Source organism: Drosophila teissieri, chromosome X (genome assembly GCF_016746235.2).
Source record: "Drosophila teissieri strain GT53w chromosome X, Prin_Dtei_1.1, whole genome shotgun sequence".
Lineage (NCBI taxonomy): Eukaryota > Metazoa > Arthropoda > Insecta > Diptera > Drosophilidae > Drosophila > Drosophila teissieri.
In genome coordinates, this window is record NC_053034.1 from 10975075 (window position 1) to 11119253 (window position 144179).

The window sequence follows — 144179 nt, forward strand, 5'->3', positions numbered from 1 at the left end:
GACATGCCACGCCCCCCCTTCCCGCCCCCGCCCACCGTTTTCGACTGCTCTTTTCAATATGTGAAAAGCGTGTTTTCCCCTCACCCCCCCTGCCGCCTCAAAAGTTACACAAACTCAATTTTGTAAAAGCGAAATTTGTCTCCCTTTTTCGGGCCGTATATATAATGTAATTTTGAAGATGTTTTCACATTTTGCACAAAATATTTACACAATTTCCTCTGCCCTTTTCTTTATTTTTTTTGTATTTCGTTCGGTTTCCCCGTTTTCCACACATTGGAAAATGGGGATTAAAAGGGCGGCGGTAATGGGCTGGCTGGATGGTTGGGATGTTGAGATGTTGCGATGTTGGGATGTTGGAGCAAACGCGCTGGACTGAGCTGAATTTGCAATTATCACAGCTAACTGAACCCGACTTGTCACCACATCCCCATCCCCATCCCCATTCCTACGCCAGTCGTCGTCCACTGGATGATTAATGGTCGTGAACATGACATCGAGTTTGTCTCGAATCTGTTTTGTTTCTGCGGCCATGGTTGTGTGGCTCCATCTGAATCTCAATCGGAATCGGAATCGAAATCGCTATCCTAATGTTTGTTTAGAGCTTGGCTTCTAGGCGCACTGCGAGAAATTAGAGCTAGCAGAAATCTCCACCAGACTGATTTCTTATATGTATGTAAATATTCATACATTCATTCATTCATTCATACATATGATGAATGTGCGAGTTTGCAAGCTTGTTATTTCACGGGCTTGGCCAGCTTTGCCTCAGTTTCTCTCAGTGCATTCCTTGGGCCTGACAGTTGTCTCTCTAATGCCGTTCTGGCCGTGGTGGTTCTGATGGCTCTGGCGGAGTGGTTGGTGTGGGTCTGTGCCGAGTCTGAGTGGCTGAGTTGCTGACTTGCCGAGTGCCCGGAGTACGTGGCCCAGTGTGGGAGTTGCTGCTGGCTTTCAGCCTTTCTGGCCATGGCCACTTGGCAAGTAACCCACACTCTGCCAGAATGAGACTTGGCCGCAGAATTGGCGGCTTTCTGGCTTTGATGCCTCCCCCCTCGCCAGAAACTCAGTCACAATCCCAGTCCCACGCCGCAGAAGTTGGCGGTAATCGCGAACGGAGACATGACGGCCATGGCCAAATCCTGTTTGTGCTGCTGTTTTAGCCAGCCGACTTCATCTGCATATGGCCCACAATTGCTGGCAATTAACTCACTCGGCCAACGCCACATAATTGGTAATGCTTTGGGGCCTGGGGCACTGACGTCAGCCAGAAACCAGCGGAATATTGAATGTCATCCATTTTTTACAGTTGCTGAATAATACAACTATAACTTTATAATGCTAAATATTATTTGATTTCCGCAGTATTTGATATGTTTTCTATTTCTGTTTTATGCTAATTTTTGATTTTGCTTACCCCTTTCCAGATGAACACAAACTGAACTCCGGCTCATGGGAGGACACCTTGGACGAGCCCCATCACCACCACGCGCACCACTCGCACCACCAGCACCATCTGCACCAGCATCCGCATCAGCATCCGCATCAGCACCAGCACCACTCGCACCTCAGTCAGTCGCGGCATCAGCAGCTGCAACAGACCTCGTTCATCGGATCACCGCCGTCGAGTGCCAGCATCACCACCGCCCAGCTGCACAGTGCGTTTAGCCGGAGGATCGCCGAGCAGCGGGAGCGAGATCAGCGGGATCAGCGGGACGCAGCGGGCTGCACCGCAGCAGCCACAATTGCCGGCGGAAGCTTCAGCGCCAACGGTGGCCAGGCTGCCGTTGGTGTCGGCGTTGGTAGCAGCAGCAGCTGCGGCAGCAGCAGCGAACGGGACACCAAATCGCCGTGCCGCGAACGGGATAGGAATCTCGAGCGGGACAGGGATCGCGAGCGGGACAGGGATCGCGAGGATCTGGGCGAGGAGGAAGTTCTCACCGAGGAGGAGCAGACCAGCAGCAGCGTGAGTTCGCTAAGTGCCGGCAATCAACGCAATTCGCAATTGCGTTCCACCTTCAACAAGGCCAAGCAGCATTTGTCGTTTGACAAATGGCGCACGGCCGCCACCGGAAGCGCAACAGGTTCCGCATCCGGCCCAGCATCATCCACCACTGAGAGCAACAACGCCGCCGCCAGCAACATGATTATGCGCCGCGCCAGCGCCTGCACAATGCCATCGACTGGCGGAGGAGGATCAGCAGGCGGTGGTGGTGGTTCCCAGAGAGAGGAAGCCACCACACCGGGTGAATCGCCCGGTGGACGACTGTCCCGCTGGTTCTCCATCAGGCGCGGCTCGTCGCATCAGTACGATGTGGGAGGACGCGATGGCCGCCACTCGACGGCCTCCAGTTTCGATACGCCCGACTCGGGCACGGGAAATTCCCCAAAGAACGGCACCAATGCGGCAGCTGGATGCGGGGGAGCAGGATCCCAGGGAGTAGCGCTGGACGCAGCTTCGCCACAGAAATTGGCCAATTTGGGAGCCAGCAAAATGATGCCCGGCGTGCCAGAGGTGAGTGCATTTCCATCATTTCAAATGACCAAAAAAATAACAAAAAAATAATTCTCTAACTGCAGTCGGAGGATGATGAGGCGACCGGCAATCGCTTCGACATGGACCTCATGATGACACCGGGCAGTCGGGCCAATGGAACCGCCCGCACCGCCCACAACCGGCTGATTGTGCCCATGCTGCCGCCCGCCCCCGCCGGCCTGTCCCAGCAGCAGCTGAAGCGGCGCCACATCGTGGCAGCCATCGTGCACAGTGAGAACTCGTATGTGGCCACCCTGCAGCGACTAGTCAATGTGAGTGGGAATGTCCTATAAGGATCATTCGATCGGGTTTGGAAATGGGATCGAGTAGCCTCGGTATTCTGAATTGTTACCTGCACTAGTTTCTATTTTATCATCGAACTTTGAGCAAGTCATTTAAATGTAGGAAATTCTTTACAAGAATTTAGTCAATGAATGTCGAAATAAGTTAATTCACATACAATTTCCCAGTAAGAGGGCAGTAGCAGTTGGGAGCCATTTAGTTTGCCAAGTCCTTGAAGTGCTCCTCTAATTCGACAACCATCTGGGTGTCCTTTTCCACTTGGCCGCCCTTCAATCGCTGCTCATTGGCCATTGGGCCAAATTGGAGTTCGAAGGGAAAACTCAGCTTGGGCACAGCGAATTCGTGCATGTGGTAGTCCCAGTTGAGCTGGCACTCTGGCGGCATCGGCTCCACCTGGCGGGCCTGCGGATTCTGGTCGAGCGCCGCCTGTGGCAGCTTGCAAGGATGCCCCTCGAGGTCGTGGTACAGATATAGAGTTTCGCCCGGCCCCGTCTCCTCCTTGTAGGCCTCGTGCTCGGTGCTGCGCTTGGCATTGGGCGTTTCCTCGGCCTTGTCGAGCAGTATGTTAACCTCCATGGGCACCAGCATGTACGTTTCGCCAGTGGTCTTGTCGGTTTGAATTTGGCCAAAGTGCTGGCGGTGCTCCTCTGAAATGTAATCCAATGTGATCACCCTATCCGTTTGCCAGCGAGCCAGTTCCTTGGGGTCTGCCCTGGTGAATCCCGTGACCTCTTCATTCGGGGTAATCTCGAATTTGTGCAATTGCGGCTGCTTTAGCTGGACAAAAGCCCCCGACTTTCCGGCCTCCACATAGACCTGCACATTCTCCAATGCCTTGGCGATGGCCTCACCCTTAGCTACATTTTTGAGCTCCGACTGGGCTTGGTTCTTCAGCTCCTCTCCCAGTATCTGCTGAAGCTGCAGTATCTGCTGCCTAGTTAACTTTAGATCCTTGAAGCTCATTATGGTCGTGCGGTGTTGAATATGGTGTATGAGTATAGATTGTGTATATGGTTGTAAAGAAAATTCGATGTGGGAATAACTAGTTGACAAGTGGTAGGTCAGTTAGAAAATAAAGGTCACTAGATGGCAGTGTTATAATCACTTAATATGCATGATAAGCTGCAGATGTGTTGAGAAAGTGTTATTTTATCGATGAGTAAATCTACTAATTTATGTTTTGGTTACATAAAGTGCCGCATGCCTTTGTAGTTAGACAACCTTAGTGCCCCAACTAACCACCGACTAATGTTAATCTCATGTCAAATCATTTGATCTCTTTACATGCCATCCTCTTCCCATATGCCATAACTGCCGATTTCACCGTCATTAAAACAACCAACCAAACAACCAACCAACTAACTAACAATTCACACTCACCACTAACCAAGCCCAATTTGAACCCAAAATCACATTTCACCCACAAGTAGTTACAAAATTAGTAAAACCCCAAAACAAGTAAATACTCGTAAACAAAACCCAGACTAAAATCTAAGCTTAACTGTGAGAAACTGATAGAAACAACGGCGCAATGAGCTTGGTAATCAAACCTTGGTGTAACTCCATAAGTTGTTAGGTGAAGTCATAAAACTGAACTAATCACCTGTGTGTGATGTTCTCAACCCGCAGGATTACAAGAAACCGCTGGAGGAGTGCAGTCCGCCGGTGCTGAATCCGGTGAAGATAGCCACCCTGTTCCATTGCCTGCCGGACATCCTGCACTCGCACAAGTTGTTCCGCATCTCGTTGGCGGAGTGCGTCCGGAACTGGGATCGCGATGAGAAGATCGGCGATTGTTTTGTGAGCGCGTTTGGCAAGCCGCAGCTACTAGAGATCTACTCCGGTTTCATCAACAACTTCTCGGCGGCCATGGAGCTGGCCAAGATGGAGGAGAAGCGCAAGTCGGCGCTGGCCGACTTCTTCAAGGTCAAGCAGATCAGTGCCCACGATCGGTTGTCGTTTTTCGGACTGATGGTGAAGCCGGTGCAGCGTTTCCCCCAGTTCATACTCTTTCTGCAGGACCTGCTGAAGTACACGCCGCAGGGCCACCACGACAGGATGTCGCTGCAGTTGGCCCTGTCGCAGCTGGAACTGCTGGCGGAGCTGCTCAACGAGAGCAAACGGGAGGCGGAGCAGTACCAGGCCTTCAAGGAGATGCTCGGCCACATCTCGGGCACCTTCAATGCCCGATCCTTGAGCTTGAGCAGCGTCAGTGTCAGCGACTCCGCCGGCGGCCATCGGCCCAGGTACTTACTCCGCGAGGACAACGTCACCCACATGGAGTTCAACCAGGCCGGGTTCATTGTCAAGTGCAAGCAGCGCCGGCTGCTCCTGCTCAACGACAAGGTCATCTGCGTGTCGGTGGCGCCCAAGCAGTCGCACGACTTCGGGGCCACCGAGAAGCTCACCTTCAAGTGGATGTTCCCAGTCAACGATGTCGAGATCGTGGACAACAGCACGTCGGCCACGCTCTCCCGGATTCTCACGGCCGGTAAGGATTGTCATTCTGGTGTCAGACTGGTGAAGCTTACTTATAACCTTGTGTATTTGATTTCTAGGTCTCAACCGCGGCGGCAGCTTGAAGTCCAATGGCAGCAGCGGCGCCAACGGCAGTCCGTATGCGAATAGCACACTGCCAGGACACGGAGGTGGCTCGTCTGGCTTCTCCGGCTTCGGAGATCCGCACAGCTCGCCGGCCGCCCAGCTGACCAACGGGGCGGACAATCTGTGCAGCGAGATGAGCACGCTGATGTACGACTACGAGGTAATCTCCCGCATTCAGGATCTGGTGTCCAGCTTAAAGGGCAGCTACAAGGAGCTGAACGCCAATACCACGCGCAACGTGCTCAACCTCATTCAAGGCTCCATCCAGCGCAAGGACGAGGAGATGGCCTGGGTGGACTCGTGCTGCCTGCAGCTAATCGGACGACACAAGTCCGGCAAGGAGGAAACCTTCACATTCCAGACGCAGACGCCGGCGGTGAAGAAGGAGTGGATCACAGAGTTGCGTCTGGCTCAGCTGGCCCTGGATCCGAACAATTCGCCAGCCTGGGAACGTGGTGGCTCCCATCCTCAGCCCGCCCATCACCATCCACATCATCATCCGCTGCAGCATCCGCACGCGGGAGCGGGTGATCCCCGCCAGACGCAGGAACAACTGCAGCTCCAGGAGGCCGTGCAGCAGAAGCAGTCGCGCAAAATGCCGCTCTTTGTCAAGGCGATGCCTGTCTACAAATCACAGCATCAAACCGAGGTAAGTTTCCTTTTCTCATAATCCTATCGTTCATATCTTCAATGGCATCTGTTCAACTTCCAGGTGCGCTGTGGATGTTACTATAGCATCGCCAATGACACCAAACAGAGCGGAAACGCGCGACGCAGGCACAAGCAGCTGAACTACCTGTGGATGTGCAGCAGCGACGGAACCTCCTCGCACATCACCGTGTTGGCCCAACACCCGCAGCAGGCGGGCAATCTTCGCGAGGCGGGCGCCTTCGACCTTTTCGAGACACAGGTCTCGGCCTTGGAGTTCGTCAAGGGATTGGATCAGCTGAGGTCGCGAGATGAGCCGGCCAGTCTGCTGGGCGATCTGGTTTGGCTGGGCACCGATAGCCGCAAGATTCTGGTCTACTCCGCAAGGAATCCCGAGCAGGAGGAGCAGCTGGGCAGCTACTCGGTACCGGGCGCAGTTCAGCGTATCCTTTACCACTTCGATGCGGTCTATGTGGCTCTGTCGGGGGCCACGGTGCTGATCTTTCGCCGAGGAAACGATGGCGTTTGGCAGTTGCGCGACCCGCAGACCATCCGTCTCGGTGATAGCGATCTGGTTGTGCCCAGCCTATTGCCCATCAACATGTGCATCTACGCCTCGTGCGGCAACCGAGTGTATGTTATGAACGCCCTGAACGGCGAGATCCAGCGGAGCTTTGAGGTGCAGCACGGGGCCACTCAGCAGGTGAATCTAATGGCGCACTCGGGCATCGGACTGTGGATCTCGTTGAAGAACTCGACGATGCTGTGCCTGTACCACACGGAGACGTTTAAGCATCTGCAGGACATCAACATAGCCTCCAGTGTGCTGCGACACGATGGCAAAAAGGAGCAGCCGCTGAACAACAGCTCGGTGTATGTGACCGCCCTGATGGCCTGCAAGGGATTACTGTGGGTGGGCACCAATGTGGGCATCGCGGTGACCATACCGCTGCCCCGTCTGGAGGGTGTGCCCATCATCAGCGGGGGAATCAACATGTCCTGTCACGCGCACTTTGGACCCATCACCTTCTTGTTGCCACTGATTCCCAAGGTTTATCCCGCCTACAAGCCACCGACCGTGGGTGCAGCTCCATTGGTGCCTAGCATGGGGGATGACCTCCAGCTGCCGGCCATTGATGCGGATCCAAAGATCCAGGAGCTGGACGACGGCGCTGTTGTGCTGCGTCGTGATCTGGCCAAGGAAGAGATGGTGGCCAGCAATCCTGGAGCGGACTCAACGGCCTCATCACCGCGCAGCTCCAAGCTGGACAAACAGAATTCGCTGGACCAGAGTTTCACTGCAAAGATACGCGCTTCGCTGGCCAATTCGCCGGCCTTCCACCGCAAGCGGTTCCGCGATGATCCGAACAGGATGTCCAAAACATTGCCCCGTGGCCTGGGAGCAGCTGCAGCCGGAAACGGAGCGGGAGGAGGAGCCAGTGCAGCAGGATCGGGAACTGCCAGTGGAAACACATCGCAGCATGGCGAGCATGGTATCTGCGACGTTTATGGCCTGTATGGCAAGCTGATATTCGTGAAGGAGGACTACGATGCGGAGGAGGGCAATCAGGGCAACCTGATGGACATGATGTACGAGGGCATGAGGCGCTCGGATCCGGAACTGGCAGCCATACCCGGCAAGGTGTGCACCCTGGACAGGCGTTTGCGCATGAAGGCTTCGCGACCGAGATCGTTGGACCTGTCCAACTGGTCGGTGGACTCCAAGTCCTCCAGTCTGTACACATCGTCGGGCAGCGAGGAGAGCATGGGCATCCGGCACTTTGGCGGACGCTCCGTTTCCCGCAACAGCAGCAGTGCCAGCCACAAGACCTCCGGCACAGGCAGTGACCTGGGCAACATATCAGAGAACGGCCTCATGACCACTGCGGACATCCATCACCATCAGCAGCAGCAGCAACAGCAACAGCAGCAGCAGCAGCTATGTAACTCAGCCAAGCCGGAGGAGATGAGCCGACTGGGCGCAGGGAACGCGGGACTGGACAAGCCAGCGGCCGCGGTGGCCACTTTGAAGCGGAAACAGAAGCAGAACACCAAGCAGCAGCAGCAACAGAACGCCGACGGGCCGAGGACAGTGATCACGCTGATGGGCGGACGCGGCTACTGGCGCCAGATGTGGTACAACGGGGCGGGTGGTTCGCCCAGCCATAAGAACAGCAGCTCCGGCGGCGGCGGCGGAGGCAGTGGCTCCGGCTTCAGTGGCCAAACAATGCAGTCGGGCAATCCCAGCTGCTCACCGCTGACGGCCAACTCCAATGACGCCCACATCGTGGTCTGGGAGAAGAAGTTATAATCGCAGGAGCTGGTGTGCTGCTGCACCCTTCAGCAGCATCCCCACCAGCACCATCCGCCGCTCACCGAGCTATGGCGCCGCGTGGGCGAGCAGCATCAGCAGCACCACCACCAGCTGCAGCAGTTGCAGCAGGCGCAGCGTCGTGGACGTGGACGGGTCCGGTTCCGGGGATCCTTTATCCAGCGGGATCGCAGTGCCGGCAGCGATGGAGGCGCCGGCTGTGGATCAGGTGCAGGTGCAGGTGCTGGCGGATCGGGGGGCATGTTGGGTGCCAGTCTGAAGCGACTGACCAAACTGAAGCGCGGCGGCAGCCTCAAGGAGTTCTAGATACGCGTGTACATTGTTTTTCGAAATTTAGTTCGTAACACTTAGACTTACGTTTAGGCACAAAAACCCCGGCGGCCACCTAAATCACTTGATTTCTTTTGCGTTTGCTGTAAGCCGGAATATCGAATATATTTATTAGCGCCCTGTCTACGATTCCAATCCGAATCGCAGAACCATTTATCCCCGAAGCTCCAAATATTTTCAAATGTACAGATTCATGGATGAACTGTACTGCTTTCGTTTTTCACATTTCAAAACTATCTCTTTCTATTTGAGCCTTATATACGAGTATGCTTTCATTTTGATCATTTGGAAATCGAAGTTAAACATTGTTAATCTCTAAGTTAATCACATTTAACTGCAGTTCTTCAAAATTCAGTGCTAAAAATCTGCTAGCTTTCGGGAAAAGCTGAGTTTGAATTGGGTTTGGATCGTGCAGCGGGCACAGTGGTGTATATATAGCGAATGTTTCTGAAGAAACCTAGTGTTTAGTCAGTGTTTTCTCAAACTTGAGCAGCCAACTATCTCTTTTCGTTTTCGATTCTTGCGTTAGAATGTGAAACTTAGCCCTAGGGAAATGTTTTTTTTTTTCGTATGTAGTCCATAACTGAATATCCAAATATACAAGTTTTTTTTTCGTTAGCTCTGTAAGCACATTATGTTACATAGGATATAGCTAGGCGATAAGCGATGCAGCACACACACACAAGAGAGCGGCCAAGCCAACAAGCTAGGGGAAATGATGTTGTCTGTAAAATAAGAGATAAGGCAAAACAATAATGCACTAATGCATTTTGCATTGTTTAAGTATCCAGGAGGGAAACTGTCGAAGGAGCAGGACTTGTGGATGGAGACTGTGACATGGTAATGCAGATGGTTGTTTGGCGCATTCTACGACCATGTGCAGCACTTATTTTTCGGGTTTTCTCAAGTTTTTCGCAGCGAAAACTCGAAAACTCTAAGGCAGCTGGCAGCACTTTCCTTATGTATGTATTATAACGAAATTAATATTTAACGTACTTCCCCTTCTATGGATAAACCCCATTTGTAGTACTCTAATGCCTGTATTTGTGAACATTTACAACAAGCAAACAAGAAATAAAAAAAAAACAAGTGTTTTTTTTTTTGTCTGTCAAGTAAATCTAAATATACCAGAGTAATGAAGCGAACAAGGAATATCTTATATATACACAAAAGCATACTTATATACGATTTACATTTATAAAAAATATACATGTGCGTGTGTGCAACATGAGTATTTAGCTAAAAATAATAAAAAAAAAAAAAAGAAGGAAAATGTTTTATCGAAGATATTTTTTGTGAACGATATCTTTTGGATACACATATAGAAGTCAGGCATAATGCAATTATGTAACTTTTTATATCATTGTGCATATTTACACACACACACACACACATACGCGTTAACGCACTCATCGACATATATGAAAATAATATATTTACCTATATATCACACATATTTACGGGTTCCCCGGGAAACCCACATGTACATGTACTTGGATGGCATATTATTCGGCATCGATTGTGAATTATCTATCCGCAGCGAAGCCAGTTGCTTTGTCGGTGTTATACAACAAAAAAAACAAATTAAAACAAGAGCATTGTATGTATTCAAGAACAAAGAAAATGTATTAAAATATTTAAAAAAATATATGTATTGTGCGTCTTTACTTGATCTGAACTCTGGAGTCGGGAACTTTTATTCTCTAATATAGTTTGGCTTCAATTTGAAAAGCGCGGCTTTTGCTTGAATATGGAGCATAGTTTTAGGGCGTTCACTTTAAATACTAAAGTTTGGCAGTCACTCTGGAATCTTTGGTTAACCATACAGTTTTAAAGCCTATCTGTTTTATTGATTTCCAAAAATTATAATTAGGTTCACAATTTCAAAAATTGGTAATTTTTTTGATTTTCTATAAGGGATAACATCATCATTTTTGGCGAAAAATCGTCAAAAATTAGTGTTTCCATATTTGAATGCTAATCGATGGAAAACGTTATAACAAATTCAAAAACATAGGGAATTTTAAATTTAGACAACTATTTTTAATGTTATGGTAAAAGAACTAAACATTTTTCACCAAAATAAAATTAAAAGCTAGTGAATTGAAAAGTATGTGTAATAATTTATTGCAATTGGCATAGTAATATTTCAATCCGGAAATCAATCGCTTTCACCTCGTTGATTTTTTCTGCACAGCAAAACTTGAAGTTGCACTTATGCATTTTACATAACCCCAAATGACAATGCACATTGAAGGGCCAAAAAGCGAAAGTTGGTTAATGCATTTGTAATATTGCAGCGCAAAAGGAAATACATTTCAAAGCATTTAAATTGGAAGTGTTGTATTCTCCAGAGATTTGAGTAAGTATTAGTTTTCGCTAAAGTTGAAGCCAAAATCCGAACCCTGTTGCTGTAAAAGAGCTTAAAGTTTGTCTTTTAAACTTATCCCGCTGTGCTGTGGAAAGCTTTAAGGATGTTCTGAGCCAGGATAGAAAACATTGGAAAACCGTTGAAAGCTCCTTACCCGTCGAGATTGACCCACATAATTCAGTTCAGTTATATATTTGAGTGTGGTCATTAGTTTTGCGTAAGGGCCGGTGAAAAAACTCACGAAGAAAGAGTAGCTGGCGTGCCAAATTGATAGCATCAGTAATGAATAATAATGCCCAATAAGCGAGGCGGCTGATAATGACGAGATGTGCCCCATTACATAAACGAAAGCACATTGCACCGCAGCGCCAGCCAGGCCAGCTTATTAGCGTTAATTGTTGGCGACACTCTCATACTCTTATTCCAATTTCCATTCCATTTACAATTTCATTTTCACATCTATTTCCATTTCGCTTTAGTCCACCGCCCGCCGCCTTTGAATCAAAATCATTCAAAATCATTCGAACTTGGCAAGTGTCTGTCCCCCTTAACGCTTAACGAGATTGCAGTTCGACTGGCTCTCCTCTTCTCTCCGTTGGCCTTTGGTCATCACCGGCCACCGTCCACCGTCCATCGGGCATTGGCCATTGGCCATTGGCCATCGGCTGATAAATGAGTCTGGGCCAGACATTATGCAATATTGGGGCCCTAAGGCGATTGGGACCGGTACCCAAAATAGCCACCGAAATACGCCGCCATTCAAATGCAGTGATGCCCCAATAGTTGGAAAACGAATAGGTGCCAACATCGTTTCATAAATGTGGCTTTTATGTGCATACATAACTCTAATGGTATCTTCAAATTATAAATAGTACACTAACAGTTTTAGCTGAAAATCATAGAAATGGTATGCAAACGTAGGGCTTTTCAAGGTGGTAAATTTAACTTCTGGAAAGGTAAGAAACTATGTACTTCCTGGAAACAGATACAATTTTTCATATACTTCGTAGAGATACTTCGGATTTGAAACTGGCAGGGATTGTTTACTTTACATACTACATACATACATCTTGAAATAGAACCATTTGATGGAAATTGCACTAACTAACTAAATAAATACGAAACAAAATGAAATAAAAACAGCAGGATTTGTGGCCCAAAGCACTGGTTTCAAATGCTCATTGATGCATTCAGAGAAGACCACTTTGGGGAAAGGATGAACCAGGCAAGAGAATAAACCGGTGACAGTTGGGGATGCGGCAATCGGATCGATAAATCAGGCTTGTTTATGGCAACAGCAGCGGCCATAACCGTAACTCCCGCCGCCGGCAATGCATTGCCAGTGCCTTGGTGGCCAGTTCGAAAATCCATGGGAGTCGAGTGGAGGGTCTCGGTTTGGCCGTGGGGCCATGACCTGCCCCAAGTGCTTTGCGTAACAACAACTACAACAGTAGTGGCAACAACAACAGCAGTGGCAACAACAAATGCGGCGGCAACAACAAATGCGGCAGGGAGTGTGGAATTTTGTTGCTTTTGGCTTTCCCAGCCAGTCACGATCGCCGCAATTTTCTTGTCACTGTCACCCGAAATACGAAAAAAAACTAAAACCGCTCGGCACACGCAACTAAGCAACAGCAGCAACAGCAGCAACAGCGGCAACAGCGGCTTAAAAGACAAATAAACAAAGCGGCTGCCACAGTAAAAACTGCAACTGCACGAACAGCAGCAGTAACAGTAACAGAAACAGTAACAACAATAGTAAAGAGGAATACAAAATAAGAAAAATTGTTGCAGCAGCAACAACAGAAATTGGCGATTTGCCGCTGCTGATAAGAATTAAATTGGCAGGATTCAATGCGAATATGGAATACCCTAAGCGGGCAGTTTTTCAATAAATATAATAGGATGCGATTTAAAAATATTGACGATCCAAATAACTAACTAACTAATAACTAACTAAAATAAATGCATATCATAAATAAAATTGTAAATTAAATAAAAACCCAAATATAATAAAATCATTAATAAACTAATACTTAGAGTATATAGTCTTGGCTTGAAAATATAGTTATTCATATTATTCAGTTCTTAGATATTGTAATCTATTTATATTCAAGTGAATATACATTTGATTATGCTATCCAAATTTTGATAGTGTATGGTTGTAAGCATTTTACCATTTCAAGCACATAAGGATGTAGCTTAGTAGTTACAAGTATTGGTACAATATTTTTGTTATTTTCTGAATACACAAAGCTATCCACTGGTTTGCGCTACCCTTTTTCGGGTAGTGTACAAATGGTTTGCCCGCAAAAACAGCAAACAGCCGCAACGAGCGACAATTTAACGAGGCTGCTGCTGCCGTTGGATGTTGCTGGTGCTGCTGCTGCGTGGTGTTGCTGTTGCTGCTGCTGCAACAACATTTTGGCCTCTGCCGCGCTCGCAGTCGCTGCCGTCGCCGACGTCGACGCCGACTTCTTCGGGCGGCGGTTTCCATTTCATTTTTAAGCTAACGCTCGTCGCGTTCAGCGTTTTAATATTTAATTGTCGTCGATCGCGAGCGGTTGTCATTGCTCCACTGGAATAATAGTGGAATTGCCATTTCGATTGCCACGGCTGTACCGTTACCGTTAATCGTGAAGTGACCCACCACATACCCCATACCAGAAACGCGAAGCAGCACCACTTCTTTTTTTTTTTTGTTCAGTGTTCTGCAGTTTTTTGTTCAGTGTGCAGTTTGCCCAGCCGCAGTGGCCATGATCGCCTGGATTTCCATAAGTGCGGCCATCGTGCTGATCCTGTGCCCCCCGCACACCTCCTCGCGCAGCTACAGCAACGGCCTGATCTTCTACGAGCTGCGCACCCATCGACCCTACCTCCCGCCCACGGTCAGCGTGTCCAGGGGCCGCAACCTGGCCAGCGTCAAGTACTCCGAGAAGGGCTCCATCTGGTCCACCTTCGGCCAGCCCTGCGAGTGCAGCGGACCCACCTGCGGCTGCTGCGCCGGCCTCAAGGTCGATCAGTACCGATTCGATCAGAAAGGTGAGAGAACCTAAGGGAAAGCTTATATCCTATAGGACTTCTTCTTAGGACTTGAGCCCACAAACTAAATTGTAGAAATTCTGCAATGCTTAAACTGTTTGTATAAGTAGGAGATTAGTAATATGGAACAGTGTTTCTTAGTTGCCTTCCTTAAAGGCAGAATGTTTTGTGGTTTTTAGGGGTCTCATAAAGCCTATGTCACATTTGTTTAAAAAGAAATGGGCTTGTAATGTTGTATAACTACTAACTATGACTATGATTATGAGGTTTCATAGCTTGTTAATTTATATCTACACAGAAAAAGGATATGCAAGTTTTTTCCCAGTGTGCTCGTTATATATTCGCTGATGAAAAGCACCAATAATATGGGCGTTCATTTTCTGTATGCTATTTAGCCTTAATATCTTAATATCCACTAATGAGCACTGCCTTAGTAGTTAAGCCCCTCGGAACAATCCGTTGGCCATGTGGTTATGCACAAATTGGGATCTTTGCGGTCACTTAGCCTGGTCGGAATCGTGGCTGCTGGCCTGCGGGTGGTGGCCACATATATTTGGCTGCGATTTCGGGCTGGATTCCAGGCCGATTTCCTTGGCCAAGAAACCAAGAAACCGATCTTGGCCGCGGGTTGGCGGCGCATGCCGGAGACTACAATGCGATCGGCGGTTTGGTTTGGCTTGGTTTCCATTTCGCTCCGCTTCGCTTCGTGACATGCCAGCATTTGCCAATCAAAATGCCACAAATTGTTGGCGCTTCCAGCAGCGGTGGCCACCCCCTCATCCCCACCCTCATCCCCATCCCCATCCACCATTTGCCTGGGATCCGCCGACAGTTTGCCACCCGCCACTTTCATTCATTGAATCGAATCGTTTCGTTTCATTGTTGTGCCTATGCCTATCTGTAATTTTGACTCAACGTTTTCTTTCCATTTTGCCTCCGTTTGCAGTGTGCGCCAACGTGAGCTTCGTGCCGCATCTGGAGGAGGCCCAACTGGAGGTCTTTCTGAATGGCAGACCCTCCTCGAAGTACGGAATCTCGGTGCGCAATCCGGCGCCCTTCTGCATTCCCGTCATGATGGGTGTGCCGATGGCCATGTGCGTCCAAATGACCGACGTCAAGGTGGTGGGCAACAATCTGAACATGTGCATGGACTTTGTGGTCCGGATGGCCACCACCGATCTCTTCGAGATGCATTTCCAGTGCATGCAAATGGGTCTGGATGGCCTGCAGTATGTGGACAAGAATGGCAAGCCCGTGCTGCCGGTCGGCGATGGCCAGAGCGACGATCCGGAGGAGTACGAGTACGCCGAGCTGGAGGATCAGCCGGAAGACTATCCCTATCGAGAGGATGTCAAGGATGTGGAGGATCAATCGCAGGGCTATCAGCCAGAGAACAATCAGCAGCAAAAGAATACAACACTGGCCACTGATCAGGTGGAGGAGGATGACATGGAGGAGAATCAATCGATGGGCTATCAGCCTCTCATCAATAACCAAGTCCAGAAGATTGAGCCTCCTTTAAATCTAGAGGAAGTGAGCTACCTACCTCAGAGGAATCAAACCCTTAGCGAGCCAGCTAAACAGGATCAGCTGGAGGAAGAACAACCAGGCTATCAGACACTGGGTCAAATTAAGGTCGAGTACCAAACTGAAGAAAAGCCTGCGGAAAAGCTGCCGGAGATCCAACAACCTACAGAAGACACGTTGGATGAAGAGGAACCAACGGGCTATCAGCCACCGATTGCGATGGATCCCCCGCACAAAGCTCAAGAAGAACAGCAACCTGCCGAGGATCACCAAGAAGAGGAGGAGGAGGAGGAAGATGAGAAGGAGGAGGAGAAGACTTCGGAGAGCGAAGGAGATCATCAGGAGGACGAAGAAGCCGATGATGTGGAGCCTCTGCCAATCGAAAGTGAAATGCTAATGGCCAGCGATCCGGCAGAAGAAGCAACTCCCGCAGAAGAAGCCGAAGAAACGCCAGCTGAAGACGCGAAAGAGACGGCAGCAGAGGCGGCGGAGAAAGAGAAAGAGACGGAGAAAGAGACAGAGACGGAGCAAGAGACACCTGACAATGACAATGGTTATGGCGAGAGTGGCCCGAGGCCAAGTCAGGTAATTGAAACAATTACCAATTCAATAAAAGCCACTGAGGCGCCCACAACAACAACACCAACAACCACAACAACAACACCAACAACCACAGCAGCAACAACGAAAATACCAACAACAACCACAACGACAAAAATACCGACAACAGCAACGACATTTAACAAGCCAAACATTGGTATTGATGACACAAACAATGGGGAGAAGACAGTAGAAGCAGAGGGTGAGAAGACAGTGGAAGAGACGGAAGAAGAGAAAGAGGAGGGGGAGACATCTGAAGAAGGGGAGGCAGAAGACGGCGAAGAAGACGCGACAACAGTGGCTGTTGAAATGGAAAACGATAGTGATAATGAGATAAACGTGGACGATGATGAAGAAGGTGATGATGAAGTGGAGAAAAAAAACCGGGTGAAGGAACCCCCAAGCCAGGTGATCAAGGGGGAGAAGAAACAGGAAGAGGGAGCGGCAGAAAAGGTCGAGGAGGGCGCGCAGAAGGGGGAGAAAGAGCAGGAGAAAGAGCCGGAGAAAGAGACGGAGAAAGAGCCGACGAAAGAGGTGAAGGCAAGTCATGAGGAAAAGGTCAATCCGAAAGACACAGCATCTGAAGAAGATGAAGGAAAGGATAAAGAAGCAGGAGAAGAAGGGGAGGATGGCAATGAAGAAGAAGAGGGAGACGAAGACGACGAGGAGGAAGAGGAAGAAGAAGAGGAGGACGATGCAAAGGAAGAAGGCGAGAAAGACGCTGCAAAGGAATCTGCTGAAGCAGCAAAGCCCGAAGAAAGCGCTGTGAAAATTGATGAACATGCCAACGGCTATGAAAATGCCTATGTAAATCCGAATGCAAATGAAAATGCCTATGCAAATGCGAATGAAAATGAAAATGCGAATGAAAATGCATATGGAAATGCATATGCGACGCCGGCAGCGAAGTCGTTGTCCCGACGCCGCCGACTGCGCACCCGCCCACTGCCACGCCCCCTGAGGAAACACCATTAGGCCCCTCTCCACTCCACTCCTTAACTTAATTTATTGTAATTCGTAATTCGTAATTCGTAATTTGTAATTTGCAATTGTTAATGAATTGTTAATGCTAAACGTTGAAGCCTGTTAATTAATACGTATTTATTGTATTTATTGAAACCAACTCAAAGCCAAACTCAAGCGAAATAAACGTTAATTGTAATTTAACCACTGAGATTCCAAGTTAATAGCAGGGATTTTTCGCGGGTTGCCTGGTTGAAAGTGCAACCATAACTCCAGCTATTTAATATCGGTATTTTCTGGTAAAACTGCCCTGAGGCCAAATGCAAAATCGAAAGCTGTTAATAATAGTTTTCCACAGATCTCTACACTATTTCCCCATCATGATGGCTTAGCTCCACCAGTTAAACTCACACTTTTGTTCACTGGCTTCACTTGGTAACTTGCCAAATTTCAGTTGGCCCAAATTAGCGTTTTTCCCGAAATTAGCCGTATAAAAAATTCAATATGTCATGGACGAGTGGCCTGTACAAGTCCCTGCTCCTGCGGAGCCAGCAATCGCTGGTGCGTCCGGATCTCGCCCTCCTGGACCTGCAAATATCCAAGCGGACCATTGAGACGATGATCGCTTACCAACGGGATTCCAATTGCAGTTCCAGTCTTTCACGCACCGCCGACATCGTTGCCAGGAAGTGCGACGAGCTCTACAATGCCAACGAATTCGAGAATGCCCTAACCACGCTCTATACGGACGGACGTCCCTTCAGCGGACAGTTCGCCCACGGGCGCTTCGAGATGATTAAGCAGCGGGTGAGTGTATCATATTTCGATCGATTTTTGTTTAAAGAAATATCACTTACCCTAGAGCCTCGCCGTTTTCGAAGACACCTTGGGCGAATCGCTGCGTCCCTTCATGCAGCAGCACAGCGGTGTCCTGGAGCAAATCAGCCGCCGGCAAAAGGAGCTGGCCGCCCACGTGGCCCGCCCACTCTGGAAGACGCTGCGCGACCGGCGGCAGTGCGACGTCCAGAGTGTCCTGGTCAAGGAGCGGCCGCAGTTGACCTGCCTGGAAAAGGCGCGTCGGCGGGCGAGTGAGAGCCTGTACAACTACAACTACTTGGGTCGCAGCGCCGTCGATGTGGCGCTGCTGCGTCAACTGCGCAGCGACCGCAACTTCCTCAATCCCCTCCGGCTGATCACCACGCCCCCCCTGCGCCAGCTGGCCGAGGAGCGGTTCACGATTGTGCGCCGCTTTATGGTGAGTCCAATGCGGGGAAAAGCACCCAACCCCACTTCTTACTTACTCGTACTTGCTTAAGTCACTTGCTTGCCCTCTTGAATTCACTTAGAAAATGCTTCAAGCGCGGAATCCGATGTACAACCGGCGGTACGTGCGCCAGCGGCACGGCCGGATTGCGGGGGACGGGGGGGAGCGGCGCCGGTGGCAGGAGAGGCACCTGTTCCACGCGCAATACCAGACGCGACGCGACTGCATGCGGATGCTGCACGAGGTGCACCGGCGGCGGCGCGAGGGCGATGTGGAGAAGCTGTCCGACTACGTGGAGGACATCATGTCGGGATTCATAGAGTATAAGACGCAGCGCACGCTGCCCTGGAAGTGGGAGTTCATCAACGACGTCTACAATACCCTGGCACTGGCCCACTGCGACAAGTGCACGGTGCCCGCCCATGTGGACTTTCTGCAGGCCCAGAATCGACCCATTCTGTATCTGCTGCGGACGGAGAAGCTGCGCGACATGAGCGTACGGTTCGGGGGAGCCAACATCTATGTGGAGATCGAGAAGGAGGATGAGCGGCACAGCCGAATGAAGTGAGTTTATATATATAATTATTTAGGCATATAAATGAAATATTTCTGATTCCTCAGCCAGAAGCGGGAGCAACTGGAGAACCGCCTGCGTCACTCCCGCTTTCCCATCGAACGATCCTACTTGTTTTTCGAGATCGCGCGCTGCCACTTCAAGGAGTCGCGATTCGACAAGTGCCTCGTGGTGGCCCGCAAGGCCTTCAACGGTGGGTTATGCCCCTTAACCCCTTGTGGCACCTCCTTTAACCCCCTTTAACATCCTTTTTAACATCCATGCAGAGGCGCGCAGCTGCAACTGTCTGATCTGGCGGTTCAACAGCATCTTCCTGGGCTGCCAGGTGCACGCCGTGCTCAATCGCTTCGAGCGGCTGAAGGAGTCGCTGGCGCGGGCGAGCCAGCTGGCCAGCGAGCTGCAGGCGCCCAAACTGGTGGCCTATATAGCCATCTGCATCAACGTGAACAACTACGATCTGGCATTCCAGCGGATGCGGCAGTCGGATGTGGCCAGGCGAAAGTCCCGCCGACGAAGTCCCATCAGCACAATGACATCGAACAGTTCGCAGGGATCGCAAAGTAGCACATAGCGTAGTTATTTTATTCACTAAACTAGTTGCTCTTGGCTCTCCATTTCACTTTAACCCGGTGGAATTTAAAGCTAAGAGCAACAAGTTGCAGGTAACTTAGGAACAAGTTTTTACCATTACCGAATCTTACCATTTGATCTACTTTTTTTTTAGAAATAAATGTTGAGCAATGGTTGCAAGTCCATTAAAGATAATTTTCGAGAGAAATGCATTGCTATGATATCTTTTTTGCTCAATTCGGTTATAAATAACAAAATTTAAAATTTATGAAACCGGGTTAAGTGCGAATTCTCCCACGCCAATAGGCGAAAACAAAAGTGTTGGATTTTCACAGCATTTAGTGTTGGCCCCAAATGTTGCAATGGCTAAATTAGTAAGCGAAGCGCGGGAAAAAGAAATATAACAAAAATAGTAGTAAGAAAGAAAATACAATGAAAGGGGAGCCATTAGGGCCGTGAAAAACAATAGCCCCCCATAATCGGGCAATATTATATAACACTTAAATGCCAGCAGCTGAAATTATTTAATGATGTTGTTACCTTCCTCGTCTGCCTTTCGTGGCTTTGCTGGCGATTATACGACAATTATTACAATATTTATTTAAAGTTGTACCCGCTACTCGCAGAGTTGAAGGGTATGCTAGATTCGTTGAGCAGAATGTAACAGCTAATATAATATGTATAATTTCTTGATCATAACCAATAGCGGAGTCAATTTGTGGCTTAATTTTTTAGTTTTATTACTATTATTGCCAATTTCTTTCGGTACAAGATTGTTAAACTTCCAGTTTCGCACTCCCACTAGCTGAGTAATGGGTATCTGATAGTCGAGGAAATCGCTTGCAACCTTCTCTCTTGTTTTAATTGCTTTTATTTTTCACACCGCTCGCAAATGCCTTTTTTTTGTTATCGTAGTTTTTTGACTAAATATTTTTTTCACTTGTACTTCTTCTATTTTTTTGTGTACAACTTTGCATAAGCAACTTGGTAGGGTGGGGTTTTCAGGGGGAGGGGGGGATAGCGGCTATTACTCTTCATTTGTATGCCAGCGGGAGTGTGGGTGTCCGCTGATTTTTTTTATTTTGGTTTATTTCGGTTCGCTTTTTGCGGAAAGAAAGTTAGCTGACAAAAAAAAAGAAAAATGAAAAAAGTGAACTGGACATGGGGCAGCCGCCAATTAAATGTTTTGCTTTTGGCGCTTTATCGTTTTTGGCAATAGCGCAACAAGCCATGCGAAGTGTCGTCGAAATGCGACCGAAAACAATAAATAAGCACGAAACAAGCAAAGTCGAGCAAAAAGCGAGCCAACAGCTGCATTTCAATTGAATTTCCAGGCAGTGGGTCCGAAATTCGCCGCTCCAATGGGAGAAATTGCAGCTATTAGGGGCAATCTTGTTCGCAAAGTTTGTAACAAGTGAGGGAATTTGGAAGTTTAATCAAAGTTGCTAAACTGCAACTAGTGCTGGAGTTGCTTGTATTAACTAATATGCGCAACTTCAAATATATTGGTTGGGCAAACTTATAATTATGAATGGAGAATCCATTTTGCAACTATTTTAATTATTAAAAAATTTGTACTGTAATTTTTTTTAGTTATATAATGCTTTAGTTATATAATGCTCAAAACTAATGACAAAGCTTCTTCTTTACACCAAACTTGCATAATATTACAATTAGTGTTAATCAAGTTTATTTTTCACTTACACAGTGCTCCTAATTGCAGATACTTTCCTTGTTTCGCAAGCAGCGAGCTGAGTGAGTGGAGCCGCACTTGTTGCTATGTGACCTGTGACCCGCCGCCACCTGCAGCCAATTAGGTAGCACTCATACGCCCTGTTGCATGCATAAACGGCACTGCAAATCAAAGTCGAGGTGCGGGCCAAATGGACGGAGGCGGACGGAGAACTAGGAGGGAACTACTTCTGCGGATTAAGCTCAGACTGCAGTGCACTGCAAGAAAAGGATTGCATTCGTAAACACAAAAGAAAAGTATTTATAAATGCGTTAATAAAACTATGACACTATAGCAAGATCATTAGATATTTAACTTAAAATCATTTTAAATTTTCAATATATATATGAAAAATCATGTACATTCGTCCAGTGTATGTGCATAAAAAACTCATATGCTCAGGTGTCACTGGCTCGTGCAGGCGCAAATTGAGTTCACCTGAACGTTGACTTTGTGTCAACTGATAACACACGCAGATGGCAGATGGCAACGGAAGGCGCCTGCGGGTGTGAAGGACAACAAGGACACGGCCGACTGGCCGCTAAATACGGCCAAATACGGACACTACAGTAATTAGCCGGAATTTGCCGGCACGGAGTGGTGGTGGTCAGGTGTCGACTTGATCCAGAAGACAGGCCTCCAGTGGACGCCTCGAAACAGAGGTGCTCGCAAAATGACATCCTAACATGAGTACGAGTATATTCTGACTTGCTGGACAATAGAATAAATACAGAAATATACAAATTTAATCACAATAAAATGTTTAATTTAATGGATTAATACTTAGTCGCGCTCAAGTAAACTGCCCTCGTGTGTGTGCCCAAACAGCGGGATATCCTGCCACGACTGTGTCGTGGATGCTGCCTGGCTGCCTTGCTGCCTGCTTGCATCCTTGTGGCGGGGCACTCGCCACTCGGAGATCCGAGATCCGAGTGCTCGGAGCCGAGTTGTACGAAGTGCACGGCTTGGGCTTCGGGCAGCATTTCCATGTGGCTGTGGCGGCCACCAGTCGCCGGATGGGCGCCTCAGTTCGCTTTTGTGTCGCCTTGTGGCAGGTCGCCTCCGCAGTCGGCTACTTGATATTCGATACCTCATACGCCCCGTTGGCCCGGTACAAGAATCGCACGAAACGCAGCGAAAGTGCGCCAACTTTCGGGCGAACTCAACTGAACTGAACTGAATTTGAAAGTGCGACAGGATAGGCGTTGTCTGGCCTCTTTGGAGGTGAGCGTTTGTCATCCCCGTGGATTTCGATTTATTATTTATAAACAGTGTCTCTGTTTTGCGGCGCAAACACTTTGCATAGTTAGATGGGCCAAGTGGTCCAAAAGCCATTTGCATGAATCTTTCATTTCATTACACTCTATGTTTGCCCCGGTCGAGCAATACGAATTATTGCAACGGATTTGAGAGACTTCCACTCCACATACGGCGTTTTTACGGTTTTCTAAGCCCCTCGAGTGTCTTTGTCCTTGTTCTCCCCAAATTGTGTCTTAGTTATTTGAGCGTTTATCTCACGCGTGGGTAACTCCTGCCAATGCCTTTGGCTTAAACCAGCACACACTCGTTTTGGCCATTACTTTGTCATTTGATAGGTCCTAGGTTTTGTGACCACAAATCAAAACACAGGATTCACTAGCAAAACATATACATATAGAGGGCAATAAAGAAGGAGTCTTTTGTAACCCAGTAGGGGCTATAAAACATAAATTAACTATCTTTTATGCCACCAAATGCTATTCAAATGTTACTATTTCTATGCCACAAAGTGCTATTCAAATATTACAATGTTACTAGTTTATGTTACTATTTCTATGTCACAAAGGGCTATTAAAGTATTACTATATCCATATATTTGTTGCTCTAATATTCAAATGTTTAAATGCAAGTTTTATATTTTCTAGATGTTAATTTTATAAGGGAAGTAAAAAATATACTATAATTTATCGTTAATTTGCAAAACAAATTCAATTTTGCAGCTATTACTAAAGTTTATCAACTTCTTATTAAGTTTTACTATTTATAGAACAACACGTCGCTTGATTGTAAGTCGATAAATATATTTCGCTATTGGAAATGGGCAAACATACTTTCACTGAGTACTTTTAAGTGTTTGATGAAAGATTCAAAGCACAATTAGTGGAAAATTCTTGGTATTTTGATGGGGTAAACTCGAGTTATCCGTGAATGCCAGCCATAACATTTCCATTGTCACTTTCAGTAAGAAGGGAAGAATGGGGAATAGCAGGCGACCCACACGTCGTATACTTAATATTTATGCCACATGGCTGCTTCTCATATTTGTGCACTCACAATTGTCGGAGCTGTAGCAGCGTTTCGGTAATCAGCCAGGTGAATTGCAACGCAGCTGACAATGCACCAGCCACGCCCATCGCCCCACCGCCGCCTCCTGACTGATTGGCTCCAATGCGGGATGAAAGAGCTGCATAATGCCGATCCAATCTTGCGTAGCAGCCAGCTAAACGTGTGTGTGTGTGTTTCAGTCGAAAAGGGTGCGGGAACTGGAAGCTGGGAAAATACAGGATCGGAAAATTCAGAAAAACGCTGGAACAGGCGTTGCCCGACATCATGAAAAATTCATGACGCATGCCAAGTGATTCATGGCGCCACCTGTCGAAACGCATGCATAATTGAAAACTGCATTGGCATCCACTGCAAAATGGCCAACGGCAGCAGGAATCTGGGCAAACAGCAGGCGTATCACTTGGAAAAGCCTCTATTAAATCATATACCGCTGCCTCTTCCCAGCCCATTTTCATGCCCTTTTCTCTCTGGCTAAAATGCAAAACATAGGTCGTTATTATTCTCTACCACAAAGTGAAGCTGACTGAAAGACAACATTCTTAAAACAATATTTTGCGGAAAAACATGAGAAATTGCTCAGCTAATATTCCTTGGATGTTTTAATGTGGCATGCAATCAATTAAAAATTATTACCTCGATAAAATGTACACGCAAAATGCAAACCACATTAATGTTTACACTACGAGCCAAGTATTGGAATATCTGAAACATTTATTGCTGCATTAATTCATGCAGTCATGAGTAACACGATTATTAATATTTTTATATTTTATATTATCAAATCTCTGACTCTTGGCAATCCGCTTCCCATATGTCGAAATATAGAGAGCTATGCAATCCAACTGTAATCTGGATATACATATATATATATATTTATATAAATTCCCCTTTTTTTAACAGCATTCTCTGTTTTTCGGCTGCTAGCATATAAAATGCACGTTGGGCTGGCGGGCAATAAATCTAACGATAATTTGATACGCCGAGTTTTACGACGCTTTCAACGACGCTTTCATTCGCTTGGCGGCCACCCCCTTGGCCATCAGGAGGTTAATGCCCCAAGTCGCTTGTCAGCACTGTAAACACTGCAAAGTGCCGGAGCCCTAAGCCCCCCGTTTCCAAAGCCCAAAGACGAGGGCCCTAAGTCCGCAGCTCCAGAGCTCCGCGGCTCCGGCTAAGCCAATTAAATTAGACGTCGGACTGTTAACTGTTGCATGTCTTTGGGGGCTTCGCTGGGCCATCGTGGGTTAATCGGGGGTTAAGCGGATGGGGCTCTACTTGCAACCATACAACCATTTGAACGACGTAATTCCCCAACATTGCGAATTAAAACAAGCAATTCGTTTTTAATTTCTGACATTCGCCATTAATGAATTTATTTAGTGGCTGACTTTCTTAATGGGAAATTATACCAATTTGAAATGCATAATGTGATATTATTATTTTATTTTCCATATTGACACTGCTAAAGAAAATTCTATCAATAAATGATTCTCAACAAGCCCAATGAAAATGATTATTATTATTATTATGCGAGTTTGTAACATTTTGGATTTATTTGCGTCAAACTTTTTAATAATTAACAAGTTATGTTGACTTTTCCAACTGCCCTTTAATAATGCTTGCAAATGCAGTCAGAGTTGTGAAATTTGAGTCATTTGCAAGTTTTTTGGAGAGAAAATCTTGAAGAAAATCTTTAGTTGATTGAAGTTTCCGCGGGGCAAGTCATCTTGTTCCGCATTTTCCGCATCCCTTTCTGCTTTTCTTTTTCTTGTAGATGGGCTTTTCCCAAGGGGTGACTTCAACTCATTTTGTGTGGGCTTTTCCGCGGCTGGGGAATTTCCCCGCCTTTCCTCAGCGCTTTTCACGGTTAAATGTCGCATACTTTCCGTTACTTGACGCATTTTTCGCGGCCTTTATCTAGCTTAAAATTGTTCATAAGTATTGCTAGAGCATCACAGTTTGTAAAATAATGACGTTAAAAGTATAATTTAAAGCAGTTAATAAGTTCCATCACATAAATGTTTTAAAATAATATATTTAATAAGCAGCTCACGTTGTTGGTCGAAAGAAGTTTGCACTTTGGCCCCGCTTTAATTGTGAGTCGCTCGTGGAAAACCCGCGGAAAAGTTCGGCAAAAATCGCTTGTTTTCCCCGAGAGGTCCCCCCAAAAATTAGACTACATTTTCGCCCCCCTTTAATTGTGTGCCATTCGTGGATTGCTTCCAAATCAGCGAAGGACGTAAGGACATAGGAGTGCCGGCAGATAGTTGGACAAAGTGCTAACCCCTTTTCTATGTTTTTCCATTATACATTTTCCCCGCTCCTCCACTCGTTTTACGTTCGCCCCACAGTGGCGTTCTCCCCAAAGTGGAGTACATGCCAGAGAACTGCAAAAATGGCATTTTATGATAACAAACGAAATAGATTTTGCCCAAAGTCTGTAGATAGCAACACAAAATAAATATTTCTTTTTTATATATTATATTATTTGCTTGGTTAAAATTTTTAATATTTGCTTCCCATATTTAACTTTATAAATGTATTATTATCTTTCTTTAAATGATACAAAAAACCAGAAGTAGTAGCCCCCTACGTAATACTTTCAGCTATCTTACTTATAATTTTATAATTTCACTTTGAATGCCAGCTAGAACAATGGAAATAGAATAGTGTTAATTAAGTATAAATATTATTTAATAATATATAAGATTGTTTAGCGGGTGCACTTAGAGTGCCGGTGCCTTGCTGCAGTTCTCTGGTACATGCATCCTCAATTATGCCATCGCCACAGCAACAGGCGTGATATGGAGTATGGTGGCCTTGTAGCCTTGTAACCCTGCCACTATTCGCCCACTTTCCCACTTTGCCACGCCCCCAAGCCCTATGTAACTCGTCAAACTCGAACTCAGACCGCGTCGAGTTTCATGGAGTTCATTAAGTATTTTAAATATGCATGAACATAATTTCGCCGTGCAACTGCCGGCGAGGACAAGCAGCTGTCTTGCTAATTGAAAGGGAATTTCACGCGGAGAACTGCAATGAAATAGACTTTAAGGTGTTTAAGTTTGAGCCAAATCTTCACCTGAAGCAGTTGAGAATAACCCAAGGAACTGTCATGAAAAAATCAAGTATAACAAGGAAAGGTCTTAATTGATTGTATAATTTTTCAAATATTTCCTTAACTGTTAGTATGTTTTCTCTCAGTGAGTGGATACGGATACCAGGGGCATTGTTAGTTTTTGTCTAATCCATATTTGTTCAAACAAAATGGTGAACACGTGGCGCACTCGTCAGGATCAGGTATATAGATATATATATGTGCTCCACAAGGAGCTGGGATTTCAATGGAGACGGGGGCGAAAAAGGATTCGGAGCAGAGAAAACAAGACGGGAAAGTTTCCCACCTTCTTCATTTTCCTTTCCACATTTTCCGCAATTTCTGTTGCCACTTGTTGAGAGTCGTTAATTTATGATGATTGCGAAAAGGAAAACTTCGGACCGGCAAGGCGAACTTTACATCCATTTTATTTTTCATTTTTATCTAGGCTCCGGTTTTGGGTTTTCAAGGATTTCTCGGTGGGCCGGTGGTTGAGTGTTCACAGTTTGCGATTTAACGAATCGACACGTGTTGGGTTTTCCCATTTTCTCAATTTCCCAGCTTCTATTATCGCGCCGCAATTTATTGCGCCTGTAACTTGTTCGTTCTGTAAACATTGACAACAATAATAGCATCTCGTATGGGACATCAAAGCGGCCTCAGATTCACGGATGGGGTTTTAAAAGTATCCTACGACTTTCCTTGATTTTAATTCATATACTTTAAGATGGCCTTAATAATAATGTGATGTAATAATGTAAGATCTGTAGCCACGGGAAAACATTTTAATCCCTCGAAAATGTCCGCGCACACGCCTCTGAAAATTCCACATTTAACGCGCGATAATGGGGCATGAGTCGTGCATTCGGAGGCATCTGTGCAGAAACCTGCAGATAATGCAAAACAGAACAATATAAACACGGGCCCTGTGGTTGCGAAATGGAAAATGGAAAAGTGCTGCCGGTGCTTCGTTGACAATGGAGGGGGAGAAGTCCTGTCTCTGCGCTTCTAGACAGCTTTGTTAGCACTTGAGACAGCGACCAAGCAAAACACAAAAGAGTGGACGGAACGCCACAGTCGAGTGCACGACTATGGGATACCTCTTAATCGGATAGGGGTATCTACTGCGAGTGCAGTAACTGAATGCCTTAACATGGCTCTTTCTAATGAACTTTTAGTTAACTGGCACCGTAACCCGTATGCACAGTACTCAGTGCTAAAAGTGCTTCAGGCGGAGAAGGCAAAGCAAAGTGGGCTGAAAAGTTGTGAAGGAGTCGGCAAACGATGTGATAGTCTCAAAGCAAACAGTATCCTTCGGGCCAGGAGATGAAGACGCAGATTACTGCGTGAGGAGTGTGAGCCAACGACATTTTGACCCAATTGCCGAGCAGTTCGCAGATGGAAGAAGGGACACAAGTACATTTGCTTTAGAACGGAATGAAAGCCATAAAGCCCAGTGAGACAAAGTGAAAACCACTTGAGACGACTTATCGCAGCTTTTGACCCCGGCCAACAGACCAATTGCCACATTTCTCTCTATTTGCATATATATACCATTTACCATTTACCATTTACCATGTACATGGCTGGTTAGTTCTTGGAACCTTTTAGTGGCTAATTAGGGCGTAAATCAGCCAGGCACTAACATTAATTGGCAATAATATTTATTCATCATGACAACTGCGAGACACCAACCCAGCCAACCGACCGCATAATTCCGAGATCCGAGAGTATGTGTCCTGGCCAAACAAGGACATACTTGCTTCGGTTGCCACATATTTGTGGGATGGCCGGGAAAGTATGTGGAATGTTTATTCTGCCTCCGAATGGGCGAACAATTTGTTCAGCCCTTACGCATAAATTTGGTTTCGTTTAGCCAAAGAGCTGTGTGCATATTATTTTTGGGCAATTGTGTATACAATTTGGTATATGCCGAGATTCCGCAGCGATTTACAGCACATTTTGGCAGGAATATAAATTAAAGGTTTAAGACTGGCGAAAGCATCATATTTTTACCATCAAATATTTATAAGGCAATCCAGAGCTGCGAAAGGTCAAATAAATGAGCCCTTTGAACCTCAGTTCAGTTTTCCTTTGGAAAACACAACCAAAAAAAATCCAGTTACCACTCGTGAAAAACTTGGCAATTTGTTTACTGTTGGCCGTGTCACCTGCTTACATGCATAAAATGTGGCAGGTACTTGGTTGCCTTCACAGTTTCTCCGTCAGCAGACTTACTCACTTTCCTGCTCACTTCGCAAATGCCGTGGAAAATGCCGGAAAAGTCCCCCCACCCACCGAAACTGGTTCCCTGCCAGAGACGTCTTACAATTCATTTGGCTGCTAATTGTTTGTCGAGCGTCTTTTTGGCAGTTCGTTGGCTGTTTTTTCCGAGCGGAGTTCGGAGTTCATTACTCAAGTCGCTCAAAATGGAGGAGTGACCCAAAGAAATGGCATTGCTTAAAACAAGCATTTCATTTCGAATTTCAAACTTGTTTGCTACTTGCTTGTTGGCAGGGCAAGAACATCATTTGTCACATGTCGTACTGTTTTCATACTTTTTCACTCAAAATCCCAGAAATCCCATTTTAAGGATGGCATTTGGCAAACGGGGAAATGTGGCAAAATCAATCCAGTGAAATTGAAGTCAGCTTCAATGCCGCACGCAACTCCAGAAATTGCTGCCATTTTGTAAGTAATCCCCAAATTTGGTTAAGCTTTTGCGGAACTTTCGCATTCAGAATTCATAATTCACTTGCCAAACTACCGCATTATTCACTGGAATTGGCAACTTTCACTGGCCATCACAGCACCATATACACTCGTATCTGGCTCTCTGGTTTTGGCCAAGTTCCCTGGCGAAACTTTCGGAGTTCGCAAACTGCAGCTGCAGCTGCAACAGCTCACTGCCACATTCACTGCCGGATCTGTCTAATTAATTTTCGGGTGGCTGCCTCTTTGCCTTCTTGCCACTCTGCCCCGATCCCTCTATCACCGAGTATTATTATTATGCTGTCCCTCTGGGGACTTACTGTCCAGTTATCATAAGCTGACATGGACGATGTCCAGGCATGGGGCATAAATGTAATTACTGATTACTGACTTTGCTACACAGGCCCCCCTCCCCCCCGAGTGAAATAAAACGATTTCCGTGGCACCACGAAGGGGCAATGTCCTTGAGCGAGATGCCGCATATGCCGCTCGCTGGTGAAAAACCAATTCCAATATGCTAAATCATGTTAAATCACCTCGAATTCTAGTTATGAAAATATTTCAGAATATCCGTGGTAATTTAAAAATATTCAAAATATCCGTGGTAATTTAAAAATATTTAAAATAGGCATAGTGAATTGGGATTTAATATGCAAAATGTTGCGACTCTCAAGCTCAATTTTCGGCATCACTGTGAAGAGAGTGAAAGTGGGGAAGGGGGCATGGGGAAATGGGGAAATGCAATTTTCCCACAAACAAACAAATCTGCGTGTGTGCCAGCTGAAAAGTTAATTAAAACACAATGCACCATTTGCAAAATTCTAGAAAGGAAACGGATAGGGGTTACGCATAAAACGCATGTGCTGCGAATTTCGCGCGCATTTTCCATTTTCCATTTCCCAGGCCAGCGCTTGGAAACTTTTGCCGAACGTCGCAAATAATTTAAGGAAATGCGCCGCTGAGCTGGAAAATGTCACTTAAAAAGTTTTTGTTTTTGTCTTTGTCGCCCGCAGTAGCCTACTTCCCAGGGCTTTTCCACGAAAATTTTAATTGAAACAGTCAGCGTTGGGGAAAGTGAGGAAAACTGCATTGTCGCCAACGAAATGTGGGCGTTGGCCAAATGTAATTCATTCAACGCACACACACACTCGCAATGTCACTCAAGATGGCACATCGAACAGGTGATTGGCACTCGGAAAGGTCCTTTGATCGGGAAACACGCCTCAGGACACACACGCACACACATTTATTGTTTAATTGTATTATGCGGTTATCCTGACACTGAAAGTGAAGCGATGCGTCAACAAAACAGTTTGGCTGCGAAATCTTAGACAAATACTGGCTGACAATCAGCAGTTGAAACAGCTACATAATTGTCATTCAATATTTAGTTGGGCAAACAATTTAGGTTTAGTAATACTGACAGGAAATTGTCAGAAAAATGTCCCTCTGCGATTCCCATGACATTTATTTGATTAACTCAATTTTTGACAAGAAAATAAGAGAGAGAATGTCACGTAGAGTGAAATCTGAAGTGAAGTTAACTGGTTGAGAGGTTTGAGCTTATGTAAGCTCCTTGTGCGATTCCCGCCGGACTGAGCATAAATGCAGGATTATCCTTCCGGTTGCAATCGCATTCTCGGCGACCTTCAACTTCAATGCCTCACTTCCGGCTGAAACCCATCGTTTTCTGTGACTTCAACAGGGCTTTTCGGGCGAACTCAGCTGGCAAGGTCCTGGCTGCGACCTTGTCCAGGACAGGCAGTTGGCAAGTGGCTGCTATCTGGGTGACTGCTGTCCTGGCAACAATGTCCCAATGTCCTGGCATCGGTTCCTGACAGTTAGTCAGTGTCAGGCCGTGATTCCGCCGCCTCTGCCCCCTCTGCCCCTCGGACCCGAAGATCCTGTGATTTATGCGCCCCTTTGCATATGTCGCCGCCACTCGGTCACGTCGGAAACGCTGCCAGGACACACACACACAGGACACACTACGTGCACACATCTCCCTGTTATGAGCAAAAAAGAGCCGCAGATAGGCCAGTCACCCACACCCAGACATCTGGCCCCTTTTGAGCCCTTATTTATGGCAGCGTTTCAGTTACGGCTACTGTCCTTTCCCCCCCAAAAAAAAAGACGGCCAGTTTGCTATTATAAAAAAGTGCGTGTCTCGTAAACAACAATGTCATTATAATAAACAAACTCCCCGTTCGCAGAAGGCACAGAAATAGTTGGAGAACATTTCACTACACAACTTTTCGAAGGCATCTCAGCTTCAAAGAGTTCCAATTAAATTTCACCTAACAAATAATAATTTTTTAATAGTAAATAGATGTATAAATTATTCTTTATTTTCTAGTTTTATCACTGCAAATATAAATTCATTTGTTCGAATATAAAATATATATTTCAGCTAAAAGCTTGCCAAAATAAACGAACTGTCTTAACGCATTAAGTAGTAAAATCTTATGGCATATTGTGCTATTTTTATCCCTGTTTATGCGTGTGTGTTTCCTGCCTTTTCTCATCAACACGAAGTCGAAGGAAAAGCGGAAAAATCGGCGGGTTGGGGTGGCGGGAAACTTCACATCATTTTCGCGCTGGCAAAACTTGCCCCGACGATGTTTGCTTTTTATAGCCAAACAACAAGGACAGCGAGTGACGTCAAAGTGCTGCTCAAACTGTGCGACAGCGACATCCTTTTGCCTGCAAATCACTCGGCCAACAAGCGCCATTTTGCCATTTTGCCATCTTGCCAAGTTGCCGCAGCTAAAATGGTTAAACTAATTGATGAGGCCATTAAGAATTAAGAAAAAGGCTGGCAAAGGCGCATAAAAAATACAAGAGGGAAACCAAGAAAAATCCCTCAAGTTCTCCGACTATAAGACAGCAATCTTCGTCCTTTAAATAACAGTTAACAAGTAGATAGCAATTTAAGATACACCTCAGAGGGCTGGAGAAATGCTCCGCTAATGGAATTAATTATTGCGAAGGGTATTCTGTAATCAACTCGAGCAATTTAAAGATAACAAAAAAACAAGCGAAAGAAGAGCGAAGGGAAAATCTTGACGGAAAAGTCCTGGCTGCATGGGTGGCGATGGGGGTGAAAGGGGGCTCCACTTCCTCTGCAGTTAAGACTCTTTGTCAGCCTGATAAATGACATGTTATTGAGTGACGTTGAGCTGCTTGCATTCGGTTGCATTTGAGTTGAACTGGAAGAGCAAATGCCATGTGTAGAGCAAAAGGAGATTTCAGATCTGACTGAATAAGAACTTTAGAACACTTAAATTGAAATTTGCATTTTCTGCAGTTTTACATTGTAGTTTTGCCTTAAATGGGCTTGTCAGAAAGTTCAGAAAAAATCGGAAAATGCCAGCAAATGCTGTTACAGTAGATTTAGCTAGAAGAGCTGCAATTGCGGGTCATAAAATCGAAACATTAATGGTTTTCCAGGCAACAAAGTGGAGAATTCCTATTGCTGTTCAGCAAACACAATAACAAAGTCGTCCAAAAATACTGATATTTAAATCGCAAAAAAACAGAAAATCAATTTTCGGCCAAAATCCAAAAATCATCATGAAAAATTGGAAAAAATTTTAAAAAAAAATCCTTTTTTTTTGGTAAACACAGTTTGATTGGAAATTTAATTACGAATTCAACGAGATATGACTTTCCATATTTGGACCAATATTTCGAATGCTGTAATAAAAATAGTGAAAATAAAGTTCACAAAAAAACAGAAAAACGAATTTCGGCAAAAATTCAATATTTACGATTGGGATTTTCGGTATAACTTGGCCAAAAATGGTCGGAAAGTTAAATAAATTACATTTTTGTACTCCTAATTACCAATACTAACCAAACATATTACTTTTGGACCGACTTTGTCAAAATAATTTTTGGCCAAATTTTCGCATTTTTTGTAAGGGGTACCATCATCAAAATTTGCAAAAAAATGGAAAAAAAATTTAATTTTTTCTGTGAACACAGTTTTGTTGGAAATTTAATTACGAACTCAACGAGGTATAACATTCCATATTTGGACCAATATTTCGAATGTTCTGATCAATATAGTGATATTTAAATCGCAAAAAAACAGAAAACTGATTTTCGGCAAAAATTCAATATTTACGATTGGTATTTTCGGTATAACTTGGCTGAAAATGGTCAGAATGCAAAAATAATTACAGTTTTTTACTCCTAATTACCAATACTAACCAACTATATCACCTTTAGACCGACTTTGTTAAAATAATTTTTGGCCAAATTTTCGCATTTTTTGTAAGGGGTACCATCATCAAAATTTGCAAAAAAATGGAAAAAAAATTTAATTTTTTCTGTGAACACAGTTTTGTTGGAAATTTAATTACGAACTCAACGAGGTATAACATTCCATATTTGGACCAATATTTCGAATGTTCTGATCAAAATAGTGATATTTAAATCGCAAAAAAACAGAAAACTGATTTTCGGCAAAAATTCAATATTTACGATTGGTATTTTCGGTATAACTTGGCTGAAAATGGTCAGAATGCAAAAATAATTACAGTTTTTTACTCCTAATTACCAATACTAACCAACTATATCACCTTTAGACCGACTTTGTTAAAATAATTTTTGGCCAAATTTTCGCATTTTTTGTAAGGGGTACCATCATCAAAATTTGCAAAAAAATGGAAAAAAAATTTAATTTTTTCTGTGAACACAGTTTTGTTGGAAATTTAATTACGAACTCAACGAGGTATAACATTCCATATTTGGACCAATATTTCGAATGTTCTGATCAATATAGTGATATTTAAATCGCAAAAAAACAAAAAACTGATTTTCGGCAAAAATTCAATATTTACGATTGGTATTTTCGGTATAACTTGGCTGAAAATGGTCAGAATGCAAAAATAATTACAGTTTTTTACTCCTAATTACCAATACTAACCAACTATATCACCTTTAGACCGACTTTGTTAAAATAATTTTTGGCCAAATTTTCGCATTTTTTGTAAGGGGTACCATCATCAAAATTTGCAAAAAAATGGAAAAAAAATTTAATTTTTTCTGTGAACACAGTTTTGTTGGAAATTTAATTACGAACTCAACGAGGTATAACATTCCATATTTGGACCAATATTTCGAATGCTGTGATAAAAATAGTGAAAATAAAGTTCACAAAAAAACAGAAAAACGAATTTCGGCAAAAATTCAATATTTACGATTGGTATTTTCGGTATAACTTGGCTGAAAATGGTCAGAATGCAAAAATAATTACAGTTTTTTACTCCTAATTACCAATACTAACCAACTATATCACCTTTAGACCGACTTTGTTAAAATAATTTTTGGCCAAATTTTCGCATTTTTTGTAAGGGGTACCATCATCAAAATTTGCAAAAAAATGAAAAAAAAATTTAATTTTTTCTGTGAACACAGTTTTGTTGGAAATTTAATTACGAACTCAACGAGGTATAACATTCCATATTTGGACCAATATTTCGAATGTTCTGATCAAAATAGTGATATTTAAATCGCAAAAAAACAGAAAACTGATTTTCGGCAAAAATTCAATATTTACGATTGGTATTTTCGGTATAACTTGGCTGAAAATGGTCAGAATGCAAAAATAATTACAGTTTTTTACTCCTAATTACCAATACTAACCAACTATATCACCTTTAGACCGACTTTGTTAAAATAATTTTTGGCCAAATTTTCGCATTTTTTGTAAGGGGTACCATCATCAAAATTTGCAAAAAAATGGAAAAAAAATTTAATTTTTTCTGTGAACACAGTTTTGTTGGAAATTTAATTACGAACTCAACGAGGTATAACATTCCATATTTGGACCAATATTTCGAATGTTCTGATCAATATAGTGATATTTAAATCGCAAAAAAACAGAAAACTGATTTTCGGCAAAAATTCAATATTTACGATTGGTATTTTCGGTATAACTTGGCTGAAAATGGTCAGAATGCAAAAATAATTACAGTTTTTTACTCCTAATTACCAATACTAACCAACTATATCACCTTTAGACCGACTTTGTTAAAATAATTTTTGGCCAAATTTTCGCATTTTTTGTAAGGGGTACCATCATCAAAATTTGCAAAAAAATGGAAAAAAATTTAATTTTTTCTGTGAACACAGTTTTGTTGGAAATTTAATTACGAACTCAACGAGGTATAACATTCCATATTTGGACCAATATTTCGAATGTTCTGATCAAAATAGTGATATTTAAATCGCAAAAAAACAGAAAACTGATTTTCGGCAAAAATTCAATATTTACGATTGGTATTTTCGGTATAACTTGGCTGAAAATGGTCAGAATGCAAAAATAATTACAGTTTTTTACTCCTAATTACCAATACTAACCAACTATATCACCTTTAGACCGACTTTGTTAAAATAATTTTTGGCCAAATTTTCGCATTTTTTGTAAGGGGTACCATCATCAAAATTTGCAAAAAAATGGAAAAAAAATTTAATTTTTTCTGTGAACACAGTTTTGTTGGAAATTTAATTACGAACTCAACGAGGTATAACATTCCATATTTGGACCAATATTTCGAATGTTCTGATCAATATAGTGATATTTAAATCGCAAAAAAACAAAAAACTGATTTTCGGCAAAAATTCAATATTTACGATTGGTATTTTCGGTATAACTTGGCTGAAAATGGTCAGAATGCAAAAATAATTACAGTTTTTTACTCCTAATTACCAATACTAACCAACTATATCACCTTTAGACCGACTTTGTTAAAATAATTTTTGGCCAAATTTTCGCATTTTTTGTAAGGGGTACCATCATCAAAATTTGCAAAAAAATGGAAAAAAAATTTAATTTTTTCTGTGAACACAGTTTTGTTGGAAATTTAATTACGAACTCAACGAGGTATAACATTCCATATTTGGACCAATATTTCGAATGTTCTGATCAATATAGTGATATTTAAATCGCAAAAAAACAGAAAACTGATTTTCGGCAAAAATTCAATATTTACGATTGGTATTTTCGGTATAACTTGGCTGAAAATGGTCAGAATGCAAAAATAATTACAGTTTTTTACTCCTAATTACCAATACTAACCAACTATATCACCTTTAGACCGACTTTGTTAAAATAATTTTTGGCCAAATTTTCGCATTTTTTGTAAGGGGTACCATCATCAAAATTTGCAAAAAAATGGAAAAAAAATTTAATTTTTTCTGTGAACACAGTTTTGTTGGAAATTTAATTACGAACTCAACGAGGTATAACATTCCATATTTGGACCAATATTTCGAATGTTCTGATCAATATAGTGATATTTAAATCGCAAAAAAACAAAAAACTGATTTTCGGCAAAAATTCAATATTTACGATTGGTATTTTCGGTATAACTTGGCTGAAAATGGTCAGAATGCAAAAATAATTACAGTTTTTTACTCCTAATTACCAATACTAACCAACTATATCACCTTTAGACCGACTTTGTTAAAATAATTTTTGGCCAAATTTTCGCATTTTTTGTAAGGGGTACCATCATCAAAATTTGCAAAAAAATGGAAAAAAAATTTAATTTTTTCTGTGAACACAGTTTTGTTGGAAATTTAATTACGAACTCAACGAGGTATAACATTCCATATTTGGACCAATATTTCGAATGTTCTGATCAATATAGTGATATTTAAATCGCAAAAAAACAAAAAACTGATTTTCGGCAAAAATTCAATATTTACGATTGGTATTTTCGGTATAACTTGGCTGAAAATGGTCAGAATGCAAAAATAATTACAGTTTTTTACTCCTAATTACCAATACTAACCAACTATATCACCTTTAGACCGACTTTGTTAAAATAATTTTTGGCCAAATTTTCGCATTTTTTGTAAGGGGTACCATCATCAAAATTTGCAAAAAAATGGAAAAAAAATTTAATTTTTTCTGTGAACACAGTTTTGTTGGAAATTTAATTACGAACTCAACGAGGTATAACATTCCATATTTGGACCAATATTTCGAATGTTCTGATCAATATAGTGATATTTAAATCGCAAAAAAACAGAAAACTGATTTTCGGCAAAAATTCAATATTTACGATTGGTATTTTCGGTATAACTTGGCTGAAAATGGTCAGAATGCAAAAATAATTACAGTTTTTTACTCCTAATTACCAATACTAACCAACTATATCACCTTTAGACCGACTTTGTTAAAATAATTTTTGGCCAAATTTTCGCATTTTTTGTAAGGGGTACCATCATCAAAATTTGCAAAAAAATGGAAAAAAAATTTAATTTTTTCTGTGAACACAGTTTTGTTGGAAATTTAATTACGAACTCAACGAGATATGACTTTCCATATTTGGACCAATATTTCGAATGCTGTGATAAAAATAGTGAAAATAAAGTTCACAAAAAAACAGAAAAACGAATTTCGGCAAAAATTCAATATTTACGATTGGTATTTTCGGTATAACTTGGCCAAAAATGGTCGGAAAGTTAAATAAATTACATTTTTGTACTCCTAATTACCAATACTAACCAAACATATTACTTTTGGACCGACTTTGTCAAAATAATTTTTGGCCAAATTTTCGCATTTTTTGTAAGGGGTACCATCATCAAAATTTGCTAAAAATGTGAAGAAAATAGAATTTCAATTTGTAAACACAGTTTGATTGGAAATTTAATTACAAATTCAGCGAGATATGACATTCCATATTTGGACCAATATTTTAAATGTTCTGATCAAAATACTGATATTTAAATCGCAAAAAACAGAAAATCAATTTTCGGGCAAAATCCAAAAATCATCATCAAAAATTGGAAAAAATTTGAAAAAAAAAGTCCAAGGTGCCTGTGCCTGTTGCATTTTCCATCTGCTTTTCCCCGGTCATAATAACCCTGCTCCTGCGTCCTGCGTCCTTCGGTGGCAGTTGTTTGCCCAACTGATTGCCGACTGGAATGCTAAAACGCAAACAATTGTTCAACGTCAGCAGAATAAACTGCTCAATGCCCGATATAGACGGCAGATCCGGCAGATACGGAGAATTCGGAGGATATGGAGGATAAGAAGGATACGGAGGATACGTTTATGGCGGATGGATGCGAGACGGATGGTCGTCACACCGAAGGCGAAATAATGAATGTTTAGCCAAAGCGGCGTCGGCAAACAAGAGAAATGTGCTTTTGTGTTCGGGGAAATGCGCCAGAAATCCTTTTCAATATCCTGTTATTACTTGTTGGCACAGGGTGTTTTGATTTTAGGCGCATCTTGTATTTATTTAAAAGGGTTTTGCTTACTTTAATTTGATTTACAAACCATTTTCAACTTCCCTAATAGTTTAAGGGGGTCTATTCTCATTAGGGACTATGTCAAGCCAACCATAAATGCATTTTCACACACTTTCCCCCTGTTTTTTTTCTCCGCTTAGAACACGCAAAAAATGCTTGGCAAAGGGTGGGAAATGTGGGCCAAGCCAAATACATGGCCGAAATATTTTTTTTTGCTCTTGTGCTGTTTTGTTTGTTTGCTTGTGATTTTGTTGGCCATGTGGAAAAGTTATGAGGCGCCGCGAGGGCCAAACACACGCACACATCCTGAGGACAAGGAGGATGGCCAGGCCTCAAGGATTTGACGCTCTGCTGCCTGCGAAAAAGGAGAAAATCTGGAAAAATGTGCAGAGCGAGTGAGTTAGTGCATTTTCACCCGATTTCCCAATAAGTTCGCCAGTGGATTTGCGGCCACAGCGCGGAAATCTATTACGTCCCACAGCTTCCACTCTGCCATCAGCGTGTGTGAAATGGATACAGATACAGAGATACAGCTACAGATACAGAGATACAGATTTGTGGTCTTTAATCAGTGATGGCTAATGAAAATTGAAGACCATGTTTGCGAACATGGCAATAAATGCGCATATATACGCATTATGACCTGTCCAACACTTGATGCATGGCTTAAAAGGTTAAAAGGCCAAAAGGCCACCAGCCAAACAGCGTTTTGACCCAAATCATGTTCAGCGGCCTGGTGTTGTGGCCAAAGTGAAACCCATTTACCAGAGCCAGAATGGAATTTAGGCAGCGATGGTGGACTTTGTGGGGTTTCATCCAGAAGTGGCTTATGCTCCAAAGTCAGCATCCTGGAATGAGTAATCGGTTTAAATCGGTAATTGTACAAAAGCAAAAATTGTGAAAAATATAAAATATATCCAATAAATCATTATGAAATGAAAAATAGTAAAAGATTATCAAATGCCGGAAGAACCTGTCAAATAAACACATTGTTTAATTAATCTTTGCCTTAAACAACTGTTCATTGGTCATTGATGGGAATCACATTCCCTCATTCCTTATTCCCCTATTGGAATTTGATGAGTTGCAAGGACGAAGTAAAAGGATTTCGCTGGGGTTTCGTCCTGTGGTTCCGATCACTTTGCCGCCGGCTCAATGCGAGTAATCAACGCCACGCCCCAGAAAGTAGGCTTTAATTTATGCTGATGCGGCATACGAGGAAATCAGAAAACTCATTAGTGTGTGTGTGTATGTTTGAACGTGTGCGTGCGTGTTGGCCACATTAATGGCGCCACATACGCCCACAATTGAACCGAAAGCGGGGCGTGGCAGCTGCTGTGCGTGGCGGTAATTTAAAATTGCATATCGCCGCACACTCGACATTAAGTTGATTTCGCACGGCGACAATTGCATCTCCGGCAATCTGCAAACGGATACGACAATTAGGCTGAAATGCTGCACTGCTGCGCCGAGAAATGTGGCTCAAATAGGTGGCTAAAAGGAGGGGGGGAGGGAGAGATGACTCTGCTCTTTTCCCATTTCCCGCGGGATATTTATTATTTCATGGATGGCCAAGTGATTGCTCTTGCCTTCTTCTGTCTTTCTGTTTTCCTTTGTCCTAATTTATGACTTTTTGACATCCGAGATGTTTGAGGGCTGTGGAAAATCATTTGGCACACTAGAATAATAGAAATATATATCTTCTCTGTGAGATATTTGCACAGCAATGTTAAATGTTTGGTTTTTCATAACACCTAATTGGATTTTCAAATAAATCTCGCCCAGAAACTGTGCATATTTCAGCACTGATATTTGATATTTGATTCCGCCTCATTTGCATTTCGTTTCAGTGCAGTTCGGTTCAGTTAAAATCAAAGAGTAAAAAGCCGGACCACCGCAAATTGCATTTTCGAGTTACAATGGCCGACAGATACATTCGCATCTCGACCTGCTGGCATATTCAATTTCAATTTGAATTTAAATTCCCATTTACATTTCGCAATTCCATTTAAATGCATAAAATCGTAGCCCGAAATCAACATGCCCCCTAATGTGCCACCTGTCCCCTGCAATTCAGCTACCAAAAAATCCGTATCTAGGTCATGCCCCCAAGCTTGTTTGGCTGCTCCCCCATTTTTCAACGCTTTTTGTTGCAATAAATTGCTTAAACATGAGCACTCCCCTGACCACTGCGAGAATTTAAAGCGAAGGGGTTGCTCCCTTTTTTTATTTCGAGGGAATCTAGTTCTGCAAGTGAAAGGGCTTTTGAAATGGCCGAATTCAAAATCGTATTTTCCTGGCTAATGAAAGGCATTCCAGATTGCTGGCAGCTCAAACAAAAGTTGCAGTCTCAGTAAACAACTCAAATTGAAGTATGTAAATGAATAAAAGGAATGGAGATTGCTGCTTGTTTCATTTTTTCTGATTGCATTTGTTCGTCATTTGTTCAATTTTGCCGAACATTTCGGGGACTTATCTATTCCCATTTCGCATCATATTTCCATTTGCAAATTCAGCAGCTAAATCAATGCATTCCCGCTGATGACGTTAATCACTGCGAAATGCGGTCAGTGGCAGTGGCAGTGATGGGCGGCGTGGGCGTGGCTAATTGCGACAGCAAAACATAAATCCAGCAAAAACGCTGACAGCCCGAGAAAGAGGGCGTGGCAGTGGGAGGCAAACAGGGGGCTGCTATAGTACTTGCAATGAAAGGGAGGAAGGGGAGAAAGATGACTTAGCACCCCGCTGGGCCGGAAATGCCCCGCGTTTTTTCAACTTCCGCTTCGGCGCCCCCGAAAAGGCGCGGAAATTCAAAGCAGCCTCGCTGAAGAGGAAGGCCGAGAGCCAAAGTTAAACAGAAAGCGGAGAACTAAACAAATAAAATGGCATAAAAGTGGGGGGAAATGTAGGGAAAACGTCGGGGGAAAATGTCGGGGATTGCAGATGCTGTCATGCAAACGGAAATGATGTCAACAGTGTGCGTCGTCTGAAAATCTGCATTAAAAATGTCGAAAAATTACTCAGCCAAGGCTGCTGGGCGAGGGGGGTGGGCGGGAAAAAAGGGGCGGGGAAAATATCAGAAAAGGTGTTAGAGCACAAATTTGAGTGGTGAAAATTTAAATGCAAATTTTGCGGTCAGTTGGTCACGTTTTGCTGCAAAGTACACATAAATTTCAAATTAAAAACCGTTTACATGGCGATTTTTTTGTATTTAGAGCTCCACCATAATGGATAATTATTTATGCAGCAGCACAAACCAGATATAAAATGCTAATTGCTTTGATTAACTTTGCGTGCAACTGGCAAAAAGTGATTACCATTTAACGTAATGCACAACATAATTAGATTTAAATCATACAATTTGCTCAAAAAACCTGATTGAACAGACTATATTTTATTCCGCATAATTCGTCCAAGAACACAGTTTCAAAGTCACGATTTGGGGGCCAGACAGCTTGGCAGTCTCCCAGTTTGAGGGCCACTGGAGCGGAGCCAAGTGAAGTGAAGTGAAGTGTGGTTGAGTGATGTGGCCAAGTGCCAGGAGCGCCCGCTAAGCGATTGAAGCCAGTTTCTGCCGGAGGAGCTCCAGGATGCGTGAGTCAGCCGCCGGCGGTCGTCACAAATGCCAGAATGGGCCCTGATTAATGACTGCCAATGGCAGAGTCACCAAAAAATGGGTGAAGATTACTTAAACAGCGGTTTTTTATGGCCATCAAGCCAATTTCACTACGGAGCAGCATCTCCAGCAAAAACTGTTTGATCTTTGCGTTAAAATGTGATGCTAAATCTTGTAGTTTTTATAGTTGCATTCTCAACAATTTCGTTCACTTTTTTATTACTGCGAACTTACTTTATTAGTTACTAGTAGTAACTTACTACATAAACAAAGGAATTCTTATTATTTAAGCAAACTTGAGCTTCAAGTTCGCTGCTCATTCCACATGCGCTTGCCGTAGACCGGAATGTCTGTCCACGAGCCCCTCAAATCCTCCAGCGACAGAGCGTCCACATAGACGACACCCAGCTTGGCCTGCGTGCTCGACTCCGCTGGCCGCCGGCACATAACTCCGATGTCCTGCACCCTGACGGGTCCATCGAACTTGACCAGATAGTGGCGCACCTGCCAGCCCGCTGCCAAGGATCTGCTGTCCTGGCGCAAGCGGGAAAGGCCGCTGGGCGGGTCTCGTTCGAGGGGCGAAAGGTAGCAGCGTTGTGGCGCAACAATGGAGCCTTCGTAGTCGCCGCAGAATAGGTACAGGTCCTCGTCATTCCTACGCAGCGGTGTCACTTGCAGCAGCAGGTCAAACGTGGTGGCCGCGGCATCGCCGTCGATTTTGAAAACATAACTCAGGAGCAGAACGCCGAGGGCCAGTTCAAAGTCCGTGACAAAAAGCCGGAAGGCACGCTCGTAGTTGGTCACCAGCAGGGAGCAGCCGCCCGAGTAGGCCTCGTCGAAGTGATGCACTGCATTCCTGTCCAGCGGCACCGACGGCTGCAGCGATTGCCGCGACAGATTGAAGAAGGGGCTCTCCTCGCCCGCAATCCTCGCGCCACGCTCGAATTCCAGGCGACCGGAACCGACGCAGAAGTCCGTGAAGAAGGGCAGCGAACGGTACGGATGCGTGGCCAAGGTGGGCCAAATGCGCGCCCACCACGCCTCGTTTCTGGCCAAGAAGGACGCGTTCACCTGGTCATCTCCGCGCGGATTCTTGATATTGTACCCAAAGCGATGGAGGGTCTCGAAGGTCCAGCCGGGTGCAAAGATGCCCGCCGAGAAGCCGCTGTTCGCAATGAGCTCCATGGTCTCCACACTCTGGAAGCCGCCCCTGCGACTCCTTCCGAAGACATCCAGTCCCATGAAGACCCGATGCCGGTGCGCCTGCTCCCTCGCTGCCTGCTGGGCACTCCGCTCCAAGTGGCCCTCGTCCCAGGCGTAGTTTATGAGCGTTCCATGGCTGCGTCGAAAGAACTCCGCGTTGCGCGAGTTCAGCTCGTTCTGCCACCGGAGCTGGCCGTCCTCCGTAACGCTGTCGTACCAAAAGACACGTCCGTGTGGCACACGTGACTCCGTGGCCGTCGTCAGCTGCCGGACAAAGCGGCTGGGGAAAAGGGAAACGGCATAATGGGATTATCAGAATTCGATGTCCAAGCTACGGATTAGGTTATGCGCCCAATACTCTTTATGAGATGCTCTTCCCACTTATTGGGAAATATTGAAATTCCACACGGATGTTATCTTACATGCAACTTGTGCAAAGTGCAATAAGTCAACTGGCTTGTGGTGTGGAAATGGAGGAGCTCGTTGTGCTTTTGACAGTTCATGATGGATGGAATTGGAGAAGCTGTTGATAAATTGGACAGCTGATACACGAGCAAAGTTTGCTACTATCAAATATGTCAAATTGTTGCCAAGGCGCTGATAGAAAGCAGCTTTTCATGTAAACCCTCGCATTCTACAACTTTCACTAACTCACAGCTTGTGTGCGCCGTTTAAAGAGTTAAAATAGACTCTATTTGGGATGGACATGAGTACTCACTACAGACTGGGCATTTTGCTCTGGGGAACCGTCACCTCCACGTTGACCAGCCAGCCCTCGAAGCCGAAGTGCTCGCAGAGACGGGTTAGGGCCTCCACGGTGCCCTCGACACTCTCCTCGGTGGCCAGGAACTCGTCCAGCCGTGCGGTGGCCTCCACGATGAACGTGCCCAGCACCGGAACTCCGTGGCGATGGGCGGCATTCAGCCAACCGCAGGGCGGAATGGTCACGTAGTCGTGGCTGAAGTAACAGAAGTAATCCACGGCTGACCAGTGCACGAATCGATAGTCGTCGTACTTCTGGGAGCTGTGAAAGTGCCTGAAAGAGTGCGGAAACCCATTAAAAACTTCATTTGCCGACCTCTCTGGTCTGCAAGTTGAATGGAACTGCAGTTTCTGCGGTGCGTATTCATTAGCACAATTTCGATTGCATTCGAAGAGGGAAAAGCGAAATTCGTGTAACTTGGCGGTGTTTAAGGACTCACCGATCCTCGAGGTAGTTGCCCATCATGTCGTGGCAGACGAGCAGCTCCCTGCGACTATCCTCGGTCACCGGGCGCCGTCCGCTGCCCACGAAGTCCGCCTGGCGGTCCAGATAGACGGCCGCCGCCCGCACGCTGGTGTCCAGTGGCTGGACATACTGGCGCCAGTCGATGTCCCTGCTCCGCACCCGGAACTCCAGCAGCTGGCGGTTGTCCTTGATGGGCTCCGCCTCCAGTTGGGCTGCAAGTGCGGCGGATATGTGAGCTCCACGTCGTGCGGACATTCTAAGTCTAAGTCTTCTAAGAGACTTCTAAGATCTTTCCGCGGATGCGAGCCGCTCGAGGGCTCAGTGGACAATGGACAATGGGGAATGGAGAATCGAGCTAGCTAATGGGTTTTTATATCTCGAATACTAGCGCCTCGCCATGAAATGGCAATGGGTGGGAGTTCGTTTTTGCACTGGCAAAAAAGAGTGTGGCTATTTCTGAAACTGTATGTGCTTTAAGTGCCTAAAAAGCGACCTATTTATTCACTGCAAGGGGTAATTGGATTTCATGGAATATCCTTATTCTGTAATACTCTGCATACTGTTATATTCAAAAACCCATAAATTGAACTAGCGAAACTAGTGAATTTTATAAGCTAATTACCAGGCTTTAGTAGCATTTTTACAACTCTCGTAAAACGAATTTAAGTTCATTTTTCCGGATAAGCACTTGGAGTTTTTCAATTTTCGCATTCGCCACTTGACCCGCGGAATTTGTCACGGTCAAACTGGCGAGCTGGTTATTATTTCCGCCAGATAAATTCAATGGCGATTAAATGCAGCTGTTATGCAAATGCTTGCTCCAATTAAACTATAGTATTCAGTGCCATGCATAATCTATACGATTTTTACTCCAGCTGAGCATATGTTTAGAAAATCGAAATCTCACTTTGAGCAATCTAATATCCATGCTATGAATAATTATCCTGTTTATGCCACTCAATATAAATGAATATTATAATAATATTCAAGAGCAGGAGTAGTGCTGGAAATTAGCAATCTTAATGAGCTGGTGCAGCAGCAGCAGCTAAGCAGAAAAGATGGGCGGTCTATAAGTCAATTTAATCGCGGTTAACGGGGGCAGTGGGGGGTTAAGTTAACCCATGCTTGCTGCTGGCTGCTGCAGTTGGCGCTTTTCAATTAGCCCACGCCGCCGGCAGCGTCAACTGCACTTAATGCGCGGTTAAATAATGGGCAAACGCTTTATTTTCATTACCACGCAGGCTGCAGGCAGGAGTTTCCCCTAAAGCTCGCCATTTTCCGGGGGAAATCCAAACCAAAGCGAAGCGAAAACAAATGATTCCGTTATCGCCCTTATCGCAACTCGCAACTTGCAACTTTTGGGTTGCACAATTTCTGGTACGTGAGCCCCGAAAAGGGCAGCGTTGCATGGCGTTGTTTTTCGGGCATGAATTATTCAAGTCGAATGGCAAGTGTGGCTTTAACTTCACTAACGGGTTTCGGGTTTTGGGCATTGGGCTTTGGGCCTGGTCAAAAGCGACCTTCGCACTCATTTCGATTGCAGTTGCAGTTTCTGAATGTGCAGCTTTGGAAGCGGAAGGATGCGCTGCTTCCTGTTGTGTTTGCTGCTGCACTGCGAGAAACTATTGCCCCACAAGCAATGAAAGGAAAGAAGGGGAAAATCCTTTAATAAATATGCAGTTTAATAAGCAGTGGAATCAGCAGTTGCAACTTTCTTATAGTGTTATTATTTTAAAACCATTATTTCTTTATTTAGGGTTGCGTTTTTCTCAGTGTGCTCGGGCGAAACTTTTTGCTACTGCAGCAGATATGCCAGGGAAGCGGGGAGGGGGGGAAGGGGGGAAGCCTGGCGTTTTCATGCAATTTGTGCCTGGGCGCAACTTTAATCTATCACGGATGCCAGGATATGGATTCTGGCCAGGAACAATCCGTGCATGCGAATGATCCCAGTGTGTGGTCACTATCTTGGGTCAGAGAAAGGGGCAAGAAGGACACGCCTAAACGATTCTTGATGGACACAAAGTGCTATTACGTGTACTTTCAAAACGAATGAAGAATTCAGTAATCGTGGCAAATTTCATAGTTTCAACTTGCAAAAGTAAACAAAGAAATCCGTTATCAGTGGAATGAGGAATAGAGAGCTCTAAAGATAAGGTTTATCTTATGAACTAACTATCTTCAATTTGTACTATTTTTACTATTTTATTTCTAATATATTTCATATCAAATTTATATTAGTATCACTGCTCCGTAGAAAATATACGCAGTGCGAAAGAGATGGATTTATGTGGGAGGGAGTGAAAGAGACGGACTTACGGCATCTACAGGTGTTTGGGTCCCGGCACTTTTCCCGTTGCACTGTCTCTTTCCCGCATGCTTGCTCCCTTTCCTCCTTTTCTTCCTCTTTCCCGCGCCCGACGACTTCCTCTTCTATTCCCCTCTTCTTCTCGGAAACAACTGCTTCTTCTTCAGCTGGAATGCCGGCGATTTTGTCCTTTTCTCGCTCTATTTCACTGTTTTCCATCACTTTGCTGCAGTTTTCCAGTACTCTAGACTCCAAGTTGTCCATCTTGCACTTTGCAGCAGTTAATTTTGAGCCAAAAGTGCAAAACAAAGCAACAAACAAATCGGAGAAGACTAATATTTTTATTTACTCGAAAACAGCTGACTACTCAACTCTTCCTCTTCCCCGCCAGTGCTGTAAAACGGGTGAGGAAGTGCTGCAAAACAGCGCAGCCCGCGAAAATTTGAATAGCACTGAAAATCACACAGAAAAGAACGTTTGTAATGATTTTGCTCTAATTACGTTTTCTGTTCACCAATTTCAGGTCCTGCTGGCGCCAAGCAGCGCCCTTGAGCAACGCGAAATGCGGCCGCACACATAAATTGCAATTAAGCGAGGGCAAACGAATTGAAGAACAGAAGGAGAAACACAAGGAGAGAAGCAGTGAAATTGCCGCACCATCTGCAATAGCAACAACTAGCGCGTCGAAACTTTGCTGGCCAGCGAGCCAAGTGGCCAAGTGGCCAAACATAAATAAGGAGCGCGCACATTTATCTATCACTTGGGCGGAACTTTTCGCAAAATGCCAGCGGGTCGAGTGGCTGGCAAGGCCGGCTACTCCAATCACTACTATAATGGTAAGTTCTCAGCTTATTTGGGTTGTCTTTTCTTAACGTTGATTTGTTCTGCTCGATGGCAATTGCAGGACGCTCCTACGTGGGCATCAACGAGGAGATCATGTGGGTGAGCATCGGCATGGGCGTGACCATTGTGCTCCTGATCACGATCGCCCTGTGCTACATTGCGCGCGAGAAGTGCCAGAAGCGGCAGCGGGAGTACTACGTGACCGCATAGTTGTTGTACGCGGCCTGCCAAACGACGGAGCAGCCGGTGCATACCCGGGATCGGGTCATCATGGTCATGGAGGAGGCTGCCGGCCAATCGGAGAGCGGGGGCGGTGGCGGGGGCGGCGGTGGCGAAGCCAATCCCATGGCAGATCCACCACCGCCAGCAGGATCACAAGCCGCTGCCGCCGCCGTCACCGTCACGCATTGGTCTGCGGTGGACATCTGTGCCCGCAGCTGGGGCTGACATGCCCAAGTGGAGGGGAAAAGAGGAGAGGAGAGAGCAGAGCAGAGCAGACCACCAGGGCCACCCACCCAAACACCACAGAGCCAGCAGCCCATTCCACCCAGCAGCACCCACCAGAAACCACAATTACCATGCAGCCCAACAGCGCGTCGCTGCCCAAGGCAGTTGAATGCGTGCAACTATTTTTGTTGTTTTTTTTGGTTTTTTTTTGTCGTCAAATGTCGCCTGCGAAAATCGTTGCAAGCGCATTATATTTAGAGAAAGTTACTTTAACATACACACCTGTTACTGAATTTGCCAAATATGAAATATATTAATATACAATATTAAATATATAATATAACATGCACTTGCGTTTTGTGTAAATTTAACTCAAGAAGTTAGAGAACGAAAGTGCTGCACTGCGCAATTCAAACTGCGCGCTCAGCCAGCCTATTTCCAGCATCTGGCAGCGCTGTGTGCCGTGCTATGGGCAGCACTGGCAGGCTAACAGCTGTTTGGCGGGCAGCTCGCTGTGAGTGGCAAGCGAAGAAGAAGAGACGCGCACGTTTTATTCAATTCGTTTTTATTTACAAAAGTTTCGCAGCTCTTCTCTGGTTTCACGCAACAAATGTGCCAAAATGGTGGATAATATATCGCTGAATGTAACCGTGCAGCCGTCGGCCCGCATAAAGCAACAGGTGAGTGGCCAATGGGCGCGTTATTCAAGCGCTGTGTATATTTTGTTTATTCAATTGCAGAAAGCGCCTTTGCAAGCGGCCAAAAAACGTGCACAGAAATCCGGGGAATTCGACTTTCAGTTCAATGCGGGGAAGCCCAAAGTCAGGGCGACCGTTGTGCGCCGAAGGGCGCCTCCTTTGAAAGCAGAACCCATGACTTCCGCCGTCTCCAGTGCCACGAAACCAGCGACGCCCTCAGTTTCCCCCACCAAATCCACACTTCCCGCGCCTTCCGCCGCTGCCAAGGCAAATGCATCCACCGGAGAGCTTATGTTCAATGTCAGCACCTCGAAGCCAGCTGTTAAGAGCGTCCTGGGCGACGACTTCATGCTGAATGTGACCACCAAGCCGGTGGTCGCCCAGAAAGCGAAGCCCAAGATCACACGCGCCGAAAGGTTGGGCAGGAAACAGAGGCAGGGAAAGCCGCTGGCGAAGCTCAGCGAGGAGCAGCTCACGCGGGCGCTGAAGAGCCACCGCAAGCCCAAGAATCCCAATCAGCTGCCCACGCCCGGTGACCTTTTCCGGGCCCAACTGCAGGAGGAGAGGCGGCAAAGGAGGCGGGAAGCGGAAGGAGCGGAGGACGAGGATCGGGAAGCCAGCGGCGATGAGGAGCAGGCGAAGGGCAAGTCAGGAGAGGGAGCATCATCGGTTAGTGAGGAGTCGGCTGAGTCCGGCGAAGAGTCTGCCGCATCCGATGGGGAAGCAGATGCCACCAGTGCAGCACCGCCAGCTGCAGGAGGAGCAGCCAAAAAGAGCGGGAAGAAACCACAGAAAGCTGAGGAGACCGCAGCCACCAACCGCTTTCGCACCAAGAAGATCGGCCTCTTCGACCAGAGCGACGTGGAGGCACTCAAGCAACTGGGCCAACGAGCAGTGAAGCCCGTCAAGGAGACCATCTTCACAGGCTCCAAAATATCCACCCTGGGACTGCATCCGCACGCCGTGAAGAACCTGGAGGACCTGCTCAGCATTCGAGAGCTGACCAGCGTGCAGCAGAAGACCATACCCGAAGTGCTGCAGGGCAAGGATGTGCTTGTGCGCTCGCAAACGGGCTCGGGAAAGACCCTGGCATACGCACTGCCGCTGGTGGAGCTGCTGCAGAAACAGCAGCCGCGCATTCAGCGGAAGGATGGTGTGCTGGCCCTGGTGATTGTGCCCACCAGGGAGCTGGTGATGCAGACATACGAACTCATCCAGAAGCTGGTCAAGCCGTACACGTGGATAGTGCCGGGCTCCTTGCTCGGCGGCGAGAGCAGGAAGAGCGAAAAGGCCAGGCTGAGGAAGGGCATCAACATACTGATCGGCACACCTGGTCGTCTGGTGGATCACCTGCTGCACACGGCCTCCTTTAAGCTGACCAAGCTGCAGTTCCTCATACTGGACGAAGCCGATCGCCTGCTGGAGCTGGGCTACGAACGCGATGTCAAGCAGTTGGTGGAGGCCATTGACAAGCAGCGGGCGGAGTGCGAGGACAAGGATCTTCCCCAGCTGCAAAGGATGCTGCTGAGTGCCACACTGACCTCGCAGGTCCAACAGCTGGCCGGTTTAACGCTGAAGGATCCCCTGTACATAGACAACAGCGATGAGGCGGCGAGTGCGGCGCTGAAAGGCAAGGATGGCTACCAAAAGGAGACCATCGAAGCGCTGCTCGAGGTGGACGACGGACTGGGCGAGTACCAGGAGGATGTGACGGGTGTGCTCAGTATACCCGAGAACCTGCAGCTCAGCTATGTGGTGGTGCCGCCGAAACTACGCCTGGTGGCGCTGTCCTCGCTGCTGGCCAAGGAGGTGGACGCCAGTCCCAAGCAGTTCAAGGCGATTGTGTTCATGAGCACCACGGAGATGGTGAACTTCCATCACGACATGCTCAACGAGGCGCTGACCAGGCGCGTGCTCGACGAGGAGGACGAGCAGGAGAAGGGCGACTCGGACGACGATGACGACGTACCCTTGCTGCAGGGTCTGCGCTTCTTCAAGTGAGTTGCTTTGCTATCTCCTAATCATTTGGTCCTCCTAATTGCTGGTTTCTTGCACAGACTACATGGCTCCATGACGCAGACGGAACGGCAGGGCGTTTTCCGTGGCTTCCGCGACTGCGCCAGCTGCGTGCTGCTGGCCACCGATGTGGTGGGTCGCGGCATCGATGTGCCCGACATCAAGCTGGTGGTGCAGTACACGCCGCCGCAAACCACCGCCGATTTTGTGCACCGCGTGGGTCGCACGGCGCGAGCGGGCCGAAAGGGCAGGGCGGTGATCTTCCTGGCGCCCAGCGAGGCGCAGTTCGTGCGGCATCTGGAGAAGAAGCGCATCCGCATCCAGCAGGGCGACATGTACGCCTACCTGCAGACCCTGCTGCCCAAGGACGACGAGGCCAGGACGGTGCAGGAGGCGGCCTCCAATCTGCAGCACAAGTTCCAGACGCTGCTCGAGGACGATCGCGAGCTGCACGACAAGTCCTGCAAAGGTAGGTTCCCTAATTGCTAGAAAACATGTTCCACTTAAAGTGCTCGTAAGGGTTGTGCATTCTTAACGAATCTGTGTATAGAATGTATAGCTTTTGAGTCCTTTCAACTCATTTTCACCTCGTTAATGCTGACGGCAATCAATACCAATTAATCGTTCCATTACCACAAGAAACCTGTCCGATATTCTGTCGTATTTGGAACCCTTGTGTATCCTGCTATGCTGTTATCCTGTGCCATTGGACGAGTTCCCATGGCACTTACTTTTCCAATTGCCCCAACTCTGATCCCCGGACAAACTAGCAATTTAATCCTTTCACCAAAGAACATTAACTTTGTAATTACGATTTTTACAACACCCGCCTGGGTGGCTGACCACAAAACAAAAAAAAAAGAGCCAACCACACAAACGCTCGGCTCTTTTTCCAATTATAAGTTGGAAGCCCGGGCCACGCCCCCCGCCCCGCTCTTTTGACCGCCCCCAGCGAGGCAGCGAGGCAGCCAGGCGCAGTTATCATCCGAGGGGCAGCGCGCGTTAAAAACACAAAAATTATTTCATATTTGAAGTTAATTTCGATTGCGTGTCAAATGAATCCCCCGCTCTGTTCTGTTCAGTTGCGCTCCTTCGGAGACCTGCAACCACCCAACCGCCCAACCACCCAACTGCCCAGCACCACCCCCGCCCCCCTGGCCAGCCACCACCTTCATCCGTCATCGCGGCAAGTGACCACCAGCGACTTCTTTCATCGCCCGATCCTTTTTTCTGCCTTCATTTATTTCCCATTTTATGTTATTTGCTTTTCAAAGCGCGAGTGGGGGTGCTACCCTTTAAAAGTAGTGATTGGGGTATATTTGGTCAAGGGATTTTTTACCCCAACTAATAACAGTTGTGAAATGCAATACAATTACAAAACTAAGGCGCTGCTTTCACAAATATTTCTAAAATAGAAGATATGATATTGAAACTATAGAATAGAAACTATAGAAGGCAGCTGATTTAGAATGTCTACACTGATACTTTTACTAGGTATACCCAAGTCCAGCAGCTATGCACTTGCCTACCATTCAGCTGAAAATGTAATTGCAGCGTTGGAAAGGCTGGAAAAAAAGTTAATTAGATGTTACCAAGGCGCGTTCGAAGGGTTGAGTCTGAAGCCAGACGCTGTTTTTCCCCATTTTCCTGCGATTGAAACATAAAGGACTCATAAAAGCGGGCGGGCGGCGGGCGGAGTGGAAACGATTCTAATCGAAAAGAGGCATCCAAAATGAATCATAAATGGGGAAAAGGCGCCCAAAAAAGCGAATGGGCAACTCGAATGGGGGAACTCCTTTGATGGCTGAGATGGCGACTGTGACTGCGACTGCGACTCGAAACAGGAAACGGAAACTGAGCGAAATATCGCAAAACAATGGCAAAACAGCAAGATAAATAAAGGATGAAGGATATATAAACACACACACACCCACACACACACATTTGTACAGTCGGGAGCGAGAGTCGGTCAAAATGGCAACGCAAATTGCACTTAAGCGCCGAGTCAAGCGTCAAGACAGGAAGCCACTTGGCAAAACTTAAGAGCAGAGCAGCCAAAATGCTTGAAAGAGACGGCACTAGCCGGCGGAGCGAGGGAGACGGGGCGACACATCCGGCATCGGAGTGGGCAGGGGAGAGGGGAGGGGGGGGGAGTGGGGAAAGGATCCTGGAGGATGCAGTTTTCTACTGCTGCTGCTGCTCTGCTGCGTCCAATCAAAAAGCCATTAAAAAGTATTACGCTTGAACAAAACTGTACAAAGCAGCAGCCAACAGGCAGCCAGAGAGGGACGGCAAGTGTGGGTGGGGGTGGGGGTGTGCTGGGTGGTGTGCGAAAGAGAGGGAAGAACAAGCGGCGAAAGAGAGGGAAGAACATCTGCGACTTGCAGTGCATCGGTAATTGAAACAATTTTCAACTCGCAATTCACTTTTTGTCTTCCGACTTCAGACTTCAGGCCTTTTAAAGTTGCATTAGTTCGTGCTACAGTGCGTTTCGCAGATGTAAGACAATGCTAGCTGAATGATAATGGTAACTCTACGTTCAGAAGATTATATATCAAGTTCTTGGGGGTTTCCTTCCATATATGAACCCTACTTATCAATGAAAGTGATAATGCGTTTGTAAACCACCTCGAATGTAATACATCTCTCTCGAAAAACATCTGTTTGCCAAGCGCAGGATAATCCGCTGACATTCACTCATGATCCTCATAGTTCCCCTTTGACTTGCAATCACTTTTTGGCGTATTTAATGCCATATTTTCACCGCCTTGCGGCAGCCCATTGTTCGCCATTATCCCGCTGAATGGAAAGAGTTCTGCTAATGCCTTTCCAAAACTAAGCCCCTGATGACCCATAAGTCCCCCCCGCCTTTGGGCGACACCCCCGATTAGTGGGCATCGAAATCCCGGCGAGAACCCTTCGTCTGGGGGTTGGGAATTAGCAATGGCAATGGCAATGGGTGGACTGAAAAACAATCACAACAATTTGCCACGCCTACACAAACCGCATGGACACGCGCTGAAGAAACCACCACGAAATCCGGAGGAGGACACACACCCACTCGCAGCCAAAAAGGAAAAACAAAGAGAAAACCAAAAGCCACCGAGACAATGGCATAAAAAAGCCATTTTGTGTGGCTTCTGCGGTGGATGCCCCGCACTCCCCCTCTCTCCCTCTCTCAACTTCTATCCCCGCAAGCGAAATGACATTTATTTTATTCGCCACTTCCGGCTGGCAGACGTCTCTAAACATCCGCTGCCGTCATACTTTTTGTTCGCCTAATGTCTGCCACTTGGCCGTAATCGCATTTGCGGCAATTAAGCCAGAACCAGAAAGCCCAGGGCTTGACTTCGAGACTTTGGTCCTTTGGTGCTTTGCTGCCTGGGTCCTTTGCTGCTTTGGTCCCCCCCCAAAAAAAAGGACACTCGCCACTCTGCACTGAATTTAGCTGAACAGAAGAGAAGAGCACTGCTGCGAGTTAATTGCCGGGGCAGGAACGTCTTTGCATCCATCTCTGCTGCTGGGCCTGCCACTCCTCCTGTCCGCCATCAGTGCTTCCTGTTTTTCTGGGATCGGAGTCATCCTGCCGTTGTCCTGGGGCTGGAGGCTTCGGTGTGTGTGGCCGGGATGTGCGGCTCTTCGGTAGTCAATTACGAGCTCCTGGGAACGGAAGGGCGACTAGTTTATTAAAGCAATTCAGCGGCTTGCTATGCGATGAATGATGCTGACACAGTTGCTGGCAGAAGCTCTACTGTATAACAATAATATAATATATTTAATTTAAAGCTTAGTCGCACAATTTCAATTCCCACTTTTAAGATCAAAGTCTAATTAACATGGTTATTCACCCTTTTTATTATTAAATGATAGCAAATAGAGACAAGCATTTATTTGTGTTTTTATTTGCTATAGATCGTTTGAGTAGTAGTTCTTCTCTTCCATTTATTAATATATTCATATTATTTATTAATATATATGAAGACAAAGCTGGCGTCACTCAGTCTGCTGATACTCATTACTCTGCGCGAATCCTTGACGTATCCTTGCAAAGGACTCGTCTCTCCCCCCGCCCCGCAACTCGCACTCACATCTGTCTGCTTTCGTTTCGTTTTGTTTGGAAAGTGTCGTTCTTTGGGCATTTGCATTGCATTTCTCATTTCACATCGCATCACATTGGTTTGGATCGGATCGCATCGCATCGCTTCGCATCGCATTTACATATCCCAGTCCGCCGAGTGGCGAGATGCTTATCGGGGTAACAATTGCGGTCCTGAGTGGCTGCTCCGCTGGTAATTTGATATCATTGTTGTATAATTTGGAATTGCCTGGCATAAGTGCTGCGTAATTAGCAAGGACATGCCCACAACAGCGAACCACAAGCGTGTGTGTACACATACCCTACTCCTCCTGTGTGTGTGGCTTGGTTATTCCGGTGAGCACAATGCCCGCGTCTCTATTGTGGCTGCGATGTGGAATCCTTTGCTGACACTGCTCATTTGTCATTTTAACAAATTTATTTTGTAATGAATGCGGCTCGCACACACAACAGCATACACACACACACACACGTCGCTCGGCACTTAAGCCAAGACATCAATTAATTCTAAAGGCATTAGCATTAACATCTCCGCCCTCTTCTCTCCTCCCTCCTCCTCGCGCGCAGCCTTTGTGTCCTGGATGAAGTTCTACTCGACGTTTCCCAAGGAGCTGAAGCCCATCTTCAACGTGCGCATCGCCCACATGGGCCACTTCGCCAAGAGCTTCGCCCTCAAGGAGGCGCCCTCCAAGTTCGCCGCCCAGCACGCCGCCCCCAAGGCGGCCCCGCCCACCAACCGACTGACCTACACGGAAAGGTAACTATAATGGATATTCATTCTTAGGTTCTCTGAACTGACTCGTTCACTAAACTTATCATTTCAATCTTTTGCAGAGATCCCGAGAAGATTCAGGCGCAGAAGCGGGCCAAGCGGCGCTTCACGACGACGGTCAGCGGGGAGGTGCGGCAGCTGCAGCAGCGGGACGGAGGAGGCCAGAACCAGAAGCCAGGAGCAGCGCCATCCAAGGGTGGCTTCATGGGCGGCGGAGTGGGTCGCAGCAGCTTCATGAAGAGCCTGGGCAAGTCGAGGGCGCTGAACATGTCCGAGTTCGACAGCGGACTGCCGCCGGAGGGAGCCGCCAAGCGACGCAAGCAGGCGTAGGAGGAGCATCTGGAGCGGGAGGATGGCTGGGACCTGGAGCACTTAACCGACATGGAGGGGGAAGTGGACGTGGACGCGGAGCAGCAGGCGGAGGAGTGGCGCAGTGCGGTCCGGATGGAGTTCTGAGCACTTTGCGGCACTTTATGCGCGCCATTTTGCCTGTCCGCTGTGCCTGCTCAAGCATTTAATCGAAAAGAAAATTGCTCCATATATATTATATATATACGAGTACGAGTATATCCGAGTAAAAATCTAAGAAAACCCAAGGAGATGCGCTCATAAAAGTTTCATTTTTCTCAACTTTTAAGCCCGGACGTCCTGCGGGAAAAGTTGTGGCCGCCTGCCAGCATATTTTAAGCTTCCTTTTCATTTTTTTCCCTCACTGTTTTTCCAACATTTATTCATTTATTTTTTTTTTACTTCTTGTTTTTTGATTACTCGCCGTAATATGTTCGTTCAGTTTTTGTGTGGAAAATATTAGAAATCCATTTTCCGCTCACTGCAGACTCATTCAGTCATTCAGTTTGGAAAATGTCACCAACGACGGCGGGGGTCAGAGGTCGGCACGTGTTGCCTTTTTATGCAACTGAAGCGCATAATTCGTTGGACAAGGCATAAATAAATATCATCAAATACATATAAACACTCTATACTGTCACTTTTCTCTACTCTTTCTGGCCAGGACACGTGGCTCAAGGAACGGGGCTGCGGGGGCGTAGGTATTATGGCCCCTTAATTGCCGCCCCTCGACGGCGATGAATGAAAGGACCCTAATTAGACGCTCAGCGATTGATTTTTAATTAGGCCACTGGCCCACGCCCTCCACGCCCCCCGTCCACATGTCCACATGTCACTCAAAGTCAAAGTCAATCAACCATGAACCGCCGTCCTAATTACGTGCGAGTGTCAACATATGAAATAATATTTTGGTATAAATGCGTCCATTAAAGGGATGCCCCCCCCCCACTTCTGGGGGGAAAGTCGAGGGGGGGGGGAGTTGTGGGCATGCTCCTCTGGAAAGGTGAGTGTGGTATTGTGTTCTGGGGGTAGTTTATTTGTAGGTCCATCAGATATCCATAGGTTCAGGAATCGAAAGCTAGAAGGATTGTTTAGCTGCTTGATCCAATTTAGTCCAGCTAAAATGAAAATAGCCTTCAATAATATTACATTTATGCCAAAAGTAGACTTTCAGATTTTTCTTCAAAAAATAAACAGTTTATCGAATCATAAAATTCGAAATAATAATCTGATGATGGAATGCCATGCCTGGTTGAGCTTGTAATTACTCTACTAATCGATTGGCGTTCATATTATAATTATTATATTTTCCATTTATTTTACACAATTAAATGATGGAGGAAAAATGCAAAAATTGATCCAAAATCATTTGTAAATCTGTCATTTATTAAGCTGTATTAACTTCAGCATAAGTCCTTTTTTTTTGTAGTTTCCATTAAAAAGTAAGCGGTTTCTTTCCCAACACATGTGCCTGCATTTTGAAAACTAATAATAATAATAATCGGCGTGAGTGGTTTTTAAAGTCATTAAGTCAACATAATTAGGCGCAACTCACGCTGCTCCGATCAGCAAATGCGATTGGCGTCCACTTAACGCTAACCAATCGCGTAACGTAACCAATACTTTGGAGCACCGAACCGACAACTAGCACGAATAATTGTCACTTAGCAGGGGGCAATCCTCCCTCACCATTCACCATTCCTCCCTCACCATTCCTCATTCACCACTCCTCATTCACCATCCCCGAATGTCCGTGGAAAAGCCCCCATTTTCAGCTCCACCCCGTTGTCAACGCCGTGGGCCACATTAGAGTTTTCCTTTTTAGGCGAACGGACAAAAATGCTGACAGCTGTTTTGGCTCGTACTTGCTGACGGGAAAATTCCCCCCACCCATGTACTTTTTTTATTTCAATAAAAGCGAGCTGGAAAAGCGAGGAAAAAATAAGAGAGCGGTAGAAAAACATGCAACATTTGCACCTGACCAACCGGAGCAACCAACAATGGGCATTGTTAGTGCGCCACTACTTTGCTACAACTTCATTACCGCCCCCAGTGGACGCAAGCCTTTCAATCGAGTGGAGGATTTTAATTTACCCTAATGCGTCTATAATTCGAGCCATTAGTGCAATCACATTAGCAATTTTCCACGGCCAACCCCTTTTGGCAGCACGAGAGGGTGGCAAGCCATCCAAGCCATCCAGCCACTCGCAGATATCCTGGCAGGAGTTGGCAGGACTTGGCAGGAGTTGATCCAATTAGATCGGTCCTAATCACACATGCGAACACTGGGCTTGAATCAATCGAACTCGGGCTTGAATCTGAATCGAAGGGGATTACCAACAGATGTTGGCCGTTGGCCAGTTCTTGGGGGTAATGTGTGTGTCAACTACTGTAGATTTGTAGCAGCTAAAAGCTTAGCAATTTGAAATACTATGTATATAGGTATCATAAATTTATTATAATGAAAAAAATTGTATGATTCCCGCTTCTGTTGTACGCATTTGGGGCATCCAAGCCTGCCACCCGTGAGGTAGACCATCTCATACTCCTTACTCCTTACTCCATACTCCATACATTAGCCATCGTCGCTCCGCGTTAAAAACCAATTAATTTCGACGCTCAACTGGGGCGATATTTTGTGGGTACTGAAAGATCATCTGTCATCGGTGGCATCTCGCCGGGATCTACGGGATGCCGTTCCTCGCCTGGTGACCTTCCAGCGACTGCAACTGCACTGGTGCGGCCAGAAGAAGAGCTCCTAATTGTTTGCATTTGTGTTGCAATTTAGCTGAAATCGCGCCTCTTGGCCAAATTGTCTTTAAATTGGCAGTTGGCGCTGTGCGCCATAAATCCGAACAGCACCGATCTTCATCTTTTTCTGCCTCTTTAGTATTGCTACCGTGGAAAATGTATGCAAGGGGCATATGTTGTTTCTCACCACTGACAAAAGTTAATGGCATATTAAAGATCTGGAACGTAGTTCAGTTACTAACGTAATATCAATTGCTTTAATAGAATTATATTTATAATCTCTTGCATTAAATGTAGCTCTTAAATCTATCAAAGAAATGATAATATCTGATACCTAATCCCATGTTTCTATTATCTACTCATTTGCTGGGTACTTCTCATTCTGCAGTTCCCTTTTGCGGCCAGTTTCGATTTCATTTTGGCCAGTCATCGGAAGTAGCGCTTGGCCAGAACATCAGCATCCTACTCGCATGGCACTTGGCCAGATCCCGAGATCCCCAGATCCCGAGATCCCGAGAGTCACCCGTGGGGCATCGTTGGCGGTCAGCGGACCTCTGATATATGTATACCCAAAGACCGAATCCCACTCAGTATCCCCTATCCCGTATCCCGTATCCCGCATCCCCTATCCCGCATCCAGTGTTCAGTGTTCAGTGTTCAGTATTCAGACTCAGCTGCGGTCGCAAATTATCAACAAATTAGAGTTTTCGTCGAAGGAGCCGGCCAAGTCATTTGCTTTGATTTGATTTCATTTGCTCGCATGTCTCGTTGTCATTTTGGGGAACTGGTCACTGGCCACTGCTAACTGGTAACTGGGCAGTGGTCACTGGGCACCGGGCACCAAGATCGAGGAACTGGAACTGGAGTCGAGGAGCCGCGGATCCTTTTCAGAATTCGGTGCCCATTTCTCAGCCGGCGAGCTGCGTTTTATGGGACGCCGCTGGTAAAGTGATTTCTTCAACGCTTTGTTAGCGCAGCGGATTGATGCGGCTGTCATTAGCCGATTTCGTTTTCGTTTTCGGCCTAAACGGGTCCCAAGATGTAGCCACCCCGCATCAGCCAATGAAATATATACACATACATACTCGTACATATGTATGTTTGTATGAACATAGATGGCTAAATGCGTTTTTAACGTGCTTTTAATTGCCTGGCCCCCGTGGTCTTCCCTTTCAGTGCGCCTCGCCGCGCAAATTAAATCAAATTGAAACTAATTAACATAAATAAATTTACACAAATCCAATCGCAATATGCCTCGTTACAGGCCTTCACACTTTCCGCTTCACTGGCGGATGGGGAGGTTGGCATTCCTGGCCTGCCTTCTGGCTTCTGGATTCTGGGTTCTAGATTCTGGATGCGGATTGGGTTTGGGATTGGGAATGGGATTTACTGGCTGACTGTGGCAACAGCCAGCGACAACTGTCAAATTGGACAAGTTGCATTTGCAAATAAATAGACGGGCACTCGTTCAAACGGAAACGGAAGCTGACGACCCACGAATCCTGGCAGTTCAACAGTTTCAACCGCTGCGCAGAGGGGGGCAGGGAGCAGGGGGGCAGGGGAAGGGTGGCAATGGGGGCGCCACAAGGAGGCTGTGCTTCGACGCTTGCGCTTAAAGTTTTTAGGCGCTATGAAATTAATTGGATTTGCTTGTGGCGAGGCCACCGTGCACAGTGGGCTGAATCTTCATAGCATTTGGCAATTCAATCAATAGCATATATGCTTATTAAATAATCATAAAATTATGGTTTAGTTATGGCCTGGAAACAAGAAATACCATTTAGACCTGTGCACTCCTAGGGATTCCCACTGAATCCTTTCGACCACGCGGCGTATGCGCAATGTAACCGGGTCCGATGTCACCCGGAATCCACCCGGAATCCACCCGAGTCACCCGAGCCACCCACTTGCCAGTTATTTACTGCTTTATTTGCGGTCTTGTCAAAGCAATCAACACAGTCAGAGCGTGTCCTTTTCCTTTTTCCTTCCTCCTGCGGACTGCGAACTGCCTGCGAACTGCCTGTGAACTGGCCCGAAAGGTGGTGGCTTTTATTTACTTGTCTGGCGAGTCCTTGCTGGCTCCGCTGGGTTTATTTGTAGAATGATTTTTCAATAATTTATGTATGACGATGGGTGGTTGGGTGGTTGGGCGGTTGGGCGGTTGGGCGGCTGGGTGGCACTTGATTTAATGTGCGGGGTGTTACTTTCAACACCCTCCAATCACAATAATAACAGCGACGCAGAGCACTATTGACTGGCGCTGTGACAATGCAATTATAAATGGTGACAAAATAATTTCCGCTGCGTGATTTTTATGACAGTTGTTCACCGTACGGGTGGCATTCTGCTCCGCTGACCGCCGACCGCCGCCACAAAATTAAATCAGAATTAAATAGTTTTCGTATTCCTTGCCAGTTTGCCAGTTTGCCAGCTCCCCAAACATCGCCAGCCATCGCCAGCCATTCGGCCTTTCATCATTTCAAATGCCAATTTAATGACCATAATTGGTTAGGATGTGGTCGATGGGCATAATTCGAGTTCCAGGTCATCCTTTTGGTTGGCTTCCTGTCCTGTCCATGGAGTCCACCGTGTGGGTGCTGCCCCTGAAGGAGCGATCCTTTCACGGGCTTCCCACAGTCAAGGCTGTGGCACATGAAATCATAATTCCAGGGCAACGTCTCGCGAATTCATAAGAGCTTGTCATTTGTGGCACGCAATCCGATTGCGTTATAAGTGGAAATTGGAAATTGCCCCAAAATGGCAGGAAAAAAAGAACACAAAAGCACCAGCAAAAAATTAAATATTATTATAGTTGCTGCTTGCCTTGTGAACTCTATTAACTCCAGTGGGAATCGTGATCAGGTGAAGAGTAAAGTTGCAAGATTTAAAGGATATGATTCCTATTAGGAAAGATGCATTTGCTTAAGGTTTTTAAAAGATATGATTCCTATTAAGAAAGATACATTTGCTTATGGTTTCTAAAAGATATGATTCGTATTAGGAAAGATACATTTGCTTAAGGTTTTTACTGTTGAATATTCGTTAAATACATTCAAAGATGTACACTATGCATAAGCCACAAAGCTGTTTCAGATCTTAAGATCAATGAACTGCCAAATTTGACATATATCAAATTGTGCTAAGTGTACTAAGCCACCAGTGCATTAAATACACTTTTAGGCGAAACCCCAAAACCTAATCACTTTCAGTAACTCCACTCGTCATAAGTCCTTTGCCAGCCGATTGCTATCGAATAATGTTCCAGGTTTGAGATCAAATTTAGCCGATCAGATCGGCGGCCAAACGCTTTTCACAGCTGAACAACTGGCCGTGTCCTTTTTCCGGCTCTCCTGGCACTCCTGGCACTGCTGGCCTAATCCTGCGACGGGGAGAGACTCACAAATTAAAACATTTGTTGCCACTTTCTATCGGCGGCCAGCCATCTCAATTTGTCAATGGCTCGAAGGATTAAAATGCGGCAAAAAAAGGAAGAGAAATGTGTATACAAACGGGGATTTGGCGCCTTATCGGCGATGATCAGCTGATGATGCTGGCAAAAGGACATCGAGCACATCAAGGACTCGATGAATTTGTCACATTAGGACCGGCATATGTGAACGGGCAGCGGCAAATGATAAGATCCTGCCCATCTGATCCGATCCTCCACGTCCTCAGCTCCTCTCAAATCTCTTAGAACTTTGCTACTGTTTTTCGGTGGTGATTCCGGTGAGGTTTTCCCTGCTGCTGCTGCTGCTGCTGGTGGTAGTGGTGGTGGAAAATGGCAGGGAAAATATTGTTGTTGCCAGCGTAATTGGCAGGATATTAGCAGGGCAGGGCAGGGCAGGGTTGTCCTGCGGCCCAGTCAAGGGATTACGTCGGGCATTATGAGCAAATTAAGTGTGAAGTGGCATTTGGGATTTATCCCGAGCACTAAGCGCTTTAAAATCGAAAAGGACTAAAACTAACAGAACACAGAGCGCACAAAAGGTGTCACATGTCAAGCACTGCGAGTCACTCGCCAGCGTCTCCTTCCCTCGGCCCAAAAACAAACTAACACTTAACCCCAAAGAAAGGACATGCTCTCTACTCAACTTCACTCCACTCCACGTGTGTGTGTGGGACACCCACTTGATCCGCCCACCCAAGGACGAGCTTATCATTTACACTTAACGCTCGGCATTGCGGCACGTGCCGCCGCATTATTAACCGCAAAATGCTCATAAAGGATCAATTTGTGCGCACACGTGTCCAGGATAATGCACATAAATCAAAGCAACGGCTGCCGAATGGACAATAACTTGATGACAGTCCGCGGAAAATCTAGCCAGAGGGGCATTACCCATCGAACCCATGCCACCCACTGCACTTGGGCCCAAGGATATGCAGTTTATGCAGTTAAGAGCGACCAGGCGGCCCAAGGAAGCCATTAGAAGGGCAAAGGACCTTCGGGCACGGATGTGCGAGCCACCGGAAGTAACCGAGATTTATGGCCCGGATTTCACGGCGAGGGGACGGCGGAGGTTACACCTCTCGGAAACGCATTCAATTCGCAGGCGAAGAGATAAATGGCCAGCATTTGTCACGGATTGTGTTAATTTCCACTCCAACATCTAATTTCAAGAGTGCATTCATTAATATTTTACAAAGATTTATCACTTTAAATGTTTTACTTTAACAATAACTCAAAACGTATGAAAACACAACTACTGCTTATCTAGTTATTGTTTTTTTGCATATAATTTTGTTTTATTATATTGCAATAATTTGTGGGATTGCATGGCTGTGTTCTTAAAGTTTTCTAAATCTTTTCGATGTCTTTAAAAATCTGCAAAGCGCCTCGGCGAATAATTTGCATAACTACAGACGGCGAAGGCATATAAATCTCCCATATGCTTTCTATTTAACTTTTACTAAACACTTCCGACACATTTCTGCGCCGGCCAATTTGCCAGGCGATTCCCCGTACACCCCGTACTCCCCGTGCTCCCCGGATTGCCCGGATTCTCCGGATTCCCTCGCCTGCAGCCGCTTTCAACACCTACACACCAGTGGCTCCCAGGCCCAGTTGCACTGCCCATGGCGATGGCTATGGCGATGGCGATGGCGTGACTGGGCTCCATTTGGCCCAGAAGTCCGGGAAAGTGGCCCAGAGTGGCCCAGAGTGGTTGGCCCGGTTGTCTGCGGCCCTCGAGGCTTGTAACTTATCTAAATGCACACAATTATTGAATATAATCGCCACCCAAAGGGCCAAACGCCGAGGGAGCGAAAACAAACACGTGGAATTTTTGCATGCCGCCTTTTAGGCGTTCCTGCGCTTCGCAAATCGGCCGAAAACTGGCGAATAGTCGACGACCAGTTGCCCTGAAGATAATATATGCTCTAAATGTATTTACTTTGGTACTTGAATTATACTTTGAAATATTTATGGACTAACTGCTTAAGGGGGAAGCTTTATTAAATCTCCACTCTTGTTACCCAAAGCACAAATCTAGGTAAATTCAAATAGTATAAATTTCAGAAGACCGCCTAACAAATCAACTCCTTTTTTTATTCAGCGGAGAGGCGATTAAAGTGGCAAAACACGGTAATAAGAAATCGGGACTCACAGAGCTAATTCTCGGATTTTCGCGTTCGCTGCGGCTTCGCCTGCGAAATCCATGAGCAAGTTCAATTATGCCAACAAAGCGATGGGAGCCGAGCAGGGAATAACAAACATTTTGCAATTATCGGGCAAATATTTATTTAAGCGCAATTATCCGAACACGAGTCGCAAAAAAACAAAAAAAAAGGCGACAGATAAAGCGGGGTAAAAATCAAATGAGAAAGCCAACTTGCTGGCAATTAAGCGCAATTTCCGTTCGCTGTCAAATGATTATTTAAAATGCAATCTATATATGAAAATCGGAGTGTGGTGGCGTTGTGGTGGGTAAATAGTTAATGCCATAACAGCCATGGCAAAATGTGACAAATTAAACAGAACGGAGATTAACTCCCTCAAACCATTTGTTACAAGAATCTGAATCTGAATCTGAATCCCGGAGCGGGAATTAAATCACAGTTTAATTAAATAAGCAGCAAAAACAAGCCACTTATTAATGGCATATGTCCACTGTCACCTGCACAGAAATCAACAAAAAAAAACAACAAAAAAAAAAAGGAAAAATTAAACAAATGAAACAAACAAATGGAAATAAACCGAAAACGGAAAGCAGAAAACAGAAAGCAGAAAACCGAATCAAAGGTAAAAAACAAGAGTGCGAATTAAATGCAAACAAAGTTGATTTCCCATTCCGGCGCGAGCATAAACTTTTAATTTCGTTTTCCATTTTATTTGTAAATTACACATTTCGCTGAACGAAAATTGCAGGTGGAAAATGGAAAAATGCAGGTGAGTGTGAGTGTGAGTGGGCTGAAGGCCGGCCACATCCGTTCGCCATTTTTGGGGGAAAATCCGCGAATCGTGGGCGTTCTTCCGGTCCGCTTTCCTTTCCTTTCATTTCCCCTCCTTTTTTCTTTCTGCCCCGTGTTTACTCGGCGAAATTTCAAGTTTTCGGAGGAAATTGGGCTGAGCGCAGCGAAATAGTTATTAAAAATCAATACAGTTTAAAACACATATTTAATCGGATATTAATTATTATTATTAGTTAAATGAAGTTTCCCTATCTTTACTTAGCTTGAAAAGCAGCTAGCACATCATTTCATGTCTTAGAAAAGAAATGTAATAAATACAACCCATTTGTCTACAAAATCGTATATTTGCCCATTTATTAACATTTTTGTATTCTTCATTCTGAAAATTGTAGGATAAATAAGAGAATGGGAATGAAGTGCAAGTAGAGAGTACGCAGCCACAAGAATCCCCGTCCTGCATCCAATCTCCGTGCCATCCACTCCCATTTGACTCAACCACCCTGCGCTGCTGATTGGCTGCTTAAGCGAATTGTGGTGGCTGCAGATGAGGATGAGCATAAGCATGAGGATGGGCATGAGCACGAGGATGTGGATGTGGATGAGGATGTGGATGGTGTGGACCACCCACAAAAATGTGCGGCTAATTGGATGTCTATATGCGGGGATGGCGGCCATGTGTGGCAGGTACTTTGACAGTCGGCGCCTGATTTCCATGCAAATTGGTTACAGCACAGTAAGCAGGCAATATTTCTGCTTCATTTCATAAATGCGTCCGGGGTCGACGCCTCCGCTCCTGTAATCCCCCAATCCCAATCCCCCAATGGCTGACTTCCAGCTCTTTGGATTCCATGAGTTTGCATATCAAACGCCTGATGATGCGTCTTTAATTTATACATGAATCCGCAGCCAATTTCGTGTTTACTTACGAAAATGCATAAACGAAATGCTGGCGAATTAAAAATGGAGTTCACAAAAGCAGGAAGTCGTGAATCTGGCATTGAGATGGATGTGTGACAATCATGATCATAAAACAGAGTATTTTCCTTCGTTTTCCATTTTCCTATTAGTTCTGATGTTTGCCAATTGGTTTTCCTTTTGAGTGCTGACCATAATTATCAGCGGAGCAGGCATCTGAATACAGTGAAAACTGAAACAACGGCCGTGTTTAATTGAGTGGGACGGCGATAGCGGAGGGAAAGAGAGCGGGCGAGTTTGTGTTTTGTGTCATTTGTCTTTAATGAACGGTTGCCCGCTGGCCAGCGTCGTGTTTTTGTTGTCATTTCATTGTCCTGCCAAGCGTCTCTTTTGTTTTAGGCCAACTGCAATTTAAACATTGCGGCCAATTTGTCGATGAAGGCGCAAAAACACAAACCCAAACACACACAAGAAACTCGCAACTCGAAACCCAGAACACGCGTGCTGCCAGCAAATACGCAGTGCAGTGCAGGGGTGTTCCAAAGTGCACTGCAAACAAGGTCCACTCCGGAATACCCTACCAAGAATGCCTCACAATGCTCTTTAAAACTAAATTAATCGAGCTATGAAGCTACCATATTTTATGTATCAAGAAGAGTGGCTTTAAATAAGGAATGCTTTATAAGTTAAGGGAAAAATAAAATAAAAGTTTGGGCTACTGCTTAAAACCTTCATAATTTATTTAAAAACAGCGGGAATATGTATCAACAATTTCATTTATAGAAAGTTGTATAAAAACTCTATCCACTGTTGTGTTAAATAGAAAACACAACTATTTCTTGTTTATAATGGCAAGTTCCAGCATTTAGAAGGTGCTTCTTTGTAAGACTCTCTGAAGCTTTTATGATCTAGAACTTGCACACCTTAAGGGACGCGTAATCCTTGGATTCAGTCAGCTGGCACATCCTTGGTCCTTGGCAGGACTTCAAGGATCGTTTGCTGGGCCTTCGCCTGCAGCGCCGCTTGCATGCGAGCACGCAATGCCGAACATGGCCATAACCAACTTTTGGCCAACTGGTAACTGGTAGCTGGTAACTGTTAGCTGGTAACTGTTAGCTGGTAACTGGTAACTGGTGGCTGCTAGCTGGTGGCCAACGGTGGCAGTTATTCAATATATCAACTTTTGGCCTAATAAATGCACTAATTGCGGTTAAATGCATTTTGCATGCAATTATTATCATTAGGGGTTGGCTCGCACGTCGTCGTATTGCCCCCTTGCACCCCTCCCTCTATCCCTTTCCCTTTTCCCTCCCCTGCACCCCTCCCCTCCCCCTCCACCGACATCGTTTGTAAATTGTTTCTGTTGGTCATTATATTAATTGCCCCGGGACACGTCCATTCTCCTCCCCCACTCCCCCGCTCCCCCACTCCCCCGATGAAATCGCAGAGCCGCAGAACGATTGCTCTATTTTCACATTCTGTTATTTTTTATTTAGACAAAAAAATATGCGGTTAAATGTACTTTACATTTTACAGTTACAACGTTTATGTTTCTAGGCTAGCGACAAAAAAAATATTGGTTTATTCGATAATACATTTCGTGGTTAGGCTTAACTATACAAAATTATTTTGCTTTTTTGGCTGCTAGTTTTTACAACATTTAAATAAATATTTGCTTAACACTACTTCATTATCGTGTATTGAAAAAAAAACCTCTAAAAACAATTCGAATAAGTTACTAAGAGCAAATCAAATAAATTAAGCACACACACAGCGACGCTGAATATATACACACACGGGCACACACGCACACACACACAAGCGGCGCTCAAAAACGCGAATTCTTGGGGATATTGAACTTGGACAAATGTTTGCTCTTCAATACTGAACACATTTGTGCTGTTCTTTGTGACCTTTGGGTAGTTTGTAAGTTTATAAATGCCTCCAAATATAATTTTGTTAAACTTAAACAAAATACGTTTGTACTAAAGTTTGAACCATAAGAAGGATGTGTGATATGCTGCCAGATCGCTGCCACTTCTGATTCACCTAAATAACCTAAATGCCATGTCAACTTGTATGTTTTGCGAAACAATAACATCATCCAATACGACAGATTTACAAAACGAGTGATATGTAACCTAAATTCGTAAAGTATCCCCTGGAAAATCGCACTTCTGAGACACCGCCCAAGCCTGATGATAGCACACACATCCACACACACACCCACACACACACACACTCCGCAGTCCGGCGTGGCGCTCACACCTGGATCTGATCCTCGTCATCCGACTGGGAACAGCTGTCGACGGAGCGGCCCGGCGGACTGCCCGGATTCAGCGTGGGACTGGGCGTCGATGGCGGCCTCTGTGGCGGCGAGGCGGATGCGGAATGGGCCGGAATCGGTTTCACCAGCCCACTGGGCGGAGATGCGCCGCCCAGCGAAGGTGGCGCCGCCACCGGATGCGGTGCGCCCGGATTCGCAGCGGAGGAGGCGGCTGCGGCGGCACTCTGATAGTAGCTGCTCAGCGAGGACAGCGAACTGGAGGCGGACAGGTGCGAGAATGGCGCCGGACCCACGCCCACTCCAACGCCCACGCCGACTGATGGGACGCCAGCGTACAGGTTGTAGGGCAGCGGCTTCTGCATGGCGGCCGCGGCGGCCGCTTGGCGGTAGTAGATGTCGATGTTGGTGTGGGGCGGGGCTCCGTGGGCGGCGCCGGCAGCGGCCGCGTATGGCCAGGCGCCCAGGTAGGGCGATCCGCCGTAGAGGCGCTGGAAGGCCGCAAAGTTGCCAGCCTCCGCGAGGAGTTCCAGGCCCACTGCTGTTTGCCGCTTCCATTTGGTTCTGCAAAACGATATTAGTTACCAAACTATTAGTGCGTTTCAAGCAGCTTACATATATTGTCTTATAATCACATCATTGTATGTTCTAATTACATATTTCAATTAGAAAAAAACCCACCTGCGGTTCTGGTACCAGGTCTTCACCTGGCAGTCGCTCAAGTCCAGCTTGTGGGCCAGCTCCTGGCGCTCCTGCACGCTGAGGTACTTCTGCCGCTCGAAGGACTTCTCCAGCGTCTGCAGCTGGTGGTCCGTGAAGGCGGTACGCGCCTTGCGCTGCTTCTTGCTCAGACCGCTCATGTCGCTGGTGGAACCGCTCTTGACACTGTTGCCATCGTCATCTTTGCCGCCTGCAAGGGAAGAGATGGGGATGAGAATTTTCAAAATATAATATAATATATAGAAAATAGCTAATACTACTTTGAGTAATCTAAGATGTGCGCCAAACTCAACCACTTTGTATTTAAACAAATAGGTTTGCTTATACTTATGATATATACTTTCCCCCTTTGAAATTAATGCCAAGTAATAATAGTTATATACAACTTGAAACTGATTTTAAAAGTCTAAAAACTAATTCTAACTGTAACAGTTGCAGTTACAGTTAGAGTTAGAGGCTCGTTTATGGCCACGCAATTGCCGCTTCCGCTCACAAAGCGATTCGTGTGTGTAAGTGTAATAAAAACGTGCTGCAAAATGTCTAAACTTGCCACAAAAAGCCGCAACAGAGATAGGCAAGCCGAGCGGGGCCAAAGCACCCCTTTTTGCGAAAAGTGTTCTTGGCCAGAAAAGGCCGCTTTTCCACCTTTGCTGGCCAGCCATTTAGTACATAAAATTTATGTAAATTCAACCGATTGTGGTTACCCGATAAGCGAGAGCGAGTTTTGGGCCCACGGTCAGGAGTGGCCAAGGGGTTAAGGGTTTGCAGGGGTTGAAGGGGGTTAAGTAAACTCTCATGCGTTAAATTATTTAAAGCGAAAACTTGCCAAGTGCCGCATTTAAATTTGGTCTACTTGCGCTAAGAAGAAGGGGAAATGTACAACCTTACTATTATTATTTGCTTAAATTGATCAGAAAGCAGACAAATAATAATAATTTAACCATCTACTAAACAATAGGAATTCAATCTTTTTCATTGCTAATCAAATGGCAAAAATCCAGCTTTTTAGAATCTGTGCCTACGATTGAACTTTGCAATATGAAACAAATAAAGATGCATGGCAATTATCTCGATTAATCATCGCTAATCAAGAGCTTATACTGCCGCCAGGGCGAAAGTTGTTTGCCATATAAAACGAAAACGATAAATGATTAATGGCAGCGATAAATGAGCGATAATGCCGCAATTGAATAAAATTAATTTTCAATTAAAGAAAATTACTCACGAACGCTGGCGCCGATTTGCGACTGATAATTTGTGGAACATTAAAAACAAAGACAAAACCAAAAATAAACAAATCAAAGAATGAGCTCTCTTAATTTAGATTTATGGTTTAAATAGAGTTTTTGGTCCTAAAAACTATACTTTTTCAAGTTAAGCTTTAGAAAGTAACTTTCCTATTATAAATAAGATTTTTTATTGAAACTCTAATGATCGATAATCATTTTCTTTTTTTACGTGCAACTGAAGCTGATCGCAATTGCGAAATTCCGATGAATTGACGGATTGCCGCCTTCCCTGCCCGCTGGCTGATATCGCAGAGAAGCTGGCCGACGCGACTACCGTTTATAAAAGTGCAATTGGCAACAGGAAATTGCGGCAATAAATGGCACAAAACAGGGCCCAGATGGAGTGGCGAGTATGAGTATGAAGAGCTGGCCAAAAGCGAGGTAAAACGAACCGAGTGGCGATGAGATGAGCAAACAGACTGCAACGTTTTTTCGTTTGCCGCTGCCCGACTGCCATTGCCATGGGGCGTCTATTAAAGCGGGTTAAATGCATTTTTATAACAATTTCCACAATTAAATGATTGCGAAGGGGGCAGGTGCGTGAGATAAGAGGTGGACCAAGGGCGCGGGGCGGGCGGCGAGGCGGGGGGCAGTGAGTGCGATGTGTGTAATTATTTGAGATTTTTTCTGCGGCTGCGACTGCGGCAGTTTTTAAACTGCATTTTGTTGCTGTTCACTTCAGGCAGCTCCTCTTCTTCTGCCAACCCCCCGCCCACAGCGGGCCACGCCTCCATTCTGCCATAATAGCTCACAGATACAGCTCACAGGTGCATGCCCCCAAGTTGGCGGCGGGGCGAAGGGGCAAGGGGACAAGCTTTAGAAGCTTCGCAATGACGCAAACAAAGCGTGAAAATGCATTTTTTTTTTTTTTTAACAACTAAAACCACAACAAATAGGAGCAACAAGAACGAGAATGTAAAATGGTCATGCAATAATTTTTACAGTTTGTTTTGCAAAGCGACATCGACGTGGGCCGCCACCTCACCCTACCTCACCCTCCCCCGCGCTCCACACTTGAGCCCCTGCTTGCCATTTGCAGGCGCACGCTTCGAAACAAAAGACTTAGGCAACGAACTTGACTGCTGCACAGCGGACTTACTTATTTTGTACCTAATTGAATTACTGAATTACTTTTACAATTTTTACAATTGGCCATGATGAAATGCGTTTCGCAACAGAACGATTAGCACGAATTAATGGGGAATTTGAGTAATTTTCATTTAAAGCTGCCCATAAAGTGTGGTGCGAGTCGGTTAAGTGCTAATACATTTAATATCACCCAGAGGCAAGATGTTATTAAACGAAAAGTTTGCCTAAATAATAATAAACTTGCGTTTAGCAGACCTGCAAGTTTTGAAACTATCTTTACAAAACAATTTGTAAACAAATGTTTTAAAAAACCAATTATTTTATTTTTGATTGTAAGTTCTATTAAGCTCAATATTGATCTGATTTCCTAGTTAAAGGTTATAGTTTGCTCAGCTATTTGTTTGAAATTGAAAACTCAGAGAGCTTGATTCGAATAAAGAAAATTCCAGCTGGAAAGGCATTTGCCAAATTTAACTACAGTGTTTTCCCGACCACCCCCACCCCCCGCATAGTACAGAGGCTCACCTCACCATTGCTACAAACGCTGTGATCGTCCATGTTGCCGCTGTCGCAGTCCTCGTTCTCCTCGTGGTAATCGCTGCTGTCGTCCAGATCGCCGCCCGCCGGTGGCGCCAGCCCCACCCCGCCATCCACCCCACCGTCGCCGGGTGCAGCACCAGCAGCAGCTGCAGCAGCAGCAGCAGCGGCGGCCGCTGCAGCAGCAGCAGCTGCATTGTTGCGCGCAGCAGCCGCGGCAGCAGCAGCGGCATAGTGCTGTTGCATGGCCGCCGCATATTGGGCCACGTTTAGCCCATTGCCGCCGGCGGCGGTGGGTGGAAAGTGGCCCAGCTTGCCGTGCGGATGCATCAGCGCATGCGGATGTGTGTGCGGATGCTGATGCGGATGCGTGGGCGGATGCGGCTGTGGCTGTGGGTGGTGCAGGGCGGGTGGCAGGACACCGGCGCCGGCCACATTGGCTGGCTCGCAGTTATCGCCATTGATGCTGTTGTTGTTGTTGTTGTTGTTGCTGTGAGCGGGACTGCTGCCGCCGCTGGAGCCCGAATGGTTGCTGTTGTTGTTGTTGTTGTGGTGGTGCAACTGCTGGTGGTGGTGGTGGTGGTGGTGCTGCTGTTGCTGCTTGTAGAAAGCGGCCGCCGCACTGCCCGCCAGAATGTCGTTGATCATGAAGCGGGAGCGGTTGGGCTTGCCGATGCCCGAGGCGGTGGTGGTGCTGCCGCCGGAGGACATGGTGGTGCTGGCGCTATGGATGCTGTGACCCACCGCCGCTGGCTGCACGCCGTAGTGGAGGTGGTGCTGGTGGTGGTGCTGCTGCTGCTGCAGCGTACTGAGGTGGTGGTGGTGGTGGTGCAGCTGGGGATGCGCTGCGTTTGGCTCGCTGGGCGTTTGGGTGAGTATGCTCATCGAGTCTTTCATAGGACTTTACAGGGGCTTTGCACGCGTTCGCCCTTAGCTTCTTCTCGATTTTAAGTATATTTGCTTTCGAAACACTTCACTAAAAAAATGCACATTCACTGCAGTTTGCTATAGCTGTCAAGTTTACTACTTTGTTTGCTTTTGTTTCTTTTTGGCCTTATCGCAACTTTTCACCCAGCGACGTCGTGAGCGGCTTGGCTGCCAAAACGAGACTGAGCGTTTATGAAACGCACCTGCCCGATCCGCCGCTGCCGCTGCCAACGCTGCCAGCGCTGCTGCCGACGCCGACTGCGACAGAGGCTCGAGCCTCGGCGGCTGTGGCAACAATTTTGCCACTTTGTCATAGGCGGTGGTTGGGCCGCTTGTGCCACCGCAGGCCGGAAGGGGATGGCCAGTCGCTCGCGCTCGCTGCCTCTCGCTTGCGCGGCTATCGCCGTCTCATCGGCCGTCCCGCTCTCGCGCAGCGCCATGTTGCCGCCACTGTGGTGAGTCCAGCACGGCGTGGTGAACTCGAGTCTCTCCCCGGTTGCTCGCTTTTTATAGCACCAAATGTCGGTCAAATGGCTGTGGCACTACGCTCTTGGGCTCTTTGGGCTCTTTGGGCTCTTGGGCTCTTCGGGGCCTTGAAAGTGGCTCAAAATGGCGCTACGAGGAAGTTGGTGGATCTGAGGCAAGGAGAGGGTGCCACTGGCTTTTGGGGGCCTGCAACACTCGCTGAAATATACTCCTTTTCGACCAACAACTTAGGGAAAAATATCCACTCTGCTTTATAATTGAATAGACTTTTATATTCCTCCAAGTGGCATTTAACATGTTTTTAATTAAAAGCATATCACATCACATAATTAACAACCTATTTTCTGATATAAAAAAATAAATTAAAAATAGAATATGTATGTATTTTAAAATAGAATTTGTAATTCAATTACTTTTGCTAGCCTTGGCTCAAAGAGCAATTTGACTAATCATGTTTCAACATTGACCTTTAAGAACAGCTCATCATAGTACGATTTTATTTGAACATGTTTTAAGCACTTTCCAAATGCGCTTGCTTTATATTATATACTATAACTTCAATTAACAGCAAACTGTTCGATATTTGTGTTGAAGATACAATGAAAACGCCCGACAAATGGGCGTCGCTTGGTTCGATTCCACGCTCGCAGACAACAAGATGGCAATTAAAATTTCACGCCAATAGCCCGGTGGTTAGGGTCACCTTTCGGCTGCCTCTTTCGGTGGCCACATGTTGGCCAAGGACTAATTGCAGGAAGGGAAGGGAGGGGAAGGGAAGGAAGGGGAAGGGAAATGCGGGAAAAGCGGAGCGGAGCGGGATGAACAAATGCAATTTGTCGAGAGCGGCGGTTTCCGTTTGATTGATATTGATTCCGGTCGAGGAGCAGAACCAAACTGACTGACTGACTGGGAAACGGGAGCGGAAGGGGGAAAAGGTCAGGTGACCTGCGAAGGTCATTAGTGGCGGGCAAATTAGGGCGTCGGTGGCGGAGGGGGGCGGGGGTGAAGCGGACTGAAGCGCGCGCTTCAATTGCGGAGCGCATTAAAATAATTAGCGTCTGCCGGAGCATCAAAAGTGCGCAGCGAGGAAAAGTCAACCGAGTCCTTCGTCCTTCGTCCTACGTCCTGATGACGGTTATTGCACTTAAATGCATATAATTGCCAGCCCAGTCGCATATCCTGCGGTCTGCGGTCGATTCCAGTTCGAGTTCGAACTGCCAATGCCAATTGAATGCTTAAAATAATTGCACTCGCCCAGCAATGCCAGCACTGAGAGAAATGTATGCAGATTCCTCTTTATTTAATAATATAATAAATAATATACAATTAATTAGTTATAACGTATAATATTTAAACGAAGCTGGCATAGAATTCATTGCAATGACAGAGTCATAAAATTGTTTAAATTTGGTAATTATATTAAGTGCACTTTCATACCTTTTAAATGTAGACATACGAGCAAACTTAGGCAGATACCCCACATTTTTTGTCAGTGCATCTGCGAGAAATTATGAAAAAGAAATGTACGAATGCAGAAACCGCAATGCGCAGTTGTCCCAATGCCACACCCCCTTCGCCCCTCGACTGCTGGCCAGTTGCCAGCGAACTTGGACAGTTGGCAGCGTTTTTCCGGTCTCTTCTGCGAACTGGCCAACAGTTGTCCCTGTGCAACCTTCTATCTCTCGGACACCCATCCACCCATCTATCTATCTATCTTTCGATCTACCTATCTACGTATCTACGTATCTACGTATCTACGTATCTGCGTATCTACGTATCTGCGTATCTGCGCATCTCGCCATCTGAAAGTCGCCTTAATTGGCCACTCATTGAGTAGCACTATTTGCCCTGCAAATGACTGGTTAGAAAAAGATACCAAAACATTCAGAAAACTATTCCTTCCCGTTACATTCCTTCATTTTGATAATGTGCCAAAATAAAATGTAATATATACACTTCCTCATATGTGCGTCCAGTTTAAGGCACAGCAACCCACATGCAGCACCAGCGATACTCAACTCCTGTCCAAGCTGATCCCAAAGTACGTCCATTTCCATTTCTGATCTGTTTCCGTGGAGTGAAGTGGAAAGTGGAGTGGAAGGTGGAGTGGAGTGAAGTGGAGAGCCTGCGGGGCCTGTGGAATCTTAATCGGCATCTTTGATATTATAATGTTCGTGTTACTGCGTGGACAAACGTAATAAAATAACTGATCGTTGTCGCTGATAAGTTAATTTACTTTTAATGTGCTGCCCTCGCCGAGCCCTCGACATCCAGATCCAGATCCAGATCCACAGCCACATCCACTGCCACATCCACTGCCACATCCACTGCCACATCCAGCGATCTTGCAACGTGGGGGTAAATGGGTCCGTCCGGAGGTGACAAAGGTTCTCGCTGAACCCCGAAGCAGGGTCTCTGCCGCAAGATCGACCGACTTGCCAGGGCTTTTATCTTTTTATTAGCATCCCATACCCTCTGGCTGCGGGGTTACCTTGCCTCTACCTAAGAAATATCCTCAAGATTAGAATATACTTGCAGTCATCAGTCAGTAATAACGCATAAGTCAGCACTGAAGTTGAATATAGATGGAAAATTCAGTTGTAGCTAATATTTTACTTTAAATTGCTGACTACTATTTTTGTTTTTATTCATCAAGCCATGTAGCACAGTTAGAGGGTATTCACGGCTTCGTTACCCAACTCGGCGACTTGTTTTGAGTTTGTTTGCCTTGTTTTATTTGGCTCTTGTTGTTGTTGGTCGCGTGTGCCGTCGATGGCCAACGTTGTTGCCAACTGATTTGTCAACAACGTGGCCAACAAAGGTGTTCTCCTGCCCCCGTAACCCCGCAGCCCCCTTAACCCCCTTAACCCTCGTCAGCTTCTTAACCCCATGCCGCCCGGCGATTTATCGCTGCTCCAGATCAGTCAGCATGCCAGCTACAACAGCAACAATAGCCACACAACTGCAGGATAAACATAAGCCCTGATTCCAATTTCGATGGCCCCTCTTCTTCCCTTTTCCCCTATTTCCCCCGACCCCCTTTTCATTTTCCGAGACGGCGCTCGTTTTGAAAATTGATGTCGCCCCACTAAATGGATGCTATTTAAAGTTTTACTGCCTGCCAGCACCTATAAATCCAATGGAGGCTTTCGATCTGGATGCCCAAGGACCTCAAAGGGGCTGCGATTGCACCTCCTCCTTTTGGCACCTGTCCGGATTTGTGCTCCACTCGGATTTTATGGCCCAGCTCAGGCTGGTCGACTAATCAACACCTCGCTGCGATCGCATTCTGATTTCATTTCTGTGGACTTGATTTGATATCTCAATCTTGATGGAATGAGTAATCCTTTCGTGGAAAGGTGACTATAAAAGAATAACCGTTTTCTTGAGGTTGACGACGACTCTTTTCCAGACTCCAAGTCACTTCTTTTAAGCACATTTATAGCATAAATTAACTTTATTTATATAACCACTTATCTTAGTTCTTGATATAATAATATTTACACTCATTTTTTGGACTCGTGCCAACTGCTTTACTGTATCTTTGAAATTTTCGTGTGCCATTCGTAGATAAACTAATGATCTCCTCGCATACTTCGCTTATCTGCGGATGGGTCTCTCAATTAGGAGCGCAAGTTGGCTAAACGACGGACCAGGCGACATTTGCCACATTTGCATGGGCCATAAAAATATGCTTAAAGCATTTCCAAATGCAACCACTTAAATATCGAATGGCTCGAAACCGACGACGAAGTGAAAATGTATTTTATGACTCAATTTGGTGCACATAAAACGAGCCACGGAATAAAACTGCCGGCGGAAGGGGTATTTTTGTGGCCTAAGCCATACAAAGTGCAACATTGTCTGGGGCAGCGATAACGACAACCGAGGTGTGATCACCAGCGATGGCCACGTGATCGAAGAGGCCCTAAAATGAATCAATTCTGAAGGAATAGATATTATACTACTCATAAAAAGTGCTTTAGCAAGGTATTTATATGACAGAAAGCAGTTTCAATATTCATTTACTAATCACTCATGAAATAAATAATGTTTTGAATATGTTTCAATAGCAACTCACGCTGCCATCTCCAGCTGCCACAATTTCTGTGGCAACTGCAGTTCGATAGTTATTGTTGCCGCTCGGCTGATTGTTGTTAATTTTTATGTGCAATTAATCGGCCACGCCATTGAGCATTTATAAGCATTTCTGGCACCAACAGAGACTGCAGAACTGGAGAACTGGCTAACTGGAGAACTGGATAACTGGTCAGGATGTGGGGGAAGCTCAGCTTTTCGGTTCCCACTCGTCGAGTCGAATGAGGAGAAATTAAGTCGTTCTGAATTAAGGTGAAATGCAAAATGCATCTTCGCCGGCAGGCCATAAAAAAACGGCAGCCAGACAACAATGTGGGGAGAATACTTGTATACTGAATCGGCTGACTGCTGAATACGGAATACTGAATACGGCAGAGAAGTTGGCCCAGAGTGTTCCGTTGATGGGCCATAAAAGTGGGCAAGGTGTTGAAGTCGGGACCAGCTGCTGATCGCTCATTGTCAGCGATCCAAAGGGATATAGCTATAGCCCCAACCCCAACCCAACCAAAGTGACCCATCCCCAGATATGCGGATGCAGATGGATCCGATATCCCGCTGTTTAGCCGCTTAGGATGATAAACTGACGAAAGCGGTCAATGTTGGCTTATTCTGCCACATTCAACCAGCTGAAGATGAGCGACATAACTGGCAAGCCACAAATATTTATGGCCACTTGGTATTTGGTGGCAGGCATAACGAGCGACTTCATTAAATTGTTTTTCTAAAATAAACAAAATATATATATGTATATGTACTATATCTAATACAATATCGTTGTTAAGCTGGTTAAATATTTTGACAGCCTTCTGCGTCGTTTTGTGGCCCATGGAAAGCAGTTGCCACCCATTCGTCCTTGGCCTGGGTGGCAGTTCCAACCCATGCCCACCATGAACTCGCAGCTTAATTGCATAATTTCATATTCGGTTTCTTGGGTTTTCCTTTTTTCCACCATTTTTTCAGCCTTTCATTTCGGCCTTTGTTCATTTGCCGAACAGCGAACACCTTAGCCCCACACAAGAGAGCGAACCAAAGAACGCAGAGTTGTGGCTTAATTGCCATGGCCGAAAGTGGCAAAGAAATGCAGTGCGCTAATTACAACAACCACAACAAACGGGAATTAGTGGCAGTCAGGCATGTCCTTGCTGCTTGCCGCCTTTTCTTCGAGTGTAGAATGAATGGGCAAGGGGGCGGGGGGGTGGTGTGTCCTTCGAAGAGGCCAATTGAAGTGCGGCAACGTTGCATGTGTGTGCGGGGCATGTGAAATATATGTAGAATTTTAAAAGTCATAAAATTGCGGAATGTCGCCAATTAAAATTGTTGCACACACACACATGCACACACACACGCGGATGGAATGTGGTGTTGGTATGGGTGTTCGTGTTGCACATGTGACGTGACATAAATGCATGTCATGTTCGTTGCCTGTTTTCTGTTTCGTGCATTCGGAAGGATTTTCCCAAGGAAAATGGGAAAATACATACGAAACTGGCAGGGGGGCAAGTTCGCGCGCCAAAAACTATGCAACACAATGCGCGCAAATTGCGCAATCAAATTACCAGGCACCCTCGGCCGTCAAGTCCCCTCCCCGCATACCCCGCATACCCTGCATACCCCGCATGCCCCGCATTCCCCCATCCCCGCCAGCTTAGGCAATCAATTATAATGTTAGCATGCAAGCTTCATAATTGTTCAAAGGGGTCCACGGGGAGGGGGGCACTTCTCCAAGGGGAAGGGGCAGGACTGCGACTGCGAGAAATCTGAAGACTTGTGTGCCACAGAAAGTAAATATAAGGAAAAGGATAATAAGAAAAACATGAAATTAGGCCTTAACAAATACATATGATTATTATACAAGTACATTTAGGTGCTCTATCTTAATGTTAAATACCATGTATCTAAAGACAATTTTCGACATTATTCAAGATGTTATTCAAGATATTCTTTAAGATATTATTCAATATATTATTCAATATATTATTCAATATATTATTCAAGATATTATTTAAGATGTTATTCAAGATATTATTCAAGATGTTATTCAAGGTATTATTCAAGATATTATTCAAGATATTATTAAAGATATTATTAAAGATATTATTTAAGATATTATTAAAGATATTATTAAAGATATTATTCAAGATATTATTCAAGATATTATTTAAGATATTATTCAAGATATTATTAAAGATATTATTCAAGGTATAATTCAAGATGTTATTCAAGGTATTATTCAAGATATTATTCAAGATATTAGTAAAGATATTAGTAAAGATATTAGTAAAGATATTAGTAAAGATATTAGTAAAGATATTAGTAAATATATTAGTAAAGATATTAGTAAATATATTAGTAAAGATATTATTAAAGATATTATTAAAGATATTATTAAAGATATTATTCAAGATATTTGATTTCAGTTGTCACTCCTTATAATTAGTAAAATGAGGTATTACTGCTTTTTTCCAATGGTTGCCCAGCAAGGGGAAGCACTCAAGGACACACTCCCAGCTCTCAGATTTTCTCTCAGTGCAGCCACGTACCCCTGCCGCCTTCCGCTTTTCGCGCTGTTGTTGCACTACAAAATAGGCATTTTAGGCCGCGTCGTGCAGTTGGCTCCGCTGATTGTCGCTGCGTTGTTAGCCTAAGTACGGTTCGGCCTTTTGGTGTCACGTCAGTGGATTGTTACGGCCACCGGGCCAGCGGGGGGAGGGGGCTGAGGGTAATTGAGGGGGGTGGGAGGTCAGTTAAGCTACGCTTTGGGTGTTTTTTTCCCCATTTGCCCATTTTCCCGTTTTAATTTTGAGCGTTTAACGTGACCGCGTGCAAATTTCCACACACATACAAGCGCGCATTCGCAGGCACTCAACTTTGTACTCTTTAGCGCTGTTTAGTTGTGCTTTGCATTTCCCATTTCCCATTTTCCATTCTCCATTTCCACGGTGGGTTGACAGTGGGTTAAGGGGATGTCCTGGGCGGTCATGGGCTAAGGGCGGATTGCAGCCGATAGGAATTCCCATATTGGACCCCGGTGATTAATGACGGAATCGCATTAGGCGACCCGCGGCCAAGTGCAATGAGTCAATCAATCAGCGGCAGCGGGAAGGTGGCCAATGGAATTTCCATTTCCATTCCCAATTCCATTGCCATTTCCCTTTCGCTGACCTCTTGACCCCTCGGCGGGATGATTAATGTGCGACTAAGTGGCAGACTCCGGCGTGCGAAAATTGAGCGCCTCGATATTTGGTTTTCGTCAGCCTTTATTCTGCCATTTTCATTGATCATGTCACACCAATAACAAGTTGAGTTTAGCCTAAAACCTGTTCGAAATTACTTAAAGATGAATCTAAACAATGTAATTGAATAAAGCTTTTTCTAAATAAATCGCAAGCCCAACAGTTCCTACTCTAAATCAGCTGAATATGAATATGCTGAGATGAAATTATATGAAATTAAGGTGAAATCAGATAGATTAGCTTTCGTAGGATTAGCTTAAAGCTGAGCAAAGTAGACGGATGTGGAGGGGAAAACTACTAAGACTAAGTTCATCGTGTTCGCATTGCAAATTGTGTGAAAATCGCTGCGGTTTTTCACAGCCGAAAGGTTTTCCCTCCTAAAATATTGCCACACATTGTTTGTCTGTTTGTTTGTTTGTCTGTGGCGGGAAAAGCTCAGTCCATAACTTGCCATTACTGCCGCCCACTTCCGCGCTCCCCTCCCCCCTCACACCCCCTCTCCACTCTGCACTCTCGCGATTTTCGGATTTTAATTAGTTAATTATTATTTGCGATCATTGCTTGTGTTATTTTTCCGAGCGCTAACTAAGCCAATTTGAAGCAGTTTTGCCGGGGAGGCAGCCGCTGCAAACAAGCGGAAAATGCAGGAAATTTGTAAATTTGCTAAACAACGAGTGGAATCAGGAAGAGCCCCATCCGAGTTATATGTACCTATGGATAAACCTCTTTAAGTAATGGATTTACATACTAAAGTGGTTCTATTTTGATTTAACAATGCTGCCATGCCTATCAATTGATAAGCTACGCATCTTAAAGTGAATCCTTTGAGATAACATTGAGTATACCTTCCACCCACTTAGTTGCTTCCCCAACTTACCTAATAAACTTGTTGAAAGCGCTTCGCGTGCCTGTCCAAAAGCTGTTCAAGTGCGGACATAGTACACACCATGCCACACGATATCGGAATGCAGCGCAGATATTTTCCTATCATCGCCGGGGGGAAAACACACATTTCTTTAAGTACGCATTTCACGCACTTTGCATTTTTGCCTCGGCCCGCTGAATTTGCCACTTCTGGCAAGGCAATTAAGCTAACAAATATCGCAGACGACGCTAATCGCAACTTGAATAAATTGCATAAAAACGTTTTCCGAACGCTGCCGGGAAATGGGGAAAATGGGGAAGTGGGAAAATGGGGAAGCGGGGAAATGGGGAAATTCTTTGCAGCGAAGCCAAGAAAAGTGCAAAAGCAGAAAAGGAAAATGAAAACGAGCACGAAAATTAACTGTACTATAAAAGGTGGAAAATTGTGCAAACAAACCAACGGCCAGCCCGCCTAGCCGCAAATTTGCATAATTATGATTAATACAGACTGGAAAAAACAAGGAAAAAAGGCTGAAGTAGAAAAAAATAGGGAACTGCATTCGGAAGCACAAGTTCGTGTTAGTGGCTGCCAAAAAGTAAAACATAAAGGCCAAATAAATGAAGCCAGGAAAGAAACGCTTCTGTTGCCTGTATTTTCACTTCGGTTTCAGTTGCCTTCAGTTGGTTTTGCGCTCCTCTGGCGTTTTCCGCCATAAACGTTCGCAATCAAATGTACATAAAATAATTCACACACCAGGGCAGAAACAGCAGCGGCCAAACAAACGGTTTGCTGGTCATGCGAAAGCCGAGCTCAACCCCTCACCTGTGCACTGCGAGAAATACTGTGAATATTCTGGATAAGGTATTAAAAATCAAGGTGTGTCAAGTATGGTGACAAGTAGACCAGGCTTACAAATGAAAGCAGCACTTATTATTTACTAAATTTATTAATAGTTTACTAGGTGTAATATTATAATAAATTATTAACTTAATTATTTTTTTCCTGAGTTTTTAAAAGATATATACACCTTTAATATGAAACTTTCATCGCTTGCAATCTAGTTGGCACTCTTCAGTTAGCTAAGGAAGTCTCTCCCTTTTCGCCGAGTGTAATCTTTATCGTAGTTTTGCATTACTTAGCCTTGTACGCCAGAAAGAGTGCGGAGAGAGGGAGAGGGGGAGAGAGCGAGCAGGATGGGGCGAGTGCGAGGTGCACAACAACAAACCGGCGTTTAGTGGACCCCGAGAGGGAAGTAGGGAGTCGCGTCTGCGTGGCATTTAATTTGTCTGATTAGCATTTTCAGCGGCACGCATAAAACGCATTAAATACGTTTCATTGTGAACCATCCACTTTTCCATTTCCCATTTTCCACTTCCAGCGCAGAAGCAAATGCAGCCGGAAAAGCACAGACGGATGGATATCAATAGAACGAAACACGAACCACGAACCACGGCGATAGCAGCGGATCTGAGGAGTGTAACTCGGGTGCAGCGAAAAGTGGCACCTGTTATCTGAGGAACGTGTATGAGCTGCATAAATTATAATAATATTTCGTTTTAATATACTGCACAGAACTCGCTGCATTACAGCGCCACCTGTCGGACTGGAAAAGTGACCCTAGGAGTGTGTGTCACATAACTTCCTCTCAAAATCCATTGAAAGTATATGAAAACAAGTAATGGAGATTACACCGCAATTATGAAAATATTTAAGGGCAGCAGCGCAACAATTATGAAATGACTCTGTGCAACATTTGTGCCCCGCAATTGCGACAAATCATCGCCGGATCATCAGTCAAAAGTTGCCGCCGCTGATGGAGGTCCTCGACGCCGTGTCCTGTGACAGCTGATGAAGCTGTGGTCGGTCCAGGCTTCGGATTCACTGCTCCTCGGGCTTCGGGGCTTCAAGTCCCTGGGTTTTTTTTGTCGCTGTGTTGTGCCCGAGTGAGTTGTGGCCATGGCTGTTGTTTGACGTTTGTTGACACATCTCGCTGTCATGATTGACGATGCCGCCCTTTCTGTGACGAGCACGCGAGGCTGTTGATTTATTTATGCCCTTCCACAAGCCGAAAAACGAGCCACACAAAAACCCACAGCGAAAAAACTAAAAACCATACTATGCTGTACTGAAAAAGGAAGCAATTCAAGGGCCACATCACATCACATCACATCACGCCCTTCTCAGGGGCCAACTAATGAATTTCAAATGATGCGGCAATTTTTTCACTGCTCTTTTCATTTTCGCCATGGCCATTAAGGCCTCTCATCTTCCTGCTTCTTCGCCGGCGGTTTTTTAATTGCCCCTCTCTTTCACCTTTCGACTGCCCATCTCTTTCATCTCGGTCGCTTTTCCAACTCAAACTCAAACTGAAACTCCGTGTGTGGTTTTCCTTGCGCTCCATCGCCGAATCTCCGAATCTCCGAATCTCTGAATCTCTGAATCTCCGAGTTTCCGAATCTCCGTGGGTGCCATTGTCTTGGGGCGCGGAAATTGGCTGCCATCTTTGGGATAAGAGCAGAGATACGAGTACTTATGCAGATATCTGGCCATATAGGCTCCACGTTGATTGGTGGGCGTGGCCAGGTGTGTGGGAAGCTTTTCCAACTGGCACGCAATGCGGCACAAAAGGCCCCATTAACGCGGAAAAACCTACAAGAAAATGATGCTTTTACTCCAATGGCAATGTATAAAGTATAAACTAATAATGTGTGTAGCATTTCAATGTAAATAAAGTGATAAGAATCAAATTCTGCAGCCATGCTTTGTATGGTATTCAAGTGAGTAATGAAGCATATCCTTAACCCTAAGCAACCAGACATCGATCTGCCCACTCCCTGGGTATCAGTTAGCATATAGTAGTTAACTATAACATATATGCCCCGAAACTTGGAGCGAAGTTGCTACAAATCCTTCGCCTAAGTACTTCATAAATATCTTAAATGAGTTTCCTTTTTCCCTAAGCACAGGCATAGTTATGATTATTGTTTTTCTTTTTAGCCGCCCAATTTTTTTTGTTTTGGTTTTTTTGGTATGTCCTGGCGGCGCACATTGTGTGGCCGTGTTGAAGGCATTCGCTTAAATCATTCCGTGGCACTATCGGCACCAGAATCAAATGCCTTCGTTTAAACGAGCGATAAGGAAAATGCCGTCGAGAAAAAAGGACCAGGGAGCAGGGAGCAGCTCTGCCGGGAAAATTCACGCAATTAGTTTGTTATTGTTGTGGACGTCGAAAAGGCGTCCGAAGTCAACTTCAGTCGCGACTGCACCTCATTAACAATAATTTCGCTTTAATAAATAACGCTAAAACATGCGCTAAATAACATTTTTAGGCTGGTGCCCCAAACAGGAAACTGCGGGGGCGTACGAGGTGCACTGTGAGAAATTACCACTTGTTTTTATAGGGCAGACACCAAGGATGTGCACTAGATTAAACAATAACTGAACTTAAGAAAGCTGCTCAGAAACGCGTAATGTAAGTGCCCTCTAGAATCGTTTCTCTTCTGTATACGCTCCCCCTTTTCGCTCAGTGTACTCCTGCTCGCCGGGCGTCGAAATTAATGTGCCGCCAGCCAGGGCGACACTAATTTGCCTGTGAACATGTCAAATCAGCCTCAAAGTAAATTTTACGCCAGCGTTCGCCGTTCGCCGTTTGCCGTTCGCCGTTCATGTCCGAAGTTTCCCAAGTTTTCCCGCTCGCACACGGCGGGCACTTAATGAAAAGGTCCTTAAGTGCTTTCCAACGGTATTTTGTTTCCGTTTGTACTTTTTCTCTGACGTCGCCGTTGCCGTCGCCGTCGCTTGTCGTTGATTTGTTATTGTTGCCACAGCCGAGCATAAATCATCTGGCGAGCGGTACGGCCATATAGCCATATAGTTCACATACATATGTATATATATAGTAGTGTAGTAAGGACTCCGCACCACTTGACTTTCGATGATGATGGTGGTGTTGTTGGTGGTGAAGGTGGTGGTGGTTTGGGCTGTGGTTTGCGTTTGGTTCTGCTGGATTTTCGGCTGCTCAAGTGGCTCGTGTGGTGCGAGTGGTGCGAGTGGGGCTGCCATGGGAAGTGATTAAAGTCATTTAACCCACTCTGCGCGCACGAGGCGGTCTGAAATGAATTTCTAATTGCGCACAAATGTAGGCAATGTGAGTCATATTTCGTGGCCGGCAAGGGGTTAAGTTCACATTATTGGTCCTAATGAGTTCGCAAGTGATTCCTGAAATAAATCGAAGTTGAAACAAGGAGAAACACTTGTTTCATAAGTGGTATTTCATTTGTAATGGCGGGTAACTTAAATGCAAATAAATACAGGCACAAACAAGTGTTTCAAACATCATATTTGTAAAATCTAATTGATTCGTGCCTTTAAAAAGTTAATAATTATAGTCTTGATATACATTTTCGGTACAAACATTCGGTTTATTTATGAAAGAAACCATTCTGACTCATACTTTGTAATAGCCGTTACTAAATTGCCAGTGGAAAAGCGAAACAAGATATTTCTTTGATTAATTGAGCGCCCGAATTTTCGTGCGTGGCTCTGGCCAAAGGGTTAAGGGTTAGAGAGGCTTCTCGTAAAAGCCAAAAAACAGCGCCCTTTAACCCCCTACAGCCGTTGCGTATGCTAATTGAGCTATAAAAATACTTTGTGAGCGAAGAGGGCAGAAAAAGAAGCTAATAACACACAAACATGGTCGTAAAGTGTGGGGCGGCCACTCCCACTGCCACTCCCACTTGAACCTTAACCCATAGCCACCCCCACACACAAGCCAGTGAAGCCAGAAAATCCCGACGCTCTTGTGCAGATTTCCTTGGCCCCAAACAATGGGGCAACTAAGTCTGATAAAGCTGGCGGGGGGAGGGAGGGGGGAGAAACTGAGGTTGCAGGACCCATGCGTGATGCTTTCACATAAAAATTATGGCATTCAAGCCAAATGGGGCTTAGGAAAAGCAGAGAAGAAGAGCCCCGACCTCTGACCTCCGGCCCACATGGGTTAAGGCGTCCTGGAGCCTGGCGTTAGAAACATGATTTTTATTTTACGCAACTTAAGTGCGAACAATAAAAACGATTTGAGGCAGATTATGTGCTGCCTCTCATAATGCAAATTAGTCATGGCCACCGCATATGCAAACGCACCCCCCCGCAGCAACCCCCTCCTTTCGTCTTAACCCCCCAATGCCGGCGTTTGTTTGCCCTGGCATTTGTTTAGATTTATGAGTGTCAGCCGCATTATGACCAACCACTTGACTTCCTGCCACGTGTGTGTGTCAGTGTGTGTGTGTGCGACATTTTATGCGCCGCACGTTCTCAACGTTCCCCCTCCCCCCACCCCTAGCCTTAACCCCCTACAGCCCCCAGTCTCCAGTGTGTCTCCAGAGCCGCAGTCTCGTCATCAGTATTTATAGTACATAGCATAGTTGGCCATTCCAATGGTTTATTCTCCTAGTGCCTGCTACTGGTCCCACACGGCGCATACGCAATTTCCCGCCATTTTCCCGACTGCTTATTTAGTACCTTTGTTTGTATTTAATACCTTTGTGTGGCTAGTACGCAATTAGCCGCGCTTTATGACATTCGAAATACCAATATGATAAATAGTTGTGCTTCTTTAAAGTAATGTCTGCTTCATTTACTGTACTTTCGAATCCAAATTCGAAGAATAATCATATTATAATTTATGAGAGCTCATTCAATAAACATATACAGCCATTCCTTTCATCCGAATCTGAATCTGAATCCGAATCCACACTTGAATGTATTATATCCCTTTGCTTAGATGTTTTTAGCTGTGATGCTGGGATGCTTTTTAATTGAATTTGGCAGCTAACTGAATTTTCGGTGTCGCAACTTTGTCGCATCGCAATCTTCTAGCTCATCAACTCTGCCATATCCATGTCCTTGCCATGCACAAATGTACATCCCCATATCCTTGTACATACATAAATAGTAGCTACATGTACATATATGCCAATTACGAGTGAAAATTCGACAACAAAGCCAAATGATATTAACATATAAATTGCACAAAGTGCCGCTGATTTAGTTTCGCTCCACGGGTGTGAGGGAGACGGAGTAAAAGAGAGAGAGAGAGGGGGAGATTGCGCAGAGAAAGAGACGAGTTTGTTTTTACGTCTTTGTCGTCATTTACGTTTATTATGCCGATTTTCTAGCGCAGAAAAATAACACTTATGTGCCAGAAATATGTAAATGCGGTCGGGAAAAGTTTATCGTGGCTCTGCGGCGTTTCACGCACGCAGCAACCACCACCCACCAGCAACCACCCGCCCTGAAGGACACCAATCCCCACCCCCCCCCCCCTCACCCCTCCCCCCTATCCCCCCTTATACCCCCTTTTTTTGCCACCGCCAACAATGAGAGCGCCATCTCGCTTTAGCGCACATTTCCGGCATTTGGCCAAAGTCAGCTTCTTCTTCTTTAGGCCAACAGCCCCCTCCCCCCACACTTTCTTGGCCATCGTCTAATGCCTGAGCCCGTCTCTTTCGCACCCGCTGCAGCCGTCTCTTTCTGCGGGCTTTTAGCCTCCTTTCACATACAATTTACTGCCATTTCGAAGCTAAACATTTACGCTATCCTTCGCCCTTCGTCCTTCGTCCTGCGTCCTTCGCCCCTTCCCGCCTCCTTTTCTATCTCTTTTTATGGCACACAAAATGTCGTCGACGGGAAATTGATATTTTTGGCGTTTTTTGCCGTTTTTGCCGTTTTTTGGCACACATATATATCACACATATCTATCATGGCGTATATGAAATCGGGCTGCACAGTAAAGAGTTTCTAAGGATCCCTATGCTATAAAAGTATTAAATTTTATAGATGATGTATTAGCATCTGCTTGAAGTTAATATAGCAAATATTTGTATATAATAAAGTACTAATAAATTAAATTGTTTCCAGTTCCATCTTGAAGTTGTCTCTTTTGCAAGCTTCACTGTGTGCCAAAACTCGCATAAAATGCGCTTTAAAAACGAATTGATTTGCCAGCCCTTTCCATGTTTCCATGTTTTCTGCGTGAAAGGGTTACGATGTCGCCATGAGCGGTTCTTTGTATGCTCCCCACATCCCTTTTCACATAATATGATTTTGCCTTTTCTTTTTTTTTGTAAATGCGCGGAAATTGTTAATTTTATGGCCAGCCATATCCGCAGCTCCCCGCATCCTGCAGCCCCATTTCCACTTCCATTTCCACTTCCATTTCCACTTCCATCTCCACTTCCCCTTCCAATTCCACTTCCAATTCCATGGCCATTTCCATCGCCATCTCCTCTGCGAGCTGCTGGAGCCACTGGCGTTTCCAAAATGGCCGCCTCGCGGACAAAGCGTGACCCGCTGATGGATGTCGATGGACATCGCTGGGTATCGGTGGACCCAAGTGGCCAAGTGGCCAAGTGGGCAAGACCCACAAGGAGTAAGTGCGCCAATCGCATTATGGTCCTGCAACGTTTTGGCCCCAAATTGCCAACTGCCAATTGCCAATTGCCGATTGCTGTTGGCCCGCATGGCTGTTGGATCGCATATTGTATATAGTATATTGCATATCCCCCCACTCCCCGAACTGAGATCGGATAATGGCCGTTCGATCGGCGACTGGATGGCCCCGTCTGCGAAGTTTCGACCCCGGGCAGTTTGGCCCACGTTTTGCAGACATTTTCCTTTTGGCCCGTCTATAATTTGCAGCGACGGGCCAATTGTTTTTCGAGGAGTTGGCCAAATAAAATGCATTGCTGCAGCACGTCCGAGCCCCAAACCCCCGCCCCCAAAATTTGTGGCCTTTTGCCTGCCATATAATTTGCACAAATTGCAATTTAGAGAAATAAAAGGAATCGGAGAAGTAAAATGGATATATATGTACATCTGTATGGAAACGAGAAACAAGAAAATAATATGTACCACCAATTTTCGATTTATTTTTCGACTTTTAAAAACTAAATGGAATTATACATATATTAAATATTTATAAATGCTAAATAAAATAAATAGGATAAGTTGCATGCAAGTACTAGATTATAAAAAAGTAAGTAAACTCGTATCCATATATATTAATCTATAACTGATTTTGTAGTTTTTCTCGAAACCTATCTATCCATACCAAACTGGCAAATGCAACTGCTGATCAATAGTATGAATATACAATATATTTAAGGCCCATTTCCAGTGCGTTGTGAGCCATAACTGCCATAAGGAGCCAAACCTGCTTAAGTCTGGGATGGATACGGATGGTGGATATGGATCGTGGACGTCGATGTCGATCTCGATGTCGATGTGGATGTGGATGTGGATGTGGATGTGGATGTCGATGGCACTGCTAACCGCTCGTCAGCGCGAGTGGGAAACATAGAAATCACGTTTCGGCCATCAACGCTGCAAATGCAACAATTTTGAAATGCAGCCAACGGAGGATGGAGTTTGGAGTTGGTAGTTGTGAGTTGTGAGTTGGGGGGATAGAGGGGGAGTGGGGGGATGGGGTCCACTGCAATATTTCTTCATTGTATTGATTATCGGTTGTAATGCCGCAAATTAAATGCCCCTGCCATCAAACAGACAATCGGACAATCAAACCATCAAACCATCAAAGCATCAAAGCATCGGTTCCCAACTCGAATTGAATCGAATGGAATGAAATGAAATGGTTGGATGGATATAAGAGGCCAGACAGACAGACCATAGTTTGGCGTTAGCAGCCCTGTAATTTTCCATATTTTTCGAGCATTTTTATATGAGAAAACTTAGCGAAACATAAATTGGCCGGACATGTTTGGGGTCCCTGGGCAACGATTACCCGACTACGATAAGGAATTTATGCGAAAATTAAATGGCCCAAATTGCAGGGGGGGAATCGCCAATTGCCAATTGCCAATTGGCAATCGAGCCTCAATTTGCCCCCCTTTTCCAGCATATTTATGCACATATATACGAGTATATGTATATATATATTTTCCATCTGCTCTGACATCGTTTCCCATTGCCATGGAGTCTAGGTCTAATCGCGGCCAGATCTCAGGCCGATAAAAATTAATTATGAATGGGAGATCTGCACGAGGAGGTTGCTGCCATGGATGCTCGCCACTCTAATTGAAAATGCAAACAGCCAAAACAACAATTATGCTGGCTAGCCCGGAGTGCTGGCCTAACAGATACCCAGTTTTTCTATCTTTACATACCTATTGATACTAACTTGTAAATAAATCTTTATTAGTAACTCAATCCGCAATGGATTATAAACTGTATTGCCACATGTGACTAAGTTACAAAATGGAACTGTGAAAGAAGTTTGGATTAATTCCGGTTTCAGAAATCAGACACACATATATGCCCCAACTAGAACTGCAGGGTAGCACGAACCGCAAAGACTGGAATATCGGCCAAGATGATGACGCTGCTGCAGAAGATGAGACTGAGTCGAGGATTGTTTGGTGAAACTTTGTGCAACAATTAGCAGCAACCCGCGTTGCAAGTTGCAGGTTGCAGGTTGCTGTTTGCTGGTTGATGTTGCCAGTTGCTAGTTGCTAGTTGGTAGTTGCTAGTTGCCGGTTGCAAACGAGATTTACTTAGTGGAGCAGCAGCAGGTGGAGATGATCGTAATGAAGCACTTAAATGAATTTAATTGTGTGAAAACCTCGGAGACAATGCCAGCAAATGAATAAGGGAATGAGTGCCAGCGCAATCACTCACTGATTCGCACAGGTTTACTCATTCACAACATGTGTATTCGAAACTTGAGTGCAAGAAGTATTTCAAAAATGCACAACTGCGGTACATTTAATATCGATCATGTTTAGCGTTATGCATGTCAATCAATTGCTGTGTTAATCGGTAACCCCTAATAAATATTGCCCATGTGCCCACTTCAAACTCCCACTGCCACTGCCACTTGAGTAATCACTCGTTTATTTAACCATTCAAGTACTCACTCATGCACTCATTTGCTGCCTCAATCACTCACTCACTCGCTCATTCACTGATTCACTGATTCACCCTTTCAATCACCCAAATAACCCGCTCCCAAGCGACGAACCGTTAAAGAAGCGCCGCAACAAATCCGCCGAACTTCAATTGAAACAATCGGGGTGGCTCGGTGCACTGAGAAAATATTCGCACCACAGTCGATTTACTATAAATATATTATATTTATTGTTGCAACAACTGTGTAAACAGTGGCCTCGCTTCTTATGCCATTCCAACTGGCGCTCCATATATTGGAAAACAGTTTACCTACTTACATATATTACATTATATTTTTTTTTTGAGTGCACCCAAAACAGGCGACAACCCCTTGCTATTACCACCCCATCGATGGGTCGACCCTGACCTGAATGTTTTTTTCGCCGCTTGTTTTTCGAGATACAATCGCAGCGATAAGATCGCCAAACGAAATGTAAATTACCACAAAAAGTGCAACTGCAACCAGGGGATTTCCGTTCAACCGATTCGCATTTCGAAGGGGTGAGGATAGCAGATACCAGATACCAGATACCAGATACTAGATACCACACACACACTCCATTTGAAGTGTACTGCATATGTATAGCATACTCGTACACCAGATGCCAGATGTCTATCAAAGAGCGGATTTGTTCTAACAGCCGCTCAAATCAACTGGAAAACCAAGGAACTGCGCGAAGAGCCGGGTAACTTGAGGCACTGGAGGCACTGGAGTCACTGGAGTCACTGGAGCCACTCGGTTGGTGGCCAAGAAAAGGTGTGATCCCGCCCAGCGGGCGATCCTCGTCGGAGGCAGAAGGGAACGCGTGCCCCGCCTGATTAGCGCAAAATGTTAATTTCACACTTTGATCGCATTTCCACGACTGCGCGGCCGAGATGCGTTAATTTAATTTCGATTTAATTTGCGCTTCCATTTCATTCCGCTCTTCAGTTGTCAGTTGTGCCAGTTGCCAGTTGCCCGTTGCCCGTTGCCAGTTGCCCGTTGCCAGTCCATCAATCATTTAGCTCCAACTCCATCTCCTGCAAACTCCATAACTGCCACGGATATATACAGATCCACAGATCCACAGAGATGCACAGATCCAAGAAGCGGTTTCATTAACAGCCGCTCGTCAAGTGCTTTTTCGGGCTCATTGTTGCATTTTGTCCTACGATCGCCGACGGCGCAGCCTTCAAAGGCATTCCACTGGCCGGTCGCTTTATCTGCATTCATCAGTCGCCAAACAAAACAAGTCAACTGGCTGGCTTCATTTGTAATGGATCTCCGTCCCAATGGAGCAGATGGAGCTGGCACCGAAGCTGGAGCTGGAGTTGAAGCTGAAGATGGAGCTGGACTCCTGGCCAAGTTGGAGGCGGCTGCGCGGTAGTCAGGCCACTGATTGCCTGGCATTAATCATCGAGGGTCGGCACTTGGAGCTGGGAGTGGATCCCAAAGCCATACACTCGTCGAACGAAAGTGCGGCGTTTCGGAAATGAATCGCACGAGCTGCGTAGGTGAGCGAAAACTGCATTATAGGAATGGTTTGTTTTTTGGCGCAGTGCAGCCTTAACAGTTTAGGCCGCAAAACTGTTTCCAGCTACTTACAACACGAACAAATGCCATTGTTGTAATTGTTGCTGCGGCTTCCAGATCGCCTGGGTTATCGGCGGTTCGGTTTTCATAATGATCTCGAGATCATGTGTAAATCGATCGCAGCTCATTAGACACTTGGCAATCGAACGGAGGAGGGAGGGAGTGCTCTGCGGTCTGGCGGGAAATGCGAATTTTTATGTAATCAAGCGCTTAAACATTTACTATTAACAAATTTACAATTATTTATAACATTATCACATTTTGCGGCCGCCAATGAGGGAAATTCGATCGCCGATGATCCAGTGAGGGCGGCTTTGATATGGTTTTCATGATGGGATTTGGTTTGCCAACTGCGGCAACTGCAACTGCAACTTTTAGCTGCGGCTAGGCAATCGAGCTAAATGCCTTGGTTGGGCAAGTTGGATGAATGTCTCTATATCGATTGCAGTTTTGAGCGCAACTGTACTTGGCTTTGTAGTTGTAATAATAGTGGGTATTTCCATAGCTTAAACCACTTACTTATGTTGGCACAAAGCTGAGCTCCTGCAGCCGAAGGTTTCTTGGCTAGTCCAAAGATGAAATCCATTTATCCGCTATATTAATTGTCTTGCACCTCCTGCACTCACCTCACACTTGGCGGCTGCCTTTCCTTTGACTTTTGCCGGCCAACCATGGCAACCATGGGATCCCATGCCATCCATGCCACCCAACGCCCAACTAATTGCATTTTGATTCGGATTGATCATAGATCTGTGGCAGCTTCAGGGTGGCTCGCCTCCGAGTGGCAGTGGCCCAAATGCATATATGCCAACATTATTCATGGCCGGGCTGCTGCGTTGGCGGCCAGGCCCAGAGTGAGAGATGCTATCGCCAGAGGAACTGCAGTAACTCCCAGAACTCACAGAACTCCAAGACTGCCAGAACTCCAAGAACTCCCAGAACTCCAAGAACTCCAAGAACTCCAAGAACTGCCAGAACTTCAGGAACTCGAAGAGCTGCAAGAAGTGCGGCAACAAAGAGCCACGAGTGCACAGTAGCCACATTCGGCTAAAAGATTCCGATAAAAAACAAACGCAGGCCGGTGAGGCAGCCAGCTGCCGAAGTCGATTCCAGATGCCCGGCGAACAGAGATGAGATGCCCGTCTTCATTAATAACTCCTGCATTGATCATTAATTTCCCCGCGTTTCATTAATCGTCGCCCTTCAGTCGCACCACTGTGCCATGTTCTGCTGCCCAAGAAGTCGAGTTGCGGCCAAGAGTTTGGGCCAAGAGTTAGGGCCAAGAGTTAGGGCCAAGAGTTAGGGCCAAGTAAGTAAGTAAGGCCAGTAGCAGGCGATGCTACAAAATGTGTGCAATTGCATTTCGGTGGAGGCGGAGGGCACGTGCTGATCCCGCCCACAGATTGCGCTCAATTAGTGAGCGGAAAATTAGGAAGACTTCTCTAGCAAGGATTTAAGAAACTGATACAGTTTTTTCCTTTTCTGAACAATGAATTATATAACTTATTAGCTATATGGCTATTTCACACAAGTTGTCTCAACACAAATGGTTTTTCAAAAACAGTTCGTTAGAACACACGCATAATCCCTTTAATCCGCCACTGACCTTACCTTAACCCACGACGGCAGTGGCAAATTCAGGACACCCCCGGATTCCGGATTTGCATTCGCAACCTATCAAAACCCAATTAGCGGTCGACATGGCCGATTCTGATTGTATTTTGCAGCCGCATAATTGCATGAGGCCCCACTCAAAGGTGATCTGTGTGGAGGGGGGAAAAGGGGTAGCTGGGGTAGCTGGGGCATTGGAGCCATGGCCAGCCAAGTCCGGAGGAGAGGCCGCATATTCCGTGGATATTCCTTTATGCAAATGGGCAGCGCCATCGTCTCCGGTGCCGACAGTAACGGTGCTGAACATGCAAACTACCAGCCGTGAAAAATCTCGTTTTCAAATATTTTACACAGCATTTTTTGTGCCTGCCTAACTCCACCCCATCCTCATCCTCATCCTCATCCTTGATGTCCTGCTCCCAAAAGCGGGCCTATGCAGCCAGCAGCACGTGTGTGTTATGCGATGGAAGGGCGGAAAAGTGGGGGGTGTGGGTATCCAGTCCACTGTATCCAGTCGGTCACAAGCCACTAAACAGCGCCCATCCAATGCCAATTGCCGATTCCCAATTGCCAATTGGCAATTCCCCATGGGCAAAACCATTTGAAAATTTCGTTTAGCGTCGCCAGGGCAAACAAGGAAAATAACAAAAAGGCAAACAAACACAAAATACAAAATACAACAAAAAAAAGCGCAAATAAATATAAAACGAAATCAAAGCGAAATCGAAACAGGATAAATAAATGTGCACATTTCCGCTTGGCGCGCATATCCTGTCCACGCTTCCTCAACTCATCCCATCTCAACTCATCCCATCTGAACTCATCCCATCTCAACTCAACTCATCCCATGGCATCTCATCCTCCCCCGATGCGCTATCTTTTATATATATTATTGATCTGCCGCGCATAAAAAGCCCATTTAAAAGCGGCAAAAAGAGGGAAACACCCAAAAATACAGAAATACAAAAATACAAAAAAATAAAAAGCCAACACGAAAATGAAACGGAATCGCCCAACCCCCGAAATGTCCTCGCAAAATGGAGCAGGAGCAGGATTGTGTAGAAAAATTGTCATCGGCGAGACTTGAAATTGTAAAATTGGCCATTTTAGCTTTTTGGTTACGCTGGGCAATGGCTGATGCTGGGCAAAGGGGGGAAGGGGGGATGTCCTGGCATATCCTGCCGATTGGCTAGACAATTTTTGGGGGGACACAAGGATAAGGGAAAGGATAAGGGAAGGGAAGGGAAGGGAAGGGAAAGGGGACTCGCTCTCTCCGTAACAGAATTTGACTGCATTGAAGCAGAACGTAGCCGCTGAGCGGCTGGAAAAAATCGTTGGCAAATGAACGAATCGAACGAGACGCTTTTTGGTGATACCCTGTAAGTGGAAACAGCAGTGGGAAGATACATACTTGGGTGAGGTATAACATAAATTGAAAGGAATGCGATATATAAAAGAGTTATATGGTGTATTTCAAATGGAGAGAGTTGCAAATAAGCCATACTATTAATAGTTGAGTAATATGAACTAAACTATATTTATTTGAAGTGCATACTTAATTGCATGTGATATGATTAATGTAGCTTGATTAATTTCACCCAAAGAAAATACCCTTTCTATTTACAAGTATCTGCAATTCGCCTTTGCCTCATTGACCCCCAGTAAAGCAGCAATTTAGACAAATTCACGAGCCGTTGCACTTTTAAAAACCGTTTGCTCATTGCCATTTTCGTTTTAATTTCACGTACGATTTTCCCTTTTTTCCAACAGTTTTCCCCCACCCCCCCATTTTGCCACAGCATCTTTAATGCTCTTTTTTTTGTGCTGGATTTTCTTTTTACAGCATTTTAGTCTCTTTTATTCCTCGTCGATTTCCATTAAAATTCAATTGATGTGCCGCACAGATATAGGTTGTGGAAAATTGGGAAAATTCGAAAAATTCGGGGGAAGTTGGATCGGAAGTGCCCAGTCAACTATTCCTGTGTGTGTGTGTTTGCTTTGGTTGTGATTTATCGAACATTAGAGTAACATTCAAAATACAATTTCTGGTTAAGTGCTTGGCAAAGCAGAGAGAGTCGCGCATTTTAGCAGCAATTCGTGTGGGATTTGGCCAATTCCCAAAAAAGGGGGTGGCGAAAGCACAGCGAAACTTTGTCACAGTAACCAACAGAGAGAGAAATAATGTATTCAACTGCAATATGAAAAATGTGGAAAGAGTTGAACAAAGAAGTCTGTAAGCTATTTCGTTTTTCCATGTCTTGTCCTTTGTCTGTATTAAAACAAGGATGTTGATACAAAATATAAAAGATAACGATGGCAACTCTTCTAAAATATTAAAAAATATGTATGCAAGTGTTGTTTAGTTAAGTACATATTTTCTTAACATAAGACTGCCTCTTTCTCTCTTTATTTTTCTATATTATAGGGTTTTCCTTGTGTACTAGAAATACAGTCCCAATTTTGATTCCCGACCAACAAAGTCGCCCAGAAAACGGAACTCTAGTTGAGCGCGACTTTATAAAGCCATCAAAATGCGATTAACCCTTGCCCCGCATCTCTGTGAAGCTCAAAAGCCTGTGATATTTCCGATCCGCGGGTGATTACAAGATTTCCGCTTTCGGGAATTTCGACCGTCGCCCCGAAATTAAAACAAAAGTCGAACCTAAACGGAAGTCATTTGCGGGCCGTGTATAATGAAATCATTTTTTCCGTAAGTAGTGTAACACGATAATTTCCAAACTAATTTGCTTTCGAAATAGAAAAAATAGAAAAAAACACGAAAAAATAATACAAAAATACAAAAATGAGATGATTCGGGAAGGGGAAGCGTTTTCGTTTGCGTTTGAGTTGCCAGCATCTGCATCACAATGGGAATTAAGGTAGCGCGCAAACTAATTAAAGCAGATAAAGAGTCGCATTAAAACAATAGATAAAATAAGACTGGGGGTGCATGCATAATTGAGTCTGGGTTTCAGTTCGAGTCGAGTTGACTGCAGCGGAGTGGAGTGGAGTGGAGTGTCGGTTTGGAATCGTCCAACTCAATTAGATTCATGCACCACCCCCAGCCGCCGACCCCTTTTTATATTCCTCCTTTGTATCTCTCTCTCTCTCGAACACCCGACGCTTTTCACAAATTAATTGGCAAACTCTACAGATACAGATACAGCTACGGATACAGATACAGCTACTGCTACAGATACAGCCACAGCTACGGATACAGCTACAGCTACAGCCACAGCCACAGCTACGGATAGAGCTAGAGATACAGATACTTTTTGTATCTGTATCTGCCGCTTATAATTACAGCTCGGCGAGCAACAAATACAACAATGGGCATTTGTGAAATTGTCACTGTTTAGCATATTTGGTCACGAAACGCTTTTGGCTTTCGGCTTTTGGCTTCTGGCTCCGCTTTTTGTATTCTTTATGAGGCATAACAATTTATGCGTTGGACCGATTTTTAGTTGCCACTTTTCGGGGTTGATTCCTACTGTGTGTGCTATGTGTGGCCGATCTGCAGATACCACTTGTTTCATTTGGTATCTCATAGTGCGACGCTAACAGAAATTAAATGGAAATTTCAACATGGATTTCCGCTTCTGATCATGACATTAAAATCGCCAATCTTTTGTGCGTGTTCAGTCTCATGGGCCAATTTTCGAGCAAATAACAAAATAACCACCGGCCAAAAGCGACGTAATCACTTCGGGCGTAATTATGCGCGGCTCACATGTCGTATGCGTAATAATATATGGTCTGCCCAATGGTCTACAGCAATGGCTGCCAACTACTGCTTCAAATAGTCGTTTTCTTTTTTTTTCAAGTAATTACAACTGCGCCAATAGCTGAAGTTTTCTCAAGAATTTAGAAATGAGTTGAGTTGCTATATGGCTTGTATCTCTTGCCTGCATTCACAATTAAAACAGGATCGCTAATAACTTGATCACTTGAGAATCTGGACCAGTTCGAAAAGGGAAGCTTTGGAAGTGTTTGAGATGTACTTGCACCACAACTTTCTATCCCACAAGTACTGACCTAATGAATGCCAGCCATTATTTATTTGGAAGACTCACTCACTTGCCAATTAGCATAGGAATTTACTATCTGCTCGTTTCTTTTTGCTGTTCTGTGACTGAAGTAATTAGGCAGGAGAATTTGCGCTGAGATTTGTGCCAGTTTCTGACCCTAATCTTGGCCAGCAAACTGGCTGGGGATGGGTGCAATTTCCACTCTTTTCATTTTAGCATTTTTCTATTTTCCCATTTTCCATTGCAATTAAGTGTCGCATGCGAGAAGCGTTGGAGGCGTCGGCATCGTGGCCATAACTATGCACATAATAACCCAATTTGGCGGGGCCCCTTCGGGCCCTGACTTTCGCTGGGATCTGGGATCGGTTGGGAAATGGGATGCCATGGGAAAGTCTGTTGCAATTAGCTGCTCGCTTTACAAACAAGAAGTTGGCCAGCTGAATAGCTGACTGCTCACTGCTGACTGCAAAACACGCAGCGAAAACAATTTCTAAACGCGCTCAAAACGACTTAATTATGAGTGAGAAATATGCGCGGCGAGCAACTGTATCTGCCACATGCACAGTACGTGTATCTGTATCTGTATCTGTATCTGTCGCAAATGCATCCACATCCCCATACCCATGCCCATGCCCATACCCATAGCTGTCTTAATTGCACCCACTCAATCAAAGCGGGCCAACTTCATTAGACATTTGCGGTAAAAAGCTTCGGAAAAAATGGAAAAACTGGAAAAATACATTATAAAAACGAACAACTTATAACAAAAACCTACAAACCGAGTTCACACGACGTGATGAACCCGATGAATAATTAGCAGGGCCCAGGCAGCTGTACGTGTATATGATTTTATGCACTGATATCGGGGCATAGTTATAGCGCCAACAGTGACTCGCCATTAATCATTGCGATCACGGGAGCAGGCTGTGAAAACTGTGACTGGGAAAGTTCTGCACAGAGCTTAATAACATCGTATCCTTGAGATATTTTGGGATGCCTGCTCAAGAAATCATATTAAATTATAAGTACACTACTCTCTCCCCCTGAAATTTGTAAGTTCTTCACGCTGCTCTGCGCTTTTTTGGCCGCCCTATTGGGTTTCATATTCGGAATTTCGTTCTCCACTTTTTGTGCACTCGCGAAACCATAGAAATATGTGTATTTCGCCTGGGAAATTAGTAAGCAATGTAAATAACTGTTAGTAGATACTTAAGTGAAGAAAGCCACGTAGCGATGGACAAAAGTCTCGACTCGCGAATACCGTATTGATAAGTATCCATTTAGTATATTAGTTTATTTATCAATTGAACCATTTATGTGTTTTATTTATTATATCTGAAATTAATTATGCGAAAACTTTATGCATTTTTTGAGTTCTCTGATCTTTAGCTGCATATTCTGCAGTTTTGATTTATGCATTTTCGCACCTTTCGCAAGAAAGTAATATCTTTTCGTAACAGGCACATCCCTAAGTCGGCAAAAGAGGGCTCGAAGTTTGACCGCAGGCATTCGTATTGGTGTTGGTGTTGCTGGGGCTAGCTCACACAGATACGCACACACACTGCCGCAGCACTTCGCTTGCGGTCAACCGCCACACTTCACCTCTAACCCCTCCCCCTCCCCCACCATCGTCCGCCTGGCAGCGACCACTTCTCTTGGACTTTGTTAAACCTTAAAATTAGTTTAAGTATTTAGTTACCAATTTAGTGAGGATCAGGGTCGAAATGGGAAGAGTGGACAGGGGACAGGGGACGGGGGGTAACTGGCCACTGTCCGAGCGTTGATGTCGATGATGTGTGCGGTTTCTGTGGTGATGACAACACCGAGCTTTGCAAACGAGGTTTTCCAGGGAGGCGTCTGTACTTACAGTGAAAAGTACTTATGGTGAAAAGTATGAAACCCTTGAGAGGGGACCATTTGTCGGCTTATCATCATAACTTAAGCGAGACTTTCATTTATGGCAAAAGTATACTTAAATAGATGCATTACTTTAGTTTTAGATCTGTTTGTTTGGTTTTGGTGGAAAATCATGCAAATTAAGTTGCTATTACTGTTGAAATAGTTAGAAATACTCTTAGCCATTGAGTAAACATCATATTTCAATTAGAAATCAGATTCAGATAGAGATCATCGACTTTAAACTGAGTAGCTTGTTATATCGAACATATGCGCCATTGAGCAGCGTTGATGGCAGCCACTTGGCAGCAATCTAGATACGTTCACCCCTTGGCTGCATATTGCTCAATTGGCGCATTGATTGACGGACAATACCTTGGGTGATCGGGTTTCCAGCCTGAATATCCATGGCGAATGGCAAATGGCGAATGCGAATGCGAATCCGAATCCGAATCGGAATCCGAGTACGAGCCACCACCACCCGCAACCTGTTCCCTTAGCCACCCGCAGACGTGTCAGCAGATAGTCATCGGGTGTCGCTCAAAATGTATCTGCCAGATACAATAACTCGCAGTTAGTTACAAATTTTCGTTTCACATTTTTTGCACCCCAGTCATGCACTGTAAAAAACCAATTTGTAAGCAACTTTTATAATCAAATTTATATGTTTAAATAAAGACAAAATAACTAATTTGTTTGATACTTAAATGCAAAAGATATATTAGTAATGTTTCTAATAAATATAGATATAAATATGCATTTTTTGCATGTTATTTTTTTCTGCCTGTCCACTTTTTTTCTTGAATTTTGTTAATTTCTCGTTTGGTATTAAATTGTGCGGTTTTTGCGGTGGTGCCGGACTTAAGTACCACGCATTTCTACAACATTTTCCACTTGACAAAGCCAACGAAGGAGAGCAAAAGGAGCTGGCCAAGAACCTGGCCAAGAAGATGAAGCCACAAAAGCGAAGACGCTGGGCCATAAAACGGCAACAACTTCAACTATTATGGCCAGTGGTCAAGCATTTAGACGTGGCCAAAAAGGAGACGTCGCCAGTTGAAATTTCAAACCGCTGGAGCGCGGCTAAATGTGTTGAAAGCCGAAAGCCGAGCGACTCTTTGATTGATGATTGCAGCTCGGGGATGCCAAAAAGGAAAAAAAACGGGGAAAATAAAAATAAAAATACGAGTAAATATACACAAATGAAATGCGGTGAAAAAATGAAACGAAATGAAATGAAATTGGCGGGCAGGTGAGAGATGAGCTCAGAGGATGGCCTCGTGATTAAGCGCCAAACGTATTCAAAAGATTGTAATTAAGGCCACAAAAGCTGGAGATCTGCAGGCCCAGATAGCCGCTTGTTAACAATCGAGTGCTGAATCGGGGATATATATGTACATATATCCAGCCATATCCATACACATCCATCTGCCGAGCTGACTCACGATGACTCGCTGACGCACAATTGAATAATAATTTCTCAATGGTTTTGTCGCATGCAAAAATGCGAATTAGCAACGCACCGCCATAGAAGCCCATCCGTATCTACATCTCTATCGGTTTGTATCTGTATCTCGGCACTACATTGTATCTCCACACACACATACATATAGTTGAAAGCGCCGCCTGGGTGGCATCCACCAAAATTATAAACTGTTTTTTATGACTTTCCCGACCGAAAGAGCTTAACAACTTCATCAGTCCGCTGGAAACGAAACGAATCGAACTGGATCGAATCGAGTGATTCGAATAAAAAGCGCTCCATGGAGATTGATTCACAAAAATGTCGAGTTCCTAAAAAGCGTAAGGCGATTTTTCTATACTTAGTGAGGCGGTGCAATAAAGTCCGTATTAACATTTACCTATTAGCTATTTTATTAGTGCATTTTGAGGGCAGATGGCACACAATGAAGTGCATTTCAAATTCGGCCATTTGATATCTTTCAGTCCTGAGTATTTATACTTTATTCCTTACAGTTTCATATTCATTTACTTGGGTTCATTTCGCTTTTGTTGTAGTCCAGCGAAGTTAACGTTTTCAGTTTTATGCAAAATCATTGCTCGATCAATAGCCGCCGCTTGCGGTGCCAAAAAAAAGAAGTAATATATATATAATATACACAAATAAAAAGCAACGAAAAGACGAAAAACAAAGCCGAAAATCCACAGAGAAAATTAAAACCGAAGGCCGCACAGGTGCGAGCAGGAAGCGAATTTGGGATGTGTTTTTTTGTTTTTTTTTGTATTGAGGGAGTGGGTCTAGTGCCGTGCATTTAATTGGATTATAAGCCAAATCCTGTCACCGTCGTAGGCACCCCCCGCCCCCGCCCCCTCCTGCCAACGAAACTAATTGCAATCGAATTAGTCAAGGAGCTCAGCGACTTTTCCCCTGCCGTTTTTCCCGTACTCGTATTATTATTTTTCTCGGCTTTTACACATTTTCCAACGCGCAATCGCTCACTCGCTCGCTCCTCGGTCCGTCTCTTTCCATTTTCCTCGCGCCCTCTCTTTCTATTTCCGGACCCGGACGGCGTCAGGGTGGCGCCTGCGCAAAGTCAGTTGCGGCCTTTGAAGAAGTGGGCGTGCCTGATGACTTAAAAGGTTTTTAAATGGGCGCCCCGGCATCGCCGGACTACTGAAAAACACAAACCTCAGACTTCAGAGCTCGAACTCCCTGCTCCTCAGCATTTACCTTTTACTTTGCCGACAGCAACGCCTTGAGTCGCTCAGGTTCATTGATCCGCTTCCCTGGACTCCTGCGGCACCTAGTGGCCTCCACCTCCGTTTCCCCTGGGATGCGGGATGCGGATTTCGGACGTGTTAAATGATTTGGCAATCTGTAGCTGTAAGCAGATCATAGCCAGCAAACCTCCCACGAAATATACTGCTAGATTTATCTCCATTTATTATATTTATCATATGCAGAACAGGTGCCTTTTCGCGCAGTGTAGCCAAAGTCGATGACTTTACGAAAAAGGCAGCGAGCATTTATAAGCTGATTAATTATGCAAAGAGGCTTCCTGTCTTGAGCAAAATATCTCCAAGTTTTCTCTATTGTCTCGTTTTCCATAAATGTATATGTATATATGCTCGATTTCGGCCTACTGGCGTTTTCAAAGTCAAACGTCAAGTTGCCCGAAGTCACGTCACGTTTTTCAAATACTCCTATACTATACATATTTGATATACAGAATAGAGTAGTTTGTGTATATTGGAGGACAATGGTGGCCATTGGAGCGGTCGATCGGCGGCTATTATAAAATCGTTAATAAACGCTTGTCAATTTCCAGCAAAGTGTACAAAAAAACAAAAAACGTTTATAATCATTAATAATAGCAATTTCATAATTTCGTATAGAAATCCATGTCCAATATCCCTCCGTTTTGGAAGGGCCCTTCGGGCGATAGAGACAGATCTCGACTCATTTTGGGTCTTTTCGATCGTTTCGATCGCTTCGGTCGCTTCGGTCGTTTCGGGTTTCTTTTTGGAGTGCGTCAAACAGTAGCTAACCATTTTTAAAAGCTCATTTAAATATCTCAGAAATGTGCATAGGAAGGGGAGCTGTATAAATAACCAGGCGGCAGATAATCACAGACTGTCTACACTAATGTTTGAAGAGAAATTCACATGGCTTGCGGATCGTCTTTAAAGTTCAATCAATATTTTCTCATTTTTATGTAGTTTTGAATTTATACACATTTTTCCCAAGTGTTCTCCTATTCTAATGTGCCAAAGTAAAGAGAATGATGATCGATTCTATGAGCAAATTTTAATGATTTCATGAGAACTGTTTTAGTTCTTTATTGCAAGTATATACGATATATGTATATTCCATGTTCTGCCCTGAAATACAACATTTTCTGGATACAAAAATGAAAAAAATGTGTAATAAATAAGCAAAAGAAGAGACACTTAAATGAGAACGCAGTGACGCATTGCGAAAACAATGAAAACGAGGGCCTAAGCTGCTTATTTAGCAAATTGCTTGGGATTGTCTCCGCTCAAAATGTCTACATTAGAGAGAAACTCGCATTCCGCAGAAAACGGGTGAAAAAAGGGGGAAAATCGGAGATGGAAATGGAGATGGAGTCTAAATTGTCCAGTTTAGGCATCAAAATTGCGCATTGCGTGCAATAAATGCTGGCAGAATGCGTGTGCGTAACTAAACGCATAATGTCAATGCACCGATTTCTACCCCTCCATTATGCACCACATCACATCAAGTGGCTTGCTATCATATCATATCATATATCATATCGCCCAGTATAGCCCCCCCTTTAGAAGGCCGGGAAATGTACGGTTTTTAGCAAATTGCCAGTTTCCGTTTCGCTTTCGCAGGGCATAGAAAATAGTAGAAAATAGTGGAAAAAAGAACGAGAGCAATAGATCGGACTGCAGAAATTCAGTGGAAAAATGCCTAAACATTTTCCAAAGTGCTGCAATTTCTGGGCACAGTGAAGCGTGGCAATGCACCCACCCACGGCATTGTGGTCGCTGGAACACTGTGCGTAGCAAATTATATGGTGATCGGAATGGGACAACTGACATACATTCTCAGTCGGAGTCACAGTCAGAGTCGAAAGCCAGGGAATTCTGCGGTTTCCATCAGCGCAGGTGTCTATGGGAAGTCCAAGGAGAGTCACTGACACAGAGAAAAAAAAACAGCACAATAACTTCATTAGTCTTGTTCCATCCTATTTGCCAATTATTATTAAATAGGTATTTTTATTTACACTATTAATCCATTGATGTGCGGAAACATAACAATGGCTTAGCAGGAAAAAACCCACCCAGGACCAAAACAGATGGTGCAACCTCATTATCTAAGATCTTTGTTATCCAAAAGCACCAATCATTCAGGGGTCATTTGTGTAACTGCTGTGCTGTTTGATCTCTAAATGATCGATTATCGCCAAACTAGATTTCACACATTCCAGCTCACCATTTAGGCTAATGAACCGTTCCGCCACCAGAACCACAATCCCCACCAGAACACCAGAACCACCAGAGCACCAGAACCACCAGAACCACTCATCATCATCTGATCTTTCGCTGATCTCTGCCCACTTTTGGCGATTGGCCATTGTGCCGGACATATGCGCATGTCGGCTGCTGTCTTCCTGCTGCCCGCCACAAACGACTGCGTCATCGTCGTCATCATCGTCGTCGTGGCCAAAATCCAGTGCGTCATTGTCGGTAGCAACTACCGATCTTGCCTCCGAATTCGATTTCCAGATCCCCCATCACCATCGCCATCACCATCGCCATCCCATCCATCTCACGAAAGAAACCTCCGGTAGGCGCACAATTTTCGCGCCTGATCAAAAGACAGCCGATCCCCGAGAGAAAGATCATCTATATAGTCTATACATATATGTGTATGTATGTATATAAGTATGTATATGTATGTGGGTGGGGGCGCGGGTCGATTATGAACAAAAATAAACAAAATCGCACGGCGCAGATCAAAGTGATCTCTCCACTCTGGTCAGGCTTCAATCTGTTCGGGGGCCGATTGGGGGCGTGGCATGACGGGATAAATGCACAGTTTGCCGCATTTTAATTTCCTCGATCTACACTGAGCGAAATCGAAGGCCATATTTATATATAATATAATATAACATTAAATATTAGCGAGAAAGTACATATATTCTTGTAGTTTAGTTGTACTTAAACGTACTCTTCTAGTTGTGGTTTACTCTCTCTTTCTGTAGCACCTTCTTGATCTACAGGCTTGGGTGTTCCAATAAAAGTGTGTATCTACATGATACCCAACCTTTTCTTTCAGTGCAACTTACTCACCTCCGGTTGTGGTTCGTTTTCTAACCATACAGAAAATTAAACGCGGAGCAGCAAAGTCCATGCGGAAGCGGAGGCAGTAGTCCCCGAATCTGAACTAAATCTGAAGCTGAATCTGAATCCGAGTCTGAATCGAAATCCGAGTGCGAGCTTGAAGATGGGGCTGGAAGAGGAGCAGCTTCGGATCTGAAGTGGGTCGAAACCACTTAACACAAATTACGCAGCAAAATGTCGAGACGAATTGAAACGTTTCTTCATTTCTTCGTGTCTTCGATCGGCGTTGCTATCAATGAAAACTCTCGGTTCATTCATGAAAAAGGCGATCAATGAAATGGCAAAATACCCAAACGCGACTATTAGACACATCCACAAAGTCAACAGATCGCCGGCGAACAATATATTCTAATGACAAGCGCCCGAACCCTTGTATATACATGTATATAGATATAAATAAGTATCGGCGATAATTATAACACCTCGTTAGTTTCTTCTTTGTTGGAACATTTACCCCCATTGATGGATCGCTTCTGGGGAACTTCAAAAGCCTCGCCGTAATGATGCGGATTGTTAATTGCGCAGAGCTTTTATCCGGCTGCCTATTATATTATACGTTAAAGGTGCGAAAAGCATACGATCGCCGATTCAATGGGAAGATGGATGGGCTGCTTCGGGGTGATGGAATGTCGGAAGGATCACCAAATCGAGGCCACCAAATCGAAGAGCAAAGCGATCAGCTGGCCAATCAATTGGCTGATTAACTTTCTTGTAAGGCAAAACTTTGCGATCCGATGACTCAACTTGTGGGTCTTAAAAATGCAGTTTTGGTTCACCTTTTGGAAAGAAGGTAATAAGCTTATAATGCTGATTTTTAGATTATTAGATGTATAAATGCCAAACTGGTTAGCATCAGCAAGTGGCAATTATGTAAATTAGTTTTCCCTTTCTAAAGTAATTATAAAGTTTCTAAAGTTAAACGCATGTGACAAGACCTTCAGCTACTGGACACTGATCGATCTATCAGCTCTTCCAAGCTATTTCCCCGCATTTAAATCATTTGTGATCATTGAACTCCCCTGAAAACTGCATAATTATGGGGATACCAGCACGCACAAAAAAAAATAGGAGAAAATACCAGTAGCCAACACATTTAGCCATCGAGAAAATAAAAGTAAGCGAAGAGAAAATGAGCCAGTGGCCAAAAGGGGTAACCATTTTTCGCCAGATTTTGCATAAACTTTCAGCCAGAGAAATCACAGAGTCCGCAAGAGGAAGACGTTTTCACAAACCAATAATCAGCGTGCTGCAGAATTGTCTACGAACTAAAAAAACAAGAAAAAAAAAATGGAAAGCCCCAAAGATTTAATGAAGTTTAGCACGATCACTTCCCCCAAAGAGATCTTGGGCTGATCTTCGCCCTAATTGGATGCATTTGCCCCGATCCCCGATCGCCGATCGCCGATCGGATTCGTTGCGATCCGCCAGATAAATGCTCAAAAACTGTGGAATAATGAGATAAACGCGAAAAATTAGCGATCGCAATGACGAAGATCCAAGATCGAGGCATCGAGGCATCGAGGAATCGAATGTGGGATTGAAATCGGCTCGGTTTTTCAGCTTCGTTTTCAGCTTTTAATCCAATCACAATCACGCAGCTGCATTTACTCACCAAAAGTCGTTAGCCTAATTATATAGTGTTTCGATCGCCTCAACTCGACTCGACTCGTTTCGTTTCGATTCGTTTGCATACCATATCTGGCAATTGTTATTGTAATTGGCCATGATGGCTGCCACAGCTTGCCGTCTCTTTCGCCAGTGGCCACTCCAAATACACGGCGCACATTCCCGTCTCTTTCTGTAATGGAGGCCTTGTGTTGGAGCCACACATCATTTGGCCAACTCCTCTCGTAAACGAAAACGTTTTAAGGCTTTTCATAAGCAATCTTTGCGCCGCTTTTTAATGACGATTTTTTTTCTTTTTGTCTCGTTTTTTTCGCCTTTCCTAACTCTTTGTTCTTCATTTTGTTTGTTCACCCCCCAGAAAAATGGGTGGACTTCGAGGTGGGGACCTAAAGGGGCCATAAGAGCATAAGAGCAGCTATCACTTAAGTGGCCAACGTTTCCGGCTTACCAAAATGCCATTCCAAATGCCATGGGAATCAGCGAGGCGAACCGATGTCGCAGTTTCCCGTCTCCATATGTTCCACCTAGACTAAAAGCAGCTAACAAAAGTGCTATAAAAAATATAGAATATTGCACACTTTAGTTGCAAAACTAACCAAATAATAGCTAGCTATTCATTCCTTTTAGTGACCAACGATCACTAAAAACCACACAATGCTCCCATTCTACAGGTTTTCCAGCTATTTCCCTCTTCAAATTACATCTCCCCGTACCTCCGCCCATTCATCATCGATTAACAGCTCTTATGAATGAAAAAGAAAGGCGTTTGTGGAGTTGGAGTGGCGATTGTACTGGGGAGCCATTACATCTATTTTCAGTTAATTTGGTTCTCTCCCTCGCAGCTCCCCAATAAACTAGCCCATAAATAATTGAACTCGAACGGAAAAGAGTTGGCGTAATTACGCTACAGGCTCTTCGTCTTTTGTCTTTTGCCTCTTGCCTCTTGCCTTTTCCTCCAGCTAGACACTGAAAAGTATTAATTACTGAATACAAGTTTAGAGTTGGCTGGGTAATGGGGTTTTTTCAGAACGAAACACATTTTCTTTGCAGTGTGGGATATACATTTCCCGCTCAGCGCTTTGTGGTTGGCCATTGTCTTGGCCCAAAGTGGAGCCGGCCTTTGTGGCGCGTTTAATGCGTTTTAAATGGTTTCAAAATTTGATATAATTATAATTACGCTACTACCGCGAACCGTCGAAAACAACAAAAAATAGAGAAGTAGAGAAATAGAGAAATAAATGGGTAAAAAACGAGAAGCGTTGTACCACAGACCGCAAAACGCGTCTAACAAGCTCCGGTGGCAATTACGGAGCGAATCAAAGCGCCGGACCCTGAGATCTCTGAAAAAACAGCTCTAATGCAGCTAATGCAACAATTGTAACCCCTTTGCTCTTTGTTGCTCTTAATTAATTGCCCACAAATGAGGAGGGAAGATGCCGTTCTCCACTCTGCCACTCTTCCACTCTGCCACTCTTCCACTCGAGTGCCCTGCGATTGGTTTTATGCGTTTTTTATGCAAATGCAGGTCCTGCCAGGATCATTAGCATGCTCTTTCGGTGCTAATTCGATTCTGCGACTCAAAAGTCAGAGCTCGAAAAAGTGCATAAAAGTGAAATGAGAAATGATAAATGATAAATGACGAATGATATGTATATCCACTCCCCCAGTCACTCAGCCAGCCGGCCAATGTCAAATGTAAATGATTGTTATAATTGCAATTGTATCTCCGCATCTGAACCTGAATCTGAGTCCGTATCTGCATCTGTATCTGTATCTGTCGGACTTAACCATGCGTGAAATTTATTTAAATTCACTTTTAAGTGTGCACAAGTTGGAAATGTGTATAAATATTAAAATAGATTTATCACACGACCACCATGTATCTTAACAAAGAATAAAAAACGGCAATCATTTCACAGCGAAAGCAATTTTATTTGGAATTACTAATGCTAGTAAATTGTAAGTGGACTGCGATTGGGATTGGAATTGGGATTGGGAAAGGGGGTTGCTGACTGTCTGACTTTAGATATTACCCATGTACATTGTTAATTTTTTGATGTGATAATATACTTATTTGAAACAATGTTTATTCATTTACCTGTTTGTAATCTAAGACTTAAGATGTAGGGGTATTATAGTCATTTTGATTTCCATATCTGCCCTTAGATTTCAGGATAGCATATACATATATATGTATATATAAGTGTGCAATATAGCACTTGATCGATGGCCACAAGATTGGGGCTTTTGTTGTCCGCACTTCCTGCCGCCGCCCCATGAAGTGGCATTCAAAATGCGATTATGACAATTACAGTGTGCCTGAGTGTGTGTGGGAGTGCGTTTAGTGTGGCCAGGTAATTGCGTTGAACGTGCTGACAGAACGAACGACACGAAAGCGAAGAGTCGAGAATCAGTGACAGGAAACGTGGAAGTGGAAGTTGCCTGAACGATGATGACAATGACGATGATGATGATGATGATGACAGCGCTTTGTTGACAAAACAGCTCGAAAACAGTTAAATGCATTTTAGTTCATATTTTAACAGTTGGTTAAGTTCTGTTTAATGATTTAAATAATTGCAGGCAGCTGACGACGACGCACGGCACGCAAGCTGTATGATCGGGGGAAAATTCCGAGGGCGGTAGAAGCGGGAAATTTTCGAGGTGAATTGACGCTTTTTCCCAGTGACCAGGAACCGAAATTCGCGCGACAGGAACAATTAAACGAGCAGCCGACCATGACACCCCCACCCCAATTGTTCAGTTGTTCAGCTCTATATCCATATATATACTCGCATATATATATATATATATACATATGTATGTATACTACAGATATGTTAATGACTCGACGCAGGGAAATTGTCTCATTTATCAGGCGCGCAGGCGCACAAAATAAACGAATCCGCATCCGAATTGAAACGAAACGAAACGAAATTGTTCTCGCACTCGACAAACGAAATTTAAATATTTTAATCGGTTTGTTTAGTAGCGGCACAAGAAACTACACTAATGCAATTAAAAATGAGTCAGCGAAACGGGCGTTTAATGCGAACAACAAATGCTCTAGGAGTTTTATAAAGTTTCAAGTTGCTATTACATTCTAGTTTGTTTAAGACATTTGAGTATTTTAATAATTTAATGTTTACTATCATATCATTATTAACCACCCTTACAATTGAAAGATTTGTTAATCATTTTTAATAATTTAATATAAGTTCTTTTTTTCCACATATTCTACACATTATACACTGCTCATTGAGAGGAGCCTTAAATGCCATTTAAGGGTAAGAGTACCTGTGCCCTGCTGGCTTTCAAGATCAGACAATTACCTCACCTCGCAGATTAGATCAGCGGGGGGGAAAGCCCAGTTACCCGTGGGTTTTTGGCAAATCCCGAGTCTGGTCTGGTCTGCACTGGGAAAAATGCTATGTATGTATGTATGTATGTATGTCTATGGGTGTGGGGTTACGAGCAGCGGACTTGGCCGGCGAATGGGCCCGATAAGCATCGCTTCCGGTCTGACATTGGTGTTGGTGTTGCTCTTGGCCCGAACTGGAGAGCCCAGTTTAAGCAGCGAACGGAAAGTTAGTCGGGTGTATCAAATGGGGTCTGTGGCACCTCCGACCAGAGAACAGGGCCATAAAAATGCGTCGTCTATCCACTAGCCACTATCTACTATCCACCATCCACTATCCATCTCGCTGGCTAGATGGCCACGATCCTCCCCCGATTGTAGAGCGCGATACTAATTTTTGGTACCTACACTTAATTTACCGCGGGCCAAGCGACTAGACGACAGACAGCATACACAACCCCGCTTAGCAAATGGAAAGGGAAATGGAAATGAAAATCTGTAAATTTGTTTTTATTGTCATTATAATTTGTAGTGTTGCGGTGTTGTGGTGCTGTGGTGCTGCTGTGTTTCCAACTAGCCGGTTCTAGTTGGCTGATAGCGTTTAGCACCTGACATTTTAGTGGCAATTATCGGGGGCCACTGAGCGAAGTCAACGAACTGCCGCCGCCGAGTGGGAGACAAAATGCCTAACTGTTCTGTTCTCTATCTGCCATTTATGCTCGTTAGAGGAGCATTAAAAGGCACACACACAAAAGCCACAAAAAAACCCAACAGCCCAACAGCCAAACAGCCAAACAAAAATCATAGAAAATCAGAAAATCAGCTGCGAACGTCATGTTGCATGTTGTCATGAGTCATAAAGCAGAGTTGCATGTCCGCGGGCAACAGCAACAGCAACATCTACATCCACAACCATGGGCTGCAAGTCTCCAAAGAGCCGGGCTTAAAACTAAATTAGAAATTAAAAAACAGAAACGAACGAACAACAAAACTAGTAATGGCAAATATAAGCACATAAAAGGCGGAAGTGGAGCACTTTTGGTGGATTGTTTTGTGGGTCGAAATAGACTGGGAATGGTGGCACACACTCTGCACTCTGAATAGTATATCTATAACTAGAATGAGTCTATCTATATATTTTTAGCAACAGCTTAGCTTTATGTTGAATAATACTATTTATTAATATATCATATTTCCTACATACATTAGCTTGCTTTGCAGTGCATTTGGTGTGCGATTAAGTGCACTCGAAAATCCCAAAACCAAGCTCCACTGCACTTGGCTATCCATTTATGAGTCCGAATGCATTCCTGCCGCTGCACCACCCACCTGCTGCCCCAACTGCTCCACCTGCCACCCACCAAGTAGGCCCTCTCCACCACCACCCCCCTCCCCTTTCAGCGGTCGATCCTTTTTCTGTTGCCATTTCTGTTTCGAGGCCAACTATAATATTTTGAGTAGCGTTTTTTACGACCACGATTACGTTTACGATTACATAAGAATATAATATCGCAATTAATCGCATTTAACACAAAAATGCTCGGACCGTCCAAGGTGGTATGCAACCACCCCCCCTCTACGCCTCCTTACCACGCCCCACCAACCCCCGCCGCCCCTTTTGGGCATGGCATGCGTGTTGTTGCTGTTTGCGGCTGGCGCAATCTCGACACGACATACAACAATTAAAAACTTTTTTAATCGCTCCGCTTTTTCTTGAATTTAATTTGATGGTCTGCGCCGAACTCCCTTTTTTGTGCCTCCCCCATTTTCGGATTTCATTGGCATGCGATTTTGGATTTTGGATTAGCGTTACGAATGCCAAGTCCCACTTCCAGTTTTCCTTTGCCCATTAAAATTGAAGTACATACTCTTTACTTTCCTCCCCACCTACTAACTGTACTGTAGTACTACCTGGATAGTTATTTGGATAGCCTAACAACTTTTAGTCAATCAAAAGGGGAATTTCCAGTCAATAGCGAGACTCAAACCGCAACAAATGATCCCCAATGCCATCCATTAAGTCGCATTACGATTTAAACCCATTTGAACCCAAGCGAAAGGCATCCAACTAATTTTCGAAGGCATTAAAACTTTTCGACGCACTTCAAGTGGCCACATACTCGTAAAACACCTCGCATCACATCACTTTCCACACCTGGTCAAGACCACGCCCACGATTCGGGCTGGGATTACGGCCAAGTATCATCTCAGCCATCTCAGCCATCTGAAGCTCCGAAATTGTATTTTATTTGGTGTTTAGATTAAAAGATTTATGGCTACAAATTATGGTACTTTGCGCCGGCGATAACATTTCCGTTTGCGGGGCGAGTCGGAGGCCTACTTAAACTCAACTTAATTTCCTAAGGCCAGCAATAAAAAATTAACAATTAATCTTGAATGGAAAATCTAACGGCCTCTAACTTCACACAGAGAAAGAGAAAGAGAGAGAGAGCGAGAGAGATTTTCTTGATTTTCCTTGATTTTCAGGGCCTATTTAGAAGGCTTAAAAACCAATTGAGTGGCCATTATTAAAGCGGGAAAAGAGAAGCGAGCGGCTCGTAAAACTGAGAAATTTATTCTCACACCCAATTTGAGCCCAGCCAGCAGATAACCGCCCATCTCTTTCTATTCGAATATACCCCTCCCTCTCTTTCATGTGCCCCACCACTCGAGGCTCATTAACGTGCCACGGATTCGAGACTGCAAAACACACACCTTAATTTGTCATTAATTTGCATACGACCAAGGAGCCGGGACCCACCCCCGAAAAATGGAAATGGACCGAAGACGAGCGGTGCACTGGGAGAAAAAGTAATAGTAAAGTTTGATAGTAAAGGTGCATGTTAATCAATCAATACAATCAATCTAGAGAAAGTTAGCCCAGACTTAGTTGCAAGATACATATTAAGCCAGAATCTTTCTGTTTATTTTAAACAAATAATAAAGTTAAAGTTGATTGAGCCTTTTTCCTAAAAAGGCCGCTATTGAATTTCTCGCAGTGAGCGATTCACCCTCGCGCACTTTTGAAACACAAAACACAAAACCAGAGAATAGACCGATGCGAGTGAATAAAATCGAGAATGGAAGAAGATTAGATTAAATGCAATGCTCGGCCGAAGCTCGGGTCTAGTGTGAACATAACTCTTAAACCAAATTACTATAAATCATTCGAAAATTCCACTTTTCACCTTCCCCGCGACGGACCATGGACCTCCCATCTGGGCAGCGGACCAAGCAGCGCCACAACAGCGGCCCAAAAATTTAAATAATGCGGTAATAATAGACGCGCTTCAGTTGCTGTAATGACCGACTTGGCTTTAACTTTTTTCGACCTCTTGACTCTTGACTCTTTTCTCTTGACTCTTCACTCTTGACTCTTTACTCTTGACTTTACTCCGCCGGGGGTAACACTTGTTCGCTGGGTACGGGAACATCGCCCATAAATTAGTTAGGAGCTAAAAAACTCCACTCCTTTAGTTAGCCGAATTTTCCAGCCGCGTTTTCCGGTCCAGCGACTTGGCCTATGTAATTAATCACACTGGCCAAGTGCGCCTTATTAGATGATGAGCCGCCACAAATATTTCATATGCATATTAGGCCGAGGGACTTTATCTAAACGGAACCATGTCCTACGAGATCGGTGTAGATATGGCAAATTGGGGTGCGGGCTGAAATATCTTGTTCGTTCTCTTGACTCGTTAATAATAATTTATAATTTGTAAGTGACTAAACTTATATATATATATTCTGATTATGGTTAAGTAGAAGACTTCCCTCCGCCAGAAGACGGCGCACATCTCCTGCTTTGCCCTTGGAGCCACCTGCTCGCCGGGTTTTGGTTTTGGACTCTGGGCTTTTAAGCTAACAAGACGTGAAAATGTCGCCGGATCGGCTGACTGAGCAGCGACAACAAAGCAGGCGAAAAGCGGCGCATTGGTGAGCATTTTCCAGGCTGCGTTTTCCATGGCTGTGAAGTCTGCGCATGCGCAACTCCGACGACTTCCGCTGGAAAACTTTGACTCCAGCTGGGACGCGGCTTGGCTGCGACTGGAGACGGGAAATTTATGCAGTTTTAAGTAAATTTGTTAAATGCGCGCTTTAATGCTTCGTTAACGCTTCGTAAACTTTTCACAAAACCAAAACAAAAGCATACGAAAAATAACCAGACTGCGCGAAACAACAGCAAAGTGACGAACAAAATAACTCGAGATCCGAGCTCCGAGCTCGGAGATCCAAGATCGCAGATCGCAGATGGGAGATCGGAGTGGAGTGGAGTGGAGTGGAGTGGAGTAAAGAGAACTCCAGGGGCAGTTCGCTAGAACAGTGCGGCATTAAAGTCAACCACCTGTAATGAACTGACGCCACCGCAATTTAATTCACTCTCCGCTCGGCCTCAAACTGGAACTTGCAATGGGAATCCGAGTGCTGCGATGGAGGTGGATGTGGATGTGGATGTGGTGGCCACGGGACGGAACGGGGAACGGGGCGGCATGGGACGGGATCCGGAATCCCAGAGGAAGCCCATGACCATGGACTCTGGCAGCGATGCAAAACTGCACTGCGCCTCCGGGCAAAACACTGCAACAAGTGGGGGATGCTTGGTAGAAAATAAATATGCATATAACAGTTGGAACCAAGAGAAAGTGTACAAATGCGGAGTTCTAAGCAGTTTTTAGAAGCTGAAAAAACAATATTTTATTTGAAATATTTGCTTGATTGTGGTTCACCCTTTTTTGGCACAGTGCAGCCGCAGTCCGCGCTCTTTTATCCCATTCCCCGCTCCTCGATCCTCCTCCTGTCCGCGCTAATGAGCGGCGAATGGTTCTGGGACTAGCTCATAATTAGTCATAGTCATACTTAGTAGCAGCTGAGGAGCCGAGGAGCTACAAATCAGCTGGCGATGGTCACGTGACACGGTCCATTAAGAAATATATAATATTTAATATAATATATATATATAATATATATTCCAATGGGTTCATTCACAATAAAAATAAATAATAGTAACAACTATCGCAGCCATCGATCGTGTGGCCATCGCTGATGCAAAGCGAAGCTGCTGCGGTTGCAGATCTCCTTTGAAATTTAATCTATTGTAACTAATTAAGCTGGGAGTGGGAGAAAGGGGGCGGAGAGCAGGAAAAGCGCTTAATTTGCAGTTTATTTTCAGGCTTGCGGTTTTCGCATCACTCGCTGAAATGCATTTACATATCGCCGCATTCAGTTGCCCCGCTTTGGGAATTGTTTGCATAACATTTTACACCAGTTCGCCTCCGTGGGAGATGGAGAGTCATAATTACGCCAAATCTGTGAATGGCAAAGGCAACTGTACTTTGATACTAATAATTGAAAGTAGTAGTTATAAGATATAAATATAAATTCTATAACTGATCATAATATGTACTTTCTAGTAACGCCACCTCCTTCATATCGCTTTTATCGCTGGCAACTTATCGATTAATTACCGCTGCCGTGCTGGCCAATCGATTATATCGATCGCATTAATTGAGCACTGGCATTAACACGCTAACACATTTTGTGTGCCCAATCCGACGATCCCCGATTCCCGATCCACGATCACCGTTCACCGATCACCGATCGCTTGATCACCTGATCACCCGTTCACGATCGCCAGCATCTCCAGCTCCAGCTCCATCTCCATCTCAATCTCTCCTTAAGCCGCCTGATTGCAATTTAGCCCCGGCAGCGCCCCTCATCGATTTCGCATCCAGATACCCAGATACACAGATACCAAGATACCCGACAAATGGCGAACTTTTAGGCTGGCTGTCAATATTCGTTAAGCTCGTCCGCCGGCTAAAGTGTCAAGCCTGACAACAGCCGGGACATTTGCTTAATGATCTTACCCAGAAGTCGGGAAAACTGCGCCGAGATAGCGCTAAATGAGTTGTGCACAGCGGGATAATCAGCTATTCAATTTGCCATTTGGGAAATGGTAATCGTATAGTACTAACACACAATGTTGGTTTCTAGATTTAATAGGGGTTTGTAGTATTTAGAGTGGTGCTACTCATGTTAAAGCACATTTAAATAATCTATTTAATGGTATTTTTGAAAAACTCACAAAATTTGCGAACAGTGGAGCAACTTGGGTTAAGAATCCGCATTGCCATACATAAATCATCAGTACGCAAATCAATTTGACATTTTCTCGCTTTTTCAATTAACAGCATTATGTTTTTGCTAAAGTTGGCTTAGTCCCGCTGAATCTCGAATCTCGAATCGCGATTCCTGAATCCGAGAACGTGGACGTGGAGACCTGGACACTCGGAGTCTTTGGGATCAGAGCCCAAAAGTGCTTAATAAACTTGTTGCCAAAGCCACACGGCCGGCAACGGTGAGCGACAGAAATTATAAATCGTTTCTGACATTTCAATTGACAGACACCAATGAGCGAGTTAATTTTCCAGCACCACAGCTCCAGCTTCACAGCTTTACAGCCTCACAGCTCCAAAGCCGAAAGCTAAAAGCCAAAAGTAAATCCATTGCGTTACAGTGCCTGCAAAAAGTTATTGCTACGTAAACTGTGCACTTTTCGTGTAACTTAATGCTTACGCTCACTTGAAATATTATATTTATCAAAGGAAGAATATAATTACCTTTTTATTTTTGATATTTTGAATTTTGCTCTAAGTAACTTGTTCTTCTGGTGTGATAAACCAACAGTGCCAGCCACCGTTTATAGACCCAAAGAGGCTATGTTCCCCCCCCACCGATCCGACCCCCTCCCCGTGGAAATATATATATGTATAGTATATACCCCTGCCCCATCGACACAGTGGCTACTGTGTTAGCTGTCGCTCAAACTGGCGATCAAATGTGGCGTGATCGCGGGCAGAGCAAAATCCAAAATGTGATTAATTTCTTGCATATTAGAAATCATTTTTCAATTACCAAGACGACGGGCTACTTATGATGCTCGTGACAACTTATCAAATTAAAACGACAAAAATCAAAAGTGATATCAATGAAGAGATCAGACCAGAAGTAGCACCAAGCAGCAACAAAAATCGAAAATCAGTTGGGAGAAAGCCAGAAGAAAGGCCGGGTAAAAGGCACAGGGGTGATGTGCACGGCGAGCCGATGAATGAACGTGTGTAACTCCCGTAGTAGTCAATGGAGAAAAAGAAAACCCATAAGTATATGTACATATGTATAGTATATGTATGTATATGTGTATACCCAATATATCGAACTCTCGTCCGGTCAAGCGGACTGAGACGGAGACGGAGACGAGAAGGGGGACGAGGAGGGGAACGGGGCTAGCATACCGCTCTTGCAAACACACATCAGCGATCCGGGGCCCTTAAGACGCAACGCATCGCGATCTTTAAGCTGCTTAGGGGATTAGTGTTTTCAGACATTTGACACGTTAACGTTACGAAGGGAACGGCAGAGGGCAGAGGTAGTGGTGGTGGATGGGGTAAGGGGAGGGGCAGGGGCAGGGGCAGGGGCAGGGGCAGGGGCAGGGACAGTGGTCTATATAAATAAACATTTGAGTGAGGTAAACTTGCCCCACTAAATACTCGCCCCTGCAGAGGAAGTGCGTTCCATGGGTGAGCCGATGGCCGAAAAGAATACAAAAAAAACAGATGCCAAAACCGAGGCGGGGAATACCCTTTGCGTATAAACTGCCTTGCGACTGGCGTAAGCTTACCAAAATTGGTATGGTCACCTAGAACAGCATCATATACTAATTTCCAAAGATTCATATCTCTAGCTATACAAACAATAGAGTTTTGAGTATGCCATCTATAAGGTGGGTAAAATACTTTTGGTATTCTTTAATTTCAGTTTTACCACTTTAGTTTTAGCTTTAGCACACTTACTAATAAACAGCCTAGTTACTTAATATTCGATGATTGTTTAATTACACACAGTATTAGTCATATTTCTTGCCTATAATAGGTGTCTATCCGTTGCCAGCTCTGCGCTGGCCATTCGCTTTCATTTGCATTTAAGCGCAAGTAAGTATCTCATGCCAAAGTATCTTTACCCGTCCAGGATTCCCCTTTCCCCCTCCCCCGAAAACGAAGAGCGGGAAACGTTTAAGACACCTTTTTGGTTACGCATCGCTGCGCTGCGATCGCTGCAGTCGCCAGGTGCTGCTGCTGTTGCTGCTGCAGCTAAAAATGAATAAGAACCCTGCACTTCCTTATCTTAATCATGGCAAATTTAATTTAAACTCAATACGCAATTTACGCAAAAAGCATTTTAGATAAAGGACGAACAACCAAAGCGAAATGGGCAACAAAGAGCGGGTAAAGTGAGCAGCCGAGCGGCTTAAAGGTCCACCTCATTGTTGCCCCTTTTCGTTGCATTTGTTGCTCCTGCTGCTGCTGCGCATGCGCAGCGCATGGAAAAGTTGACAAATGCCAAAATGCAAGCGGATTGTGTGTGACACTTCTGAAAAGCGGCTAAAAAGGCCCACTGCCCGGCGAGAGGGGGTTAAAGGGGTCCAGGGTTCGGTTTGCAAGGGTTAAGGTTCTGATGCTCTGAGGTGCGTCCCATCGCATCTCCCGATGCATTCAATCGTTCAAATTGTTTTGCGCTAAAACTCACGTGACGAGTGCAACCACGACGACGCTGGGAAAGGTTTGCGATATCTTACACTTGGCGAAACAGAATGTTAAAGTACTTGAAAAGATCTCACCTTTAAGAAGCAAGAACTCTAATATCAGCATTTCTGATATCAACATTTCTGATATCAACATTTCTAATATCAACATTTCTGATATCAACATTGAAACCAATCCTGCATTCTTATATGTTCTTATGTTCTTATTATTATTTTTCCCTAGGAAAGAGCATAGATTTTCTTGCAGTGCACGTGCTGCTGCTGCTGCTTTTGCGCCGCTCTTCATTTTATCAGATTTCTTAAGTGCAAAGCGAACTTGTTGGCTTTTTGTCGTCTTTAATGTTGAGTCCGAGGTTTAAATGTGACACTCGTGACTCTTGATGGGATTGCCAAAGACAGAGTAGAGCGCAGAAAGAGACGGCCTGCTGCAGCGGGGGAAAGAGACGGGCAGAGGGACAGGGACAGGGACGGGGATAGAGGGGGGCTGCGACTTTCGTGGGAATGGCGGATTAATTTGCACACTTAATTATTTTCAAACTCATAAACTAGAGCGACCGGCGGTCGCTGGACACTGGACACTGGAGTGGAGCATTCGACAAATGAATAGAGCCGTAAAAAGTTATGCTCGAAAATTGAAAAACCATGTTAATCCTAATCCACGCAAAGGCAACCACCACAACAACAACAAGAACAACATTTATTTTGATTACTGATTGAGACAAATGAAACGTTCTATAAACAGACAAATAACGAGGCCCCAACAACTTTGGCCACACGCCGCCGACAACCAAAGACAAACAACAAAAAACAAAAAATAGGTGGGGGAAAAAATCTAAAAGCGACACCGAAGCCTTGTCAAAATGCATAAAAATTCAAATCAGCATCGGGCGAAAGAGAGGGGGCGATCCACGGGGAAAGAGACAGGAGACGGGGCAACATCAAAGCGGGATCCCAGGGAGTGGGTTGGGTCTGGGTCTGGGTTTGGGTTTGGGTTTGGGTTCCGAATCGGAATCTGAATCGGATCGTATTGGGGATCGCTACGATCGCTACGAAATTTAATGCTTATTTGCGCAGAGTCAAAACAGATTTCGTTGCGACCATAATCATGACATAAAAAAGCAGAACAAAAACGATTTTCAATTCGATTTCAATGCGCACAGCAATTTAATTAAAGTTTTTCGATCTCCCAGCTATTACCACCATCCAATATCCACATACATATGTACATACATATAGTTTTACTTGTCGTTTGGCGGCGCTGTGCTAAGAGTCATTAAATCGGACATGCGATTAATATTATATCATTCTAAGTGACTTTAAATGCGTTCGCCTTGGCAGTGGGATTAACTTCGCATGCATATGCTTGTGAAAGCGATTTAAGCCACGAATAATATTATTGCCACTTCTTTCCACTGGTATTGCACCTCCATTCTAACTTTGTTTTTCCATTTTCCCCATTGCCATTGCAAAAGAAAGACAATGTGCGGCGACCTTGGTTTCTATCCCATAGTGCAACCTGCCTCCCAATCAATTTGCAATTCGATGCGCTGATCTCTGTATTAAGCCCATATTGTTTGTTAGTCGTGTGGGGAACACAAATTTCCAATATAATTTGCAATTTATGTATTGTATTGCGAATGCATTTCATTTCCCTTGATTACCCATCGCGGGGGAGTGCGCATGGGGGGGCGGCGGGGGAACTTTGAGTGGGCCACACACACGCGACTACGACCTGCACTGCGAGAAAACAATGGCATTGCAACGCATATCCCTCCTATTGTTGTATTTCGCACGTAGGTAACTTCAAAATGCATATACACTCAGTAAATATCATTAGTCAACCATAACATCTATAATAAATCAATAATTGAATGGTTTAAAATATGTTAAATAACTAAACAATTAAAAACAATTCAGCAAATTATTCAGCTTATTAGGTATTTATGTTATGTAAATAGAGTAAGTCTTTTCTCCCTGTGCACTCCACTCGGCTAGCTATACAAACATCTATTTTTTCATATCTCGCTGGCCGCCGTGTGCAATTAAAAGTAGGGATTGGGTGAGAATGAGTTGGCCGACGGAGATGGAGATGGAAGCGAGCAAAACAAAAGGAAATGTTTAAACAAATTATTTCGAATTAAACCGCAGGTATTTATTAATGTTTTGTGCTTGGCCGAGCGTGTCTCTGTCTGCGGCGCTCGCTCTAAGTGCATTTTGCGAGCGATTGCGAGCGTTTGCAATTTTACAATTTTACAATTAACAGCAAGTGAGTGGCGCTGATGGTGGGCGCGGGATGGGGGAGGGGTGCAGGGGGGCTAAGCGGTGGGTACAAAGCGGCGTATGCGTAATTTGTAATCGCTGCCAGCTGCTCTCGTGCCTCAGTGCCTGCAAAAACGTTTCAATTTCGAATTCGCGGAAGTTTTCTTTGCCTTTTGGCAGCACTGCTTTACTTTTCGGTTCCTATTTATATGGGTTTTTTTTCGTGTTGTTGTTTTTTGTATTATTTTTGGTTCGTTTTGGAGTGTTTTTGGTTTTTGGTTTTTGCGGGCAGTTTAATAACTGCATCTTAATTGGCCCCGCAATTCCGTGAGGCATGCAACCCGGTTGGGGCAATTAAAAGCACCCGCGGGCCTTATGCAATCGATTTTGGGGTACAGTCGCACCTCGTGCTTGACAAACTGACAAATCCCCCTCCCCCCACCCCCCGACGACGGCCCACTTACCCACTTGGCCAGTCGAGTGCTAAATTTGCTAACCGATCCGATCCGATACAATCCGATACGATGCGATACCATATGATACCGCCACCTGACACAAAGTCGCTTTAGCCGCAATCGCCGGGCGGATTAAGTATTAAATCACCGCTAAATGGCCATGCGATAATTTCTGGGTCCGTCATAATCCCATAAACGAGAAATGATTGCAGGATCGATGCATCGCAATTTGGCTGCAGTCCGATGTAAACAAAACCTGAAATTGCACACTTACTCCATGGCTTTGCTTTCCTAAGCCACTTTTTACTTGCACTTCCCTCAACAAATATAAATACGTACTTTTCTTGGCCCTATTTTCATGTAGACCAAGTAATAAGTAATGAAGAACCCGACAAGAAATAATCAATCTATCTATACTTAACGATTTTCGGCAAAAATTCGATATTTCCAATTGGTATTTTCTGTATAACTTGGCTAAAAATGGTCAGACAGGCAAAAGAATTACAGTTTCTTAGTCCTAATTACCAATACTAAACATCCATACCACTTTTTGACCGACTTTCTTAAAATAATTTTTGGCCATATTTACTTTTTTTTTGTAAGGGGTAACATCATCAAAAATCGCAAAACATGTGCAAAAAATATAATTTTTATTTTTAAACACAGTTCGATTGGAAATTTAATAACGAATTCGACGAGATATGACATTCCATATTTGGACCAATATTTCGAATGCTGTGATAAAAATAGTGAAAATAAAGTTCGCAAAAAAAAAGAGAAAAACTAATTTCGGCAAAAATTCAATATTTACGATTGGTATTTTCGGTATAACTTGGCCAAAAATGGTCGGAAAGCTAAATAAATTACATTTTTGTACTCCTAATTACCAATACTAACCAAACATATTACTTTTGGACCGACTTTGTCAAAATAATTTTTGGCCAAATTTTCGCATTTTTTGTAAGGGGTACCATCATCAAAATTTGCAAAAAATGTGAAGATAATAGAATTTCAATTTGTAAACACAGTTTGATTGGAAATTTAATTACGAATTCAACGAGATATGACATTCCATATTTGGACCAATATTTCAAATGTTCTGATCAAAAGACTGATATTTAAATCGCAAAAAAACAGAAAATCAATTTTCGGCCAAAATCCAAACATCATCATCAAAAATTGGAAAAAAATTGAAAAAAAAATTAATTTTTTTTGGTAAACACAGTTTGATTGGAAATTTAATTACGAATTCAACGAGATATGACATTCCATATTTGGACCAATATTTCAAATGTTCTGATCAAAATACTGATATTTAAATCGCAAAAAAACAGAAAATCAATTTTCGGCCAAAATCCAAATATCATCATCAAAAATTGGAAAAAAAATTGAAAAAAAAATTTATTTTTTTTGGTAAACACAGTTCGATTGGAAATTTAATTACGAATTCAACGAGATATGACTTTCCATATTTGGACCAATATTTCGAATGCTGTGATAAAAATAGTGAAAATAAAGTTCACAAAAAAACAGAAAAACGAATTTCGGCAAAAATTCAATATTTACGATTGGTATTTTCGGTATAACTTGGCCAAAAATGGTCGGAAAGTTAAATAAATTACATTTTTGTACTCCTAATTACCAATACTAACCAAACATATTACTTTTGGACCGACTTTGTCAAAATAATTTTTGGCCAAATTTTCGCATTTTTTGTAAGGGGTACCATCATCAAAATTTGCAAAAAATGTGAAGATAATAGAATTTCAATTTGTAAACACAGTTTGATAGGAAATTTAATTACGAATTCAACGAGATATGACTTTCCATATTTGGACCAATATTTCAAATGTTCTGATCAAAATACTGATATTTAAATCGCAAAAAAACAGAAAATCAATTTTCGGCCAAAATCCAAAAATCATCATCAAAAATTGGAAAAAATTTGAAAAAAAAATTAATTTTTTCTGTAAACACAGTTTGATTGGAAATTTAATTACGAATTCAACGAGATATGACATTCCATATTTGGACTGTTTTTTCGGTAAAAAAATGGATTATTTTATGACGAAAACTCAGAAAAACTGCTTGCGACATAAAATTTAAAAATAAATCCATAAAAATACAATATTCAAATATGAATGCCAATTTTTAAGGAATAGCTTGAGATCAGGACTCAGCATATAGCAAAAATGCGAATTCAGTTATAGGCTTAAATATGTATGTCACGTATAAGCTCTCATTACCAAAATTACCAAATTACCAATCGAAAATTAAAGAAGCTGAAAACTGCAATCGCTGACCTCCGGCCAGTTGTCCATTCAAAAACCCGATCCCAAACTAACCCAGATTTCAATTTCGCACAGACCCAAAGCAAACAGAGAATACAAAGCGATGTGTATAGATATACGCGTATATTTTAACAATAATCGAGGCAATTATTTAACACATTTTGTAACCAATTGTCGAATTGTCGAGTGGAGATGACAGACAAGACAAAGTCGTGAGATGGTGAATGAAACCAACATGCTTATGGAGGTTTTTTGGGAAGGGGGGTGTGGTGAGGGAATGATGGAGGTAAGGCAATAAGCGCGGCTAAACAACCAACAAAAAACATGAAGAAAAGGTCTATGTAACTGTCATAATTAAAGTAATTTGGTAGAAAATTTTTAGCCAATTAACCAAAAAACCAAGCAGAAAATACGACAAGAAAAAAGTTTCGGCTGTCTGACAGCCATTCAAAAGGGGCGCTGATTCAGAGGGGCAGCGATGCTGCGATGCTGCTTAGTTTAATACTATAAAATGCCATCATATTGAGACGATGACGAGGGCAAAAATGTATAAATAAACTTCCAACGATCCAAAAAGGAAGAGAAACACGTGAAGTAGGTGTAATAAAAGCCACTTTTCAGCTGGAGCATTGTAACGCATTTTAGACCACTCGCTTAACTAGCGATGGCAAATAATACACAACAAATTTATGTATATATTTATATATTTATTTCTTCAATTGCATCATATTTCTGGGCAGGTACAGTATGAAGTTAATGTTCGGATGACAGCTGTGAAATGCAAACGAGACCCGGCGGCGGCAATCCCAAAAACCGCAAAAGTTTTGACGCCTAATCAAATCGGCAAAGCGTTAATAATCCGATGTGTCGAAGGTGCCAGTCAAGTGTCACCAGGAATTCTGTCAGAACCAATCGAATCATCATCATCATCAATATCATCATTGTTGTGAACGAGTATTCCTCGAGATGGGCTCAAAAGCACGCCGCAAAACGCGCAAGGAATTCCCCAGAACCCAACGCGAATTATTTGTCACAATTTAAGGGAGAGTTCCTTCCAAAATTAAAATATTACCCATAAATTTAACTCTTACACTTAGCCAACTCCACGCAATAGTATGTTACATACGAACGATGAAATAACTCAAGTTTCATATCAATAGACTGTAGTTCTCGAGATATACCCACAAAACTTGTCCAATACTTTAGCTTCAGCGCGTGGGATTCCCAAACCCAAACCCAACACGGTGTGAATACGAAATATTTGTAACACTATTGCCTCACCCCCCGAAAATTTCTCTTTCCAAACCGAAGCCGAAGCCGAAACCATTCAATTCAATTCAAATCCAATTCATTCATACGCGTTGCCCCGATTTTGCTGCCTCATTGTTGTTGCTTGACACAGCTGTGACCTTAGGCTGGTTTCAAAAAAAAAAAATAGAAAAAAATAGGAATAAATAGAAAAATAGAAAACTGGGGGGAATAAAAGTAGAAAAAAGCCAAAACCACGTAGTAACAATCAGAGACAAAACTCCGATTTCGATTCCGTTTGGTCAGTGCTAATTATGTGTGGGGAGAGCGAGTGAGAGAGCGAGCGAGAGAGAGAGAGGGAGAGAGACCTTATAGAGGTGCCATAAAAATCGGGCGAAACTCACCACACCGACCAGACGACTAACTGCGCAGTCGTGGTGAGTGGCAGCCCGAGCCTCCCCTTAAACTCCGCCTTTTATTTTCTAATTGATTTAAAGTGTGTTAACTTCCGCTGTCGATAATTTTGGTCCAGCCAGTCGCTCGGACCTCTCTTTCGCACCTCTGCCGGGCGCGTTGCCCCGCACATATGGCCATCTCTTTCGCTTCTTTCGCACCAATAAACAGCGACATCAGCAGAGTGCCAAAAAACGTAAAGAAGTAAAAAAAAAGGAAAATTAAACAAATACGAAGGGTGGTGGGTGCTGGGTGAGGAGCAGCTGAGAAAGAACTTGGCAAATTGTTAATTAATCTTCATGGGCCCGGGCACATGCCGTCCCGCTCTCTCCACCGCCGACGACTGCGCTGCCGGCGTCTGCGTCGACGTCGACGTCGAGCAGGATGTTAAGTAAAAAGCATTTTAAAAGTTATTTTATGGCATTTAATGCAGTTTTGGATACAGAAAAACTGTGCGTTTAGATACTTTGACTCAAAGTTTGCCACTCCTGTTCTGCCATCCCCCTCTCCCGCTCCCCCTCTCTCGCAAAGTCTAACACACTTCCTGACCCGCCACACCCCCCGGCCCACCAGCCGCCCCCTTGTGCAAAAATGGCGAACGTAACGGAAACGCTTTTATACAATTAGATGGCAAGTACGTGGCATGTGGCAAGTACTGGAAATGAGCAAAAAAGGACCAAAAGGACCAAAAAAGGACTCGGGGGTTGAGCTTGGTTTGCCACTCGACGGAAAAGCACACATGACGCCAATTCTTTGGATCGGGAATCGACCGAAACTTGTCAAGGTTGGCTACGGCCTTTTATGCGAGTCTTGAATCACGAGGTTACACTTATGTAACTCTGCAAGTCTGCCAGCTAAGGAACTGAAACTTTACACAACGTGCTATGGAGCTCATACCTTTATGTTTCCTAAGTTTCACGTAATTCTATAGTGATTTAGGGGATAATTAACCGATTTAGTAAGGAATTATAAATAAAAATGATAGAACTCGCAGCGACTGCGGTTATCGGGAAAATCCTTCGAAAGCAGAGGGCTCCCCATTAACGAACATCGTACGAACTGCGATTTCCATGTAGCAAATACATTGTTGACTGCCAAATGTTTCATGTTAACATGGCCAGTGCAATAATAATGAGAAAATCGATAGCGGCGAATGGTTTTATATAAACACACAATGCTAACACAACACAGCGCACAAAATTGCTTACAAAATCAACAAACAAGGCGGCCGATGTTGGCGATGGCCATGCAAAATGACCCATTACCATTAATTAGTTGCATTTAAACAGCGCCAGCAACAACAACAATAACAACAACAACGAAAACAACTAATGAAATGACCGCCGTCGATTAAAAGCGATAAGCAAACACCGTACAGCAACAAAGTTGTTGCAATGGCCAGTGACAATTTAAGTGCAATTAATTTCTGCGGCCATGCAACAAGGTGGGCGGCACTGAGGGAGGGGGCGTGGCCCCCGTGGTCGAGGGTGTACTGTCACTCTATCCGTATTACATTTTTGCAATACCCTATCAATAAACATATACTACATATTGTAAAAATGCACATGCTATAAAGTATCTGAATAGTTTTACCTTTTCAAAAAGCTATGCATTAAATTGTTTAAAGTTGTGTTAGAGTATTTCGAGTTTCTTATAAACATCACTTTATATTTCTGCAATGGGTAATTTTTTAAGGGGAGATCTTTGGGGGCAAATAAATATTATGACGGTATTATTAAATATGATTTGCTGTCACGCCATCTCGCACACGTAATGCTGATTATTTTTTAATTAATTTTTCTACTTTAATGCTTTAATAATTCCAATTTCACTTTGTTGCCCGCCACTATTTTGTTTTCCAGCTTTGTTTCGCTTTGCAGATCAACACAGCACAGAATGTCCATCGATTTGGTCGAAAGAATAGAAAGTTTAGTCGGTGAATTAAGGTCTTTAATTGCAGATATACGAATAGCAACCTCGCAACATTGTGCAATATCTTCTACATATTGAAGTATTTGCTAGATATAATCTTATTGTTTTCTTGGGAGTTCTATCACCAGGATTTATAAAATTAATATCTAATAATAATATAATCGAATATTTCCTAACCAGTAACGGAAGTGCGTCTGCCGAAATTGGTAATCTGGGGAGGTGGAAATCTGACCATAAGGATATGTTCTCCACCTTTTTCGAAGCGCTGTTACGTGTAACCGTAATTAAACGAGTCAGCGATACATGATTTTAACGCCTGTCGCGCAGCCCCAGGATAAAAAAAGGAGGGCCGAAAAGGAAAAGCCAAACAAATAACACCTGAAAAAAGTAGCAAGTAAGTTCGGAGGGGGGAGCGGTTGGCTATGGCCGTTCCGGATCCCCCAACCCCCTGCTGTGCGCCGCCCCTGCCGCCGAACAAGTTCACATTACCAACGATCCAGGACCGCTGAGTGCGCTAAGCGGCTTTTAAGGACATGTCGCTGTGTTTATCTAGTCACAAGGACAATGACGCCACAAAATTGCCTCAAGTGCACTGCCAAAAATGAATAGCAAAAACTATGGTTAGTCTTTACTCAGCTTTTCAAAAACAATAGAAAAAAATACTATACAAAATATATAATAAATTTACATACTACTGAGAGTAAAAATGGCACATAATATAACATGATATTGATAACATGATTTATTATTAAAAATATATATTAGAAACTATATTTCAGTTTCATGACAATTTAAATCCACATTCACACATATGTAAGATTAAAGAACAAATTTAGAAAATATTCTTACTATTCTTCTCAGTGCCAGTCGCACAACATGTGCAGCCTCGTAGTTCCCTTTGTCCATATCCTTGTGCCTGTGCCTGTGCTTGTTGGTGTGTGTGCTTGTGTTTGTGAGTCCTGCCTGTCATGTCCTGGCCAGTTTTGTTTTCATTTGCGGCCAACATAAGTGACCAATTTTATGTGTCATTAAAATTGGACGCGCTACCTTCGCCTTCGTTTGCCTCTCGTTTGCTTCTGCTGCACTTTGTTTAATGAACACGCCAACCAAAACAGCTCTGGAAACAGGACCGCTCCTCGACCGCTCCCCCTGCCACTCGCCACCCCTCCCCTCCCCTTCAATGCGATGGCTACTTTCTATGCTCGCTGGCTTGCATAATTAAATTACACCTGTCCCAGTGGCCGCTTGTCCTTTTTCCTTTGTCCTGGCCACAGCCAGCTTTGCTCTTACCGCTTTTATACTAGATTCGTTGAAAAGTGTGTAACAGCCAAAAGGACTATAGAGCATATACATATGTTCCTGATCAGGATCAGTAGAGGAGTCGATCTGGCCCTGTCCGTCCGTTTGTCCGCTTGTCCGTCCGTATGAACGTCGAGATCTCAGGAACTATAAAAGCAAGAAAGTTCAAAGTAAATTCAAACCCAAATTCCACGCTTAATTTAATGCAAAATATATTTATTGCTCTACTATAAGAAATCTTCGCAGAAACTGTTGAAAAAATTGTTAAAACGCCCCCATATATGTATTCCGTTTAAAAATGAATAAAACATAATTACGAATGGAAATTCTTCCGTGTTTCGCGTTGTTCCTGCCACCGCTTAAAAGTTCATTAACGCGCCTGCGTAGCCCGGCTACCGGAAATGTCCGAACTGAGAGCCAAAAGAGTCTATTCCGATCCAATCCGATCCGATTCGACTAAACTAGTCCGGCTAGTCGAGCCCACCAAAGCAGTGCGTTTTGGACTTGGTGTGTTGATAATTAGCCTGGCCAACGGGAACAAAGGAGGGAGTTTACAGTAGCACTGCCACATCGAGACATTGAGGCCCGTGGCCCGAGGCGCCCCACAGTGTCCGTTTCTCGGGTATTTCATTCATGGAAACTCACGGCAAACGCCAGCTGAAGCCGAGCTCTCTGGGGTTAATCAGAAGTTCAGATACGCTATCTCGAGAGAAACGAAAACTGGCGAAATGTATCGGGTTTCCAGCTGACTTTGATCTTGAGAAAGCATGATATAAGAAACGTATCTGGTTACCAAAATCAAACCCCTATTGCGGTGCCTTTATGACCAGTTTCGATGGAAATGCTATACTGGTAGGTCATAGGTTAGTCCTATCAATGAACTTTTAATGCAACTTTTAAACAACCAATGCAGTGCTTTCCAACTTTAAACTTTTGAATATTTAAACAATTTCCTATTCGCCTATGCCGCATCCGTTTTCGAGTTAAGGTATCACTAAATAAAAGTGTTACGGTTCGATTTGAATTCGTTTCGTATATATAAAACTGCTGGGCCGTCTTTCAATTTAAAACCAATTTCGGAGATAGGTAGACCGATACCTAAACGCCGATCATTAAAGGATCATTAGTGCTCATAATCTGATTATAATGCGCTCAGTTTGACTCTGTTTTAGTTGATCTGTGGTTTTTTGTGATTTTTGTTTTTTGGCTTAGCATTTTATTAAGAAACTTTTACCTGGGAGTTTTTTATGGTCTTGGCGGTGCCCAATTAATGGAGCACATCCCGTTGGCCACTCACCAGTCAGCAGTCACCAGTCAGCAGTTCCATTTCCACTCCCGTGAATCGTATGGGATCTCTTGGTATCGCATCGTATCGTATCGTATGGGATTGCGTGTCAGCGACAAATCTTGGGCCTTTCGTCTGTCTGCTGGGGGTCATGTGAATCCGGGGAGCTAATGGTGCCGGAAATAGAATTATGAATACGTTGGCGTGCGTAATTTATGCCATTGGAAATGCTTTCCACCACGATCCCCAGTTCTCCAGCTCTCCAGTTCTCCAGCTCTCCAGCTCTCCAGTTGCCCAGTTCGAACCCAGTTCGGTTTGCCTGCGGCCAGAGCTTTTAGATTTATCTATGGCCCAGCACTAAATAAACCACTGGATGGATCTCCGATCTCTCCTGGCTGTTTGCTTTTTGTATTTTCCTCTGCTCACTTTTTATATTGTTTTTTTTTCTGTATTTTCTGCAGCCTCAGCGTGTGCGTATAATTTACACTTGAGCTAAAATATTGATACTTGAAAAGCAATTTAGATAAGGCCCGCAGCGAGCAGACTGGAAATTCCGCTTCACACCTACCAAAAACCAAAAAAAAATATAAATAAAAATAAAAAGGAAAAAACAGGAGAAGAAGGTGTGAAAGGCATGCAGGACGGACATTAAGTGCCGGGGCCCACAATGCACTGGCAGCTGTCACCAGGACCAGAAAAATACAGAAAACTACATCTGCACATGTATGCGAGTATGGAGGCAATGGTATGCGTAATGGTATAGGTATAGGTACAGGTATATTAGTATAGGTATAGGCAAAGTCATAGGAGGAACTGGCGACGACCTTCGCTCGAGGACCTCGTTAGAAGTGCTACCAGCTGTCAGCGGACTTATAGGCCAACTATAACTCACACCTTCAACGGCCCAAACGCTCCGCTTAATGAGTGGCGATAACATCAAAAGGCAAAAGGCCAAAGGCCAGACATGATTTGTCCCAGACATGTGTAACACACATATATATAGTATGTGGTATATAGGCCTTACAAGTGCCGGATGTCCAGCAGTGCAATTAACGTTCATTTATTTTCGAATTAACATTTGATCATCGCAAGGCAAGGCAAGGCAAGGCAAGGCGTTGCCGTCATCATTAGCAAGTTGTTCTTGGCCACCTTCATCCCTATTTAACGCCATTTCTAGCTGGCCAAGCAGGAAGCTGATCTTATCAGTCGAGTTAAGTCGGCTTTCGGTCTCTAAAATGCGGTCAAGTCAGCTGTTAATAAAAAGTCGATCATGAAAACAGGCGCTTATCCAAAGAAAATAAGGTTGAGTTTCTGTTCTACTTTCATTCGAATAAATTAAATCACATGAGACACCAAGAGATTACTTGTCGTTTCATTTAAAATGATATGTATTTAACAAAAACTAAAATAACAAAACGTACTATATGTTTTTTAAATTTAAAGTTACTTTACAATGGCCTTTCTCGGCGATTGCTTCGATTCCATCCTTGATTACCTTCTTGGCACTTTTGAGTGGACTAATGGAAAAGTTACGAGAACCAAACTTGACCGTGCTTAAGAACAAAGTTGTCGCGAGGAAATGCCCAGCTAATTTTCCACAGCTAGCAAGAGAACAACTTGGCCACGGGCAAAACACACACAAAAAAAAAAACAAAAAACATAATAAAAGTGAAGAAGAGGCGAGAAAAAATGCAAAATGTTTTTAATGCGAACACTTTTAGCACTAATGGTGCCGGAATATTTAATTTGAGGACGCCAAAAGCGGAGCGCAGCGACGATGGAGATGAAGGGCCCGAAAAGCGAATTCACATTAAGGACCAACCACCCGCCGCAGAGCATGTCAAATGTGAAGCCACCCCCACGGCGCACCACCCACTTTTCACTCACTTTCCGCCCACATTCCACCCACATTCCACCCACTTTCCAGCCACTCCAACCACCAGCACCCCCCTCGGAGCTTTTGAGCTGGAGATGTTGGCGTAAATTTGTTAATTTGGCACCGATGACAACCAACCCAAAACAGGCCAAGCCAGCAGTCACCACCACGTACCAGTCGACCTGGGTGGTGCAGTGGGTGGAGAGTGGGTGCAGAGTGGGTGGTGGATGGGCGTGAGTTGGTAACATGGTAACATGGTAGCGGTAACAGCAACAGGCAACCCCCCAACCGCCCATTTGGGTGGGTGCTGTTCAGGTTTCAAGGACCTGCTCCAAAATGGGTATGTTGCTTATGGTATTGATACTGCAACATGGGCTTCTACGTTTTGAAAAATATTTACTAAGATATTTTTTGGCATAGAAACACATTTGATATTTATTACTATTGCAATTATTTCTTCATTCCCAAACTGGAAGGGTAAAGGGTATCGAGGTGTCCTCTTACTTGAAGATTTCTTGTTTTTTCGGCATCTTCTTTTTTCCACGCCTGTTGGTGTTGCGAGATAAAATTGTTTTAATGTCGGGCGAAAGGGAGAGGCAAAAATTTATGCAAATTGCGCTCTTTTTGCATATTTAAAAAGCGAATACACGAGCACTTTGCCAAAGTAATTTGTTACATAATGGTGGCCAGAAGAGCCACGAGTCCGGAGACGGGAGCACCACCAGCATCATCAGCAACACCAGCACATCCCGGGACCACAGCATCCAGCATCATCGTTTCCACGTTGGGCGCCATTTTTGTTAAAAAGTTTAATTTGGCATAAGTGCGCGCCATTTTGGAACATTTTCTTCAAATTTTTTGGGGGCATTTTTCGACGTAATGGGGAGCACCTACAAAATGGTGTGCACGAAAGGGGAATGCAAATTATGCAAATGCCGTTTGGCTTTTAAAATATGTTAATGTTAGTCGCACTCTTTGCGCTTCTTTTTGGGCTTTCATTTTCAGCAAATGAGTGGGAGGCCTAAAAGGGACATGTTCAAAATCAAGTATCAAGTATCCAAGGTTGGCAAATATACCTGCCATTAATAAGTAAAGTGCATATCTTCAAATGAATAATAGATACAATTAATTGAAATACATACCAGGGCCTTGCTACCGAAATAAACTATACATTTAACTTTCCTTGCTGAAGAACTTTCTCAAATGTTATCCCATTTATTTAATTTAAATATGTATCATAAATATGTATCATTTGAAAGTACTTTACATTTGGCATACAATGTGACATTTTGCGTCTCGTGAGCATAAATCATTTCCGGTGACTGAATGCAGATTACATAAGTCGTGTCATTGTCGGTCAACCAATTTCAATGAAACCCGCATTTTTAGTTTGCCATAAAACGCGATTACAAGCTCACTTTCGAAACGCAGCTAACACCTAAGCAGATCCAGTATATAGTATTAGTACGAGTATGCGAGTATATGAGTATATGAAGGGGATATGGCTTTGGGGTGGGGAAGTGCCATAAATCGCCAGACACGCCCCACACATCCCCCAGATGTCTGGAGGAGAGAGAGCGAGACGGCGACAGCACTCAATGTCACCATTAAAAGCTGGCTAACAAAACCGGCGACAAAAAAATACTTGTCAACCTCTAACGATAATTGAGTCATAAACTTTATCTAATGACGATTTATGCCATTCAAAACAATGCATTGGAATGGAAATAAATTTTATTCGTGCGACGTTAAATCATAATTTCGAAAAACAATGCCATAAAATGGGAGAAAAAGAGAAACCCCGGTCTCATTAGTACGGTTAACTGGCAACTGGTAACTGCCAACTGGCAACTGGTAGTTGGTAACAGGTAACCCCTACACATCAGAGATCCCAGATCCTTCTTCATGCGTAAAAGGCCGAGAGACGCGCACTAATTAACTAAAAAATTTCAATTAAAATGTCTTTTGTTCGTGTGATTTTCGCCGTTTGGCCATTAGTTCATAGCCGTGGCCAACCGGAAACTTTTGTCACCCGAAAAATGGAAACCGGCCAGCTAATGAATGCACACAGGTCCGCCAGTTCGGCTTGGACACATTTCCCCCATTTTTTAGTTTTCACTTCACTTCCATTCCATTTTTCAATCCCATTTCCACGATCTATGCACTCATTTCATTTTGACTCGGTGTTCCCCTGTTTATTTGTCAATTTTCGGCTGAAAATGTCTTCATTAGCGCATAAATTAGGTTTAATTACATTTTAGTTGGTTTATTAAAAATCCCAGAGAACGAAACGGACCAGACCACACACCTGAGATCTCGACGTTCATACGAACGGACAGACGGACGGACGGACAGACGGACGTACAGGCGGACATGGACAGACCGACTCTGCTGTTGATCCTGGTCAAGAACATATATACTTTCTTTAAGCTGATATATACTTTTACTCTACGAGTAGCGGATATAATTACCTAAATATTTTGATGATCTATTAACGCATATCCATTATACCTGACTTGTCCCCCATTCTCGATTTCCTAAGCCTTTTCCACTTACCCCGCTTTTCATTAATCACATACCATTAACCATCAAGTCGGGCCAATTGATTGTCAAGTGCTCAGCGAAAACAGAAAGAGAAAACAATTATATTTATTTACTTTTATCGTTGCGTATTTATCTTAATTACTTTTGGTCTATTGAGTGCCCCGCGTCCTTACTTACGTGTTGTACAATTCAATTTGATTCGACGAGCAGCTGAAATAAAGACAATAACAGGGGAAAAAAAGGGAAAAACATGCGACAACAAACCAGAAACAAAAAGAGTCAACGACAACGACAACGGCAACGGCGACAGAGACAATTCAATCAATTTTAGCCATGTTATCGCCTATCGATATCCTTTTTAATGATACGAGTGGGGAGCGGAGTGACCAAACCTTTTTCCATATCTTCTCCCAGTACCTTACCTTTTGCCATAGAGGGGCCAAGGTCTGGGCCATATCATCGACCTCATCTAAATTTACCTTCGGCTTTTCGGAGTTTCGGGGCGGGAGTGCGAGTGCAAGAGTATGTCATCAAATCGGGCGGGGGCTGATGGAAAATGGTGTCGTTTTGATTCACCGCAAAACAAAATAATTCATCAATCATGCACACTTGACCGAACCACCGAGCGGACAATCCAGCGGACGGACAGAGCAGCGGACGGACAGAGGAGCGGACGGACAGGGGAGCGGACAGACGACGTGTCCGGTTCTTTGGAGCTGGAAGTGGATGCCCATTTGGCCATGGCACAGTGGGCTCTCGATTTCGAGTACCAAACAAGGAACTTACTTTCAAATATTATTTGAACTTGCTGTGATAACTCGCAAAGCACCAAAATCCTTTGCAGGCACCATTAATGATACCTACTAAACTCTAACAATTAAAGTGATAAGTAATGGTTGCATATTTTTCACCATCACTCCGTTTGGCCAAGTACCATCCCACTGTGCCGCCGTCCACGCCCATTTGAATGCCTAAGCCTAAGCATTCTCATACCTGACACACTCACTCGAGTAAATGTGTGACCCTGCCGTTACCCCTCCCCCCGTTTTCGCTGGACCACGTTAGTAGTGCCCTTTTGAACGGCGTTAGATTGCCGTCGCCGCAGTTGACAGCGTCGCATCCTTTTTGGCCGAAATTGATAGTCGACCGTGTGACAAATTATCATCAATCAATTCGAGCGTTGCGTTGCCTCTGGTTGCCACGCCCACGTTCATTTTACTTACTAATAGTTAAGTAGTTAAGTTGAGTACAAGTTATGAAAATACCCTAAGTGGTGCGTGCATCAATGCAGGGTATCTCCGTTGTGCGACCATCCAGCGATCGGCTGAGGGAAACCCCTGTGGAGTGGCTCGTCTCAACTATTTCTTCAGGTTTATCGCCAATCGCCGATCGCCGATCAACGACTTTCGCACGCTTAACGACTGAATAATTTTAAGCAATTTAGCTGGTCTGTGGGGGGATTCAGTAAGTAGCAGGAAGGGTTGCAGGGGTGGCGAGGTGTTCGGAGTGAATGGTGAGCAAATTGACAAACGTTCAAAATGTAATCAATGCGAGATGCGAGATGCGTAAACCGAAACCGACACCACACCAATAACCCATACCATACCATACCATAACATACCTGCTGCGAGTTTGCGACTCTGCGATCGAGTGGATATATTGAATGAATCGGGTATGTGGAGCAGGCCACTTTTGACCAAGTTAAGTGCTCATTAATGCGTAACACGGAGATTGGCTTCAAAAGCCATGCACCGAATGCCTTTTAATTGTTATTAAATTACCTCTTGCCCGAGCCCACAGCGAGTTCACATGACTGTGCTGGCTGGACTGGACTGAACTGAACTGGACTGGAGTAAAGTGAATGTGAATGTGAATGTGAGGACCACACGGGAGTCACTCAACCGAATACACCCCACTCTACACTGGCAAAATAAATGTCTAAGATATGTTTGGAGCTCACAAAGGTCAACTTGTAGATCAGACACTTGAATATACTTGAACTTGAAAAAGTAACATAACTCACGTTGAAATAGTAAAAGAATATAGTATAAAGCTGGTATAAAGGGAGCTGTATTATTTACAGAGGATGCCCATATTTTCCTCAGTGCCTTCCAGCTGCGTATGTGTGCACAAATGATATTTAGCGATCTATTGTTGCGACGGGCTTTCGCCGAAGAAGACGATGATTTTGCATATTGTCGGGGGTTAGTGGCAAGTTCAATCAACTATAATGCGAAACCCAAGCCCCAGGGCCCAGAAGCCCAAAGCCGAGAAGCCCGCGGCCGATTCGCCAGCTACTGATGGTAAAAAAAATGAAAATAAACTAAGTGAATATATATATCGGGGAGTTGGGGTTAGGTGGACGTGTAATGGGGTAAAAATCTAAATCGAAAACCCAAATTATTGACACTTGAGGAGAGAACGTCGACGCCGACGCCTGTCTGCAACTCTTTTTCGTGCCCGAGCTACCGAAAAGTGTTCGTTAATGAAACTTAATTGATTCAATTCATTAATCATTAACCACGACCCCCAGACAGCTCTCTCTCTCTCTCTCTCTCTCTCTAGCGCAGTAGCCCCGTCTCTTTCGCCGTTTTCCATCCAGAGGGCGGGCGTTACTTCCGGTTGGCTTTAAGGGTTAAGCCCTCCAGATGACGCGGCTTGAAAGCACTTGAAGATTATCCAGACTCCTCTGAGACTTTCACTTAATGTTGGGGAAAAATGGGGGAGCAGTTGGGAAATAATCAATGGATTCAAATGGAGAATCTGAGAGTCTGAGAAGCGGGTTACTAAGCGTTGGTCTCGGGTTACCAGGTCGTAAACTACAAACCATTCATATATCATCTTCCTAAAAGGCCACATATTAAATTATGGTAAATGCTACAAAAGGGCCCCTTTTCAATACCCTTTTAAACGCTGTTAATAACGCAGAAATATATCGTAATAATAATAATGTAACCACACAAAATATAATGTTTAAGAACCCAGTGAATTTTCTTGGATTTATTTCTACCTAATAATTACAAGAGCTACTAAAAGTCAAGGCATCCCAAATGGCCATCGATAGTGTATTCAATTATGCATTTTTGATTTAAAATGTGCGCAGGCGCAGCCCGAAGAATGGAAAAGTGACAAATTTATGGTTCAACTTGGGCTTTCCACCTATTTTTTTTTTATTTTATTGTTGTTTTTTTTCCTGTGTTTTGACAATGAAAACTCTTCTCCGCCGCTTTGAAGTGCCAGCGATTGGATTACCCACTCGAAACACTCGAGAATAGGTGTTAGTCGAGGAGCGGGCATTGTTTGTGGTTGTTTAATTTATGTTTGGCTCTTAGCTAAATTCAAATTCTATCGCTCAATTATGTTGAGATAAAAGGAAATTGCTGCGACATTAACACTTTCTTAATCTGATGTTCTGAATTTATGTGCGGCCATGGAATTTTGAGGCGGCGTCTGGTCTCGCACCGCCGAAAAAAAGCAGGGAAACTGGAAACTGGGGGAAATGGAGGGCTCGTATGGATGGATCTCAAGTCGATGTCGATGTCGTTGCATTAATGCCACGCGCACACTAAGCGGGCCAAAGTCAAAGAAAATCTGTGTGTTGTGTGTGTGTGCTTGGGCTGTTTATTTTAAAATTTATTACCAAAATTATCGACTAAACGATGCAAGCAAAAACAATCGATAAAAGTGAATTCTTCGCCTGGGACCCCGAAAATGCCGAGGATGGGGGAAAAACCTTTTAATTTGCTTGTAACAAAAATTTGTTATCTCCTAAACTGTGCCATAAAAAACGAGAACGAAAAAGGTCGCGGCCGCGGTCGCGTTCGCAGTGCCGAGCCCAGATCCATTTTAATATATCACACACAGGGACAGGGAGGTTGAAAACCAAAAACCAAAAAAAAAACACAAAAAATACAAAATAAGAAAAGGAAAAAAAGTGAAGAAAACTGAGTCCGAGCTGAAAACTGGACGAGGCCATGGGCCACCAGACACTTGGTCTGGAATTGGGTTCGGTTTTCAGTCTTCAGCTCTTCAGTGTTTTTGGGCTCTGGGGTTTTGGGCTCTTGGGTTTTTCGGCGGAGTGCAGGCTCTTAAAAGGTGTTGATGTTTAAGTTTAACATTGTTTCTCGTTATCGTTATAGTTTAGTGGCAGCGACAACAAAAGCGGTCCAAATAAAACCAAACAAACCAAACAAACCAAGCCAACACACACACACACACACACACACACACACACACACACGCACATCCAGCTAACACCGAAAGTAACCGAACTTGGCTAATTGATGCAACTTTTATGACGGCGAGCGGCTCCAGCGTTTCGTATTGGGATTGGGACTCGGATTGGGATTGGGATCGGGATTCGGGGCTGGTATTTTTAGCTCACACGTTTACAACCCGCCGATAAGCATCAGCAATGCTTCAGATAACAGCAACAACGACTGGGACACACTACTATACATATACCTATATACGTGAGTATGTAAATGTGTGGATATATGTACATTCGTATATAGTCGCTGGATCCATCGGCCGTGTGTTTGTATCTGGAGCAATCGCGTACAACTTTTACATTATGCACTTTTGAATACATCTTGTGCAGATAAGGCTCGCGTTCTGGGCCCGCAGCTAAAGTCCCTGCGATTTGCGGGGTATCACTGCGGCATGTCCATTTCTTGGCCCTACTTGAGTGGAATGTGAATACTACATTGAAACCTCCCATGTTTCCAATTTTTGCTCTGTCAATTGATATTTAATATATATATATTATATATATATATATATATATTATAATGGGTATCAAAGCGACCCGAAGTCTGTGGGGATCCTGGGTTCTTGTCTCCGCTAAAATATATTCATCACCGACGAGCTGATAGGAGGGCAGCGCTTTAATGAATGGCCACATGGAGAGTCCAGTTCCGCACCGTGGTCGAGATGAAATGAGTTGAGCTGAGTCGAAGGTAGGTAGGTGTGCTAATTGATGTGCCATCTCCCCATCGCCATCTGCATCTGCATCTGCTCGAGGAAAGAGTGTTGAGGATGAGGAAGGGAGGAGGATGCAGGATGGAGGATGGAGATCGAGGCTGGAGGAAGGTGCATGGTGGATGGAGAATGGAGGACTGACGACGGAGGACAGCAGACTGAGGACGAAGGAGGACTTTGGCGCACGTCATCCTGGTGGACGCGTGGGCTTATCGCGGTCCAAAGTTTTTGGGGCGTCATAAAGTTGCACGTTGTCAAGAGTGTCCGAGTGTCTGACTGTCCGAGAGTCCGGAGAGCGTTGCCTTCGCTTTTTGAGCCTCTTTGAGCCATGTTAATGCATCAATCTGGCCAGGAAGAAAGGCAGAGAGGCCAGGAACTATTTGATTTATGTAGATGCCTGTAACCGAGGTTGAATGCAAGCCGAGGAATGCTGGATGTGTAACAAAGAGAGTGCCAGACCGTAGAAGGGGGATCATCAGGGGTAGACTTTCAAAGGTATAACAACCACTAAAACAAAAGGTTCCATACTTGCAATTCCATTCAACATGGAAAAGAAATCGAAAATACCAACAACTAATATTTATAAGAGCTAAATATAACTTGGAATCAAAACAATAATGCCACTCAATAAATAAGAAACCCTCCACTTGGCTTATTATCCAACTGCAGATACCAGAAGACCAAAAAACGAAGCCATTCAAAAGTCGCCTAGTATACAAGTATGTTACCATGACAAAGAAGAGATCGTAAGAAAAATTGATTCGAACAATGCGCACACGAAATCTATAACCATAACCATATAACCATATATAAAACAAGCGACAGACATGAGCACAGAAAATATTTATGCAGCGAATACCGTACGAATGGCGAATCTCGAATAATGAGATTCGAAAATAAATAATTTAGCACTTATCTTTAAGCAAAATGTTAACTTAATTAGATAATTACTTTAATGTCATTTTAAACAAAAACAAATGCGCTGTCGCCGCACTCCGCTTCGATATTCCAAAATCCGAGATTGGATCGCATCGGGGCATTAACGCACACACTCACCAATTTTACTGAATGAACGCTGGACACAAAAGCAGGAAGAGGAGGTGACAAGGGGGACAAGGGGGACAAGGAGGAGGAGATGAAACCAAGATCGAACTGAACTGAATCGAATCGAATCGAATCGCATTCGAATCGAGTTGAAAACAAAACGTGTCGCCATCATCATCGCCGTCTTGGTCGTCGTCGTCGTTGTCTCCACGAAACTTAATTAATGCACAATCTTTTATATTGTTGGAAATTGACTTAAATTATTTATTAGCGAATAAAATTAAAAACTTAACGCCATAAAAGTGTTAAAACCACTTAGCAAGCCATTTGCCAAAGCCACATCGCACATCCCCCCGCTGGGCATCCAAATCCCCACAACCACAGCCACATCCACATCCACATCCAAGTCCACATCCAATTCCAATTCCGATTCCGATTTCGATTCCACATCCACAATGCCCCCAAGTCGAGGGCAAAATCATTTATATGCGTAAAGCCTTTGTCAGAAATCGCTTCATTTGACAAAAATAAAACCCAAATAGATGGGACAGTGCGTACCGTTTGTGGAAATCCCACACCCAAGCCATTCCTTGTATTTAAATATTATTATTATACTATTATTTAATAAATAATACTAAATCATTTCCAAACTTGCACAATTCACTGCCTCAAAACTTGAGTGCCTCAAATTATAAACAGTCACAATCATGCAGGGGCTGTCCTTATGCTCGCGTAACGCACTGTCCACCTATTAGTACGTGCTGCTTTAGAAGTCTTCGATTTGAAGCGCAACCTGGCTGTGTTTTAATAAATTAACCACCAAGAGCAGTTCGGATCTTCGGATGTTTGGATCTTCGGATCTTCGGATGTTTGGATCTGCGATCTTGGGCCACTTGACAAGTCAGCGGCCGATTGCTTCACCTTTAACGTTTTGCGTTTTGATTTTGTCATTTTTCTTGTTGATATAAATATGCCCGTGCGATTAGCATAAAAAAGCAGTTAACAATTTGTACAACATTTATCTAGTTTTTCATTTAACTCTCTCTCGCCCCGCTCAATCGCGTATGGCATGGATTTTAAGTGGTCTTTTGTATAATGTGTAGGATATGAATGGCAGGCCGTATATGTCTCTGTCTCCAAACTCTAGTCACTGGGCTCTCGACTCTGGTCACTGGTCTCTGGTCACTGGGCTCTGGTCATTGGGGCCAAGTTGGCTTTTTGGCCCGGATTAAGCCTGGTTCATTCATGCTTTGCAGGTGGCGGAGCGGTGGAATGTGCCGCTGCTGGCCATAAACTTTCATTATTAAGAGCGTTTTTGATCGCCACCGACTACGGGAACTTGACTTGTGGCCCAGGTTCGGTCGTGGAACTTGGTATGTGAATAGTGTTGCTGAAAAGGAAAACGCCTAATAGGGTTTAAGTGGTGCAAATTGCAAATTTGCCTATATCATAATAGATCGAGTTTACCGAGATTTACGCTTTAATTCAACGTAAAATGAATATGTTTTAAAACGAATTCCGCCACAAGCGAAAAATGCTAATGTGCAGCATTAATTGTTATCGGCTGCTTGTAATCAAATACGGCGATTGCTCCACAAGCAGCGTTCTGCAATTCATTTGGTAATTCGAAACGCTTACAAAGTTACGGGAGGCACAGTGGGAATTCCTTGCGGCAACTGAAAAGTACATCAAAATAGTAATCAAAAGTAATTTGCAACAGCAGCAGCAACAGAAATGGGCGACAGGCGGCCACTTGAGTCCTTTTTCCTTTTTTTGTTTGAACATACTATAGAATATAAAGACCGTATGCCGCAGGACGACGGGGTGCTCGTCCATCCAATTCCAATTGCAACTCCAATGCCACTGCCACTGCCACTTCCACTTCCACTTGGTTTACCGCGCACATCAACACCCTCGGCTAATTGATGACAAATTATTATGAGCTGCCGCCTCGCACCCAAAGCCAATTTTGATGAATGGAAATGGAAATGAAAATGAAAATGGAATTGGGCATGGGCATGTGGAAATCGAC

General features: G+C 44.3%; 8 protein-coding genes and 1 long non-coding RNA gene across 11 annotated transcripts in view; 6 read left to right on the forward strand and 3 right to left on the reverse strand.

The window, feature by feature from the left end:
• Positions 1–1425: 1425 nt before the first annotated feature.
• Positions 1426–10395, forward strand: LOC122623031 (rho guanine nucleotide exchange factor 10-like protein). The gene is made up of 5 exons (XM_043801920.1): positions 1426–2509; positions 2575–2802; positions 4463–5324; positions 5392–6086; positions 6150–10395. Exons 1-5 carry the CDS (start codon positions 2138–2140, stop codon positions 8394–8396), a joined length of 4404 nt encoding a protein of 1467 aa, XP_043657855.1. The 5' UTR covers positions 1426–2137; the 3' UTR covers positions 8397–10395.
• Positions 10396–13874: 3479 nt separating this feature from the next.
• LOC122624828 (glutamic acid-rich protein) lies at positions 13875–17262 on the forward strand. The gene is made up of 2 exons (XM_043804546.1): positions 13875–14160; positions 15107–17262. Exons 1-2 carry the CDS (start codon positions 13875–13877, stop codon positions 17260–17262), a joined length of 2442 nt encoding a protein of 813 aa, XP_043660481.1.
• Positions 17263–17643: 381 nt separating this feature from the next.
• On the forward strand, positions 17644–19787 carry LOC122624383. 2 transcript variants are annotated; one of them, XM_043803893.1, is made up of 5 exons: positions 17644–18057; positions 18113–18505; positions 18597–19078; positions 19136–19281; positions 19355–19787. In XM_043803893.1, exons 1-5 carry the CDS (start codon positions 17755–17757, stop codon positions 19657–19659), a joined length of 1629 nt encoding a protein of 542 aa, XP_043659828.1. In that variant the 5' UTR covers positions 17644–17754; the 3' UTR covers positions 19660–19787. The 2 variants fall into 2 exon arrangements, with proteins under 2 accessions (XP_043659828.1, XP_043659829.1); XM_043803894.1 differs by having other exon boundaries at positions 17927–18053; positions 19355–19786.
• Positions 19788–22452: 2665 nt separating this feature from the next.
• On the forward strand, positions 22453–48205 carry LOC122623554. Its single transcript, XM_043802773.1, has 3 exons — positions 22453–22614; positions 47676–47988; positions 48057–48205. Exons 2-3 carry the CDS (start codon positions 47934–47936, stop codon positions 48203–48205), a joined length of 204 nt encoding a protein of 67 aa, XP_043658708.1. The 5' UTR covers positions 22453–22614; positions 47676–47933.
• Positions 42621–47501, reverse strand: LOC122623553 (cytosolic endo-beta-N-acetylglucosaminidase). Its single transcript, XM_043802772.1, has 4 exons — positions 47164–47501; positions 44822–45059; positions 44338–44655; positions 42621–43899 (listed from the first exon to the last, which is right to left on the reverse strand). Exons 1-4 carry the CDS (start codon positions 47414–47416, stop codon positions 42720–42722), a joined length of 1989 nt encoding a protein of 662 aa, XP_043658707.1. The 5' UTR covers positions 47417–47501; the 3' UTR covers positions 42621–42719.
• A 60-nt stretch (positions 48206–48265) lies between the features above and the next one.
• Positions 48266–48602, forward strand: LOC122623555 (snake venom metalloprotease inhibitor 02D01). The gene has a single exon (XM_043802775.1). The coding sequence runs from the start codon at positions 48266–48268 to the stop codon at positions 48440–48442; it is 177 nt and encodes a 58-aa protein (XP_043658710.1). The 3' UTR covers positions 48443–48602.
• Positions 48603–48947: 345 nt separating this feature from the next.
• On the forward strand, positions 48948–56620 carry LOC122623064 (probable ATP-dependent RNA helicase CG8611). Its single transcript, XM_043801979.1, has 5 exons — positions 48948–49122; positions 49183–51137; positions 51198–51625; positions 55820–56009; positions 56087–56620. Exons 1-5 carry the CDS (start codon positions 49063–49065, stop codon positions 56352–56354), a joined length of 2901 nt encoding a protein of 966 aa, XP_043657914.1. The 5' UTR covers positions 48948–49062; the 3' UTR covers positions 56355–56620.
• Positions 56621–68064: 11444 nt separating this feature from the next.
• LOC122623065 (homeobox protein B-H1) lies at positions 68065–73265 on the reverse strand. Of its 2 annotated transcripts, XM_043801980.1 has the most exons (3): positions 72362–73265; positions 69415–69643; positions 68065–69297 (listed from the first exon to the last, which is right to left on the reverse strand). In XM_043801980.1, the coding sequence occupies exons 1-3, from the start codon at positions 73263–73265 to the stop codon at positions 68712–68714; spliced, it is 1719 nt and encodes a 572-aa protein (XP_043657915.1). In that variant the 3' UTR covers positions 68065–68711. The 2 variants fall into 2 exon arrangements, with proteins under 2 accessions (XP_043657915.1, XP_043657916.1); XM_043801981.1 differs by lacking the exon at positions 68065–69297 and having other exon boundaries at positions 69488–69643; positions 72357–73265.
• A 69933-nt stretch (positions 73266–143198) lies between these two features.
• The window catches only part of LOC122624751, a 1034-nt gene continuing 53 nt past the window's right edge, over positions 143199–144179 (reverse strand). The window contains exons 1-3 of the long non-coding RNA XR_006326505.1: positions 143935–144179; positions 143615–143823; positions 143199–143553 (exon numbers count right to left, since the gene is read on the reverse strand). The exon at positions 143935–144179 is cut by the window's right edge and continues 53 nt beyond it. This is a non-coding gene — a long non-coding RNA (uncharacterized LOC122624751). The remainder of the gene's footprint in view (positions 143554–143614; positions 143824–143934) is intronic.

Coding starts and splice junctions, on each gene's coding strand:
- LOC122623031 (XM_043801920.1), top strand. CDS start 2,138: ATGATTATGCGCCGCGCCAGCGCCTGCACAATGCCATCGACTGGCGGA. Junction 2,510..2,574: donor TGATGCCCGGCGTGCCAGAG/GTGAGTGCATTT, acceptor CTCTAACTGCAG/TCGGAGGATGATGAGGCGAC. Junction 5,325..5,391: donor CTCCCGGATTCTCACGGCCG/GTAAGGATTGTC, acceptor TTTGATTTCTAG/GTCTCAACCGCGGCGGCAGC.
- LOC122624828 (XM_043804546.1), top strand. CDS start 13,875: ATGATCGCCTGGATTTCCATAAGTGCGGCCATCGTGCTGATCCTGTGC. Junction 14,161..15,106: donor GTACCGATTCGATCAGAAAG/GTGAGAGAACCT, acceptor CTCCGTTTGCAG/TGTGCGCCAACGTGAGCTTC.
- LOC122624383 (XM_043803893.1), top strand. CDS start 17,755: ATGTCATGGACGAGTGGCCTGTACAAGTCCCTGCTCCTGCGGAGCCAG. Junction 18,506..18,596: donor CGATTGTGCGCCGCTTTATG/GTGAGTCCAATG, acceptor GAATTCACTTAG/AAAATGCTTCAAGCGCGGAA. Junction 19,079..19,135: donor GAGCGGCACAGCCGAATGAA/GTGAGTTTATAT, acceptor CTGATTCCTCAG/CCAGAAGCGGGAGCAACTGG.
- LOC122623553 (XM_043802772.1), bottom strand. CDS start 47,416: ATGGACAACTTGGAGTCTAGAGTACTGGAAAACTGCAGCAAAGTGATG. Junction 45,060..47,163: donor CCCAAACACCTGTAGATGCC/GTAAGTCCGTCT, acceptor CCGCACTTGCAG/CCCAACTGGAGGCGGAGCCC. Junction 44,656..44,821: donor GGCAACTACCTCGAGGATCG/GTGAGTCCTTAA, acceptor GCACTCTTTCAG/GCACTTTCACAGCTCCCAGA.
- LOC122623554 (XM_043802773.1), top strand. CDS start 47,934: ATGCCAGCGGGTCGAGTGGCTGGCAAGGCCGGCTACTCCAATCACTAC. Junction 47,989..48,056: donor CTCCAATCACTACTATAATG/GTAAGTTCTCAG, acceptor TGGCAATTGCAG/GACGCTCCTACGTGGGCATC.
- LOC122623555 (XM_043802775.1), top strand. CDS start 48,266: ATGGTCATGGAGGAGGCTGCCGGCCAATCGGAGAGCGGGGGCGGTGGC.
- LOC122623064 (XM_043801979.1), top strand. CDS start 49,063: ATGGTGGATAATATATCGCTGAATGTAACCGTGCAGCCGTCGGCCCGC. Junction 49,123..49,182: donor CGGCCCGCATAAAGCAACAG/GTGAGTGGCCAA, acceptor ATTCAATTGCAG/AAAGCGCCTTTGCAAGCGGC. Junction 51,138..51,197: donor CAGGGTCTGCGCTTCTTCAA/GTGAGTTGCTTT, acceptor TTTCTTGCACAG/ACTACATGGCTCCATGACGC.
- LOC122623065 (XM_043801980.1), bottom strand. CDS start 73,265: ATGAAAGACTCGATGAGCATACTCACCCAAACGCCCAGCGAGCCAAAC. Junction 69,644..72,361: donor TCACAGCGTTTGTAGCAATG/GTGAGGTGAGCC, acceptor CTTCCCTTGCAG/GCGGCAAAGATGACGATGGC. Junction 69,298..69,414: donor ACCTGGTACCAGAACCGCAG/GTGGGTTTTTTT, acceptor ATCGTTTTGCAG/AACCAAATGGAAGCGGCAAA.